General features: G+C 42.4%; 2 protein-coding genes and 1 long non-coding RNA gene across 4 annotated transcripts in view; 1 reads left to right on the forward strand and 2 right to left on the reverse strand.

Annotated features, from left to right (window-relative positions):
* On the reverse strand, nt 40,573-44,014 carry LOC102183064. Its single transcript, XR_310214.3, has 3 exons — nt 43,838-44,014; nt 42,588-42,672; nt 40,573-41,862 (listed from the first exon to the last, which is right to left on the reverse strand). It is a non-coding gene; the product is annotated as an uncharacterized LOC102183064 (long non-coding RNA).
* On the forward strand, nt 44,206-84,726 carry PUM3 (pumilio RNA binding family member 3). Of its 2 annotated transcripts, none has more exons than XM_005683705.2 (18): nt 44,206-44,299; nt 48,531-48,622; nt 49,372-49,590; nt 52,681-52,816; nt 53,393-53,468; nt 57,899-57,992; nt 58,243-58,309; nt 59,461-59,635; nt 60,575-60,678; nt 61,617-61,695; nt 63,945-64,043; nt 65,142-65,195; nt 67,958-68,038; nt 76,118-76,260; nt 76,872-77,094; nt 79,332-79,419; nt 81,725-81,815; nt 84,422-84,726. In XM_005683705.2, the coding sequence occupies exons 2-18, from the start codon at nt 48,541-48,543 to the stop codon at nt 84,552-84,554; spliced, it is 1,944 nt and encodes a 647-aa protein (XP_005683762.2). In that variant the 5' UTR covers nt 44,206-44,299; nt 48,531-48,540; the 3' UTR covers nt 84,555-84,726. The 2 variants fall into 2 exon arrangements, with proteins under 2 accessions (XP_005683762.2, XP_013821408.2); XM_013965954.2 differs by having other exon boundaries at nt 44,225-44,374; nt 84,422-84,722.
* KCNV2 (potassium voltage-gated channel modifier subfamily V member 2) overlaps nt 137,243-144,179 on the reverse strand; it is a 13,769-nt gene continuing 6,832 nt past the window's right edge. The window contains exon 2 of the mRNA XM_005683764.2: nt 137,243-137,524. Within this exon, the coding sequence (XP_005683821.2) occupies nt 137,243-137,524 (282 nt within the window). The remainder of the gene's footprint in view (nt 137,525-144,179) is intronic.

A 144,179-nucleotide genomic window follows, 5' to 3' on the forward strand; every position in this document is an offset into this window, starting at 1 on the left:
AATTTGTACCACCCAGTGCAGAAAGAAGATGCAGAGACCCAGGCTGGGTAAATGAGTCAGGCTCCTCTTTCGTGAGCCTCTTGTTCCAAACCGTGGTGGACAGGTGACTCCCAAGCCTGCAGCTTCCCAGTGCCGAGATGGAGAATGGGTGAGAGGACCCCTGGGATTTGCCACCAACCTCAGTCCCTGGGCAGGAAGTAGCATTGCTCTTCCCCACCCAAGAAACAGCTGGACACTTGCCTGATTCCAGTTCTGCCTGTGGCTTGACAGGAACCCCCATGGGTACAGAGTGTAACAGAACTCAGGCCACCCCCACCTGTTGCTACTGTAGTCCTAGGGGCAGGGACAAGGAGGGGGAGGCCCGGCAGAACCTGGGGCTTCGTGGCTGTATCCTAGAGAGGCAGAGGGAAGGCAGAATCCTGTCCCCGTGAACTGTCCCCCAGCCTCAAGCGTCACTGAAGTCCCAGCACACTGCACTAACAAAACACAGATTCAAAGATAAAAATATTAAAGATCTCAGGACAGTGATTCCAGAGCATTAAACCACACTCAGCACAGGAACCTGTGCGACTGCACTTAACCCCACACCCTGGCCGTCGAAGTGAGGTGTAGGGCCTTGCTCAAATGTGAATTCTGCCTATGGAGAAGAGAGGTGCCATTTTAAGTCATGCTGTTCTACAAAAGCTGGTTGAATACGTGAGCTTATCTACGAGGATGGGGAAGAAAGTAGACAACGAAGAGGTTAATTGCTCTCTGCAAGTGTTCAGTGGCTCCTCCCCAGGTGTGTGCTGTGGTGACTTTGGACTTGATCCTGTAGACAGGGAGCCAGGAGCACCCATTCTTCCCTCCCTCACCTTTTGGCACAAGTGGTGCTTTAGCCAAAATAGGGTTATCCATCTACAAAGCCAGGAGTGTGGCCACAGGCAGAAAAGTGGATTTTTGCAGCTTCACAACTACAAAACAGCCACGAAGTTTGTGATAAACATTTTTTAGGAAAGCAGTTTTGTATGAAGTAGTAGGCATAATAAATTGAGTCTAAATTGAGATCTCCTGTGTCTGGGAGCATCCATTGAATGGGGTGGACCCATGAGGAGGTGAAAGGTGCTTGAGAGAACAAAGAGGAAATATGACATTTGTGCCTAAGAATCTTGTCCAAGTTCCCAGGACTGTCATGGAACCTTGCCATCACCGATCCCTTCCAGCACTTCTGTGAAGGCTTCGCCCTCCTGCCAGTACACCCAAGGGGGTCCTTGGCCAGCTCCCTCTGAAGTCAGTCAGCTACGACGATCACCAGCTGTTCCCCGTCAAGACTGGCCTGGAATCGCAAATACCTCCCTCTTGGCTGGCCATCCCTTCAATGCATCCATTAAGGTTTATTGTGTGACCAGGTCCCTGTGCTTCCAGTTTGATGTCCCACCACCAGCTGCATATCTGAGCCCCTCTCCAGGCAGGGGGTGTGTGCCTCTTGAATGTGAATCAAACCTAATATTAAACAACAAAAACAGAACCCAGTGTTTTTTACATTACCATCTGACATTCCAAGCGAAGTTCATTTTCAGATGATTCCCAGCTGTCACAATAGCATTGTGCCTGGATGGCTCTGTCACCACGGAAGCAAGGAGGGCAGTTTATCTCAGATTTAATCTGGTAACAGGAATTGTGACTGAAAATCAACCTGAGACATGTAGAGCAGCTACTTCGAATCACATCTATTGATGTTGTCCATCGCTTTACTGGGGATAAAACACTTTCATGTACACTGTTATCATGTATGTTAGGGAGTGATGATGGCTCTAAGGGGAGAAAAAAACTGAAGTATTTTCCTCCTGAGCTCACAAATGGGGAGGAAATAGCCAGGTTTTTACAAAAGGGAATCTCAAAAGCAGACCACAGAGCTAAGCACAAAAGAATGAGCATTACCAGCACCAAAACCCAGAGAGGCTGAGATGAAAACATTGCCAACTTAAGATAGGCATCATGGGAGGAGGGTCAAGCCAAACTGAGCTCCTGTAACAAAGTGTCAGCATGGAGGACTGTTAGGCAGCTGTTTGGCCCAAGTAGATTCTTGTTCCTTTATTTGTCGCATACATAATATATATGTGCTCAGTCACTCAGCCATGTCTGACCCTGCGACCCTGTGGTATGTAGCCCACCAGGCTCCTCTGTCCTTTGAATTTTCCAAGCAAGAGTACTGGAATGGGTAGCTGTCCTCTTCTCCAGGGGATCTTCTGGACTCAGGGATCAAACCCCTGTCTCTTGCATTTGCAGGTGGATTCTTTACCACTGACACCACCTGGGGAAGCCCGCATAATACGTAACTTTGTATTAAAATAACACAACTACAGATGAACCCAAAAGAAAATAGTAGTATATTTTAGGCTTCCCAGTCTAGCTTCTCTTACCCATTCTTGGAAGCATTTGCCTGAATCTCATCTCCACTGATACTCTCAGTTTTCGGCTTCTGTCCTTGTTCCCCGTAAAGTCTTTACCAACCTGTTCTCTCTTCCAGTGGTTTGGGAATCAGTATTTTCCTAGCTGTCGATGACTCAGAACTGGACTTAATTGGTGATAATTGCATGTCCTAGAGGGTTGGTGCTCATAATTACTGATGTCTCAGAGGCTGAAATGCACACTCCGTCCATATAAATTGTGAGAGAATTCAGCTTGATGAATGCTGAGCAAAAGCGTGATTTGCCAATCTGGTCACTTTGATGGGCCAATCGTGAATAAATATTTTCTTTGTGGTCCTTTTCCCCAGAGTCCTGGAGAGCTGAGTTGAACACATTTTTGTGTTTCTACACCCTACCCTTTCTCCATTGGCCTACTGGGATCCTTTGCATACAGTAGGTGTTCAGTACATGTTTACCAAATGAAAAGTCTCTTTCTTAGAGCATGATGAGGCTCCACTGCTGAACACATTCAGTGGGCTTTGTTTCCCATGAACTCCCCTTGTATGAAGCCACTGTCCTAATGGGAGCTGAACTGTTGAAAAGACTGATTATCCCCTGACCCTGGGGGTGAGCGGTCAATGTATGGGAAGGTGTGAGGGTTGAGGACATCCCTAAGGTGTGACGAGTCTGAGTACACGCCTGTGTCTGAGGCATCGTTACTTTATTCGAGGACTGCGGGAGCTCCCAGCAGGGCATCCTTCTCACCAGGAGCCAGCATTCAGAACTGTTCCTTCTCCAACAGTTCTGTTCTCAAGATTCCCCTCCCTCTGTAACTCATCCGTCTGGCTACAGTTGTCCCCAAAAGCCTCAGGTGAAAATGGGCCAGATGCAAGGCAGAGGGCGAGCACTCCAAAATGAAGACCAGGGTGGACGAGAGAATGGAACACGAAGGGGAACGCTGCCGAGAAGATGAACACTGGCCTGGCATTTCGGGAACACACTTGAGGGGGCTTTTCTCCTGGGAAGTTCGAATCATGCTGAGTCTTCATTTCCCCAGACCCTATCCAGGCTCAGAGGTGAGGAGAGTGGTGGGGATGGGTCACAGAGAGCATGAGAGGAGACTGAGAGCAAAGAGAAGGTGAACTAGAGGGAGAAGAGAAGAGAGGGGAACTGTAACTGAATCCGTGGAGACAGTAGGGATTTATCAGTACCCCTTTGCCCAGGTGGCAGTTACAGAGTGCCTGTCTTCCTGCCTGTTCATCTGTCTACTCCTCCATCCACTTATCTATCCATCCACCCTGGCTTTTTACAAATTTTCCAGGGATAAATTATATATGATATAGTAGTAGAAATTATAGTTGTGTAGAAAAACAGAGAAATACAAGGATGGGGAAATACAGAGCCAAGAGCCGGGCTGACCACGCACACACACACACACACACACACACGCTGGACTGGATTGCTCTCTGAGGGGCTGCTTGTGACAGTGAGAGGCAGGGACACTCATAACCAAAGTGAGCATCTTGCCAGACCTGGAGCTCTGGCCTGTGGCGTGTGCCTTGCTTGGACTAGGTACACTGACTTGGACTTCATGGGGTAGCGTCTCTATGCTGTGGGTGGCAGGGGGAAGGTAGTCCTAAATAAGCATGTGCCATGGTGAGGCTTGCTTGCATTAAGAACCAGATGCAACTATTGCTTCACTCGCATAAGGCAAACTAGCAGAGAGAACCCTCCCAACTATAGAAAATACCATGTCAGAAGTTATAAAACAACATTCATTTTTTTCAGAGTTCAAAAACTAGGCAATTTTAAAAGCTTTTTTTGAGTTAAGGAAAAAAAAAAAGGCTTGAAAATCATACTGACAGGGCCTCTGAGAGTCTTTTCTTAGCTGACATCTCCCTCTACTGACAGTACCGCCTCTCGCTGTTCCCTCGAAGCCCAGCAGGGAAATCCTTTGAAAGTGACAGGCCTGTGAAATGCCTTTGAGTCCTTGCTCACTGATTGAGAAGGACCAGTTCCGCTTGGGACTTGGGGAATTGGTGTCGTCCAAGTGCAGGCTAGTAACAGGAGACACCTGTCTGGAGTTCAGAAGCGAGACCTCAGAGAGAAGTGGCAGAGTGGTAGGTAGGAGTGAATGAAAGTAAAGAGAAGGAGGAGGAAGACGCCTGAACCTTGCTGCTGCTGCTGCTAAGTCGCTCCAGTCGTGTCTGACTCTGTGTGACCCCATAGATGGCAGCCCACCAGGCTCCCCCGTCCCTGGGATTCTCCAGGCAAGAACACTGGGGTGGGTTGCCATTTCTTTCTCCAGTGCATGAAAGTGGAAAGTGGAAGTGAAGTCGCTCAGTCGTGCCCGACCCTCAGCGACACCATGGACTGCAGCCCACCAGGCTCCTCCGCCCATGGGATTTTCCAGGCAAGAGTACTGGAGTCGGGTGCCATCGCCTTCTCCACCTGAACCTTGAGGACCTCTCAGACAGAAAGGCTAGGAAAATGGGCAGGAGTGAAACAACTTCAGTTCAGTCACTCATTCCCCTGAAGGCCTTTTCACAGCTACCCTTCTTGGCTTGTTGAATCCCAGTGTTGGGAAACTCAGTCCTTCATTGTCAAGAATGGTTTGACAATGTTTATTGTTAGAAAGCTATTACTTGTAATCAGCTGAAATCTGCTTCCCCACAGTCTCCATTCATTTTCCTCATCTTGCCTTTCTGTGCTGTAAAGACAGAATCTGTTACCTCACACGTTTTCCCAACAAATGCTTCTCCAGGAAAATCCCTTGAGAAAACTACGGTTAAATGCTTCAGTTACCCAGTTCAAGGTGTGTTCTCTTCCTGCCCCACCCCTTGTCAGCCTCGCCTCCCTCCCCAGCCTCCGACCTCTCAATCATTTTAGGGAGGCTTTCTATGGTCCTGGGAGCTTTGCTTGCATGATCTCTTTGGACAGTGTGTCAGTTGAGTGAGTAGGCATCCTTATTATCCCCATTTACAGATGAAAAAACAGGCTCCGAGGGAGATGGTACTTGCACAAAGCCACATAGCACGTGTGGATAGAGTCCAGCTTGACATCCATGCCCCTCTAATAACCAAAGTCTGGGCCCTTAAGTCAACGTGATTCTACCTATTTTGTCTGTAGACAGCATGGGGTGTGGAAAAGACCCATGGTGTTGCCCACTGGACTGAACCAAAGTGATAACACCTGCTTGAAAGTGTTTGGACCACAAGGCTTGTAGATAATACAGTTAGGACTTTGTGTCTGGACCCGAGTTTCTGCCCAGGTGGTGCTGCTGACTCTTCCCTTCTCAGTCTCAGTGCTCGCAGCGGTGAAGCCACCCCTCTGCTCAGGTTTCTTCGTCCGCTTGGCAGCTCCGACAGTGACTCCTTGTGGACTCCACCTGTGGCATGGGCACCCTGCAGCCTTCTCTGCGCAGCACTCCGTCCATACGGGACTCCTGGTCTCCTGAAGTCTCAGTCAGCCCTTCCCACACCCATTACTCTGGATTCCTCCAGAGGATGACAGACTCCTGATGGCCATATTGTAGATGCAGGAGATGCCCTATCAGCCAGCTCTGAGACCTTGTGATTGAACTCCTTTGATTCTTGAGTTTCTTAACTTTAAGAAGGGAATGAGTACTTAATGTTATATTGTGGGTTTAAGTAAGAATGTCAATTAAATGTCCAACATTGTACCCGCCCCATATCACATCAGCTCAAAATTTGTAGCTGTTATCAGTCTGCAGTGGAAAACTGAAAAGTCTGTGTCCTGGAGTAGATAAACAGAGGAAAGGTGGGCAGCTGAGGGAGAGAGAAGTCATGGGGATAAGAGAGCAGTAAAAGGCACCGTCATGGAAGTCAAAAATAGAAGGCGTTTTCTGAGAGTACTGCCTCCTGATGGACATTCAAGAGTCACTGTCTTGTATTTGGCAAACAGATGCAGGGGGTTTTCAAGACTTGTTTCTGTGAAGCAGTAGGGGATACAGACAGATGACAGAGAAATAGAGCAAGGTCTTAAGAAAATACAAGTAGTGCTGAGGCCTCTTTATGAAGTGTGGCAGGAAAAGAAATCAGAGGAGGCAGCAATCCAACCGCAGTGGGTTTTGTCAAGTGTAAGATTGATAAATACTCACTGAGTATTTATTGGGGGCTGAGAGAGCAACTGAGAGAGTGAAGATGCTTGTGGTTTGATTAAATGTGTTGGATGATATTGACATTGTTTAGTCTGTGCCATTATATGCTTTTTTGGTACTACTGCTGGGAGAAAACTTGCAAGGATTACACAGTATTTTTAACCCTGCTTATCTTTACTAAGAGCATTAGGTTTAAAAAAAAAAAAAATCCTTTCTGCCCAAATTAATCTGGGTGGGGCCCTAGAGTCTCTACTTTTAGCAAATTTCCCGGGGACTTTCCAGGTGGTCCAGTGGTTAATTTAAGATGTGCCTACAGTATAGAGGGCGTGTGTTCGATCCTTGGTTGGGAAACTAAGATTCCACATGCCGCACAGCATGGTGCAAAAAAATAAACCACAAGCTCCCTGTTGGCGCTGCTGTTTGTACTGCTGGGCATCAGTTCAATGAGCCACTCTTTGGGTAACAAAACCATCAACATATCTGACCCTGGTTTGCCCATACCCATCACTATGGCATTTTGGAGGGATACCTGAGACATTCTTGGTATCTGTTTGGTCCTAGCATTGGTCTCCAACCTGTCACCTGCCCCCCAGCACTACCAACCCTCGCCAGGAAAATGCAATAAATAAAAACTCAGTAATAACAGTTGCTTAGAATCTTGAATTCACAGCTTCAAGGTACCTTCAAGGTATTTCCCCCCTCAATTGGCTTTGAGGGGGGAAAATGGTTTTTCTTCATTTTTGGATTGCAGAATTCTTTTTATTTTTTTTTTAATCTTCAGGGTTTGGCACAAACCCACTTTTGTTGATCTGGTATTTCCTCTATGGATCAACTTTCTGGCTCTGGAAAAAGCCTCCTTCTTTTATGAGGCACTTTTAACCTGCAGGATTTCCATTTAGCTTAATTGGCATATTTATGTATTGAGATGGGTGCCTAGAGGGCTCGGGGCACAACATCTTTTGTATAAATCGAAAAAAATGAAATGAGCTGCTCTCACAGTTGTGTGCCCTTCAGTCATGGAGTGCGATAAAAGGCTCATCAGTTACCAGCCGCGGAAGCTCAGGAACATCAATAGGCATCATGCAACCAGGAGTCATTTAGGAAAGCAAAACTCAGGCTTTTCAAAGCCCACTGATTTCAGGAGCTTGGCCATTGCTGATTCCCTGTGCAGTCCTTCCCAGCCTTCCGTTCTGTCTCCAGGTGAAGGAATGGCCGTCTCCATTCCTGCTCAATAGTCTCCTCAGGTGAAGCTGGAGAGTCTTCTGAGGGTCGGACAGTTTGTGAAGAGTGACCCACAGGCTATTCCCCACCAGCGCCTCCATGGATGACGGGCCTGGCTGCAGACTGTCACTCTTCTAGCCCCTTCTAGAGCCTGGCATGCTTTGAAGGCATGGGTGGGAATGGATTCTTATTTGTTTAATATAGCTATGGTTAATGGCTTATAGATTTTTAGAGTCTGGCCTCTCCAGGCATGTCTGTTAAGTTTCTGTTAAGATTGTCAGAGACTGGAGAAGATCAAAGGGCCTGGGACACAGGCGTGGCTTTCCTCCAAGTCAGACTGAGAAGTGTCTCCTTAACAAGAATCCTTCTGACCTCCCAAAGACTTGAGAAAGAAAGAGGGACCTTTTGGTGGATCCTGGAAGAACTTGACCTCTGGGCTAAAGAAGGCATGTTTCATAAGAGGGACAGGTGATACCAGAATAGCACCAATGCCCTGTTTGGATGCGTTCCTAAAAATAGATGTAGCTGAACCAGTTGTCCTTGGAGGTTGTATCTCCTGCCACGATGGCCATAGTGGGCTGAATGGTGGTCCTGGACATCAGTGAATGCGACCTTATTTGGGAAAGGGGGCTTTTTAAAAATGAAAAAAAAAATTATTGAAGTGTACGCAGGACTTGTAAGAGATGCAGCTTTGATCCCTGGGTTGGGAAGATGCCCTGGAGTGGGACATGGCCATCCACTCCAGTATTCTTGCCTGGAGAATCCCATGGACAGAGGAGCCTGCTGTACTACAAGCCAGTATGTGCCAAGAATGGCCCAGAGTCACCAGAAGCTAGGAGAGAGACAGTGAATGGGTTCTCACTCAGATCTTTCAGCAGGGACCAATCCTGCCAACAGCTTGATTCTTGGTTTCCCGCCTCTAGGACTGTGAGAGAATATATTTCTGTTGTCTTAAGCCACCGTGTTTGTGGTCTTTGTTACAGCAGCCCTAGGAAAGCCATACGATGACCAACCACTGAGGTTGCTGGTTCCATCCTCCAGAGTCCACCCTGGAGTAACTCTCCAAGTAACCAAGAAGAACCATGGATTCTAGAAACTAGTGGCAAAACTAGAGATAAAAAATGTGAGCTGCCCCTGAGAATTCTCAAGGTTGCCTGATTTTGTGGGAAAAACCGTGTGGCTGAAGCCAGAGGGTGGCCTGAGGCCACAGTGAGAAGTTGGGGGAAAGCCTTTTAACCTGCCGCTCCTCTCCTCTGAGTAACTTGGAGAAATCACTGACCGACCCTTCAGATTTCCGCTGTCGGTGTGACATGGATGCAGGCCCCAAAGCCTTGCAGAGGAAGGTATTGAAGGAAACGAGAACAGGTCAGGGCGGTCTTGAAGGATTCACTCCTCTCCTCCCCCGCCTCCACCCCAGAGCCACTGCTTACAACATAATGTAGTGAAGAGATGCCCTCCCCAAAATGCTGCTTCTCTCAGTTTTTAAAGATGCCTTTCTGACCACAGGTGTTGCCATAGCAGCCAGTGACAGAGATCAGCTGTGGTTCTGTGGTGCCCAGGCTCCACCATGGGGCTTGTCCTTTCCTTTCTTCGAAGTTATCTGAACTCATGCAGACAGGCACTTTTGACTCCATCCAAAGCAGTATCGCTGGAACAAGAATTTTAAATGAACACAAGAAATGCGTATGATAAGGGGTGATAGATATACGAAACAAAAAATCAGAAAAGAACCAGATGAAAACTATGATATTTTAAAGAGAATATAATAGATGGAGTAAATAATAGGGCAGATATAGCTGAGGAATGAAGCAGGGAATTAGAAGATTGTTATGTGTTGTTTTAGTCGCTAAGTTGTATCTGACTCTTTTGTGACCCCATGGACTGTAGCCTGCCGGGCTTCTCTGTCTATGGAGTTCTCTAGGCAAGAAGACTGGAGTGGGTTGCCATTTCCTTCTCCAGAGGATCTTTCCAACCCAGGGACTGAACTTGCATCTCCTGCATTGGCAGGCAGATTCTTTACCGCTGAGCTGCCAGGGAAGCCCAACTGGAAGATTAGTTCGTAATAAATATAGACAATGGGCTAATAACCCGACTGTATAAGGAAACTGTGTAAGTTAAGAATAAAACCGCTTAACACTCCAATTTGTGAACATGCAAAAGATACGAGCAAAAATTCTCAACAGAAACAGAAATGACCAATAAACATGAAAAACATCCAAGCTTACCAATAATCAAATAAATATAAAATAAAGCCATGATATACTGTTTTAATCCCAAATTGGAAAAAATATAAAACAATTACAGTGATCAACTTTGGATGCCTTTGATGAGTGTTTAAATAGAAATATCATTGGGAGAGTTATGGGTTCTATCAGTGATACGGATTTTAGTCTAATGCCTAAAACTGGGCTTGATAGAAAATTGAGAAGAGGGAGCATGTGGGCACTGGCTGCTTAGTGAAGTGATGTAGGTACTCTGGCAGATGGCTGGTTCACAGCTTCCCTGAGGAACAGTTTTAAAACACAAATTAAATGTTTTGACCTCCAGTTAGTCCAGTGGAAGTGTCAGTCTCTCAGTTAGTCATGTCTGACCCTCTGTGACCCCATGGAGTATAGCCCGCCATGGAATCCATGGAAAGAATACTGGAGTAGGTTGTCACGCCCACCTCCCGGGTATCATCCCGACTCAGGGATCACACCCAGGTCTCCTGTATTGCAGACAGATTCTTTACCACCCGAGCCACCAGTCCAGAGACCTATATACAAATGTGAGCAAACATTTGTGATCTCCATTGACTTCCAAATTCTGCCCTATTTGGGGAAATTTCCTTCATTCCTCTCTTCTCCTCACTTCTCAAAGGCAAAACCCCTTCATTCTGGCTCTTACAGTAACCTGTTCACTTCATTCAGGCTTTGCTAAACTACACAAAGAGCAGTCACCCTCTGGCAGCCATCTTCCCATCCTTGGGAAGGCAGCCGCAACCCCAGGTAGGGAGGCAAAAGAAGGAGATGCCTGGATTCGTGGTGGCAGTGAGTTGCCATACTAGCCTTGGGCTGCCTACCTCTGGATCTTTTCTTATGTCAAAGAATATACCTCTCATTTGCTGAAGCCTCTCAGATCAGGTCTCTGATTACCAGCCATCAAATGCAGTTTAAATCAAAAGACTTTTAATAAAAAATTGAGTTTAGTTACTTCTGTTCACAAGCACTCTTGCCATAAACTTTGGTTGCAGGCATTTGGGTGATTCTGACATCCATTTCCTGAAATGCTATGAGACTTTCATTAATCATTGAGCAGTTTATTTTCTACTTAAATTTTTCAAATTCAGTTCTTCTGTGGCAGCTCTAGAGCAGGTGGTTGATGATGCATGGCGAGGTCTTGTCCAAGTAATACACAAGAGTGAGCAGATGTTAAAGGGCTTAGCAGTTAAAATGGAAAGAACATCTGTAAGATAGATTTTGCACATAAATGAGAGCAAACATTACCAAGGAGGGGTTGGGAAGAAAGAAAGGGGTGCCTGAGACCAACAAAGAGGCTGGCATAGGTGGGATAAGGGTGACGGAACACAGGCACTCAGGATTATGTCTTCTTGTTTAAATTTCACGTGAAATATAAAGTTAGTTTGATCCACTGAGTTCATTTATAAATGAGCTATAAAGACAATAAGGAGAGTCTGTCTGTAATCTCTTTTCCCATTCTATTAAATAAGTAGAAATGCTGTTTTTTACTGAGAAAGAAATATGAGAGGATAATTTTTTTTATAATTCAAATTTTCTGAACCTAAAGGAGGAGACAAGAATTACATAAGCAAGATGTTGCTATAAAATAGGTTTGAATGAAAAGAGCAAACAGTGGTAAGAGGGAGGAAAGAAATAAGACTAAATAGATCTGTGTCTTTGTCACTGAAGATTCAGTACAAAAGCAAATGGCAAAGAATAGCTAGGGCACTGCTGAAGAAGAGGACAGAGAACTTTCTCCATCATATGTCAAGACCAGTTATTGTGCTGGAGACAGCCATGTGTGGGGGCAAGGAAGGACAAGTAGACAGTTCCGCGCACACATACACACACACACACATACAAATACCAAACAGACAGATGTGAGTTGGTGCAGCCATTATGGAAAACAGCATGGAGTATGGAGGTTCCTCAAAAACCAAAAATTGAGTTGCCGTATGATTCAGCAATCCCACTACTGGGCACATACCCAGACAAAATTAAAATTCAGAAAGATACATGCGCCCCTGTGTTTATACCAGCACTTCTCACAATAGCCAACACATGGAAGCAGTCTAGATGTCCATCAGCAGGGGAATGAATAAGGAAACTGTGGGACATATATCCAATGGACTATCACTCAGCCTTTACAAAGAATGAAATAATGCCACTTGCAGCAACATGGATGGACCTAGAGGTCATCGTACTAAGCAATGTAAGTCAGAAAGGGAAAGGCAGGCACCATATCACTTATATAATGTGGAATCTAAAACATGGTACAAATGAACTTGTCTACAAACAGAAACAGACTCACAGGCATATAGAACAGACCTGCGATTGCGATGGGGAAAGGAGGGAAGGACTGGGAGTTTGGGGTTAGCAGATACAAACTAGTGTACATGAAGTGGATAAGCGGCAAGGTCCTGCTGGATAGCACAGGGAACTATATTCCGTATCCTGTGACAAACCATAATGGAAAAATATGAAAGTATATATGTAACTGAACCACTTTGCTATTCTGCAGAAATTAACACATTATAAATCCGCTCTCCATCAATAAAATTTAAAGAAAAAACCCTGACACAGATTTTTACATTAAGATCACTTTTTAACTAAAGAACCATTGTAGAGTAATAGGGAAAGATGTCTTTTTAAATAAATGGTGAATATAAATAAACAGTTGAATATCCTTAAGTGAAAAAAGAGGGAAGGCAAGAGAGCAGGAAGGAGAATGGAAAGGGTCTTGATTCCTACTTCAAACCATACACAAAAATCAGCTCTAAGGGACTGAAGATCTAAATGTGAAAGGCAAGACTTCTCTGGTGGTCCAGTGGTTGGGAATCTGCCTGCCAATGTAGGGGACATGGGTTCGATCCCCACTCTGGGAAGATTCCACAAGCTGTGGGGCAGCTAAGCCTGCACGCCGAGAGCCCGTGCTCTGCAACAAGAGAAGCCACCACAATGAGAAACCCGTGTACCACCCCTAGAGAGTAGCCCCCGCTAAAAGTTTGATAACGTCAAATGTTGGTAAGAACATGGAACAATGAGGTCTCATACGCCTTGTTGGAGGAAGTACACATTTGTATTTTCACATTGGGAAATAGCTTGGCACCATCTAGCATGGCTTAAGACGTACATCTTGATCTAGCAATTTTATTCCTAGAAAAGGTCTGCATAAGCATCAAGAGACATGTAGAAGAATATCCAGAGCAGCACTATTCATAACAAAAGACCAGGAAAAAAACGACCAAAGGAAAACTGAGAGTGGAATTTTTATTGCATTCCATACAGCAAGAAAAGTGAGTGGACAACAGCTATGAACAATAAGAGCACATCTTCTTTCTTTCCTTAATGTTGGACAAAGGGACATAACCACAAAGTGAGTTCTGGCTTAGTCCCTTCAGGCTGTTCTAACAAAGTACCACAGACAGGTGTCATGGAAACAACGGACATTTACTTCTCCCAGGTCTGGAGGCTGAAGTGCAAGGTTGGGGGCCATACAGATGGGCTCTGGTGAGAGCTCTCTTCCGGGCTGCTGTTCATTGTCTTCTCACGGGGCAGAGAGCAGAGTGGAGTGGAAGCAAACTCTCTCCTGACTCCACCAGGACACTGATGTCACCTTTTTTTTTTTTTTTTTTAGGGATTAAAAAAATATATTTATTTTTATTTATTTATTTGGCTGTGCTAGGTCTTAGTTGCAACACACAAGATCTTCAGTTGCGGTATGGTGGAATCTAGCTCCTTGATCAGGGATCAGACCTGGGCCCCCTGCATTAGGACTGCAGAGTCTTAGCCCCTGGACCACCAGGGAAGGGCCCAGTATCACTCTTGAGGACTCCACCCTTATGACCTCTTCTGAATCACCTCCCAAAGGCCCCACCTCTGATTACCGTACTGCTGTGGGGTTGAGTTTCAGCACAGGAACTTGGAAGGACACAAGCATACAGTCCATAACAATTCCCTATGATTTCATTTTTACAGAAGTCAAAAATGGTAAAAAACAAAAACAAAACTAAGATGCAGTGTTGAGGGATGCAAGCTTATGTGGTAAAAGGGAAGAAAAATAAGAAGTGAAGAGCATGAACATGGGGGCGTGGGATCAGGAGGGACTCGTGGGGACTTTTAGGGTGCTAGAGATGTTCTATTTCTTGACCTGAATGGTAATTACTCAGATGGTCGCTCTACACTAATTCATTAAGCTGCATATTTATGTTTTGTGTATTTTTGTACATGTGTAATTGTTTTTTCCAAATGAAGTTTTAAAAAAACCGACAGAACTGAAGAGGCTCAATTCAGGCAGATACATTAATCAGGGAAAAGTAATAAATCTGATAAATGACCTCTTCATACTTCAAATAATGTCCCTCATACATTGGGATGTTTGTTTCTGACTTTGTTAAGAGTTTGTAAGTTTTTTCATCATGTGTTCCTCCTAGGAGTAATAACTTGAATCTGTGATTGTGTAGCAAGAATATTTGATTTTTACAAAAGTTGTATGTCATATAAAATACTCAATTTACATCAATTCGTCTTTATTCTGCATGAGGGGACATGGGCAAGAATGTTCAGAGAAGCATATTCAAAAAATAGCAAAAAAAAAAAAACTGAAATGGTGTCCATCAAAGTGAAATTAATAAATTGTACTATACTTTGGCCGTATTTGGCCACAAAATAAAAGCTACGTAAGGTAGTTGGGATCAATTTTTTTTTTTAATGTTGAGCCAAAGAGGACCAACACAAAGGACAGGTTTGCTATGACTGCCTTTTCATTAAATCAGAAAATATGCAAAATCTACACTGTGAGTGTTTAAAGGTACAAGCTTACACAGTAAAAGTGTGAAGAAAACCCAGGAAGTGATGAGCCTAAAATAGATGGGCAAGGGGGCAGGACTGACATGCACTAAAACCATTCTAGGCTCCCTGGGGATAGAAATCAAGTATAAGAAAATCTCATTCCCTTAAGGATGCAGAATACTTTGTTTCTAGAATCATACGTAGCATCTCAGGGTTGGAAGGAATCTTCAAAGGTCACTAATATAAGTAGCCCTTTGCTGCTCCTGGCTCCTTGAACAATTAGGCTGGATTGTGTGATTTCTCAGTGAGTCCTAAGAGCTCACTAAAATTCATATTTTTAAATGTCTTATTTATAATTTTTTCTATGTTTTTACTCACCCCCTCTGAAAAGCATATATTCTAATGAATCAGCTAAACTTCATATGAATGTTGCAATTAAAAAAAATAAGTAGCCCTTGTTTTTCATTTCAATTTTTATTATGTTTCATGACAGTTTAGAGATTTCAAAAGAGGCTTACCAGACTTTTAATTTTGCTGGGTAAGGTATGTTTAAAAACATAGCCCCATCATTACCATGATTTCATTCAAGGAATGGCATTTCACCTTATAAAGTAAGAGGTAAAAAATAGAACAAATGGTAGTCCTCTACGTTGAATAGATTGAAGGTTTGTGAACCATGTTGCCTGTATCTTTCCAGGCATTTTGTAAAGTTTTGCAGTAGACCACTAGCCATCCCTGGACTAGCATATGGTGAACCTTGCCCTTGTCAACCTCTCCTCTAATACTTGAGCCTTCTTCCCAAATCCTTGAGATGTGCTGCTTTCCTGAATACTTCTGGTGAATGAGAACTTACTCCCTCCTAATGACATCCCGTCATCTTTGAGCATCTTGCCCTACCTGAATGTCCCTCTGTCTGCTGAACCTAAGTCCAGGTCTTTCACTTGGGCTTATCAGTCCTGGAGCGGTGCCTGCACATACTGGCCACCCTATCCAGCGTTTCACTTGTTTCCCTCCAGATGTGAGCAACATCCTTTATACCTCCGCCCGTGCTCCTCCTCCTCCTCCTCACGTTGAAAGAGCCTTGGCCTTTGGTACAGATTTCATACACACATCCCAAGTCATCAGCATCCTTGTCACTCTGCCGGCAGCTTTCCTATTTGTCTGTATCCACTTATAAATGTGATACTCCAAACTGAGTACAACCTTCTAGGTGTACTAACTCAGAGAAGAATACGCCCTTTATCTGTCTTATTCTAGACATTATACTTCTTCATTTAATGTAGCCTAATTATAGTTTTCTCCAAATATATGCCCAGGGGTGGGATTGCAGGATCATATGATAACTCTATTGTTGGTTGTTTTTTTTAATGAACCACCATACTGTCCTCCATAGTGGCTGTACCAGTGTACATTCCTACCAATAGTATAGGAGGGTTCCCTTTTCTCCACACAGTCTCGGCATTTATTATTTGTAGCCTTTTTGGTGATGGCCATGCTGACTGGAGTGAGGTGATACCTCGTTGTAGTTTTGATTTGCATTTCTCTGATAATTAGTAGTGCTGAGCATTTTTTCACGTGCCTCTTGGCCATGTGTATATCTTCTTTGGAGAAATATATGTTAGATCTTCTGCTCATTTTTTGATTGGGTTGTTTGAATTTTTTGATATTTGAATTATATGAGCTCTTTGTTTATTTTGGAAATTAATCTTTTGTGGATTACATCATTTGCGTGTATTTTCTCCAATTCTGTAGGTTATCTTTTCGTTCTGTTTATGATTTTCTTTGCTGTATAAAAGCTTTTAAGTTTAATTAGGTCCTATTTGTTTATTTTTGTTTTTATTTCCTGCTGCTACTGCTGCTACTAAGTTGCTTTAGTCGTGTCTGACTCTGTGCGACCCCATAGACGGCAGCCCACCAGGCTCCCCTGTCCCCGGGATTCTCCAGGCAAGAACACTGGAGTGGGGTGCCATTGCCTTCTCCAATGCAGGGAAGTGAAAAGGGAAAGTGAAGTCACTCAGTCATGTCCGACTCTTCGCAACCCCATGGACTGCCGCCTGCCAGGCTCCTCCGTCCATGGGATTTTCCAGGCAAGAGTACTGGAGTAGGTTGCCATTGCCTTCTCCGTTTTATTTCCTAATGTAGGCTAAAATTGCATAAATCAACCCTCTAATTGTTATTAACTCATTTGAAAAAAACAATGTTATATGTGATTCGGTGTGAATCTAGAAGTTGGTTAGTTGTAGAAAGGATAGGATAGTGAATCTTAACAATTTCGTAGGATATGAGAATGGTCAATAATTTTTTAAATGCTCCAAACTCACCTGATTTGTGCTTAGCCCACATCTCTCCACTTGCCAAAGCATACTGTTAGTGAGGTCCTTAGACATCTTGCAGAGGACTCGTGTGGTTGCGGTGTGTGGGTCAGTGTAGCTTGCTGCAGGAAGAGGGAAATGAAGTTACCTATCCGCCACTCGTCCTTGGTTGGACGCTGCTCACTGGCTCCACCCACTGGCACCAGGGTGTCTTACAGCTTCTCCAGGCTGCCTGTCTCTTTGGAACTGAGACTTAGCTCCCCACTCTGTAGCTTGCAGAATTTATTTTCTCCCTTCTTAGAAAATTAAAATAATATATATTTCCCACTTGCATTCTTTTGTTAGCCATGTTACTCATGAGGTTACAAGAGTCCCACCAGCAGCAGTTCAGTATCTCAGTACCTAAACCTTGATTTGCCTAGGCCAAAAGGCACAAAGGTAAAATGATGACCTGTCCTTACCCATCTTGTGCATAATGCTGAAGTAAGACGATTTACAAGGGAATGAAATTATTAACAATAAAAGTACCAACTTTCATTTGTACTGTTAAGAGATTGTATAAAATGTATTCCAACTTAAATTTATTTAGCAATAATAGAGGAAAACAATAGAATGGGAAAGACTAGAGATCTCTTCAAGAAAATTACAAACACCAAGGGAACACTTCATGCAAAGATGAGCATAATAAAGGATTGAAATGATATGGACCTAACAGAAGCAGAAGCTATTAAGAGGTGGCAAGAATATACAGAAAAGCTATACAAAAAAAGATCTTCATGACCCAGATAACCACAATGGTGTGATCATTCACCTAGAGTTAGACATCCTGGAATGCAAAGTCAAGTGGGCCTTAGGAAGCATCACTACAAGCAAAGCTGGTTGAGGTGATGGAATTCCAGTTAAGTTATTTCAAATCCTAAAAGATGATGCTGTGAAAGTGCTGCACTCAGTATGCCAGCAAATTTGGAAAACTCAGAAGTGGCCACAGGACGGGAAAAGGTGTTTTCATTCCAATCCCAAAGAAAGGCCATGCCAAAGAATGTTCAAATCACTGTACAATTGCACTCATCTCACATGCTAGCAAAGTAATGCTCAAAATTCTCCAAGCCAGGCTTCAACCGTACATGAACTGTGAACTTCCAGATGTTCAAGCTGCTTTTAGAAAAGGCAGAGGAACCAGAGATCAAATTGCCAACATCCGTTGGATCATTGAAAAAGCAAAAGAGTTCAGAAAAAAACATCTACTTTTGCTTTATTGACTATGTTAAAGCCTTTGTGTGGATCACAACAAACTGGAAAATTCTTCAAGAGATGGGAACACCAGACCACTTTACCTACCTCCTGAGAAATCTGTATGCAGGTCAATAAGCAACAGTTAGAACTGGACATGGAACAACAGACTGGTTCCAAATAGGAAAACGAGTACGTCAAGGCTGTATATTGTCACCCTGCTTATTTAACTTCTATGCAGAGTACATCATGTGAAATTCTAGGCTGGATGAAGCACAAGCTGGAATCAAGATTGCTGGGAGAAATATCAATAACCTCAGATACACAAATGACACCACCATAATGGCAAAAATCAAAGAAGAACTAAAGAGCCTCTTGATGAAAGTGAAAGAGGAGAGTGAAAAAGTTGGCTCAACATCCAGAAAACTAAGATCATGGCATCTGGTCCCATCACTTCATGGCAAATAGATAGGGAAACAATGGAAACAGTGACAGACTTTATTCTGGGGGGCTCCAAAATCACTGCAGATGGTGACTGCAGCCATGAAATTAAAAGATGCTTTTTCCTTGGAAGAAAAGCTCTGACCAACCTCAACAGCATATTAAAAAGCAGAGACATTACCAACAAAGGTCTGTCTAGTCAAGGCTATGGTTTTTCCAGTTGTCATGTATGGATGTGAGAATTGGACTATAAAGAAAGCTGAGCACCGCAGAATTGATACTTTTGAACTGTGGTGTTGGAGAAGACTCTTGAGAGTCCCTTGGACCACAGGGATGTACAACCAGTCAATCCTAAAGGAAATCAGTCCTGAATATTCATTGTAAGGACTGATGTTGAAGCTGAAACTCCAATACTTTGGCTACCTGATGTGAAGAACTGACTCATTGGAAAGGACCCTGATGCTGGGCAAGATTGAAGGTGGGAGGAGAAGGGGATGACAGAGGATGAGGTGGTTGGATGGCATCACCGACTCAATGGACATGAGTTTGAGTAAGCTCTGGGAGATGGTGATGGACAGGGAAGCCTGCTGTGCTGCAGCCCATGGGGTCACAGAGTCAGACATGACTGAGCAACTGAACTGAACTAAACTGATACAGCTAAGTGGGCTTTCCCTGGTGGCTCAGTCGGTAAAGGATCTGCTTATGTTGTGTGTGTGTGTATGTATATATGTGTGTGTGTATATATATATATATATATGTTTTATGGGACATAGTTGCTTTAAAATATTGTGTTAGTTTCTGCTGTACAGTGAAGTGAATCAGGTATGTGTATACATGTATCCCCTCCCTCTTGCCCTGTCCCACCCTTCCAGGTCATCACAGAGCGCTGGGCTGAGCTCCCTGTGCTGTGCATGTTCCCACTAGCTGTCTATTTTACACATGGTAGTGTATGTATGTCAATCCCGATCTCCCAATTCATCCCACCCCTTTACCCCACCGTGTCTACAGTTATTATGTTTGATATCATATTTAATACAGATTCACTTATGACTTTTGCACAGAGATGAAGGCTTTTGCAGAGAGATGAAACATAAGGCTACTTTTTTTTCAAATTCAAAAGAGGAGAAAATATTTATTTTTGTCAAGTATTCTCTAACCTAAATAAAAAGGCTAAAGTGCATTTGCATTACATAAAAGTAAGATATGTATACAGAGTGTGTTACCTGTAATTACCAAACCAAAACTTAGATTCTCTGTTGGACTTGTCACCCTCTGCGAAACTTACCCAGGGTATTTTTGTTCTTTTCACATCAGTAAAATAGAGTGGTAGAAAAAAAGACTGAAAAAGTGAAATCCAGGAATTACTTACATTCCCAATCCATTCCAGCTTGGCTCATCCCTCTAATGAGTATTATTTGAGCATCTACTCTATACTCAGCCCTGTTGTTCTCGGCACTAGGGACACTGCGATGAAACAGACAAGTCTCTGCCCTTTTGTAGGTCGAGTTTAAGTGTGGGAAACGGACAACAATAAAATAAGTATACAGATGACTTAGATAAGGATAAGCAAAGTGAAGAAAGTAAAGTAGAATGGGAGACGGAGACTAACAGGATGAGGGAAGAACAACTTTGAGACTTGAAAGTTGCCTGTTTTCTGTTACTCTAACAGTTGGACTTTGCAGGCTTTCATCAATTACTACACCTTCCCTCTTCCTCCTCCATCTCTGGAGGTGGGAAGAAAGGGAAGAAAAAGCAAAGGACAAACGAGCATTGATTCTGGGACTGAGTGAGACTCATCTTGATTTTGGATAAAGAAAGAAAAAGAGGAGCCAAGGAGGCCAGGAAGCGGCTTTGGCTTTAGCTGCCAAAGAGGAGAGGAGAGACATCGGGAAGAGAATGTGGTATAGAAATTGCAGTGCTTCAGAGGCATGAGCAGAAAGGAGGGCCAGGAAAGGAAGGGTTGTCAGGAACTCACTCCTGCTTCGACTGGAACCTGGCTAGACTGAGTGAAGCTTTGCTTTCTTCAGTTGGCGCTATGTGTGATTGACTGGTTAGAGAGTCATTGAACAAGGATTGTTAACCTGGGGTCTTCCAGTCTCTGAGAGGTCTTTAGAATTCCAGCAGTCCATGAAGTGAAATAGAGAAAGAGAGCAAAATCAAATATACTTTATTTTCATTAGGTTCTGCCTCTAAACTAAAAATCTGTTTTATCAAAAATAATCACCACAAATATCACTTTACAGTTGTTGCAGATACTTTGAAATGTGGTGACTCAGTTGATAAAGAATCTTCCTATAATGCAGAAGATCACCTGCAATGCAAGAGACCTGGGTTTAATCCCTGGGTCGGGAAGATCTCCTGAAGAAGGAAATGGCAACCCACTCGAACATTCTTGCTTGGAAAATCCCATGGATAGAGGAGCCTGGCAGGCTATAGTCTATGGGGTCACGAGAGTCATACACGACTTAGTAACTAACCACCACTAACTAAGATGAATCTATTTTATCAAAAATAATCACCACAAACATCACATACAGGTGTTGCAGATACTTTGAAATATTATTTTTAAATCAACTTTTTTTTTTAATGTGGACCATTTTAAAAGTCTTACTGAACTTATTACAATATTGTTTCTGTTTTTTGTTTTGGTTTTTTGTCCGTGAGGCATGTGGAATCTTAGCTGCCCCACCAGGAGTCAAACCAGCACCCCCTGCATTGGCAGGTGAAGTCTTAACCACTGGACCAGCAGAGAAGTCCCTGAAATGACCGTTTTTGCTAATTGCTATTTCAGAAATACAATGTACAGGAGGCTCCCCCGGATCTAATTTATTGCATTATTAAAGAAGCACATGCATTAGTGTATCTCACATTTCCTTTATAGTCTTATGATTGCATTTCAGTATAATTGGCTTGGTTTATAATCCTTTCATTTTAAATCCTGCGCATTTAAAAACATAATGCTGAGGAGTTCAGAAGCCTAGCAGACTGCCAGAGGGCTAAGAACTCCCATATTAAACTCTGTGAAGAGCTTGATTGGGAAGAAGAGAATCCTTCAAGCTATTCCACTCCAAGAGAACCTGCAGAATTGCCTAAGAACAGACCCGGCCACATTCATTCCTTGCCTCTGGGGTTTAGGCACTGGACTTTAGGTGAGGCTGATGGTAAAGACTCGACTCTAGCTTGCTAGGGAGCCACCCATCCTGCGGGTTTAGAGACTGTCAGACATTTCAGGGGAAACAGTGCCATCTAGTGGCTAATGTTCTTCCTCGGCCACACTCTTCTGTCTTACAGATAGGGAACTTTCAAGGTGGAACATATTAGCATTTAGAATAGCTCTGGGATTTCCCAGGTGGCACAGTTGGTAAAGAATCCGCTTGCCAGTGCAGGAGATAAACGAGATGTGAGTTCAATCCCTGGGTTTGGAAGATGCCCTGGAGGAGAAAATGGCAACCCACTCCAGTATTCTTGCCTGGAAAATTACATGGACAGAGGAGCCTGGCAGGCTACAGTCCATGGGGTCGCAAAGAGTTGGACACAGTGAACGCGCCTGCGCGTGCGCGCACGCGCGCATGCACACACATACACACACACACACGTGCATAGCTCTACCCCATGTGTTTCCACTGCATGTGTCCAGTCTTGCCAATTTCAGTATCACAGATTTGATGGATAATAATAATAAAGCTAGGTTCTGAAGAATCACTTTATGTCTTAAGAAATGTTCAACAGCGCGCAGTAATTGGCAGTGTTTAAATTCTTGTGTTCATGGAGCTTCAACCATGGTGACAGTGTCCTCAAAAAAGCACTTTCATTTTTTTAATAGTGTTTGTGTGTGTGTGTCAGTCGCTCAGTCATGTCCAACTCTTTGCGATCCCATGGGGGTGTAGCCCACCAGGCTCCTCCGTCCATGGGATTTTCCAGGCAGGAATACTAGAGTGGGTTGTCCTTTCCTTCTCCAGGGAATCTTTTTGACCCAAGGATCGAAACTGGGTCTCCCGCATTGCAGGCACACTGTACCATCTGAGCCGGAGCATTTCAAATGTAAGGTGCATAGAGAGAGAGGAGGGCTGCGGGGGAGCCCTTTTCTGTCTATCTGGGGGCTTCAGTGGCGTTGATCTTAGTGGACTCTGGGTTTCTGACACGTCAAGCCTGGGCTTGCTCCCTTGCTTTGGTCAGCTTGTCCTCGAGTCCTCAGTTGTGACGCTGGCTCCTCACACGTGCGGGCTCCGCTGCTTCTCATCCGATCGCCTACCGCTTCTCATGATCTCCGCGCTCCCTCCCTGGGCCAAGCCACAGCCCTTGCCTCTCAGCTTGCCACAACAGCCTCCTAACTGGGATCCCTTCCTCCTTTGTCCCCTGAGTCCATTCTCCGTGTGGCCGAGAGTGATCCTATAAAAACACAAGTCAAATCCTCTGCTCAAAATCCTTCTCACTTGAAGTCAAAGTAGAAGTCTTCACGGGATCCTATGAGGCTCTGTATACAGACCTACCCCTGACTCTTATCTCACCTCCTCCTGTCCTCACCCTTGGCAGCAAAACTGCCCTCCTTGCTGTTCTTCAACCAAACCAGGCATGTCTCTGCGTCAGGACGCTGAACTTGCTGTTTCCTCTGCCTCAAACACTGTTCCTCCAGGAACCAACACGCCTCATTTTTTCACTTCTTTCACAAGACCAGGGACCCACCCCGCTTATTTTACTTTTCTCTGTAGTTCTTGTCGTACTTGCATTTTATTGTTTTTTATTGTTTTCCTCTTCCGGCTGGAACATGCTCTCCATGAAGGTAGTGATTGTTGTCTCTTAAGGTTATCACAGTGTCCCAAATGTCTAAAAAAGGATCCGTCACAGAGCAGAAAAGCCCGTGTCTGTTGTATGAGTCCAGTTTCCTGCCAAAGGAAATCACACTCTACCTGGTAGATGGACCTTTTTTCGTGCACCTGCAGTAAGGTCTGTTGCCTGCCTGCCACTCAAGACTCTCCTGGCCTGTGAGGTCACTGGGTGACCTAGAGCATCCAGGTTCTGAGCTGTAGCAGGCTTCTGCTTATAGCATGAAAGCAAGACCACTCCCTGCCCCAGGGCAGAGAGCCCATATCCACTTTTTATGTCAAATCTGACCAACCTTGGGATGCAAGGATCACTATCACACAAAAGTGACATTGACAATGCTTGTAGATGATGGCTTCATTTTATTTTCTCCTGAGAGCTTCTAAAAAATACTAATGCTTTAGATTCTTCCTCCAAGAGATCCTGACCCCAGTAGTCTGAGCTACTGGGTAGGCGGTATGGAAGTGGGAGGAAGGTGTCAGCCATCAGTAGTCTTTTTAGATTTTTTTATTGAACTATACCAGATTATGCAGAAGGCGATGGCACCCCACTCCAGTACTCTTGCCTGGAAAATCCCATGGATGGAGGAGCCTAGTAGGCTACAGTCCATGGGGTCGCTAAGAGTCAGACACGACTGAGCGACTTCCCTTTCACTTTTCACTTTCATGCATTGGAGCAGGAAATGGCAACCCACTCCAGTGTTCTTGCCTGGAGAATCCCAGGGATGGGGGAGCCTGCTGTCTATGGGGTCACACAGAGTTGGGCATGACTGAAGCGACTTAGCAGCAGCAGCAGCATACCAGATTAACAATGGTGTGATAGTGTCAAGTACACAGCAACAAAATTGGTAGTTTTAAAAAACTACCAGATGATTTTAATGTACAACCAGGGGTGGAAAACGCTGATTCAGGACTTTACAACTGACAAAGCATTATCATGCATTACTGTATTTGCTTCTCACATTAAGTCCAGGACAGATGGGATGGCAGGTATTTTTGCCCCCTTTTATAGAAGATCCATGAAGATAACTGACTTGCCAGTGAGGAGATCTAAATTAGGATTTGAATCCAGCTTTGGCCCCAAATCCAGGACTCTCCTACCAGAGCAAAAGTCACCCCTAGATGAGGTTGTGAATCCATCCAGAACTTCCTTCTCCTCCATGATAAGTTTCTGTGTTTCATTCTCTGTGAGACTGCAGAACATGAGAACAGAAACCAGGCTGCCTCATTCCCTCAGAGCCCAGCGCCAGCTATTTGTTGGGCAAGTGAAGAATGAATGAATGAATGCAGCCTTCGCACCACTGGCCCATTTGCTCTGTTGTTCTCAGCAGGTTCACTGTCAGTTTGGGTGATTTTGTCCTGTTTTGGTGGCTACACTGGCCAGTGACTGTTGCACTCAAATGCTGGTTTTACTCCAGAAGCACCTGAGCTCACATTTTATCTAGACCAGAGGAGCTGCCACAAACTCTCTTTTCTTCCCTTTTCCTCAGCACATTTCTGCAGCTGAAACATTGACTGAAGCGTCGGCATGAAGAAATTAGGTCTCTGTCTGCCCAAGAGTCCCACACCAGCCGACCTGTTACAGGTAGGCCTCCGTGGAGTTAGCTGTCTTTCCCAGCAAGTCAGAGTGGAAGGAGAAGAGAAGGATGATCTTCATTAAGATGTTTCATATCCATGAGTTACTTTCTTTCTAGATGATTCTAATAGCTCCCTACAAAGAGGAAAAGTCTCATCATTTCCGTTCAATGATGTTATAGTCACATTACAAGTCTGTGACTGGAGCTGGGAACAGCATTTCTCAGCCTCGGCATTATTGACAGTTGGGGCTGGATGAGCCTTTGTTGTGGGGGTGTGTCCTGTGTGTTACAGGGCTGTAGCAGCACCCCTCACCTCTACCCTCTAGATGCGAGTAACCGCCACCCCCGTGGTAGTTAATTTTGTGCCACTGTCTGGGGCACTGTGCCCAGCTCTGCTCTCAGATGTTATTCTGGTTGTTTCTGTGTGGGTCCTTGGATGAGATAACATTTATTATTTTTCCCGTTATTATTTTATATATATATATTTTAATTTATTCGTTTGCTTGTGCCAGGTCTTAGTTGCAGCATGTGGGATCTTTAGCTGCACCTTCAAACTCTAGCTGTGGCATGTGGGATCTAGTTCCCCCACCAGGGATTGAACATGGGCACCCTGCCTTGGGAGCATGGAGTGTTAGCCACTAGACCACCAGGGGAGCCTCTCTTTTTTATTATGTTATATAAACATATTTAATATTTGTATATACTAATAAACATGTACTGTTAAATAAGTGTAATATTTGAAGTCTAGTTAATTTAAGATGCTAGTTTCAGGCATATAGCCTAGGGAGTCAAGACAGATTATACTCTATTAGAAGCTATCACAAGAAAATGACTGTGATTCCCTGTGCTATATAATATACCCTTGTTGCTTATCTGTTTTATGTATAGGAGTTTGTATATGTTTTCTTTTTAAATTAATTGTTTTTTTTTAATCAATTTGTACTGGAGTATTGTTGGTTTACAATATTGCATTAGTTTCTGCTGTACAGCAAAGTGAATCAGTTATGCATATGCATATATCCCCTCTTTTTTGGATTTCCTTCCCATTTAGGTCACCACAGAGCACCGAGTAGAGTTTCCTGTGCTACACAGCAGGTTCTCATTAGTGACTGGTTTTATGCATGGCAGTGTATATATGTCGATCCCAATCTCCCTATCCATCCCACCCCTCCCTTCCCCCGCTTGGTAACCATAAGTTTGTTGTGTACATCTGTGCCTCCATTTCTGCTTTGCAGATAATATCATCTGCACCATTTTTTTCTAGATTCCACATCTAAGCAATATTACACGATACTGGCTTTTCTCTTTCTGACTTACTTCACTCTGTATGACCGCCTCTAGGTCCATCCAGGTCTCTGCAAATGGCACTATTTCATTCTCTGATGGCTGAGTAATATTCCATCATGCATGTGTATCACATGTTCCTTACCCATTCATCCACTGATAGATATTTAGGTTGCTTCCATGTCCTGGCTATTGTAAATAGTGCTGCTATGAACACTGAGGTGCATGTATCTTTTTGAATTATGGTTTGCTCTGGGTATGGATGAGATAACATTTAAATTGGTTGACTTTGAGGAAAGCAGATTGCCCCTATCAGGTGGGTGAATATAACAAAAGACTCACCTCCTACAGGCAACAGGGAATCCTGCCAGCAGATGGCCTTTGGACTTGAATTGCAATGCCAGCTGTTCCCTGGGTCTCCGTCTTGATGGCCTTTCACCTTGAACTACAGATTTTGGACTTTCCAGCCTCATAATCATGTGAGTCGATTCTCTAAAATAAATTTCTCTGTGTGTGTGTATACACATACAGATCCTATGGATTCTTTCTCTAGAGAACTCTGACAAATACAACCCAGTAGTAACAACCCAGAGTATCTCCAGGCATTGCCAGGTGATTCCCAGGGGGTAGAGCAGTCTCAGTTGAGAACCACCACTGCTGACAGGTGAGGCTGGCATTCTTTCATGGCATAGTTCCTGAAAAGGCTGACCTGACTAGAATAGTCCAGAACCAAATGGAAGTTAAAATACTTCCTGGAACATGTTCTCTATGTGTGGTTCCAAGCCTGGTCTGACAGCAGAGGTTTGAAGAAACCTCTGGAATATCTTGAGCTAAAACTAGTCAACTTGGCCTTGAGCCATTAAATTCTCTCTTCTAGAAAAACTGTATCATATTTGCCTAAGTTTTACTTCAAAGAAAAATTAAAGCATATCACCTTTAAATCCAGTCCTTAATCTGCTAAGTCTCTTCAGTTGTGTCCGACTCTGTGCGACCCCATAGACGGCAGCCCACCAGGCTCCCCCGTCCCTGGGATTCTCCAGACAAGAACACTGGAGTGGGTTGCCATTTCCTTCTCCAATGCATGAAAGTGAAAAGTGAAAGGGAAGTCGCTCAGTTGTGTCTGACTCTTAGTGACCTCATGGACTGCAGCCTACCAGGCTCCTCCGTCCATGGGACTTTCCAGGCAAGAGTACTGGAGTGGGGTGCTACTGCCTTCTCCACCAGTCCTTATAGATACTCTCATTTATAAGACTTTCTCTCAGTTACCTTGTGTTGATAAATAGCATATCACTTAGAGAAGATGAGCCATAAATTAGCTAAAATCAATACAGATTTTAAATATGAGTAGAAGGATCCTGAGATAATCACTTTTTTTTAAGGAGGCAAAGAAATATTATTCAATCATTATTCCTGGGTGGTAAACTTGAATGTTTTAAGTCCTTGCTGAAAGCAATATTGGATGACTCCAAAAGTACCTCATGAGAAATACTGGGGTGGATGAATTGCAAGCTGGAATGAAGATTGCTGGGAGAACTATCAATAACCTCAGATATGCAGATGACACCACCCTTATGGCAGAAAGTGAAGAAGAACTAAAGAGCCTCTTGATGAAAGTGAAAGAGGAGAGTGAAAAAGTTGGCTTAAAGCTCAACATTCAGAAAACTAAGATCATGGCATCCAGTCCCATCACTTCATGGCAAATAGATGAGGAAACAGTAGAAACAGTGGCTGACTTTATTTTTCTGGGCTCCAAAATTACTGCAGATGGTGATTGCAGCCATGAAATTACAAGACGCTCCTTGGAAGAAACGTTATGACCAACCTAGTTCAGTTCAGTTCTGTCACTTAGTCATGTCCGACTCTTTGCGACCCCATGAACTGCAGCACGCCAGGCCTCCTTGTACATCACCAACTCCTGGAGTCTACCCAAACCCATGTCCATTGAGTCAGTGATGCCATCCAACCATCTCATCCTCTGTTGTCCCCTTCTCCTCTTACCCTCAATCTTTCCCAGCATCAGGGTCTTTTCAAATGAGTCAGCTCTTTGCATCAGGTGGCCAAAGTATTGGAGTTTCAGCTTCAACATCAGTCCTTCCAATGAACACCCAGGACTGATCTGCTTTAGGATGAACTGGCTGGATCTCCTTGCAGTCCAAGGGATTCTCAAGAGACTTCTCCAGCACCACAGTTCAAAAGCATCAATTCTTTGGTGCTCAGCTTTCTTTATACTCCAACTCTCACATCCATACATGACTACTGGAAAAACCATAGCCTTGATTAGATGGACCTTTGTTAACGAAGTAATGTCTCTGCTTTTTAATATGCTGTCTAGGTTGGTCATAACTTTCCTTCCAAGGAGTAAGCATCTTTTAATTTCATGGCTGCAGTCACCATCTGCAGTGATTTTTGGAGCCAAAAAAAACAAAGCCAGCCACTGTTTCCATTGTTTCCCCATCTATTTGCCATGAAGTGATGGGACTGGATGCCATGATCTTAGTTTTCTGAATGTTGAGCTTTAAGCCAACTTTTCACTCTCCTCTTTCATCAAGAGGTTCTTTAGTTCCTCTTCACTTTCTGCCATAAGGGTGGTGTCATTTGCATATCCGAGGTTATTGATATTTCTCCCAGCAATCTTGATTCCAGCTTGTGCTTCTTCCAGCCCAGTGTTTCTCAGATGTACTCTGCATATAATTTAAATAAGCAGGGTGACAATATACAGCCTTGACGTACTCCTTTTCCTATTTGGAACCAGTCTGTTGTTCCATGTCCAGTTCTAACTGATGCTTCCTGACCTGCATACAGGTTTCTCAAGAGGCAGGTCAGGTGGTCTGATATTTCCATCTCTTTCAGAATTTTCCACAGTTTTTTGTGATCCACGCAGTCAAAGGCTTTGGCATAGTCAATAAAGCAGAAATAGATGTTTTTCTGAAACTCTCTTGGTTTTTCAGTGATCCAGCAGATGTTGGCAATTTGATATCTGGTTCCTCTGCCTTTTCTAAAACCAGCTTGAACATCTGGAAGTTCAAGCCAGGCTTCAGCAATACGTGACCCATGAACTTCCAGATGTTCAACCTAGACAGCATATTAAAAAGCAGAGACATCACTTTGTTAACAAAGGTCCATCTAATCAAGGCTATGGTTTTTCCAGTGGTCATGTATGGATGTGAGAGTTGGACTATAAAGAAAGCTGAGCGCCGAAGAAGTGGTGCTTTTGAACTGTGGTGTTAGAGAAGACTCTGGAGACTCCCTTGGACTGTAAGGAGATCCAGTCAATCCATCCTAAAGGAGATCAATCCTTAGTGTTCATTGGAAGGACTGATGTTAAGGCTGAAACTCCAATACTTTGGCCACCTGATGCAAAGAGCTGACTCATTTGAAAAGACCCTGATGCTGGGAAAGATTGAAGGCAGGAGGAGAAGTTGATGACAGAGGATGAGATGGTTGGATGGCATCACTGACTCAATGGATAAGAGTTTGAGTGAACTCCAGGAGTTGGTGATGGACAGGGAGGCCTGGCGTGCTGCGGTCCATGAGGTCGCAAAGAGTCAGACACGACTGACTGACTGAACTGAACTGAAAAGTACCTCTATTGATGACAAGGATACTTCCATCAGAAATGAATATGAAGGCTTTATTAAATGAAATGTGAATTGAAGCAAACAGTATTTACAAATTTGTATCTTATTTTAAATATGCTTTGAGTTGTTCATGTCACTAAAATTTAACATCACAAGGAGACATTTGACTGGTTCCCTATATCTGTAAATTTGGCTCAAATGTATTTTTGCAGATTGTCTTGCTGACACAGGAAGGAACCCTGAATAGTCAGCATCCTTGGCATTCTTAAGGCGAAGGGATCAAAGTCACTAAGCTCCTCACCTTCCTCCTTCCACATTTCTACTCTGCCTTTTTCTCCACTTCATTTTCCCATCAATCCCCATCCCACACATCCCAGGCTCCTCGTTTTCCTTAATCTCGTTTCCTCCTTCTTCCTTTCAAATATGTACCTTTCAAAGATCTCCATCCCCTTGTGCTTCTGTACCCATTCTTTTTCTATCAAATTTGATGGAAAGAAGAGAAAAATTTAGGAGAAGAAGGGGGGTAAGATCGATTCTTCTTCCATTAATGAGAATGTCAGCATGGAGAGGCCTCTGCAAAGGAACCAGGTCTGGGGAAAGTCACACAGAGGATGGTTCCATCCATACACCTGGCAGAATGTCACTCACTGTCCTCCCATGTGAATCTCAGTACAGGACACGTAGTTTCAACAAAGCAAACAGAGAAAGAAAAGTCAGGATTATATAGTTCTTCTACTGCAAGGATGAATTTGCTGCAAGAGTCAGCATTTTTTCTTTTGAAATCAGCTTGATTTGGCTGCATGTTCACCCATCAAAAGGTAGTAAATATTTTCAGCTGGGTCTTAGAAACCTCTGCCTTCTTCAGACATCCTAACGAGTCCTGAAGGACATTGTTGCTGTTCAGTTGCTAAGTTGTGTCTGACTCTTTGCCACCTCACGGACTGCAGCGTGCCTGGCTTCCCTGTCCATCACTATCTCCCAGAGTTTGCTCAAACTTACGTCCATTGAATCGGTGATGCCCCATTCAACCATCTGAAACTCTGTTGCCCCCTTCTCCTCCTGCCCTCAATCTTTCCCAGAGTCAGGGTTAACCACCCACAAACCTGAGGAGGGGAACTTTAATTTCTAGTTTGTGACAGTGGCTGAGGAAATGCCTATTTCCCGGGTCTCATGACCTTCCGAGGCAGGTCCCTCTTCACCTTGAGTCCCCCGCATCTCTGGAGCCCCTGAGCCCGCCTCCACTGCACTGCACATCACATCCCCCTGATTTTGCTCTTCTGGTACCTCAGCGTTTCCCCTCCGGGACATTTCAGCTCCTTTCTTCCAGGAGCATATCCCTTTCCTTTTCCTATTCTTTTCTTTCTTCTCCTTTCCAAGTGTGACCATCTTGCCAAGGAGCAGAGGGGTGAGAAAAGGAGGTAATACCTCTTATCTTTTTAGTGACAACTATGAGAATGAAGCGGAATGAATGCCCCTGTAAATTACTCTCCCATGCTTCCATTTTCTATCTGCATTCTTTGATGAGTTTCCTCAAAAGCTCCTGCTAGAAATATGTGAACAAATGATTTGGTTGTACTTACCTTCTTTTTATTTGTTTATTGCTGACTGCACTGGGTCTTTGCTGCTGCCCGCAGGCCTTCCCTAGTTGCAGTGCATGGGGCTACCCTTCATTGTGGTGCACGGACTTCCCACTGTGGTGGCTTCTCTTGTTGCAGAGCACAGGCTCTAGGCACACAAGCTTTAGCAGTTGCGGCACATGGGCTTAGGTGCCCTGCAGCCTGTGGAATTTCCCCAGGGCAGGGATCGAACATGTCCCCTACATTGGCAGGCAATTCTTAACCACTAGACCACTAGGGAAGCCCATGTATTTACCTTCTTTTTTATCTTATTGTTTACATGTTTCTTGATTTTTAGGTTTAAATGTTTCCTGATTTACATTATCTCTTCATTACTTTTCCTTGTGTTCCCATGAAAAAGATGAATTGGCTAAAATGAGCAGGTCTGGAATTTGAATGTGTGTTGCTCTCCCACAAGTATATAAGTTTTATCACACCTTTGCCCAGATCCTTCCCTAATAAGTGTTATTTATAGTTGTTTTTGGGTTTCCCTGATAGCTTGCTTGGTAAAGAATACGCCTGCAATGCGGGAGACCCTGGTTCGATTCCTGGGTCGGGAAGATCCACTGGTACCCACTCCAGTATTCTTGGGGCTTCCCTTGTGGTTCAGCTGGTAAAGAATCTGCCTGCAATGTGGGAGACGGGAGTTCGATTCCTGGGTTGGGAAGATCCTCTGGAGAAGGGAAAGGCTACCCACTCCAGTATTCTGGCTTGGAGAATTCCATGGACTATAAAGAGTCAGACATGACTGACTTTCACTTTTCCCTTTCATAGGTGTTTTTAAATGATTAATCTTATAGATACTTATTTTCCCTAATGTGTTCAAAAGAATGCATGTGGGACCAGTTAGACTTTTTTCAGAGGTTAACTCCAGTCATTAAATACGTGGAGTCACTTGTGACCTTATAAGGCAAAGGTCTATAAGACCAAGGCTTGCAATTCTCCCTTAATAAAAGCTCTTAAGCTGTCCCTTTTGATTCCCTGTTGTCAGCACATTGGTCGGAACCCATGTGACTCTCTGGCTTAGAGGTCTCAATCTACTACTGTTGCGGGCTGTAGCAAATCCTGCCACCAGCCTGTCTGGACCACGCACCTTATCTATTTTGCACACTATCCAGCCCCCATTGCCAGCAGGTGCATTTCTGACTGAGGGCTTCTCGGATGCTACCAGATGCCATCATAGTGCCTGGGCGTCAGGCTGGGAGTTCCGGGGAGCCTCGAATCCCCACTCCCAGGAGCAGCCTCAATCAGTGACTGCTGGGAGCTCACGTGTAAACACCCTGGCTCCTACATCCCTTGGGGGGGGGGTCCCCTCGGCTCTGTGTTCCACACTGGCCCCCAGAGTCCCCCAACAAGGTTAATCTCCACTTACCCAGAGTGGTAAACTGCCTGACAGAGGACACGTTGCTGGCTGCCTCTGGTTCCCACCTCTCCCCCCTAGTCCCACACTGGTGTTTCCTGGCAGCACCCCCCACAATCAGTGATTTTCACTTGAATCTTCATCTCATTGTTGACTTCTGAAGGAACTCATTCTGTGACACTGCCTCTCATGTCAGCTCCCACGACACATTCCTGTTATATTGAACTTTTAAAAAGTTCAAGGAGGTTAAAAAACAAAAGCTTTGTTAACATCATCTCTGCTCATAAATCATTGGCAGCTTGCAGTAGATAAAGTACAGATGGGCTTGGTCTGTGGCTTGAGATTCTATATCATGTGGCTTTTTTCTACTCACTATCATCCTGTTTCCTACAACTTCCTTCCACTCAGAATGGAGCTTCCAACCATTCCCAGGAGACACAGTGCTCGTCTGGACCTCCCCCCACTGCCCCATTTCAGTGTATCTAAGGCCACCAGCCATCGTGACCATCGCCCTCTTTATGGGCCTTTTTGCTGAACACACTACAAAACTTTGGTACTTTGCGTCTTTTTCTTTATTCTGATATTTACCATATTTTTGTTTATTCCCCTCCTGGCCTCCCACCTGAACTCTAAACCCCTCTTAGAGTAATGTAGCCATTTTCTGTCTTTAGGACCTGGAATGTAGCTCTACAAATACTAGATGAGGAGACGAAATTCATACTCTGCCATTTATTAAATGTGTGACTGTGGGCAGTATATATACATCATCCCTTGGAGCTTGTTTCTGTATTTGTGATAGATCTGTAATGTAATACCACATACAGTTTGGATGATTTGAGTGACACAATACATGTGAGAAATGCTCTCAGAACTATCAAATGGTATCTAGTTAGTCATGATTAAGTGGTTGCCAGATAGTTCCTCCTGCTGCTGCTGGAAGTGGGAATGATCAAGTTACATAAGACAGGCAGCTCCCTAAAGATAAAGAGTCAGTGTCAGGAAAAACCAGCAAAAAAATAATATATCATTATGATGAGTTTTATGGAACCAGTTCATGGGCAATAAAATCGCATGATTCTATCTACTTCATATATTCATTAATCCTGTAAAAGTTTATTGTTTGGACGTCAGATCATTTTTCTCCTTTGCTCAGAACCCTGAGGCGGCGCTGCTTTTTCACTCAAGAGTAAAACCCAGGGTCCTTTAATGGCCTAAAAAACCCTTTCACCACCTGCAAACCACTCCCACCCTCCTCCTAAACTTGTTTCCTGTTACTTTTCTCCCTGGCTGACTCCAGCCACCCACCCCTTCCCATGTTCCTCAAAGACACAGTCATGAGGGTGGTGACTCCTGCTCTCGGGCCTTTGCTTCAGCTCTTTCCTCTGCCTGGAAGGCTCCTCTTCCAGATGTATGCTTGGCAAACTCCCACACTCTCCAAATCTCTCCTTAGTGGACCTACACTGACCACCCTAGTTGATATTATAGCCTATTCTCCTGGTCTGGTTCCCTCTTTACTCAACTCCATTCTTTTTACTGTAGTGCTTCTAACACATCTTATCATGCCCTTGTTTATTGATTGTGGTTGTTTGTTGTTTATTACCAGGAAGGCTTAGATTTGTTGACTAATAGATCTTCCGAGTGCCCAGGACAGTGCCTGGGACAGAATAGCCACTGGATGAATATAGTTGCTGAATTTGTTGACTAAAGGTCTCACTGTGCCTGCAAATAAAATAGCTGTGATCCTTATACTTGTGCAATTATAGATTAACAATGATATCCATCTAACTAATCTTATCGACAACTAATTATGTGCCAGGCAATATATAAGGTCCTAGAGATACAGTGGGCTTCCTTGGCAGCTCAGATGGTAAAGAATCTGTCAGTAATATAGGAGACCCAGGTTTGATCCCTGGATCAGGATGATTCCCTGGAGAAGGGAATGGCAACATGCCCCAATATTCTTGCCCGGAGAATTCCATGGACAGAGGAGCCTGGTGGGCTACAGTCCATGGGGTCGCAAAGAGTCGGACACGACTGAGCAACTTTTACTTTCACTTAAGATACTACAGCAAATAAAGGACAGTTTCCTTGCTGTCAGACAGCTAATCCTTGTGAAATGGTATCTTGATGTTATAAAAATTCAGGTGTTATTGCATTTGAGATACTCGGCCACCAAATTTAAAATTCTCGATTGTTGTTTTCACCTCCCTGTCTTGCAGAGAGTCCCCACGAGCGCCCTGTTTTGCACATAGTCAACCTCAGCAATAAGGTGTCTTAAAACAAACACTGGATTGTGTAGCTTCCAAAATCTGACTTCTGCACTCAGTGTGAAGTCATATTTTAATTGTATAGTATAATTTGCTGTTGAAGGAGCTATTTTTTGAGATTTTTTGAAGACCTATTGCTTTGAGTTGCTAAATACTAGATAATACATTGAAGAATATATGGCAGAAATTAATCTTGTCCCCTCCCCCCAAATATAGAAAAGACGTAAGATTAGGCTTCTAAAACCCTGGTGACCATTCTGGTTCTTTTCCTGGCCTTGCCACTAAACCAGTCATATAACAGTGACAGGCAGAGTATACGGCTCAGGTCTTTCTTCAAGAGGACACCTGCTGCAGGAGGTGAGAGGTGGGTTAGCTGAAGGCCTCCAAGCTCTCAAACCTCTAGCATCCACAGTGTCCAGATCAAGACCACGGGCTCTGGGGCTGCTCCAAGCCAACAACAAGACATTCCTGTCCATCTCTCTAATGGCCAGTCTTGGCTCTGAGTCTTCACACCAGCCAGGCCAAAGAATCCTCCAAGCTGTTCTTGGGGGCTCTTCCTGTACGATCCTTCCCACATCCCTGTCTGAGGCTCTCCCTCTTACCCCCACTGCTTCTTCCCTTTAGCTTTATGGAATATTCCTTGCATAAATCACATTTCTAACTCTGCTCTTGTTTCCCAGAGAACTTGAAACAATGCCACTGGTACCAGGAGTGGTTCTAGAAAGCTGATGAAAAGATGGGGTTTGAGACTGATCACTCATCCCAGGCTGGCAAGGAGGGTCCCAGTCCAAGTGGTATGTGGGGCACAGCTAGTCCTTGGCACAGATGGTTGTTCATCTGCTAGAAAACAGTCACTACTGATGAGCATGGGGTCATCTGGTGGAATGCCTTTGCCAGGGCAGTGGATCAGGGACTTGAAAGTTATGGTGGGGGGGGAGGTGTTCGGTGTGTACAAGGAGAATGGATGTGGAGGATTCCCTGCAGAGTGACAATGAGAACTGGAATCAGATGGTTAAAGGCTCCTGGGGGAGGCAGAGCCATCTCTGGTCACTTGCAAAGAGGCTGCTGTCTCTGGCAGGGGAAGAGGATGATGTGAAAAGCAAGCCCAAGATTTTAGGAAGTGTGCATCTCCAGAATGTTTCAAGTGCTTACCCAGGGCATCCTGTTACACAGGAGCCAAAGACCTGACAGGGACAACCTGAGACCATGAGCTGTGGAATGGGTGCCCCCGGTTTGGCTCTGCTGATGGCCCTGAACACGTGAACTTACAGAGGTAGCCTGCACTGCCTAGTTAAGATCCAGACTCTGCTTGAGCAGGAAGACACCATAGAGGCCTTTCCCTACAAGACAATATCTGCTCCCCAACCCCCTGCCTTCAGGAGTAGCCCCCACTGCCTCTCCTGGCTGCCTGGCCAGTCACTTGGGTTAAACCCAACAGAGGACATGCTGAGCTTGTTGAGGGAGGAGAGAGATTACCCCCTAGAGGACCAGCAGGAGTTAGCCAGCATCCACTGTCAGGTGAGAGGCCCACCGAGGGACTGGGGTGTGAGGGGACTGGAAGGCCAAAGAGAACAAGCGGAAAAACCTTGACTTGGACTCACTTTCTAGGAACATGGGATTTAATACTCCAGCATGGACCCCGGAAGAAGGAGGCAAACACTAAGTTTTTATTCCAGTCGCAGAACAGAGGTGAAATGCCTGAGTTACCACAGCAGATGGTAAAATAGGATAGAAAAAGTAGATGGAAAATAGGATCAGAAACAGTTCATATTCCTTGGAATGAACAACGGTATTCATTTACAGTTTTGCACCAGGGCTGTGTTAGCTCGCCCACCTTCTGTCTTAATATAGTCCACAGAGATCTGGGCCATCTGGACATCCCGCAGAACAGCACACCAATTCATTACGTTTGTGAAATAAAGACATGACTAGTACGCTCGAGACCTTGGTAAGAAATGCGTGTTCAAAAAGATGGGAAATAAATGCTGAAGTTTCAAGGACAGGCCACTTCAGTAAAGCTTACAGGAATCCTAAGACTGGACTGAAAAAAGGAGGTGCATATTTTTAGGGTCAGGGACACGTTAGGCTATCCCTCCAAAGTGAAGGCACATGGTTGCATCTCGGATTCCCTATTACAAAGAAGGGAGTACAATGCCTGGGGAGCCTTTTCATGTTCTGGTGGCCAAGTACTTCACATCTAGGAATCCTGCTCTGTCTGGTCCATTGAAGGGCGTGACAGACTGCCAGCTTTGAATGGAACCTGGGGCAGGGAGGACTATACAGCAGGGCCAAGATGTAGCAAAGGCAGCCTCCCCACTTACAGCAGAACATCTGGTAGACCCTGTGATGTGGGATGTGTCAGTGGTGAGAAAAGATGCAGCATCAGAGTTCATGGTAAGCCCAAGGAGCACCACAGCTTAGAGCCTTGGGGTTCTAGAGCAAGGGCAGATCATCTATAATGGGGAATCATATGCATCTCGTAGCGTTTTACTGAGACCTGAGAGAGGCAGTGCTTGACTATAGTGTCCAATGACGGTCCTCCCACAGCTGTCCACTGGGAGGTGGGTTCTGTCTCACCTGTCCTTCCATAAAGTGAAAAGGGCCCAGCAACAATCCATTAGAACATGGAAATGTCCTGGCTTGAGTCCGAGTAAGACCAGAGGGCATGAGTCGGTTGCACAAATAGGAAGCCTCGATCTCCGCATCACCCACGTGATTCCATCAGCCCTCTTTCCTCAGCTCTCTTCTGTGGCCATAGAGCAGGGTACCTTACAAATAGCTGATGGAGGAGGAAAAATCCCCAGCGGAGTCTACAGGTGAATTGGCAAGGTTTGGGGGGTACAAACTGAAAGTAAATAGTAGCATTACAACCTCATTCAGGTGAGAGACAGTAGAGAGGGGAATCTTCCCAGTGGGCAAGAGTATACCTAGTCATCCAGGTTATGTGGAAGGAGAAATAGCCCAAGGTGAGAGCATATAGAAATTGCTATCATTGGCCAATGCCCCAACCAGTCAAGCACCTGGAAGGAAAAGGACGGTGGGAAACAAAGTCCAGGGTAAAGGCAGATGGGAATGGACATGGCAGGTGACCATTTTCACATGATACTACCCAACAAAGTGTTAGTCGCTCAGTCGTGTCCAGCTCTTTGCAACCCCATGGACTGTAGCCTACCAGGCTCCTCTGTCCATGGCATTCTCCAGGCAAGAATACTGAAGTGGGTAACCATTCTCTTCTCCAGGGGATCTTCCCAACCCAGAGATTGAACCCAAGTCTCCTGCATTGCAGGGCAGGCAGATTCTTTCCCATCTGAGCCACAAAGGAAGCCCAGTCAAAAGGCATCCACAATAACCACTGAACAACCGACAAGACAAGCTGATTCAGCCAGTTGACATTAGTGAGCTTGCAACACTAGACATTCTAGAGCTGGCCTGGTGGGTACATGAACGTAGTGGCCACAGTGACAGAGGCCACATGTGGGCCAAGCAGCGTGAACTCCCACTTACCAAAGACAGTCTGACCACTGATTCCTCTGAATGTAGACTGCCAGCAACAGAAACCAGTACTGAGCCCTTGAACTGGCACTGTTTCCCAGAGACCAGCAGGTCACCTACTGATGAGTTGATGACATTGGGTTCCTATGACTCTGGAAGGGCCAGCTGTTTCTCCTCATAATTGAAATCCCCATACTTGAAATCCTATTTCAAGTATGGACTTGCTTTTCCTGCCCAAGAGCCTCAGCCAGGACCACTGTCCAGAAGCTAAGAAGCACCTGCTCTATAGTCATGGAAAACTATCCAACATAGCATCTGAATAGGGAACACACTTCTCAGCAAAGGAGGTCATGTGATCCACAAGACACATTCCACACTGCTCCCCCAGAGGCAGCCATGTGACACAGCTGTGCATCGGCTTTTTAAAGGTGCAGCTGAAGCACCAACTCAGAGGCCGTAGTCTACAAAAATGGGACACTGTCCTCCAGAATGCAGACTAAATCCAAGTGAGAGATCTCTATATGGTCCTTATAAGACGACGACTACACAGGCCTGGGAACTAAGGAGCAGAAGCAGGAAAGGCCCCACTTGCCTTCATTCTAAATGTTCCTCTGGGGCAATCTGTGCTTTCTGTTCCTACAGCTCTGGGCTCTGCAAAGGAGACACATTCTTGGCAGAGGATAGAGCAAGAGTTCTACTGAGCTATGGATGCTTCCTGGATGTTTTGGACTCACTGTGTCCAGGACCAGCAGTGAGAAGAGGAACTCCTTCTCAGCCATGTTGGCAGGAGTGATGAACTCACCTTAGCAGGAAGAGGTAAGGCTGCTTTTCTACATCAAGGATGTGTGGGATCACTGTAGAGCCCAGGTGATCCACTGAGGCGCCTCTCAGTACTTCTTAGCCCCCATGGTCACTGCAAAAGGATCTCTGTAGTTTCTTCACCTTACAAGGGTATGATTACCAGAGTCTCAGAACCTTTGATCAAAAGTTCTTTTTAACACACCTTTCTCCTGTCCATCAGTCCCTTCAGATCAGGATTTGATCAGTATTATGGCCTGAGGCTTCTGACTTAATCCTGTTCTCTCCCTCCTTGTCTTTCATAGGCTTCCCACCCCCAATATATGTCTTGGCCTTCTAATTCTATCTCTGGAAAATTTGAAGTGACATTACGGGTTTAGGTTATTGGTTAATCTTTTCTACATCTTAAAATGAGGAGGAAAACTGAGTAGGTATATAGAGTAGACATCATTGTTAAGTCCTGACTTAACATTTTTATAGTTTTTAAAAGTAAAAATGGGAGAAATAGTTAGAAAATGATTCATTTATTAATGAGCTTGCTCAGAAATCATGGAAATCACAAGTCAAAACCAGTCACTAGTTTGCAAAGGAAATACCTTTCATAAAGCCTAAAAACAAAAGTTCAGCAAAAAGTTAAATCAAAAACATGTTCATTGTTCCCATCCTTGCTAAAACCTGGTGCTGGTACCTGTTGCTTGAGGAGTTTTGTTCTATGATAGTGCAGTGTTAAGTATGATTCATAGGCTTTAAGTGATACTAACTAATCTTTGATACGATCTTTCATTAAAAGTGGTATTTTATACTACAGTCAGATACACTTTTATCTTATTGATCTGATTTTTCTGTGGCTCTTAAGAGTGTCACCAAACAAAGTATAATTAGGACAAGGTCAATTTTATGTTTGGTGGTGCTGGTGGTTTGGTCACCAAGTCATGTCCAACTCTTGCGATCCCATGGAATGTAGCCCGCCAGGCTCTTCCGTCCATGGGATTTCTCAGGCAAGAATACTGGAGTGGGTTGCCATTCCTTTCTGCAGGGGATCTTCCCGACCCAGGGGTTGAATGTGGGTCTCCTGAATTGCAGGTGGTCTCCTGCACTGCAGGCAGATTCTTTACCAACTGAGCCACCATCTTATTGATCTGATTTTTCTGTGGCTCTTAAGAATGTCATCAAAGAAAGTAAAACTAGGACAAGGTCAATTTTATGTCTACTACACAGTAACTGGAAATTCGGAATGCACAATTAATGTTTATATTTGTGCACTTTTTAGCAAATGTGTGGTATTGAAAGACATAATCTGCTCTACTCAGAAGCAGTTCTTTTTTACAAAAGGAAAATGTGTTGGCAACTGCTCCGTTTCCATGGATTTATGATCCTAATAGGTCCTGAAAATAAAACCCAATCGTTGCCAAAGTCCCACTTATGTTTTACGTCAATAACATGCCCTTTATCCCTGCTTATGCATTGGGAAACACAAAAAGAACATCGTTAGTTAGAAATCCATTAGTTAAAACTTTAAAGAACTGATTTGGAGGGAGGGGGGATATGTGGGAGCTGACACCTAACACTTTATTCTTATGAAAAAGAGGAAAATTGCACAAAATAGTGACAAATTAAAAAAAAACAACGAACTTTTTCCGGAATACATTTGAAAGCATATAGTTCAAATTTAAACCATTTTCAGTATGTAATGATGTTAACTCACTGCAGGAGACCTCAAGCAATAAGAGAGATAGTTATATCTAAGAAATTCTACTTAGAGAAACAAGTGCACTTTACATTTAATTCTCTAATTCTGGTGACCACAAAAAGAGGAACCAGAAGGTTACAGGGTTTAATCCTCATTTAACTGGAAAATCAAATCAAGTCACCAACTTGAACTCCATTCCCTAAATAAGCAACTCAATTTTAGCCCCACCTTAGTGTGATCTGGGGGAACTTTCCAAATTCTCAGTGGCCAGGTCCCACTTCAGACTAATTAAATCAGAATTACTGTTGTTGGGTTGTTTTTCTTTTTAATCCACAGGTGATTCTGATGTGTGGCCAAGATTGAGATCCCCTACCTTGGATACTGCAATAATTTTAAGTTTTAGCTTACTAGTTAGAGTTATTTTAAGTTTTAAATCAGATTAAATAACAAATCTCTGCTGCTCGATGAAAGCATATTTGCCAAGTTACCTGTCATTTTACTACAGTACTGGAAAAAGAATGGAATCCAAATGCTTGGTTAACAGTATGCCTGATGGTCTTCCAGTCCTGGGGGCAGCCGTGTGACTGAGTTCTAGGTGTGTAAATAGACGGGAAACACTGCCAGGTCTTCTCCCTCTGGGATGAAAGGATAGAGCCCTATTGGGAGGAAAAAAGTGGGTTTCATCTTTTCTCCATTCTCCTAGCCCTGAACTCTGATACAGATCTGGAAACTGAGAGTTATGTGTTGCAGTCAGGAAACAATAGAGAAAACAAGTCAGTCAGAAAAAGACAAATACAGTGTGATTTCATTCACATGTGGAATCTCAAAAACCTGAACTCATAAAAACAGAATAGACTGATGGTTGTCAGAGGTTGGGAGGGAAGGGAGGGCATGGAGCATAGGGGAAATGGACAGGTATTAGATGTTTGAAGAATTAACTTGGTTAACTGTAAAATTATAGAAAACTTTTGTTGTTGTTGTCCTGTGAAACCACAAGATACTTCCAACTGACTCCAAACAAATCAAACACTCAAGTCAATCCTACTGTGAAACTCTTGACAGCGCACAGATTGGATAAATAACATCATTAATAATAGTCTAGGACTTAGGTATGTGACTTTTTTGTTCTTCTTGATGAGAAGGCAGATGAACAGAGTGTGATGTATTGGGTTAGCTAGAAAGTTTCTTTGGGGTTTTTCAGTAAGATCAGATAGAAAACCTCAAACAAACTTTTTGGCCAACCCAATACGTTTGACAGCTACATGGATGTGTCTGAGAGGATGTGGGGTGATGCAAACTGTGGTGTTGAAAATATAAATATATCTCTTTCAGGTAGGGTGTGTACCTGAAGATTTTATCATTGTTATTGGCTAGTACATACCATTCTATTTGCCTAATAGGTGCTGCAATGGACCTTCTGCCGTTCTTGTTCTGTATTCTCTCCTCTTGAGCTTTCACTAGAGGATCTGTGAATTAGAGATAGTAGTCCATAGTCAGTCATGTTGACTTTGGAGTCAGACTGACTGGATCAAAACTACTGAATGTTTCCCCCTTCTACATAACTTAAGGGAAAATACCTACTCAACTGTTTTTATGAGACTTAAAAGAGCTTATCCAAACATAATATTTAAGGCACACAGAGCTGTGTGCTTAGCAACTGTCTATGTGCTGGACAGTGCTATAGGTGTTTGGGAAGTAATGATGGTCCCTGTCCTCAAGAAGCAAAGTCCGGTGAAATACTAGTCTCAAGCCTGATGCCTTAAGAGGTGGGAAACATGTGATTTGGAAAACAGTAAAATCTGATGCTTGACACCCCTGGGATCAAGTCCTATTCCTCAACTTTCCCAGTGGCCCTTCAAATGATATATCAGTATACCATCCTGCAGAACCTATGAAAGAGACTGCTTTTGGGAACAGGATTTTTGCAGATATGATTAAGTAAGGACCTCTGAATGAGAGCATCCTTGATTATCCTGATGGGCCCTAAATCCAAAGCCACGTGTCTTTATAATATATGGAAGACAGGAAGACATGGAAGAGAAAGGCATGTGAGGACAGAGGCAGAGACTGCAGTCATGCAGTCCAAGCCAAGGAATGCCTGGAACCGCTAGAAGCTGGAAGGAACAAAAGCAGTGGTACCCTAGAACCTTCAGAGGGTGCACAACCTCGCTACTAGCATGATTTCCAAAACTGTGAAAAGAATAGACTATTTTGTTTGACCAGAGCAAGTTTGTGGTGTGTTTCCTCATCTGTAAGATGGGGATAACACCCTAACTAGTCTGATTTCCTAAAGCCTTAAGTGGGGTAAATACCGTCTGGAGGAACTCGCAGCGGTTTAAAATAGCAAGCATTTCTTGAACGGTTGTTCAAATCATTTATTGTGCCAGGCGCTTTCCATGTATGACTTAGCCATCTATAATTTATTGATCAGGAAACCAAGGCTCAGAGAAATTGAGTGATTTGCCCAAAGCCATCCAGCTAAGAAACGGAAAGAAACCAGATCGCAATCCTAGCCAACTACCGAGATGTCCCTTTAATGCTCCCTGCTACCCTGATGGTGGGGAAGAGTGAAGGCAAAAGGAGAAGGGGACGACAGAGGATGAGATGCTTAGATAGCATCACCGACTCAACTGAACAAACTCCAGGAGATCGCGGAGGACAGAGGAGCCTGGCGTGCTGCAGTTCATGGTATCACAGTCAGACACGGCTTAGCGACTGAAGAACAAGGAGAAGCCCGGCCAACCAAACTTCCACTTCCACAATCGGTCAGCGTCCACCAGAAGTCGCCAGCTCTGCGGCCGGGGAGGGAAAGGGTTAATTACGTCACTTTGAGTAGCCACCATCACGTCACTGACCCACGGATACTTTCTAGGGCCAAAACTCCCGTGGCGCCGCACTCGCGCCTCTAGATGACGTATGACTAGACGCGGACCAGTAGAAATGCCGAATTTCCGTTTTTCCGGCTGCTGCCTGCCCCTTAACTCTAGCTCGGCTGAGGAAGAAGAGAAAAGGCTAGGGGGCGGAGCAAGGCGGGGAAGCGGAAGCAGCAGCGGCGGAGCCGGGACCCGCGCCTGCCAGGGCCGCACGTGTGCGGTGAGTGAGGGGGACTCCGGCTGCTTCTGGAGGGCCTTGCTCCCTGCCCGGTGCTGGAGTCGGAGGGTTTCTGAGGTAGAGGTTTCGCCCTTGTCACCCGCCGGGCTGCTTTCTGTGGCCGTCCTTGTTGTGGGATTTTGGGGATTGACGGGAGCCTGGGGACAAGGGCGGGTGTACAGCTCCTCTCCCTACCGCGCTGCCTAGAGAGTGCTGGGTTAGCTTTTATTACCTTCAGCCTCTAAAGTCCGGGTCCGGGCTAGTTCGCTTTCAGCCTTTCTGTTGTATGTTTGCCACTCACTCACTCTGCGCCCGGTCAGGGCCAGGTGCCCAGTTTGCAATCTGAATGTACAGTTGAAAGTTGTTAGCGCTAGGAAGAAACGAACTAGGTGCCGAGATAGAGGATAGGGGAGTCCAAAGAACTGATCTTAAGCCGAGACGCAGAGCGTGGCGAGGGGCATCCCTGAAATCTGGAGGCCCAGGGAAAACTACATTCAGCCAGAGGCAGTGACTTGAGTACTGCAATGTGGGAGACCTGGGTTCAATCCCTGGGATGGAAAGATCGCCTGGAGGAGGGCATGGCAACCTGCTCCAGTATTCGTGGCTGGAGAATCCCCATGGACAGAGGAGCCTGGCGGGCTACAGTCTGTCAGGTCCCAAAGAGTCGGACACAGCTGAGCGGCTAAGCACAGCACACAGACTGAGTAAGCAGTGGGAAACTTCTGAGGGTGTTGGAGCAGGTAAATAACATGGAATAGATGTAATATTGGAAGATTAATCAGGCAGCAGGGAGTGGAATCATAGCAAATTGATTCTAACGGCAGAAAACAATCTGAACAAGAGATGAAGTGTCTGAATAGAGTAATGCAAGGGAAAAAGAGGAGATGATTCCAAGACACTGGAATGTGATGGTTGGGTGATATGGTACAGGGTCTACAAGCAAATGCATTTTGTTACATGAAAGAAGCAAGACCCCAAAGGCCTCTATTGTCTGATTCCATTTATATGACATTTTTGAAAAGTCACAAAGCTAGAGGGTAGAAAGAAAGATCAGGTGTTGCCAAGAGAGCCAGAAGAGGATGATTGCAAAGGGGCTCCACAGGGAACCTCTAGGAGTTGTGGGACAGTTCTGTAAGGTGCTGTGGTGGAGGATACATGACTGTGGGTTTGTCAAAATCAGCACTGTACACCAAAAAAAAATCTTGACCCTAGGCGAATGAAAAGAAAGTCAACTGACATGCCTGGAAATGGAATGCAGACCTAAACAAAATGAATCTAACTAGTACAGATGTATATCCAGTGGCTAAGACTCCAAGCTTCCAATGCAGGGGGTGCTGAGTTCAGAGTACTGAGATCCCACATGCTATGCATCGCCTGCTTCCGCCCCCCGCCACCCCTTCCCACCCCTCCAGTGACCTCACTGAAGGAGTGAAGGGAAAAGATTTAACCTAACTAACTTTGAAAAGCAGTGTTTTGAATGGATACTGTTGGGGAAATGACAAACTGTAAATAAACATATTGTAGTTGATAAATTTGGTTTTACCAAATATAACCCTGTGGCACATGTTTAGTGTTCAAGACAGTGGTGTGAGCTTAATGATACAGAGATGCAGGTTTCTTTGTACACAAAAGACTAATGTACATACGTATATTACCTAGCCTTGTCTAGTCAAAAGACCAAGAAGCAGTGACACCACAGTGTCAAGCATACCTAGCCCTCAGATCTCAGTAAGAGGAATCAGGGTTCCTTGAAGAATGGCTGACTTTAGGACCTGTGCAGGGGTAAGGAAAGGTAAACTTGAAAGAAGTGCCAGAAATTAAAGACATGCTAAGAAGAAAAAAGGATGGGCCATGGTAAAAGGACACAGAAACTTAGAGATGTCAGAACTGGAATAATTTAGCAACAAAATAAAGATACTATGAGTCCATAACCCAACTAATAAAATGCCTGTGAGACTATACTGATGTAAATAAATGATTAAATAAATGGAGAGAAGGAATAAAGTTTACATACAGAAGAATTCAAAATAATAAAGGTAAAAGTAAGTAGGAAAATAGTCACCATTAAAACACCACAATAATTGCTGCAGGCAGGATCCAGTGGAGAGTGTTTAAAAAAATCAGTGGAAGATACAGGATATTTGCATGCTCTCAAAATGTATCATCCAAAATATTTATTAATTGCTGTGGAGATTTTACTGTATTATTGATTCAAATTCTTTAATACTCCCCACTCTTGGAAGTGGAGCTTAATTCCCCTCCTCTTCAGCTTGGGCTGAATTTAGTGACCTGCTTTTAATAAACAGTATAGAAATGGAAGCAGTAACATTACAGTGGAGACACCTGGCAAACAAACCCTACCCTTAACCGAGTGATCAAGGTTACTAACACTAGTCGCATCGACATCATGCTTCCTCTAATGTGATGGGCTGAGAAGGGTGCTTCTTTATGGTATTCTTCCCTCAAATCCATAATATCAGTAGATTCATGGGAAGATGTCAGACCCGCCCCCAATGTGGGATATTCATTCTGCACAGTGCCAGTCTTGGTCATGAGAAACAAGTGAAAACTGATCAACTATCACAGATTAGTGGAAATTAAAAGAAGACTCAACTCAATGCAAGGTATGGGCTTCCCAGGTGACTCAGTGGTAAACAATCTATCTGCCAAGCAGGAAAGTAAAGTTCAATCCCTGGGTCAGGAAGATCCCCTGGAGAAGGAAATGCAACCCACTCCAGTATTCACGCCTGGAAAAATCCCATGGACAGAGGAAGCGGACCCCAGTCCATGGGGTCAAAAAAGAGACGAGTTAGCGATCGAACAACAACAACGAATTCTGGAATATTAATAGAAAAAGGACATTAGTGGAAGAACTATCAAAATCCAAATTTAGCATTATGTTAAGGTTGTTTCTTAGTTTTGGTTAATGCATCATGGTAAGTTGTTCACATTAGGGGAAACGGGTATACTGTAACTTTCTTTGTATCTTTCCCAACTCTTCTCTAAAACTAAACATATCAAAATAGAAAGTTCCTGCATAGAGGAGCTAAGGGATACAGAAGTGGTTATGAAGGCTTCGGCCAAGTGGCTGGAACTGTGCAGTTACAAATGACTGAAGGAAACTAAGTCAGAGGCCATTCATTTTCCAGAGTGTTCTTTGGGACCCTGCTGGTCCCTTGTGATGTTCCAGGAAAAAGTGGATCAACGTGATTGGAAAATCATGCTTACTTTAGCTTGTGCTTGGTGATTAATGGCTTAAATTAGCAAATTAAAAGAATCTAAGAATCTGATTTTCCTTAAAGAAGCTTCATTAATTATTTTCATTTAAGTGTTTCCCAAATGCCTTTCACTCCAGAACCTTTTTTCGTGTACCTGTTAATATTTTGAGAAATGTGTTGTTCTTTAATGGACAGTTCTTGTCTAGAAATATCTGGAATTGTCAGGGATTCCTAACATCTACCCTAGAGGGTCAGCTTTAGATATTTTGAAATGAGTTGAACATGCAACTTTGGAAGGTACAGAAATAGACAAATAACGCATAGTAACTTTTGTTCTTGAAATATTCTGCTTTCAGGAGCATTGGGCAGCTGAAGGGTTATCTGTTATTTGCCCTGTGCACAGTGGGGGTCTCAATCCAGAAATAACCTGCTAGCCAGTTTCCTTTAAAATGAAATATTCCGGATGTCAACAGTCTCATCTTGGAGGTCTTTGAAAATCATCTGTTGCCTCTTAAAGAATAACAAACATTTGAAGTTGTTTTTTGTTTTAGCTATATTGGGTTACATAGGGAACTTTTAGATAATATTTTGTATTATTTCATTAAATTTGAATGTGATTAAGTGTAGTGTATTGTTTGTTCCTGGTTGGGGAAATGGTAATATTGTCAGTTTCTTGTCACAAAAATCCTCCCACTGTTATAAGAAATGCAAACACTGACAGTTGTAGCATGCTTAGTGTAAATAATGATTTATTTGTAACCTTTACTGTCACTATAATGTTGCCTCCAAAACATCACTCACTAGTCAAGGTGTGTGTTCTTAGTTTCTGTATGGGTGTCTAGTTTTACTTTTTCAGTCTTAGAAATAGTGATTGTGTAGTTCCTGGACTCCTCATGGACACAGATAATTTGTCTAGCATCTGTGGTCAAGGAGTAAATGGGGCAGTGACGACTAAGGACCTTTATTGGATGAGAGCAATTTAGTGATCATTTCTGGATTTTGTTTTTGTTTTCCAGAGTTGCTATAATGGAAGTCAAAGGGAAAAAAAAAATAACAGGTAAAGGTACAAAGACGTCACAAGAAAAAAGCAAATTTCATAAAAACAATGGTAAGATACTCAAAACATGCTTCCCTTGTGGTGGTTTTGTCTCTTGGAGGGAGGGTTTGGTGGGATGAGAGGGGATGTAGCAGATTCCAAGCTATTCATGGGTTTGAGTTAGGATTACAATAGTGGACCAAGTGTCACTGGGTATGAGTGATGAATATGTTTACTGGCAAGCCAGATCTTTAGGGTTACTAATTGTGATGTCTTTACTATTCCATCAGGTGTCAGTATTGCAAACTAGAAAAGTCAGGGACTAATTTCCTAAGCAGTCTTTATTATGTTTTTTTTTCTTTCAGCTAGAAATTTTGAGATATAAACACTTTGAATTTGTCTATATGATGTACCTTCTAAGTTCCAAATGTTCATTTTATTCTTAGACTCCTATTATGTCGTTAACCCCCAAAATACACACACACGAAGACATAAATAATATCTCATCTTATGATTTGTGCTTAAAACAGAAATACATCTAACTGACAGTAGTGGGTTATCTCTAGAATTATGAGTAGTTTATACTATGTATTTCTATACTTTGTAGGTTTTCTATAATGAACTTATTTTATAATTTTATAATCAGAGGAAGTTTTTAAATTTTGTTGTAATTTTTTAAGTCCTTCTTTGCTCCATTTTGGGAGAAGGACAAAGTATGTTTCACTAAAAAATGTGTAATTTTCTGTAACAAATACAGCCCAGTGGATAAAAGATCCAGGCCCAGGATCATTGAACTAATAACTGTTTATTATTGTCACTAGATTCAGGTTCTTCAAAGACATTCCCCAAAAAAGTTGTTAAGGAAGGTGGCCCTAAAATCACATCTAAGAACTTTGAGAAAACGGCCACAAAACCTGGGAAAAAAGGTGTGAAGCAGTTCAAGAATAAGCAGCAAGGGGATAGAATACCAAAGAACAAATTCCAGCAGGCAAATAAATTCAACCAGAAGAGGAAATTCCAGCCAGACAGTAAAAGTGATGGTAAGCACTGATTTCTTCAGCATGGTTTTTGCAGAAGCCTCGGCCTGCCTGATGTGAAGGCCTGACTCATTTGAAAAGACCCTGATGCTGGGAAAGATTGAGAGCAGGAGGAGAAGGGGACGACAGAGAATGAGATGGTTGGATGGCATCACCGACTCAATGGACATGAGTTTGGGTAGGCTCTGGGAGCTGGTGACAGACAGGGAGGCCTGGCATGCTGCAGTTCATGTGGTCGCAGAGTTGGACACAACTGAGCGACTGACCTGAACTGACCTGAACGAACCATTGTGCGCAGGGACTCATGAAGTCTGTTAGAGACCTCCTGTTCTTGTTCCGTGACAGGCAGTATCTCTGGTGGAGATGGGAAGGTAGTAGATGGGATTAAATAAACAACAGAAAGCATCTTCTCCATTTTCCAGAGTTGCTACTGGTGTCTTCATTTTTATTTTCCAGAGTTGCTATTAGTGTCTTATTTATTTTTACAAAATTTTCCTCTAGTGCTTAGAATTCCTAGGCCCTTTCTAAATTCCCCTGGCTGTGGAGTTAGGCTAAGTAGTAATGGGCTTTATACATTGGAATCTCAATGAAGCATTCCTTTCTGTAGGCTAACATTAATGAACTCATTCATTTAGCAAATACTTGAGTTTTCTGCACATTGTCATCAAGAGACAGTGAAAAGAAATTAATAACCAGTGAGGGTACAAGCCCCAGGTAATCAGTGTGGAAGCCAGCCTTAAGCAACCAGTGTCCTGGTGAACGAGAAACATGTAGATACTGCTCTCACAGAGCTTAGGCCATTCTAAGAGTATCAGCTTATCATATGGCTCAGACCTGGTAAACCGTTCCAGAGAAGGTATATAATACACGTAATAGATTTGACTTGAACTGGTGCAGGCTAGGTTGCTAACTGATCAGAAGTGTTGGCCAGGCTCTTCTTTGTCTGTTGAAAAAAACTACTACTCTCTTCATCATGATGATGTTCAAGGGGTGGTCTCTAACTCAGAGCATTGCTGTCTGTTGTACAACCTGCCCTTGCTGTGCGTCTTGCTGACCTGCAGGTGCCTTCTGTGCAGCGTCAGGAGACTTTCTCTGCTGTCTTTCATTCCCTTTCAGACACTGCCCTTTTGCTGCCAACTGAGACCACTGCCGAAGGGCCTTCTTAGTCCAGTCCTTAAGCCCTGGTCCTTGCTCTCTGCTCTGCCTAGGGTTGCTCACTGGAGGGACAGCAGCCTTAAGACAGAGATGTAGGGAGAGAGGAAAGGAGGGAAATTTTCATTATTTCTCATGAGGCCTGAAGGATTTTTTCATTGTCTAGCCCTTTTCTCTTTTCCGCTTTTCTTCCAGTTTCTATTGCTTATCTACTCTTACCTTGCTTCTCTCATAGATCCTAATTCTTCCTTTCCACACTGGTATTCTTTTTTTTTTTTTAATTTTCTAATTTTTTGGCTGTGCTGGGTCTTTATTGTGATGTGCGAGCTTCTCTTGTTGCAGCCCATGTTCTAGAGAGCATGAGCTATCCAGTTACAGCTCACAGGCTTAGTTGCCCAACAGCACGTGGGATTCCCTGACCAGGGATCGAACCCATGTTCCTTTCATCAGAAGGAGGATTCTTAACCACTGGACCACCAGGGACGTCCCTACACTGACATTCTTGATACCTGCATTTTAAGTACACACGCATTAAAGAGTGGCTCTCGTTCCTTTTATAGGAGATAAGTTCCCCGCATCTCAAAGTGGAACTCTGATTTTCTCATTTTAATACCAGCAACTGAGGGGGACTGGATACTAGTCATTCCCAAAATTGGTTATATCTACTGCAGCCCAACATGGCATATGTCAAGGGTGCCCAGATATTTTTACAATTAAATGAACTGTGGATCAGTTACTATCCTCTGCTGTATAGTACATGATGTCCTAATATTAATAGTAAATATACCTCTGTTGCCTGTAATCCTCTGTTACTAGATTGGGAATAAGTAAGTGAGCAGTAAGGGGAGTAAAATGCATTGTAGTATATGATATGCCATTAAAAATTACATTCTTGAGGAATATTTAGTTTCATGGAAGAATACTTATAGTATAATAATGTTTAAGTAAAGATATCAAGGAAATTAATATAAAATATGTGTGGAGGGAGAAGACAAGAAGGAAATGAAATTTTAGTCTCTAGGTTTTAAGATTATAGGAGAATTTTGTTTTTTGAATATATTTTCTACTCAGAGAAGGGGCAATATCTAGAAATAACTAATTCTCCTAAGGGTTCTTTGCAGGGTACTCATGTAAATAATACCCATCTTATTAAGTTGTTCTTTGTTTGGTCTCACCGGGATTTTTTTAAAAATTCAATTAATAAGTTGCTTAGATTGTGAAGATAAAAAAATAAGCAGTAGAAAGATACTTTTATAGCATGACCCTAATTGTAGAGAACTTAGAAAATTTCACTGTGCATTGTCATGAGTAACAGACAGCAGAGAATAAAGTTTCAGAGCCATATCTGGGTTTACATCCTGTCTCTGCCACTTAGGAGTTACGTGACCTTGGATAGGGAGCTTATCTGCCCAGTATCTTTCTTTCCCTGACATGAGAGGGAATAATAACAATACCCACCTCACAGAGCTGTTGTAAAAATTACTTAATATGTAACAGCATTCAGAATAGTGAATTTGTGACTATTGTTTTTCCTATGTTAACTTGGACTAATTTCTGTTTTCATTGAGAACTGACTATACCTAACGTCCAGTGATGTTTATGTTCTAAAGTAAAATTTTATTTTCACAATGCAAAAAGATGCTTAAAAATTTTTAATTGCTTTTATAATCCTTTTAGTTTGCCTTTTTTTTTTTCTTAATAGGTGTCCTATTAAGAATCAATTTGTTGAGTGAATGAACGGTTGGTGTCAACCAAATTTAAAATGTGTAAACTGCTCGGAAAATGAAATAAAGTTTAAGTTGATAGGGAATGATTTTCCCCCTTCTAGTTCCCACAATGAGTATTGATCTTGATTACTAATTGCCATAGGTACAAATTTGCTCTGTGTTTATGGCACTGAGAATGTTAAGTGTAATTGAAAATAATTTCTGTAATGACTAGAGTCAGCAGCCAAGAAACCCAAATGGGATGAATTCAAAAAAAAGAAGAAAGAACTAAAGCAGAGCAGGCAACTCAGTGATAAAACCAACTATGACATCGTCATTCGGGCAAAGCAGATCTGGGAGATCTTAAGAAGGTAATGACGTCTTTATTAAGCCCTTGGAGATGATGGAGGAGTAACAGTGTACTTTGCAAATAGTGAGATGTCCTAAAATAAATGACATAGCACTTCGATTATTTAGGGCGTTTTCATAACACTCCAGGAAAGGCATCACTGTCTGGATGTGTGCCCTTTACAGAAATGTGTGGAATCATTAGGATGGCATCAAGATCTGCTTAGGAAACTGTATGAGAGTTAAAATGGATTTGATGTCCTTCCCGAGAAATTTCTGAGAAAATGGAGGATAGTTCTTTTTGTCTAGGTTTTGAAATACTTGAGTATGTGGACTTGTTTTATTATTTGCTTTGCTTTGAAGTTCTGGCTGTTAAGATTTAGATTGATGCATGAAATTATACCTTGTGAAATGAGTTTCTGCCTTTGAGAAAATTACTTTCTCTAGCTGCTCTGGAATAGTAATTTCAACGTCAAAGATTTGCTTTCTTCGAAGGGAAGATCATACTGAACTGCATGAACGTACACTGGTATGATTTTTAGTTTTGTGTGTTTAAAATAAAGTCTTTACTTAGGCTATGTTCCCTGCCTCTTTTATAGAAAAGATTGTGACAAAGAGAAACGAGTGAAGTTAATGAGTGATTTGCAGAAGTTGATTCAAGGGAAGATTAAAACTGTAAGTAGGGCGTACTCATAGTTGCAATTTTAAGAACTAAATTGACTCACTCTCAGTAAAGGGTAGTTGATTATTTATTACAGATGAAATTGTTTCTGTTTTTAATGTATTTGGCTTTAGTTTTCAAATACCTTTTATAATCTCTCTGAAAAATTTAATAGAGACCTTACTGCTGGGAAATTGCAAAAAGACTATCAAATATTTGGCTGTTCATTTTAAAATAAATCAGTGTTCTCTTGGCTTGGCTGTTAAAGAATCTGCCTGCAATGTGGGGGACCTGGGTTTGATTTCCTGGATTGGGAATATCCCCTGGAGAAGGGAAAGGCTACCCACTCCAATATTCTGGCCTGGAGAATTCCCTGGACTATATAGTCCATGGCATCTCCAAGAGTCAGACACAACTGAGTGACTTTCACTCACTCAGTGTTCTCTTAAAGTTATCTCAGGGAATTTATTAGTTCAACAGTGTTTGTTAGAATCTTTTACTATGAACTCTGTAGTTCTAAATGCTGGCTATTTTGAGTGTGCAAAGCAAATATATTACTTTCTTCCTTGCTTTTATAAGCATTGTGCAAAGGATCTTTAAAATAAAGTAGATTTGGGAGTTTTAAAGTGATTTTCATTATTGCTATTTAATCCTGTTTTAGAGTAAACTTCTATTGATTCTTGTGTATTTGGATAAATACTTAGTGATATTTGGGCTTCCCTGATGGCTCGCAGACGGTAAAGAATCCAACCTGCCAATGCAGGAGATGTGGTTTCAATCCCAGGAGAAGGGAACAGCTACCCACTCCAGTATTCTTGCCTGGAGAATTCCATGAACTGAGGAACCGGATGGGCAACAGTCCATGGGGTTGCTGAGTTGGAGACGACTAAATGGCTAACACTTTTACACTTTTAGTGATACTCACTTGTAAGCCAACAGACTCAGTATCTTTGGAGACCCTGAGGGCCTGCCTTTGTCGTACCATGTACATAGGTCTAAACAAACGCTGTATTGAAATTTGAAGGACTGTCTTCCAATAGCAAGTTTCCAGCTGCTGCTTTCTTAAAGCCAGCAAGATCTTTTTAGGATAGAACTACTCATCTCTAACAGTAACCTCCTATGCTAAATTTATAAATAATGCACGCTTAAGATCCTTCTCATTTACCCTTAGGTTATTGTTACTACTGATGCCCATGGATTTGGGAGTTAATCTATGCCTTTAGACAAGACAGCCCATTTATTCTAAGACTCTTGAGAGTCCCTTGGACTGCAGGGAGATCCAACCAGTCCATTCTGAAGGAGATCAACCCTGGGATTTCTTTGGAGGGAATGACGCTAAAGCTGAAACTCCAGTACTTTGGCCACCTCATGCGAAGAGTTGACTCATTGGAAAAGACTCTGATGCTGGGAGGGATTGGGGGCAGTAGGAGAAAGGGACGACCGAGGATGAGATGGCTGGATGGCATCACGGACTCGATGGACATGAGTCTGAGTGAACTCCGGGAGTTGGTGATGAACAGGGAGGCCTGGCGTGCTGTGATTCATGGGGTCGCAAAGAGTCGGACACGACTGAGCGACTGAACTGAACTGTGGGCCAGCAGTTATGGTAACCAGTGCATACTTTGTATCCTGTAGCTTAGTCTTCATCCCTATTAGACAAGGGATTAGAACTGGTAAACAGCGTACCTGAAGAACTATGGATGGAGGTCCGTAATATTGTACAGGAGGCAGTGAACAAAACCATCCCAAAGAAAAAGAAAAGCAAGACAGCAAAGTGGTCATCTGAGGAGGCCTTATGAATAGCTAAAGAAAGAAGAGAAGCGAGAAGCAAGGGAGAAAGGGAATAGCATATCCAACTAAACACAGATTTCCAGAAAACAGCACAGAGAGACAAGAACGCCTTCTTCAATGAACTGTACTTGAAACTAGAAGAAAGCAACAGAAGGGGAAAGACTAGAGATCTCTTCAGGAAAACTGGAAATATCAAAGGAATATTTTACCCAAAGATGGGCACAATAAACAACAGAAGCGGTGGAGACCTAGTAGACATTGAAGAGATCAAGAAGTGTTGGAAAGAATACACGGAAGAACGGTACAAAAAGATCTAAGTGAACCAGATTGCTGTGATGATGTGGTCAGTCACCCAGAGCCAGACATTCTGGAGAGCAAAGTCAAGTGGGCCTTAGGAAGCGCTGCTGTTAGTAAAGCTGGTGAATATGATGGAATGCCAGTAAAACTATTCAAAACCCTAAAGGATGATGCCATCAAAGTGTTACATTCAATATGTCAGCAAATCTGGAAGACCCAGCAGTGGCCACAGGACTGGAAAAGGTCAATCCTCATCCCAGTTCCCAAGAGGAGTAATACTCCAGAATGTCCTAACATCAGACAGTTGCACTCATCTCCCATGCTAGTAAGGTCATGCTTAAAATTTTGCATGCTAGGCTTCAGCATTATGTGGACCAAGAATTTCCAGATGTCCAAGCAGGGTTTAGGAAAGGAAGAAGAATCAGAGACAAAATTGCCAACATTTTCTGGATCATAGAGATCGGGAATTCCAGAAAAACATCTACCTCTGTTTCATTGACTACGCTGAAGCCTTTGACTGTGTGGGTCATAACAAACTGGAAAGCTCTTAAAGAGATGGAAATACCAGATCATCCTACCTGTCTCCTGAGAAATGTGTATGCGGTATGGAACAAGAAGCAAGTATGGAACAACTAATTGGTTCAAGGTTATGAAAGGAGTATGACAGGGCTGTCTGCTGTCACATCATGAGATGTGATATACGCTGAGCACATCATGAGAAATGGCAGGCTGGATGAGTTACAGGCTGGAATCAAGATAGGCAGGAGAAACATCAACAACCTCAGATATGTGGATGATACCACTCTAATGGCAGAAAGCCAGGAGAAGCTAAAGAGCCTCTTGATGAAGGTGAAGGAGGAGAGTGAAAGAACCGGCTTAAAACTAAATATTAAAAAAACCAAGATCATGGCATCTGGCCCCATTACTGCATGGCAAATGGTGGGGTGGGCAGGGAGTGGAGAACAACAGCATCTGGGCTCAAAGATATTCATTCCAGAGTCGTAAGGATAGCAAGTTTCTTAATTTCACATAAACTTACTTTAACCTATAAATATCTAATAACACCAACTCACTTTAAAATCTACATCGGAAAAATAATTTAAACCACATACATTGGTTGCATAGTAGGTAATCAATATATGCACAAAACAGCCTAATTTAAAAAAATAATATATTTATTTATTTGTTTATGGCTGCACTGGGTCTTCATTGCTGTACCTGAGCTTTCTCTAGTTGGGACACACAGGGGCTACTGTAGTGGTGGTGCAAAGGCTTCTCGTTGCAGTGACTGCTCTCGTTGCAGAGCACAGGCTCTAGGCACATGGGCTTCAGTAGTAGCCCCTCTCAGCTCTAGAACACAGGCTCAGTAATTGTCACACACAGGCCTAATTGTCCCACAGTGTGTGGGATCTTCCCAGACCTGGGATTGAACCCATGTCGCCTGCATTGGCAGGTGGATTCTTAGCCACTGGACCACCAGGGAAATCTTAGATTGATTTTTAAAAATTATTTTTTAAATTTTTTCAAAAATATCTATACAGATCTCCCTTAAGCAAATTCTTCTGCAGTCTGCAATCTGACTTTGATGAAGATACACTTTTACCTTCTGATTTGTTAGAATTTAAAAATTTAAAGACAGACTTAGCAACAGGTAATAAGCACTATTAAAATAGACTAGTATATAAAAAGTAATAGTGCATGACTGATTATCTGTGGTTATTGCTTTAGAAAATTGATCGGAAAGTCCATCAATGAGGATCTAATCCATCCAGTAGTTGTGAGGAGGTTAAGGTTAGAGAATCAGATTTGAAATACTTTTCTAGGAATATAACTGGATGTGTATTCAGGAATTATAATGAAAATGTGAGAAATGGAGTGATTAGCTCATAATGTAATTGCCAGTGTGTATCTGGATATAATTATTTATGTAGGAAGACTTTGGTTGCCAGAGCCAAACATTCCTAGATCATTTATATTAAAAAATCATAGCGTAATAGAATTTTTGCACTGGAAAATTCCTCTTCTAGGGAAAGTAACTGTCAGAGAAATGAGAAGTACAGTATGTATAATCACTGTACAGATTTGCTTTGGTTTTAATTATAATGATAAAATCTTACAAAATAGTTAAATCCAGTCCTATCTCAATGCCATACAGTAGCCAGCAAAACCAAAGAGTGCCACTCTGAACAATTAAATTAAGAATTTTACTCCCAAGTAACGTAGATCTGATTAGCCATGAAGACCCTTTTTTTTTTTCACAAGGAGTTGTAAAAAGAGGGAGCAATACAACATTATATGATAGAAACATACATTTTCAGGGAGAATTTGTCTAAAGGCCCCAACTGTTTTCCTACAGATTGCATTTGCGCACGATTCAACTCGTGTGATCCAGTGTTACATTCAGTTTGGCAATGAAGAACAAAGGAAACAGGCTTTTGAAGAACTGCGAGGTATTTCTTATATGTATTTTGTAATCATTGGTATAAAGTTGCTTGTTTTCTCTTGAAATACTCAACACTGTGTTGAAAAAGAATTCTGTTGAGGAATAGCAGTGTCCTCTGCAGGACCTTTTCTGTTTTTGTTTGTTTTTTTGCCTGGGACAAATAAGGAGCTATTTGTTTGTGTTCCAAGGATTGTGCGTTCAGTTCTCTCCTTGTTTCTGGAGGTTACCCAATCATTGTAATGTATTTTGTTTTTCAGGTGATTTGGTTGAGTTAAGTAAAGCTAAATATTCCAGAAATATTGTTAAGAAGTTTCTCATGTATGGGTGAGTTTTTTTATTTATAAAATATTTTAATACTTTTTTTTAAGATTTAGATAACCTATTGTGTGCAAATAAATGTTTCTTAAAAATCTGTGACCATAATAGTAGCCTTAAGCAGATGCTGGTAATGTTTGCAAGGAGTATGGTCTTAAAAAGCAGTTATTGAAATAATGTAAAAGGTAGTATTACCTTCATTGACCTTACAAGTATATCTTGAAGTCCTGGAAGAAGAGAAATGGTTATAATGAGCTTGTAATTAGTCACTAGTTATTTAGAGGTTGGAGTGGTGGGAGGGGCAGGTGAGTAGACCTAAGCAGGGTGAGTGGGTTAGGAAATGTCAGGATAGGAGGATTTCCTAAACCAGGTGGAATTAATACTTGTCTTGCCCTCCCAAGTATAATAATGTGCCAAAATATGCTAACCAACAACCAAACAGTCCAGCTGGCAAATTCCTAAAAACTGTATTCCTGACTAGAATTATTGGTCTCTTGATAATTTTAGGATAGAATAGAAATACTTGTGATTAAGTCCTGTTTTAAAAGAGAATCCTGAAATATGTTTTATTCATATTATCCTGCAACTTTGACTTTTACCTTCTCCTTTTCTCCTTCTACCCAACTTCTTTCAAGCTAAACAATTTCCTGATGGGAACTGACATTTATTGAGCACTTACTATGTGCTGCTTACAGTTCTCAGTTTGTCTTAACTCATTTATCCTCACAGTAACCTTATTCTCTCTATTTTATGACTGAAGCAGTTGAAGCACAGAGCAGTTAAGTATCTCGCTCAGGCACTTTGAGCGGGTCAGCAGAGCCAGGTTTCAAACCTAGGCGGGCTGCCCCCCAAGTCACAAAGAAAATTTGCTGGTGGTCCAGTGGTTAGGATTCCATGCTTTCACTTCTGAGGGCCTGGGTTCAATCCCGGGTTGGAGAACTAAGATTCCCATAAGCTGCACAGCATGGCCAAAAAGAGGGAAAAAACCAAGGAAATACAAGGTAGAAATACAAGGCAATTTAGTTCTTCTCACAGCGTTTCTCTGGGGTAGCCACTCCCACACATAGTGATGAGCAGCCCTAGGAGAAGTGTTTGTGTTTTGTCGCCACCCAGCTTTCTCCTTGTATCACTTACTTTTCCTGTGGTCACATCGGCTTTAGGAGTAAAGCCCAGATCGCAGAGATAATGCAAAGCTTTAAAGGCCACGTGAGGAAGCTCCTGCGGCATGCAGAAGCGTCCGCCATTGTGGAGTACGCCTACAATGACAAAGCCGTCCTGGAGCAGAGGAACATGCTGACGGAAGAACTCTATGGGAACACGTTCCAGCTTTACAAGGTGATGCCTCCAGACAGGTTTTTCCTCGAGATTTACTTTTCCTTTGTGCTGTTCCTTACCGTCTAGTGCCCTATATTCAGAGTGTATTTTTCCTTTGGTTGTTCCTTTAAGAGACTGTCTCCTGGCCTTTATCCTCTTAGAGTATTTTGTCTCTGGTGTATTGAGCAAGGGATCATACTTAAATTTCTCTTTCCCAGAGCATGATCTTTAAATCCCCTATAAATTAAAACTGCTTGCGTGACTCCTTTGGAGGTACCCTTGTGTACTGCTTCAGGACTTCTGTTGCCACAGTAGTCAGACAGACCTAGGAAGATTCTTAATGGAGCTTTGTAAACACCCGCTAACCAGCCCTGGTTGAAGGGCAGTGAGCTCCTTGTTGGCTGTGGATGACCCTTCTCCGGGTCCTACGTGGAAAGGATGCAGAGTGGAAAGACCCAGCCCTGGGTGTACTGCAAGGTTAGTGGTGGGACTAGGACAGTTAAGGGATCTAGTTCAGACCTTAGACACAAGTGCACACATTTATCTCAAGGGAGATGGATTGATTCCTGGGTTGCTTCTGCAAGTTCAGCTCCTGGCTTGAACTTAGTGCTCCCTTGTCACAGTAACTCTAGGAATATCCAGCTAATCACATGGTGGCAAGACTTTGTTAACCGACTCCTTGGTCTTGTGAATAGGCACTTGTTAAGTGCTTGGCAGGTCTTTACTGGCTGGCTTGTTGATTTGGTTGGTTATTTAGCCTGTAAGTACAATGGTGTAAATCAAATGAGAATTACACAATCAGGAATTACTCTGAGTGTGTCCACAGAGGTGCTTTTATTATGTAAATATGGGAAATTAAAAATTTAAGTTAATGTAAAATGACTCTAATTGATTTTCTTTGTTCTAAAGTTGGAGAAACATGATCAAATTTAGAGGGGCTTGATTTTTCTTCTGTTGCAGTCAGCAGATCACCCAACTCTGGACAAAGTATTAGAGATACAGCCAGAAAAATTAGAGCTTATCATGGATGAAATGAAACAGATTCTAACTCCAATGGCCCAAAAGTAAGAAAACTTTTTTTGTTTTTATTAACAAATAGCATTTGAAAGGGGAAAGTTTTATGTAGCCTTTGCATAGGAAAGGTAAATAGTTTGCCAGTTACGGTCTACTATATAAATTGGATTGTGAGACTTAAAAGTCCATGCATGTGGCCTACTTGGCATTAGGGCATTGCTCTGAAACCAGACTTCCTGGGTTGTGAATCCTGGTGCTTTCCTCAATTACTGACTCTGTGCCCTTGGGCAACTTAACTTCTCTGTGCCTCAGTTTCCCTATCCATATAATTGTAATAATAGTATTTATTTCAGAGTTTAATGAAAATTAAACGAGTTAATATTTCTAAAGCACTCAGAGCAGTGCTTTGCCATTAAGAACAGTTTATTTTTGCCTTCTACTTGGATATTACATGTGAACTTAAATTTGGTGCCTGATCATTAACCTACACTGTACATCTGAATTCATCATGTGTCACACTAGGAGACTTGGATCAATTAGGTGGTGTTGCAATTGCTGATACTGTTTTGATCTGTTTAGGTTTTAACGCCTGAAATGTTTTTGTAAAACGGATACATTATAAAGAAGGCATGACAGAAAGTAGCCATTAAAATATAGTTCACATGTGGATTTCTAATCACGTGTCCATTGTTGGGTAAAAGAAAGTTAATGGCTTTATTTTAGAAAATTGAGTGTGTTTTGAACAATAATTTCATATTTGTTGACTAGGTACTAGAAATTTGTATTCTGGTCTTGGTTGTAGATGGCGCTAATATTTTTATAGGTCAGAAGGTTTTTTTCAAGTCTTGGTGTTGCTGAAGATAATCTATTTATGACAAATGACATTTGCTAAAACCATTTCAGTTGTTTTGATTATTTTAGGACAACCAAGGTTACCTGTCTCTGTATTATTATACTACCATTTCTGACTCTGTTTTTCTGTTTTCAGAGAAGCTGTGATTAAGCACTCACTGGTACATAAAGTATTTTTGGACTTTTTCACCTATGCACCCCCAAAGCTAAGATCAGTAAGTTCTTGCTTTTAGTTTTTAAACTGAAACATTGAGTGCTGTGTAAAAATGTGAAATACTTCTTTGATGTATATTGGTTTTTGAAATTTTTAAAGAATTGTTTCCTTATTTAGAAAAGTTAATGCTCTCTACTTCCTTTGAAGAAGTCTACTTCTTCCATTTAGACTTTTTAGTCTATGGAATTTAGACTAAATTCCATTTAGCCTTTTGCTAGAAGGACAGTAGACCTGATCAGTTCCATTGAATTTTCATATTTTAATTACAATCTAGAGAGTATACTCTAGCTTAACATAATCAGAAAATTAACTAACACATGGAATATTGAGCATTTAAGGAGTTTGAAATTCACCCTTATTGATACCGAAAAAAAAGAAATTACATTGGTGTTAAAAGGTGACTGGAGGATACTTAGGTAAAACTAAATGGACCGTGAAAGACTGGACCTTACATGAGAGTGAAGGTAAATTGCACTGCCCTTCAAGTCAATGATGGGAGTATAGATGAGAATTCATTTAGTCCCTTGAATTTTGCTTGCTTCATCATACTGTGAATTCATTGTCCATTTGTTCTCATTCTAATAATAAGCAATAACCAAATAATGAGATTCACATTTTTTTTTACAAATATGCCAGATTGAACATTCATAGAAATTTTGACCCTCTCAAAATTGACATGCAAAATAGTTTTCCAAGTATAGCCACCTATCTAAGCACATAGTTCAGTGACCGTAGCAGCTACTGCTTCTCTTTGGAAGGGTTGCTCTCGTTTCCTGCACAGTATTTCACAGTTCTGGATTTTCTGAGGCAGGACTTTATTTTCAGAACTGAGAAAATGATCATTTTAATATATTCCATAAAGTCTATCTTTTTAGTGTTGAATGTGTTTTAGTAATAGCCAAAAAAATCACTGGGAACTTAGTGTGAATATAAAGTAAACAGACAAATCTTTGTGGCCCCTGGGGCATTTTCAATAGAGAGATTAAAAAAAAAAACCTTTGGAGATGAAAGAAGCATGATTGGTATATATGTGTAACTCCCCAACTGGATAGGTATTTTTATTTATTTTTTTTTTTCTTTTTCTTTTCCAACTGGATAGCTTTGAAGAGTTTCATAAGTTTAGATATGTAAGCTGAAAGCTTTACTCTTGAAAAGGGTTGTAAGATAGTTATGGGTGGAATTTTTTGTTCCTTATTGATAAAAATAGGCTACTTTTCTCCTTCCTGGCAGGAGACTTTGTGTTTATTTAATATAAATTTTTAAAATTGGGAATGAATTAAACTGGCCCTGCAGCTATTAGCTGGCAGAACTCATCTTGTCCTATATGCTTGTCTTCCAAATATAATTACAAAATATATATATACATTGAAAATAGAGAATGAAGACTAAAAATAGCTAAAATTACCTCATAATACTTTAATGACTGGGTTTTACTAAAAGGTCATTAATGACTGGGTTTTACTAAAAGGTAAGTGAAGGCCTAGTCTAAAAGTCAGTATAGAGGTTAATTTTTCTTAAGAGAAATGTTACTTAAGTGTCTTAAAGGTGAATTAGTAATGTGATTTCCAGAGGTAATCCGTTGATAAACTAAAAAAAGAAAAACGTTTTCAGACAAAATTATTATTTTGACTTTCTGCTCATTATATATGACTTTTTGGAAGAACATTTTATTTATTTTATCTGGCTTTTTAAGTTAAAAGCTCTCTTCTTATACCACACCCAGTTCTTAGATTTCTTTTTTTATGAAAAGTCATTGAGAATATGCTATACATATACGGTTAACCCTTGAACAGTATGGGAGTTAGGGGTACTGACACTCCTGTCCTCTGTCCTCAGTCAGAAGCCCACCTGTAATCATCCCCACGCCATCAGGGATGGGGATTTACCCAACTGCAGATGGTATAGTGCTGTAGTACATATCAGTGAAAAGAATTCCTGTGTAAGTGAACCTTTCTGGTTCAAATCACGCTCGGGGGTCCACTGTATACATACTTTTCTGAATAGACTTTGATGAAACTCAGGTATTTCAATAGAAATTGCCTGTGGGCAACATTTACTGCTCTTGATAGAAAAAGAATGTTTCTAGGAAGCAGTTATATGTATGCATGCCTGTCTACAGAATTAAAAATTAAGTTGTTTGATACCTATACTTCTCTGCCTTTCATTCTCTGTGCATTACTGCTCCTTACTAGACAGACTGTGAACAAGCAAAAAGAGTAAACCAAAGTCCTGACTGCATTTATTCCCCAGGAAATGATTGAAGCCATCCGAGAAGCAGTGGTTTACCTGGCACACACGCACGATGGCGCCAGAGTGGCCATGCACTGCCTCTGGCATGGCACGCCCAAGGTGAGGGTCAGTCAGGAATTGCCTCTCCTAGACATTTTCAGTCTCCCTGGGGTCTTGCCCTGTTGTGCACAGCATTATCTTTGCAAAGTTGTACCTCAAGGCTTCACAGAAACTGGCTCCTCTTTGAGCCTCTTGTTTCTTCTCTGCTGGAGTCTTCAAGTTTGAAAACCTTGTGTTGTTATTGTATGGGAAGGGATCTATCAAGCAAATAAACACAGTATTTGTTGTTTAGTTGCTGAGTCGCATCCGATTCTTTTGTGACCCAGTGGATTGTAGCCTGCCAGCCTTCTTTGTCCAAGGGATTCTCTAGGCAAGAATACTGAAGTGAGTTGCCATTTCTTTCTCCAGGGGATCTTCCCGACCAGGGACTGGACCTGTGTCTCCTGTATTGCAGGCAGTTTCTTTACCACTGAGCCATCAGGGAAGCCCAAACAGTGTTTATGTTCGGGTTTTTAAAAGTTTTGATACCTGTCAGTTTCTTTGATTCGTTATTTAATGATCTTGGTGCTGGGAAGGAAGAGGAAAGAAAAGAAAATGTACAGTCATGCATTGCTCCTCTGGGTCTTAAGTACTTTGAGGGAAATGCTACAGACCCATATTAATTATAGAAGCTTAATAGAAATGATCCTCATTTCCTTAATTGGTATGTTCTCCTTTAAAGGACAATTGTACTTTGTCCAGTTTTTAATACAAATTTAATTTCTGTTCAATAAATAATGTATTGAATGCCATCTATATGCTTGACTTTTATGCATTTGAAGACAGCTCAGATATTGAAAGAGGGATCTCAGTTTTTAGTATAAAGGAAGGTAGTGTTACCAGGCTTGCCTTGCAGCTGATAATTTCATGGTTCCATCTTTATGTCTCAATGGAATGTCACAAAGAAGTCTAAGATTATAGTATCTCTGAGAGAAATTCTTATAGTATATTGCATTTTTTTGTTCTGGCTAAATAACTGTTTTCACTAATGAAAAGTATGCTATTCCAGTGGAAGTTTAGGATTATATAAAATTTCTAACTATGAATACCTTAATCTATATCTATTCTATAACTAAATCTGTAACTGTAAGTTCATTGAGACAATTTTTCTTTTTTAAGGACAGAAAAGTGATTGTGAAAACAATGAAGACTTACGTTGAAAAGGTGGCTAATGTAAGTATAAAAACTGCATAAATACTTTTTAATAGTAAAATGCATTTGTGTCTATTATAGGAAATTAGAAAAATTTAGAAAATTATCAAGAAAATTACTTGTTATTTCATTTCATTATAATCTAAATATATGCATATACATGTAATTTTACATATTATTATACAAAATGAGTTTGTTTTTCATTTGGCATTGTACTTTGGCAGTTTTCCATTTTTATTAGATAATTTTGAAGACCTTAATATTTAGTCTCTAGGGAAACTGTGTTTCAGAAACTTGTTACCTGCTTTCATTATCATCAAATACATAACAGAAATTGAAACTTGTCTCTCTTTTTTCTTCAATTAAATCTTTAGTGTGGTCAAAGACAATTTTAGTTCTAAGTTTTATAATTCTTTGAAATCTTTTGGAGATATTTTAACAGCTTTTCAAATGAAATTAGAGGATATAAAATGTGTTTCTTCTGAGGAAATAATTACCTCAAAAAATAACATCTCTGTATTTAAATAAACTAAATCATTTTCCATAGTAATTCTAAAATATATGTAGTAATAAGCATTAATTTTTAGTTTTTGAATTATTTTTATATTATGTTTTATAGCTTCTAATTTGCAGGTGAACTAAAAATGAGTGATATCAACAACTTTTCCCTGTAAAAAATTCCAGTAAGCACTATTGGCATCTAGTGAATACTTGATATAGTAAATGATAATTCAAACTCAGGTAAATTAGAGCTCTGAGATTATATACATACCTGTCATCTTCTGTAGGGTTCTAGACTAGGAAGAGAGTACAAAACCACGTAGAAGGCAGCCAACTTGCTTGGAACAAAATGGAGTAAGAGATTCTCTAGTGAGTTGTTTTCAAAGTGTGAGAAATTTTTATGATTCATCATTAAATCTTTTTGTATAGCATTTTAATTTGAATATTTTGATTTAGAAATGAATAAAAATGGAATGTTACTGGAAAGTTCCCTTATTTGGAGGGGAGTGGATAAATTAGGAGTTCGGGATTAACATATACACACTACTATATAGAGAATGAATAATCGACAAGGATCTATTATGTAGCACAGAGAACTCCATGTATATATATAACTGAATCACTTTGCTCTACGGCTGAAACTAACACAACATTGTAAATCAATTGTACTCCAATATAAAAGAAAAATTTAAAAATAAAATGACATCAAAAGAAAAAGAAAGTTATGAAAGGTATTAATAGTAAAAGACAGCCTTCAGTAATAAAGTTAGATTGTTTTCCAATTTTGTTATATCAACAATAATTTTTCTTTGGAGAACCAAATCCCCACAAGGCATTGCAAAGTTAACAAATTAGCAATGCAGTGCCTGTTTTGTCGTAAGGAGTTGCTTCTGAGGGAGTGAGATAAACTAATACTGTCCATGGGTTTGGTCTCTGGGTTATTTGGAAGTGTTTAATTTCCATATATTAGGACATACTCTGTATTATTTCAGTCTTTTAAAATTTATGACTGATTTTATGGCCCAGCATATGGTCTATCTTAATGTCTTGAAAAGAATGTGTAGCTGAGGTCCTCTATAAATGTCAGTTAGATCAAAATGATTGGTAGTGTTTTCAGATCATGGATGTTTTTTTGCTGACTTATTTATCACTATCTACTTCTGTCAGTTGCTGAGGAAGTGTCGTAAAACTTACAGCTATAATTGTAGAATTGTCTATTCCTCACCTGAATTCTGTTCCATCTTCTGTATTCACCCAGTGATATTTTGCACTGCACACACTTCCGTGTGTGGAAGAACCAGAAAACCAGTGGCTGTGTACTATAAGCATAGTGTTCTCTACTTTGTTTCCTTCACTTAATCTCAGGGAGCATTTTGTTTCTATATATATATATATATATCACCAGGGAAACCCATTGGTTGGTAGCAAAAGTCAAATACCTCTAGAGTTTAAAAAAAAAGATACCATCATCTGGGATAGAAACGAAATATGCCACAAGCTTTGAAAACTCTTCTTTAACATAAAGTAGAAATTCTTTAAATCTTTGGAACACTGTCAGCATTATGAAGATAATTCTGTTATTTAAAGAGTGACAGTTGTGAAAGTCCTAATGTATATTTATGTAGTCTCATGCTGCTGTAATTTTTAAAAGCAATTCACTTTATCTTTTTCTCATATGCAGTATATAAGTATATTCTTCTAGTTTTTTTTAGTGTTTCTATTTTAATTATATAAGATTATTTTAAAGCAATTGTGTAATTTTTCAAAAGAAAGTGAAAAATCATTTGTAATCCTTCAACCCAAAGGTGACAGTATTTTTCCTTCCAGGATTTCTTGTGTGTGTATTATGTATATTTTATATATATTATTTTATTTTTATTTTCATAATTGAAATGCTACACATAGTTTAACATATTATTTTATATTCCTTTTTTCCCCTCCCACTTTGACTGTAATTTTCTTTTGAATTTAATTTTAAAGTAGCTATTCATTAACAGGATACTTATTTTTGAGAGGTATCTGGTTAGTTTCAAAAATGAGACTCAGCTATTTGATATTGAAGAATGTGCTCATCTGTTTCTTTCTTTTTGTTACTCAAGCTAGAATGTAATTAACTAGGTCCTGATAAGAGAGCACTTTTCTTTGAGTGACTTTTACCTATCCCATTTCTATTATGCTGGATAAGTTGTCAGGTTGATAACCTTAATAAAGTAACTCCATGGGTGAAAGAAAAGGGAGAATCTGTGTATCTTTTAACCTTTACTGGTTTCTAATTCCTACAGGGCCAATATTCCCACTTGGTTTTACTGGCGGCCTTTGATTGTATTGATGATACGAAACTTGTGAAACAGATAATCATATCTGTAAGTAATTTGCATGGTCTTGAATTTAAGTTAAATGGATATATCATTTTTAAACATTTAAGTTTGATTTCACACATAGATGTGTAAAGTGTGCTTTCTGTCAGTATTTATTTTTTAGTTGCCTTAGTTAAGCCTAATTTGGGTGTTGCTTTATTCCTATACAAACCATAATCTTGTTACTTGATATTACTAATTAATATTGCTTTAAACATGTAAAAGACTGCTTAAATTAGGATAGCATGACTTTCTAGACCATATGATTTTGGGTTGGCCAGAAAGTTCGTTTGGGTTTTTCCATACAGTACTACAGAAAAACTCTAATGAACTTTTTGGCCAACCCTATAGTAAATGAAAAATCAGCAATGCAGTGTTTAGATTTGATCAGAAATTTATTTACATAGTAATTCTTCAGTTATTCAGGAACTTCTGTTCCCCCAGGCAGAAGATATCCACCTTTTTCTCTCTCCCTTTGGAGAAACTACCTCTGCACAGCTTATCAATACATCTGTCCTGCCTTATCAATACATTGTCCTGGCTAAATCTGCCCTCTGAAAAACTGAATATTCTCTTTAAAAGAAGAAAAAACCTGCACCAAAGTAGAAACTGCATTATGAAATAATTTTCTTCGTTCTTTAATTACTGCCCACTTTTCTGACTTCTGATCCTGTGATCTGCTTTTATTTTTCCTTCCTTTATTTCTAGCAGACAAGTGGTGTTGGGTCTGTGATGCAGGTTGTAGGGGAAGGGATAAGGGAAGGGTTTTAAAACCACATCATCTGTATAGATACCAGTTGTTCATCTGAAGGGTGTTAGACAGAGATGGGGTCATTGCAGACATCTCAGTGACAGAAGCTGCTTCCGCACTGTCTGCAGGGAGCAGCATGTGAATGTTCAGAAAGAGGATTGCCCTGTTGGCTGTGGTGGTGCTGAGCCCTCTCTTAATCCTATCTGGACCAGTAGAGCTGGGTGATTAGGGAGAATATCCCAACTAGTGAAGGAGCAGGAGATTTGTTTTCTTAGAAGCTGCTGTACGTCCCAGTGTGTGAATTTCTCATGCCCTTGCTGTCATTTTCCAGCTTTTCCCTTGACTGTTTTAAGATTGTAATGACTTTCTCTGGAATAGGATTGTGGGAAGAAACAAGTTGGCAAGACTTTCATGTCACTAACTGAATATTTTGACACGTTCCTTGTGACTTTATTACCCTTTTGACTCCAATAAATAATGCTTGTTTTTCATTCCAGTGACAGAAATGTGAGGCCATAGATTGGCTAATGAATAAAGTTGTTTCATGAAAATGGAAACAGACTGGGCTATTGAATACTTGCTTTTGTTTAATATTTTCATGACAACTGAAATTTGCATAACTGTTCCAAATGGATTTTAAGAGAAACCCAATTCCTTCAGAATTTGCCACAATTGTCTGCTAGATTTATTTTTTCCAAAGATTTATCCCACTTACAGTTGCTGTTGAAACAGTTTTAATTCCTCGTGCTTATCAGCTTGATTCCCACAACGGTTTAACCCACGTTCCTAGTGACCTTCTCATACTTAGGGCAGCTTACCCTGAAAATGGCCTCATTTGCTGATGTCTTGCCTCTAGCTGACAAAGGCTCACTGGGTTCTGTGTATCATTAAACTCTGTAGCTAGTGATAAAATTCTGGAATGCTAATTGTGCTTGCATTTCCCCCACCCATCCACCACAAAACCTGTGGCAGTATGCAGTGCTTTTTAAAAATACCCAGGAAAGCTTAGTGTTGCTAAGCGTTCTGTTTAGGGTAACCAGACTCGTGAAATGTCAGGTTGAAATCACAGCCTGGTTAGCTGAGCCCTCACCTTTCAAAATGGATACTCACTGTTTCCCACCTACTTTGCTTTCCAAAATAAGAAGACTTAAAAATCCAGTTCTGGAATTGTTGGTGTGGTGCAGCTGCTTTGAGAGCAGTGAGTCTCTCGAAAGGAAGTGAGTACACCGACCAGTTGCCCTTCGAGAGTGAATAAATATTGATGCATACTTTTACATGTATTATCTCTAAGATGCCGTACAGTTAGGTATAAAGGATAATAACAGTGAACACCTAGCCTCCTGACTGATTGGGCATGCAGAAGTAAAACTTGCCAAATAGAGTTGAAGTTCAAGACCCTTGTGTCCTTTTTTTTTAAATATATATATACACCACCCCCCTTCGCATCCTCTCATATTTGTTCTGATGGATTGGTACTTACTATTTGCGTGCATTCCCTTATCCTTTTGCTATATGTAAATGTTTACAGTATTTACATGTTTACAAATTCTATATAAGAGACGTGTGCCTTCTCCGGCAACTTGCTCTTTCCTTTGGGATTATTTGTCACTCATCATCAGGGTCAACAAGCTTTTTTAGTAAATGACCAGATAGTAATTATTTTAGGATTTGTGGCTCATATCTGGTCTCTGTAGCATATTCTTGTTTGCTTTTTTTTTTTAACAGCACATTAAAATGTTCAAAAATATATATTCTCAACTCACAGGAAGCACAGGCCATGGTTTACTCACAATTATTCTAAACCGTTCATTTTTCAACGCTGAATAATTTTCTACTATATGAATACACCACAGTTGATTTTTCCATTTTTCTGTTGATGGATGTTTAGGTGGTTTATAGTGTTTAAAACCTTAAACACTGTTATTATTTTTTGCTATTGCAAACAGTTCTATAATTATTCTTGCATGTCTCCTCATTTCTCTGAGGCATTTACTTAGCAGAACTGAGGGTTGCCAGATAGGCTGCCCATATGTTTAGAGAGTCATGTGTCTGTGTTACCGCCCAGCCACTACAAAACCTGTTGCATTATGCAGTGCTTATAAAAATAGCCAAGAAAGCTTAGTGTTGCTAAGCACTCTATTCAGAGTAACTGGTTCTCCTGAAATGTCAGGTTGACATTGTAGCCTAACAAGCACTCCTCCTTTTCTCTTTAAAACCAAGCTCCAGTTTAATCTCCACATAGTGTTCTCTGATCTCCCAACTGGACCTGCTGTCCACATCCTCTCAACTCTTACAGGTTTTTGTCCTTGCCATCTGTTCATTTAGCAGTTGGTTGTGGTCTCACCCAGGGCTGACACACTCAGAAACATTCATTGACCAGGCAGGTAAATGAGTGAGGCAGGCCAAGTTGGAGGGGTGGTAGGGGCACTGTGAAGAAAATGGGGGGAGTGTCCGTGCCTTGTCCAAGGCGATAGCCACCCCAGCTCCCATCTCTGGGAATGTGAGCCCCATGGAGATAGGTCTTCCAACTTGTTTTTCTTTCTAATTGTGATAAAAATTTCCATCTTAACCATTTTTAAGTATACAGTTAAGTGATATTAAGTATATTCACATTGTTCTGCAACCAATCTCCATAGCATTTCCATCTTACAAAACCAAAACTGTACTTTTAATAACCACATCCCAAGTTTTTGAGTACAGCCCAAAAGTTGGACTTCTGGATATATCACCATATTTTTTAAACAAAACAATCACTGCCACTGACCTTTTTTTTACATTTCTGTTTTTAATCATTATTTAAATCCCTTATCTTTAGTTTTAACTTTTTATTGTGTTTTCTTGCCTATTCTGCTAGATTTTAGCTCTTTTAAGGTTAAGGCCAGTCTGCATTTCTTTCTGATCCACATACAACCTCCCACGGAAGAATGAGCGCCATGGATGGGCATGGGTGGACGTTTTGCATTTCTTTCTTCCTTTGAAAATCCATGTGTGCTCTAACCCTGATTCCAGTGTGTACTTTTCATTTTGAGTCTTACCTTTCCTGCTTAAAATAGGGTGGCAAAACAGGCATGCTAAAGAGTCTGACAAGGGTCCATCACAAGGTCAGAATGGCCACAGGTTTTCACAAGGGAGTTCTTTTGTTCTTCCTTCACTTTTCTTTTGTGTACATACCTTCTTTCACTTCAGTTCAGTTCAGTCGCGCCCGACTCTTTGCAACCCCACGGACTGCAGCATGCCAGGCCTTCCTGTCCATCACCAACTCCCAAAGCTTGCTCAAACTCATGTCCATCGAGTTGGTGATGCCATCCAACCATTTCATCCTCTGTTGTCCCCTTTTCCTCCTGCCTTCTATCTTTCCCAGCATCAGGGTCTTTTTCAGTGAGTCAGTTCTTCGCATCAGGTAGCCAAAGTATTGGAGCTGGAGCTTCAGCTTCAGCATCAGTCTTTCCAAGGAATATTCAGGACTGATTTCCTTTAGCATGGACTGGTTTGATCTCCTTGCAGTCCAAGGGACTCTCAAGAGTCTTCTCCAACACCACAATTCAAAAGCATCAATTCTTTGGCGCTCAGCTTTCTTTATGGAGAAGGCAGTGGCACCCCACTCCAGTACTCTTGCCTGGAAAATCCCATGGACGGAGGAACCTGGTAGGCTGCAGTCCATGGGGTTGTTACGAGTCAGACATGACTGAGCGACTTCAATTTTACTTTTCACTTTCATGCTTTGGAGAAGGAAATGGCAACCCACTCCAGTGTTCTTGCCTAGAGAATCCCAGGGATGGCGGAGCCTGGTGGGCTGCCATCGTCGCACAGTCGGACACAACTGAAGCGATTTAGCAGCAGCAGCAGCTTTCCTTATGGTCCAACTCTCACATCCGTACATGACTACTAGAAAAGCCATAGCTTTGACCAGACATATCTTTGTCAGCAAGGTAATGTCTCTGCTTTTTAATACGCTATCTAGGTTTGTCATAGCTTTTCTTCCAAGGAGCAAGCGTCTTTTAATTTCATGGCTACAGTCAACATCTGCAGCGATTTGGGAGCCCAAGAAAATAAAATCTGTCACTGTTTCCATTGTTTCCCCATCTATTTGCCGTGAAGTGATGGGACCGGATGCCATGATCTTAGTTTTTTTAATGTTTCAAGCTAGCTTTTTCACTCTCCTCTTTCACTTTCATCTAAAGGCTCTTGAGTTCTCTGCTTTCTGCCATAAGGGATGTCTTATTTGCATATCTGAGGTTATTGATATTTCTCCCGGCAATCTTGATTCCAGCTTGTGCTTCATCCAGCCCAGCATTTCACATGATGTACTCTGCATATAAATTAAATAAACAGGGTGACAATATACAGCCTTGATATACTCCTTTCCCATTTTGGAGCCAGCCCGTTGTTCCATGTCCAGTTCTAACTGTTGATTCTTGACCTGCATACAGCTTTCTCAGGAGGGAGGTAGGTGCCCTGGTATTCCCATCTGTTAAGAATTTTCCATAGTTTGTTGTGATCCACACAAAGGCTTTGGCATAGTCAGTAAAACAGAAGTCGATGTTTTTTGGAACTTTCTTGCTTTTTCTGTGATCCAATGGATGTCGGCAATTTGAACTCTGCCTTTTCTAAATCCAGCTTGAACACCTGGAACTTCTTGTTTCACATACAGTTGAAGGCTCACTTGGAGAATTTTGAGCATTACTTTGCTAGTGTATGAGATACCTGCAATTGTGTGGTAGTTTGAGCATTCTTTGGCGTTGCTTTTCTTTGGGCATACCTGCTTTAGAGTAAAATAAATAAGGGAAAGAAGTTACAACAATTAAAATTGTTTTGATTTTCTCTAAGTCAGAGGGAAAGTGAATTGAAAACCTATACATTTAAACCTTTGTTGTTGGAGTTCTCTTTTGAGGATGCCAAACTCATGACTCCATCAGCTTTATTTAGTCTCCATAGTTAAAGGTGCTATACATTGAGAGGAGGTTTTTTTTTTTTTATGAAGAAAATGATATTATAGCACTTCCCAGATTGCAGAGTGAATTTTTTGATTTACTCCTGGTAGTGGCCCACAGGTTGGGCGGGTATATCAATATCCTTGTGCACAGAGAAGGGAATTGATGTGTAGGGAGGTTTAAGGTTTTTCCAAAGGCTACACAACTTGAACCCAAAGACCAAATTCAACACAAATCAGCTGCGCTTTATAGCTCCCTCGTCCTGTCTCTGCGTGTTCTGCCACTCGGTGTTCTCCAAGTGATCATCTAGAAATTTCTCTCCTTTGTGTACTCCAGGTTAAATAGAAATGAATTAGAACTCCGTAATACAGCATCACTCAGACTGTCTTTTTTTCCTCAAGATAGTAGGAGTTGGGGTAGAATTAAATGACACATTTTTAAGTAAACATTTTTTAGTTTCTTAGGATTGTTAGTTTATAAATGTTACGCTATTTCAAGAAACAGACCAAGCTGAATGTAGATTCTAAATTCCTTAATTGCAAACTGAAAGGTAGTTAAATTTCAGTGAATTTGGGGGCTAGTCCTTGAATAGTAGTTTTTCATGGGTTTTATATGCATCTTGTGTTAAAGTGAAACCATTTCTGCCTAAGCTAAATACACTGCACTAGCCCTTAAGTGTAGAACCTATAGAGGAGGCCAAGTGCATTGAAGAATACATGCTGGCTTCATACCACCCCCCTTTTCTTTCTATACCAAGAGAAAATAGCTCATTAAATAGCAGCCATTTATAGTTCTTCACAGCATACCCCTCCCCACCTTCCCTTTTTGTTTTTTTCCCTTCAAAAAATCAAGTGTTTTAAAAGTATAATACCCCAGAGGGTTTTTTAAAAGACAGCAAAGTTATGGAGGTCTTTTAACAATTGTAGAAATTCACCTAAGCTACATATAATTCTCAGTTTCTTCCTTCAACTGAATTAAAGCGTTTTGTTTTCTTTTATGACTTAGTTAAAATTGAAATTGAAAAAGCCACATTAAAGGTAGCCCATATTTGTGGCACTAAATGCTTCTTTATCAGAAATCCATATATTGAGTCTACTTTGAGGCAAGCTTACCTTGAAATTGGAGAAAAGCTCCCATCCCCGTGATAAATTATGTACATTTTTTTTTGTCTTCCCCTTTTTTACTGAAATTTTAAGTTCATTTTTTTCTGAGTGGTCTAAATTTGTATTCATTTTGAGGTGGTGATATCTATTATATGTATTTTCCAGCTTGTTTTTTTTTTCCCCACTAAAATTACTAATCTCATTCTAATTGATAGGCACTTAAGAGAAGAGCAGATCTGCGTATAGCGTCTCCTAGAGAATTCCTTTCCTGATGAGGGGGGTACATGTTCTCTTTGAGAGAAACTAGAGTTGGAAAGTCAGGGACCAAAGCTAGTCAGAGCCCTTTTGCTAACATCCCAGCGTCGTCCTGTGGGCCCCCCCTCCGCCGCCTTTCGGGGTTCCTCATTTCTGTACATGTGGGTGGTTGGGCTGGCGTTTTTCTGTGGCCCCAATCAGTTCTGAAGAATCTCTGGTGTTCAGATGTGTGTGGCTTTGAATATTTATTAGGTTTGTTTTATAAGAAATAGGAATGTTAGGGAAAGGCTAATGATTTTTCTGTTGTGTATTTAGAATAAAGGCATTTTTACACAGTGATTTCTCTGTCTTAGTAGACATCACCAAATCTATACGGGAGCTCATTTGGGGTGGGGATGACATTGCCTTTGTTCCTTAAACTCAAACAACTAGAAAAGGAGGTTACTGTTCTTGGTAACTTGATGGGAAATGTCATAGAAAGCAATTATGTGTAACTGCTCCATAGAGTCTTTCTGCAGTTATTTCCCTTCCCCCCTCTTTTTGTTTTCCATGCGATACTTCATTTGCTATGAATAAGTAACCTAACTTTAAAAGCCTTTATCCACTTGTTCTATTTAACAGAGTTTCTTTATCTCCGTTCACATACATCTCAGTGGGGAAATTCTAGGAAGAATGGTCCCGATCAATGCTGATGCTGCATTTAAGTGCAGCTGCAAATTAACTGTATCTGCTCAGTGGCCCCAGCAAGCAGTGTCCCAAGTAATAGCCGCCTACGAAATATTGGTTACGATGAATGAGTTAGCTCCTGAAGTCCTTGGGCTTGGTCAGTCAGCTATAAATGGATTGTTCAGTAATGCTAGTCCCAGTAGAGAAGCAGTTCTGTGTTCCTTGTATAAGAAATTTCTTTAGCTTTAATGAGACGATTTCAGAACTAGCTATACATTTTTCATTATTTTGGGGGAAAGTTATGTATCCTTCTTTTCCATTCAGATTCTAAGCATAGTTTAAGTGTATAGTTTCACTTTCTGTTTCTATACTTTTACAGGAAATTATCAATTCCTTGCCGAACATAGTAAATGACAAATATGGAAGGAAGGTCCTATTGTATTTGCTAAGCCCCAGAGATCCTGCCCACACTGTACGAGAGATCATTGAAGTTCTGCAGAAGGGAGACGGTAATGCACACAGGTAAGGGCTTAAGCCCGCTCTGGTTGTTCATTCATTTTGAGTGGCACGCCTGTCCACCTCTCATGCTTCCTCCCTCAAACTCCAAGTGAATTCTATGTTTAAGCCTGTAGTTGTGGCAGATTCTTAAAAGTTTTTATCCTGAAAAGGAAATGAAAGTATCCTGCCAAGAAAATGCCTCTGGGACCCAGCACATAATAGGAGGCTGGGTGTGTGGTTTTTTTATGATTTTGCTTTATATTTAAAGCAACCAGCTAGTCAAGTCCTCTAGAGAGCAGAATCCATACTGTAATCTAAACATGTGTTGTGAGATATTTTGTTGTTGTCTTTACTTGGTTTGAGGTTTCTGTGTGTGTGTGTGTGTGTGTTACACAAGGCGAGCTTCACTTACTGAGTGCCCGTTCTGTGCCAGGCACTATTCAGATCCTGGGGACCCAAAAATGAAAGATATCCCAGCCTCCAATTGCTTATCCATGTGCGCAGCAGAAATCAGACAATTATAGCAGAACAGGACATTAGCTCTTAAAAGCCTTAGAGGTGTCTGTATGAGTAAAGCACCACATTAACTTTGCTATTCATCTTACCTTGATTCTTCATTCATCATGTTCCCACAGTAAGAAAGACACAGAGATCCGCCGACGAGAGCTCTTAGAGTCCATTTCTCCAGCTTTGTTAAGCTACCTGCAGGGACACGCCCAGGAGGTGGTCCTGGATAAGTCTGCATGCGTACTGGTGGCTGACATCCTGGGCACCGCCACGGGAGACGTGCAGCCCGCCATGGACGCTGTTGCCAGCCTGGCAGCAGCAGAGCTACATCCCGGCGGCAAGGACGGAGAGGTGAGATGCCCCCGTGAGACGGGCGAGAAAGCCACCATGGCCACAGAAACTCCTGTCTCTGGGAGCACTGCTAGAAAGAGCCTTTTTATGATTGTTCACTCACCCCGGACCCACAGTACATTTGGAAATTGTGAATTCAGAGCACCAATGCTGTTAACACTCACTTTAACACTCACTGTCTTTTGATGACTCTACATTATCTGCAGAGTAAAACCAGACTCCTATTAATGTTGTCCATGACTGACCCAGGCTGCCTTCCCAGCATTCTCTGTGTTCTTAATTCTGTTTAGAATTTGCTGCGGACTTTTGTACTTCTTCATTTGTATGTACTTCTTTTGTCAGTCGCCAGTGCTGCCCATACTTCCATTTTCCTGCACTCTTCCTGCAGAAACTGCCTTACTCATCCTTCCGCGTCCTCAGAATCCTTCTCCATGAAGTCTTTCTTAACTCCCTCTCAAGCAGAAACTCGATGCTCTTTCCTTTCCTTTTTTTTTGAATTATTATTTATTTTTGGCTGTGTTGGGTCTTTGTTGCTGTGTGCAGGCTTTCTCCAGAGCAGCTCCTGCTCGCTGCTCTCTAGTTGCAATGCACAGGCTTTTCATTGTGGTGAGTTCTCCTGTGGCGGAGCACAGGCTGTAGGTGAGTGGGTTTCAGTAGTCATGGTGCACAAGCTTAGTCACCCCATTGACACGTCGTATCTTAATTCCCAGACCAGGAATTGGACCCATGTCCCTTGCATAGACAGAGAGACTTTTAACCGCTGGACCATCAGGAAAATCCTCTTTGCTCTTTCTGATTGCTCTTGCTTACGTTATTTGGGCCTTGTATTATTCTGTCTTGTATCTCAAGCTTATCGGTTCATGCACCAGTTATGTGCTAGGCAGTGGCCCACACTCCCCCCACCCCCACCTAAAAAAGAGAATGCCATTTGGGGAAACATTATAGTTAAATAAATATGTACACAAATGATTATTTATTGTAGAATAGAGATAAGCGGTGTGAAGGAAAACTTTAGGTTCTATGGGATTGTATAAGAATGGGAACCAACTTGTCCTCAGAGGACTTCCCAGGGCAGTGAAAGCTAAGCTGAGACCCAGAAGATGGGTAGCTGAGTGAAGGAAGAAGATTCTAGGCAGAGAGAAGAGCCATGTGGGGCCTCCTGGAGGAAGTAAAGAGCTCAGCATGTTTGAGAATAGCAGGCACAGGGGGCTGGAAATCAGTGAGCAGAAGGAAGAGGAAGGCAGAAGCCAAATTCTGCTAGGGCCTCGTCCCATGCAGGGTTGTGAGCTCCTGATGAAAAGACATGTTTGGGGAGCTGGCCATTGTCTGACACAAGAGATGGGGAAAGAAATGGGCCGGGGGTCTTAGAGATGCCCTGACTCCTGCCATCATGGAGCAGATCCTGTTAAGAAATTGGGATGATGCATGTGTCTTGAAAGTTCCTCTGTAAGGAGATAGAGCTTGTCTCCCACACTGGACACAGAGAGATTGATCTCTATGCGAACAGTTCATATGGCCCTTGAAAAGGAGGGAGGTTAAGCTGAAAGATGGCTTCTTATCCTGCTCACCAGGCAGTGCTCCTCAGGCACCTGTACTTAAACATCGTGCAACATCAGGTTTCAGTGTTTCTACTGTGTTGCTCCTCAGAACTGCATATGACGATCTGAAAAGTGGTTTGTGTGATCTTAAGATGAGCCTAGTGGTAGAGCTATTCAATCTGGAGCTCGCGAAGCTGTGTGTGAGCTGTGTTGGTGGCTGTGTTATCTTGAATAACTGTCTTCGTTTTGGTTGGGGTTGGAGTAGGTCTTGTCTTTCCAGGAGTAGTAGTCATTCTCAATAAAGACCTCTTAAGTCTTGTGGACAGAGAAGGTGATGGCACCCCACTCCAGTACTTTTGCCTGGAAAATCCTGTGGACAGAGTAGCCTGGTAGGCTGCAGTTCATGGGGTCGCTAAGAGTCGGACACGACTGAGCAACTTCACTTTCACTTTTCACTCTCATGCATTGGAGAAGGAAATGGCAACCCACTCCAGTGTTCTTGCCTTGAGAATCCCAGGGACGGAGGAGCCTCGTGGGCTGCAGTTTATGGGGTCGCACAGGGTCGGACACGACTGAAGCGACTTAGCAGCAGCAGCAAGCCTTGTGGAACTTTCAGCTTGCCTGAGACCTTATCTGTATGTGGTGATATCAGGTGGATGAAGGCAGCTTCTTAATTAATGTGTTCTTGACCTCTCACAGCTTCACATAGCAGAACATCCTGCTGGACATTTGGTTCTGAAGTGGTTAATCGAGCAAGATAAAAAGATGAAAGAACGTGGAAGAGAAGGTAGGCTGTGCAACTTGACCTCCCCTGGTATTGTATGTGAAATTTCAGTAATGTCTGGCATCCTTGAACTTTATGCTGGCCTTTTATGAGCTCAGATGAAAACTTGTTGAGGGTTGAGACATGATAGCTGTAAGAAATGATTTAGTGGTTACTACTTTTTCCCCTGGAGATTTGTCTCCTTGAATCCTTCCATTTTCTTTCCCTTTCCCATCCTTCCTCTCTCTTCTACTACTTCAGACCTCAAAACAGGCTTGTCCAGTGCTTTAAAATGCCATTTTATTCTTTGAGGATGGTGAGAGCTGAGTAGGAGGGCCCGTTTGTGAGTATCATCACCCCAGTTGAAAAACATATTTGTCTCTAGTTTTGAGGAAAGGATAACCAGAAGATTACCCTTATCAGAGAATTTTGAACTGATGCCAATTTGGCCTTGGAATACATATGACCAAAGAGCAAGCCAGTCCTTGGCACTTCTTGGTTTTTCATAAACCTTACAGCTGCTCTGTGGAAACTCAGCTCTCAGGAGGATGACAGCATCTTTTATCTAAGTGAGAAGTTGCATGTCCTTCCCCTGTCAGTCCTGTCTCTTTGACCAGACCTTCTTTTTCTAAATTCAAACTCAATTCAGACTCTATTTTAGCCACTAAAGAGATTTCCTCCCACTGAGTTAAAACAGTTCAGGCTTTCTATTACTGTGTCTGGGAAAAGTGACAGATCATGAATTTATGTCTTGAGGCAAGTTGCAGTGCTGATGGCTAGCGAAGCAATCACTGAAGCAGTAGAGCTGGCACTTCTCACTCTGTCTTTAAGAAGATGGACTTGGCCCTGTTTCTCACTGTAATTTTTTTTTAATAAAAAAATCTTCTTGTAATAAACTTTAAAGAAAAAATAATATATTGAATCATCTTTTTCATTATTAAAAAGTCGATACATAGTTGAGCTGAGTTTATGTCAGAAGAGTGCTCTTGCTTACTTTTAAAATGTGAAGAATTTTCTAGTGACTTTTCTCCTTATTTCAACTGCACTGGCAACCCTAAAACACATCTGCTTGGACTGGAAGTATCCATCATTTTCATGTAGCACCGAATGCATGGCTACCAGTCTTGGTTATCTGTTGCTGTGTAACAAGCTGCCTCAAAACCTAGTAGTTTTCAGAACAGCAGTCATTTGGTGGTGTTTGGTGGAGCTCTACCCCGAGTCATCCAGGGCTGCTTGGCTTGGGGTTGGAGTATCCACTTACACCATGACTGGCAGTGGCTAAGTCCAGCAGTCTCAGTCCCCTTCTCTGGTGTGCTGAGCTTCCTTACAACATAGTGGTTGAGTTTCAGGACGATGAAGTAGGTACAAGGTACTTCATGATTTAGCCTCAGAAGTGATTTAAGGTCACTTGTACCACACTTTCATGTCAGTTACAAAGGGCCACCCAGTTCACAAGAAGATACCAGTTCTACCTCTAGATGGGGAAGTGGCACTATTCTAGAAGCATACGCAGGAAAGGAGATGTTGCTGTGGCCGCCTTTGGAAAACATCATCTGCCTCACCAGTTGGTTTCCGTCCCTCTTGAGCACGAGCCACAAAGAGTGAAATAGCCATAGACCCCTTGGCTTTTAAAGCTTCCTCACTATTGGATATCTTTGAATGAATTATACTTAGGGCCTACCCAAGATATCTGTCTTTAAAATAGGTTGTCCCTACTTCCATCTGTACCAGATCCTGGTATTCAGAGTTTCTCCTTTGTCCTAGAGTTAGTCATGCTTAGATGATCCAGTGAATACGATAATATACTGTAAAACCTTGGGAATCAGATGTACTGAAATAACAAAAGATGAATGGTATTTTTGATGGAAGAACAAATGTTTAGTGTTGTAGAGAGAAAACAGGTGTGTTCATGGCACCTTCGGAGTGAGCGTTTTCCTTGAGGAGCAACTTGATTTTAACCAAACACTGCTATTACACCTTTACTTCCTGAATAACTTTCAGATTAGGGTTAAATCATTAAATAGTACAAAGAAATGCAAACCTGACCAAGTGAGCATTTCATTGTTTCTCTTGAGTAATTACTGCAAAACATAGCTGGGGATTTGGGTCAGAGTTGAAAGAAATGGCTGTATTAAAAACGCGTTATGTCAAGCTGAGCTTAACATATTGTCAAGCTGAGCTTAACAATATCATGTTAAGTGATATTGGGTGAGAACTGTATTAGCTTTCTTATTAAAACATTTTTGCACTCTAAGAGTAGTATAGAGAGAGTGATTGGGAGTTTAAATATTGGTATATGACGTTCATGAAGTTTCAGTTTATTTTACAGGTTGTTTTGCAAAAACACTCATAGACCGTGTTGGTGTGAAGAACCTGAAGTCCTGGGCTAGTGTCAATCGAGGAGCCATTATTCTCTCTAGGTATGTAGAGGGTGTGCCTTTCCTGCTGAGGCTTCGTATCCAAATGCCTGTTGGTGCAAAACATGGTTCCTTCACATTTATTTCTCGGTTGGAATGTCTGTTTTCAGTAGCCCAGCATTCCTCTCAGTCACCCTTGGTCTTAATTTGCCAAATATTAGAGGGTAAGTGTCACTTTTTCCATAGGCCCTCTTTTGGATATCAAGGATCATAAAATTAGGGTGTTTCCAAGGTATCATTTGATTGTTTCACCATATTTTTGGTTTTGACCACAGTATAATTGTATGCTTTTTTAATGAATTAGTTTTGTTCCTGTGGAATCTGATGAAAGTTTTTTTTTTTAAATCACAGCTGACTTTACATATAATTCTTTGTTTTCAACTATTCTGAAAGGATTTGAGAAGCATTAGCTATTATAGTCCACCTGCTTATCTTCATTTCTAATTAAAATGATAGAAAATTGATGATTTGTGAATTGAGACATATGGTTAACTTGTATATTTTTGCCTGGACATAGGTTGAGTTTATAATTTACAGGGCATTGAAATTGCCATGTATTCTGTTCCCAGATAAAACCCTTCTATTAAGGATATTCATTTTTAAATAGATTCTGTGTTGCTTTAAAGCAATCACAGTTGATTTTTTCCCCCTGCTGTGTCATCAGGCTTTGGAAAAACAGTTACCGGTTTCAGCTTGAATTTCCCGTAGTATTTCACATGCAAGATCCTCTGCAATTTAATTTGTATTGTTTGTACGTCACAGGTATTTCTTCAGTTTATATTTTGATTTGGTACACGTGTACTCACAAGTATGTACATTCCAAATGGGCATTCTTTTTTTTTTGTATATCAGTAGCTCCAGATGCACAGGTGATATTGATTACTAATTTATTTCTCATTAAAATTAGCTCATTTTCCAGTTGATGTTGAGCAGCTGGAGTCCATTAGTTGAAACATGAACGTTTATGACATGGATTTCTTTACCAGGCATTTGGAGTGTTAACAACCTACTGACATATTCTTTCATTACACGCAATTAACTAAAAATTCTGGCAGTGCCATAAAATTAATTTTTTAAGATTGATCATCAATCAGAACTCCCCTTGGGTGGATTTCAAACATGAGAAGGATACTGTAGGTTTATTATGGAGTACTCCTTAAAACTGAAATATGAAATATCTGAGGTTCTAAGAGAAGTGAAGCTGTAGATAAGTTAATAATTGATTATTATAATTATTTTGTATTTGGTTATAGAGTATTGTCAGTCACGTGCTTGACTTGTTTGGCAAGATTCTTTGCTTGTTTATATTTTTCTTTAAACTCATGCAGTGCATGTATGTGTTTTTATTTTTGATTTGTTTGTTTTGCTAAATCTTTTTAGGAGTAAGTAGAAAAGCCTCATTCTGGGTAAAAAAACCAGCCTTGTATGCAGTCTGAAGAATAACTCAGGGAAGCATTATTCTCTAGCATTGAAATGCATGGGTTCCATTCCCAGCTCACTGTGTGGCCTTGCACAAATTATTTGACTTTTCTGAGCCTTAATTTTCTTGGATGTAAAATGAGATTAATAATAATCTTAGGTTGTTGGGAAAACTAAATGAGATAATGAATATGTGATGCTTAGCATTAGGTCTAATGCGTATGTTCAATAAATATTAACCTGTATTACTGTTGTGCATGATGTGACTGTGTGTTTAGCCAAGGTATATAAAATAAAAACACCTAGTGAGTCACAAGTCTGTTAAGAGGGCACCTTTCAGCTTTGCAGGTGGCAGGCAGTACTTGTTGCTTGTCTCCCACAAGCATTGGAATGCTGTTGGGGGCTGCTCGTTTCCCCTCCTCTCTATGGACATTATGGAATTATTGCAGCCAAGGTCTTTCAAAAGTGCCAAGTGATTACTTTCTAGGATGTATTTCAGTGGTCAGTAAATGTGGTCATGAGGAAGTCAGGGGAGAATAAGAAATTCAGCCCCGATGTTTGACAACAGAGTGCCTATGACCTGGCCCCTATCTAGAGAAAGGGGCCTACTTGTTGCCAGCCTGCAGGGCTCCGCTCACCTGGGATAGAGTGCCCCAGCAAGGTCTCAGAGAGCAGAGTTGACCTTATCTTATTCAGTGACTCACATCAATCGAATACTTAACTACGTGTCAGGCTCTGGCTAGGTGCCTTAGGTACGAGATCACGTGAGCCTCAAAAAACAACCCTGTGAGGTAGAAGGTGGATTCTTTTGTTGATTGCATTCTACAGGCCAGGAAATTGCAGTCTTTGAGAATTTTAATGCACACTCTTGGTTGTATAGTTACTAGAGTGTCAGAGGCATTTTTCAAATCCGGACAGGTAAGGTATAAGGTAAACCTCTTCACCCCTTCAGTCAGTGTTTTAGCAACAGAGTTCAGCAAGAAGACCATTCATTAACTGCTTACCTTTTATGCTGCCCACCTCCCTACATGTACACCTACTCGCAGGTGTTAACTCAGCTACTCAGTGAGCATTTCTTGACTGTCTGCTCTGAATTTTTTAGTGTGTGGAGGTAGTATTTGCAGACCAGTCTAGGAGGCTTTATGAAATACACTTTTTTGTCGTTGTTTATTTCTGTCTTCTCTCTTCAGCCTTCTCCAGAGTTCTGATCAAGAAGTTGCAAATAAAGTCAAAGCTGGACTGAAAAGCCTGATTCCTGCCTTGGAAAAAAGCAAAAACACCAGCAAAGGAATAGAAATGCTACTTGAAAAGCTGACTGCCTAGGTGAAAACAGTTAAGAGCAAGTTGGAGTCATTTTTCTTGTTCTGTTTTCCCAGTGCAGGGAAGAAGGGCTAGGGTCCATCTTACTGGTAATTTGGGTCCTCTGTATATGTGTTTCTTCTTTGTATAAGAATCTATTTATAAAATTGTTTCTGAAATTGTCCTTTTTAAGAAAGCAGTCTCAGCCTTCTCTTTTATCATATTGAATAGTAAGCAAGTCACAATGGAAAAGGTTTGACAGCCATACACAAGGACCAAACAAATTCATACAAGATAGTTGTATGCATTGATTCAGGGGGAAAGACACCTTCAGTGAACAGTGTGAGAGAGCTTCTTGGAGGAGGAAGAGGAATCAGAGAGCTTCAGATGAGGCCATGTGTGCGTGCTGAGTTGCCCAGTTGTACCACGTCTGACTCTTTGTGACCCCACCTCATGAACCGTAGCTCACCAGGTTCCTCTGTCCCTGGGATTCTTGTGGTGAGAATGCTGGAGTGGGTTGCTGTTTCCTCCTCTAGGGGATCTTCCTGAGGATGTGGTAGATGAGAACCCTGGGGAGTCCTTGGTGGGAGTAGTGCTTCAGGAACCCTTGGGGCCCAGTGGGCACAGGGATGGGGCCTCTCTACATCTAGGGCAGCTGCATTCCCAGCTGCCTGATGGTTTGGACACCATGTTAGATTTTGTTGGAAACAAGTGACTACAGTAAATTAAGATTTGTAGGGGAAAACGTGCTGGGTGAATTAAACGATCACACTGGGTAGCGGTGTGAATGTCAGGGCCACAGGGAAAATCTTCCTGTCTTTGAAACTGGGCCTTCCAGCTGTTTGTAATGAGACTCTCTGTTTTGGAACTTTTCCCTAAAGTAGTTGAGGCCTCCAGGGTTTGAATTAGAAGGAAGGTTATGCGGATTTGTTAATAATGCAGCAATTTGAATTTAAGTACAAGTCGGGTGTTTGAATTTTAAAACTACACTTGACTCCCAAGGAACCAAGTTTGGAAGGATTGGTAGCCCTTGGAAGGATTCTTAGTCAGGCTCACGTAGCCCTGCCTATGAATACTGACTGCTTTTGAAACCAAGCTTCAGTGCTTTGTCTAAGTAGTCTGCTGTGACAGCACAGCCACTTGATTCTGCACCGGGGTTCCACCTGAGAACAGCGGAGCCTTTCCTGCCAGACTGCCCACTCCCAGGACTACTTCTAACACAGGAGATGTCACCTGCCGCCCTTTCTGACAGGTGCCTTGAAAAGAGCCCATGCCGGTGGTTCTCTAGTGTAGATTGTTTACCTACCTACGCCCCCATCCCCCTCCCAACTGCCCCTAAGGGTGGAGATGTGGAACTGCTGGGTCTGGGGGTGGGGTGATGAGATATAATGGGGAAGAAGCTTGCTTTTGTTGGACCAGTGTATTGTGAGTCTGTTTTCCATATAATGGGCCCATTTAGAAAGAGATGGGGACAAAACTGCCGTTTTTTCCATCTATAAGACTAAAATAAAATAACATCCGCAGTTTTGAAAGTTAAGAGTATTAGGAAGCATATCTCAAAACTGTTAGCCCTACTCCTTTTCACTCTTGGCCTTGTCCTCCCCAGAAGCAACTTTCAGTTCTTTTTTAGCTCTGCTAGGTGTTTAAACAGAAATTTTGAGGTTTTAAAATACATATATGTTTTAAACGTTTTCTTTTAACTTCTTATTATGGCAAAATACACAGTGAGACCTTTCACCACCACTGTTCCCCTACTTCGTTTCTTTCCATTTTCCCAAAAGAATTGCATCGTTTTTGAAAAATCGGTGTTCAGTTTATATGATTATGCTGACATCACTTCTTAGATACTGAAGGGAGTAATGAACTGTCATGACATTTCCTTTACTGATTTCTTTTTCCTGGGATTAATAAATTGTCTCATTTATTTTTATTTACTTTCTTTCCTACATTCCTATTATTTTTCTCAAACTGACCATCAGGATTGTTGAAACTCTTCTCCAGCAGGCCCCATTTCCTCTATTTTTTTCAGCCTGGCAAGGCTCCCATGTCATTTTGATTTCTACCCTTTTCCCCATGGCTCTGATATGTCCCACCTCATGTGCTTCAGGTGGGTCAGAAATGTGCTGAGATTTTAACAGCTTCAACCCTTAATCCACAAAGCCATTACACACATCTCCTTGATTAGTTCACATCAGTGTTCTTTTGCAAACTAATCCCAGGGGCCCTTCCCTTAAGTCAGTGATGAGTTTTAGGAGGGTCTTGACCAATATGCTTCTCAGAGGAGAAGTATATTCCTGAGAAAGTTTCCTTTAGTCTCAGACCCACAAGGAACAGAGTCCCCTTCCTGCCTATTGACTTTAGTATATGCAGAAAGCACACTGGGGATGGTGGAGCAGAAGGCTGAAGAATCTGAAGCGTTGATGTTGAACTGCTGAATAATCAACTGCCCTACTACTGAACGTCCTGCTACATGAGAGAATTAACTTTCATTTATCACTTAGGCCATTTCGAGTTGAATCTTTAGAAACTTGGAGCCCAAAGTGTGCTTATCTGTCACTGAATAGTAATTTCCACCCTGTCCAGTTCATCAAGTTAACTGGCAGACACCTCTCCTGGAGCCAGCTGGCTTTCATCCTGGGCCTTCCCTTCATGTCTCCTATGGAAAGCCCATTTCCAGGACCCCATGCATTTCATCTTGTTGCTTAACATCCTCTTTTGAATGGGGCACAGTCTCTAGTAGCTTCCTGAGAAAGGATGCATATGTGGTCAGAATTTAAAGTCTGAATGTCTTTATTCTACCCTTTCGCATCTGGGCACCTATTTTAGCTGGTTATAGAATTCTAGTTTGAAATTAATTTTGCTGTGGAATTTTGAAGACTTGGGTCAGTATTTCCTTCAGCTTGCAGAGTGACTTTGGAAATTCAGTACCATTATTATTCTCAGTCTTTCGTATGTGGCCTTTTTTGGAGGGACGAGAGGGTTTTCTCTGAAAGGTTTCAGGACTTTATCGCCAGCCTCATCCTCGTATTTCAGGATCTTGGCATTGCTATCTATTGTGTGTTATCTGCTCTTCATTATTCATACTGGGTAATTGTTTAGGACTTTCATTGGAGAAGGCAAGCCCTCCCATCCAGGGGCTGTGTTTGTATTATCTCCTTAACCCCCACTCCCTCCAACCCTGTTTTTTCTCTTCTTTCTCTTTGAAGCTCCTATTTTGCAGATTTTGAATGCTGATTTGATCCACAAATTTTTTCTTTCAATTCTTTGGCCTTTTGATTTGCTTTCTGGGTGAAATATTTTCTCCACTGTTTCTTTCAGCCCTTCCATTGTCTTTTTAAAAATTTTTATGTTTTTAAACTTTACTGAGGAATAATTGAATAAAATATAATAAAATTATACATATTTAAAGTGATATACATTGCAGAATGATTGCAAGATCAAAATAAGTAACACATATGGATAAATGGTTTTATTTTACTTGAGTATATGCCGAGGAGTGGACTTGTTGGGTCATATGGTAACTCCACATTTAAGCATTTGAACAACTGCCAGACTTTTTCAATGTGGCTGTTCCATTTTACATGTCCATAGCAGTGTGTGAGGGCTCCAACCCCCCTACATCCTCACCAACAGTTGTTAGTATTTGACTTTTTAATTATTGCTATCCTTATGGGTGTGAAGTATTATCTCTTTGTGTTTTTTATTTGTATTTCCCTTTGACTAGTGAGGTCAAGCATCTTTTCCTGCTCCTATTGGCTGTTATGTTTTCCTTGAAGAAATATCTCTTTAGATCCGTTGCTCATTTTTCAGCTGAGTTTTTTATGTTTTTATTATTAAGTTGTTAGAGTTCTTTATATATTCTGGTTACAAGTCCTTTATCAGATGTATGATTTGCAAATATTATTTACTGTCTTTCTGTCTGTTGTTTTTTCACTTCCATGATAGTGTTCTTTGAGACACAAAGGTTTTAATTTTGATGAACTCTAATTTATTTTTTTATTTGGTTGCTTGTACTTTTAGAGTCATATCTAAGAACTCTTGGCCAAATCCAAGGTATTAAAGATTTACTTCTGTGTTTCCTTCTAAGAGCTTTCTAATTTTAATTCTTATATTTGGGTCTTTGATCCATTTTGTGTTAGTTTTTGTGTATGGTGTAAAATAAGGGTCTCCCACTTTATTCTTTGCATGTGGCTTCCCAGTCATCCTAGCATCATTTATCGCTCTGAGTGATCTTGGCACCTCTGTTGAAAATCAGCTGACCATAAGCACCTGATTTCATTTCTGGACTTTGAACTCTTATTCCATTAATGTATACCCTGATGCCAGTGCAACACTGTCTTGATTGGCTGCTGGATATTTGAGGGGTGTGCATGTTTTATGTATTCATACGCTGCTCAGTTCAACTGGGTGCAGTTTTTATGTTCACTCAGTGTTTCTCACAGACAGAATCACTCCTGTTGTTCTTTAATATGTCGATCAAATTGGAAAACCCTTCCTCCTTCCCTGCAATTGTTTATGCTCAGCACTCCTTGGTCTGTTACCTAAACCAAGAAAAGTGCTAAGAAAAATGGCAGTCAGGACTGGGAGTATGAAGTATAAAAACGTCTCATGACAATTGTTAATCCAGTTGACAGACATTTCTTGTGCACTTACTATTTCATAATCTCACTCAACTCTCAGGGTGGGAGGGGCAATACAGGGGCAGGGAATTAAGAAGTATAAACTGTCATGTACAAAATAAGCTACAAGGATATATTGTACAACACAGGGAATATAACCAATATTTTATAATAACTGCAAGTGGAGTATAATCTTTAAAAATTGTGAATCACTATACTGTACACTTGTGACATATATAATACAACTATACTTCAAAAAAATTATCAAAAGAAAGAGGCTCAGAAAATGTCTATATAATAAGTTCATGGTAAATTACTATGAGAAACTAAGAATGGTTACTGTTTCCCTTCAGTTTTAAAGTTTGACTTTTTCAAATTTAGGAATTTATATATATTTGGTCAGCCCTTCCATTGTCTTTTATTTTCATTTTGTTTTGCTCTGCTTTGTCTCTTTTCTGGTGTCTGCACTTTTTATTTTGGTCTCTCATGTTTGAGGCTTTCTGGGAGAGATCTTTGGTTTACTTTATATACACGTGTGTGGGCCCAACCACTCAGTCATGTCTGACTCTCTGTGACCCCATGGACTGTGTCCTGCTAGGCTCCCCTGTCCATAGAATTTTCCAGGCAAGAATACTGAAGTGGGTTGTCATTTCCTCCTACAGGGGATCTTCCTGACCCAGGGATCAATCCTGTGTCTCCTCCTTATGTATGTAAAGCCCTCCTTAATATACATAAGACCGCTAAAACTGATCAGAAAAGCAGCAAGACCTTCCGGAGTGTTGACGGTTCATTGCACAGGTGATGAGGTGTGGCTGCTGCTGCTGGACCAGAGTCCTCCATATATCGGGATCTGTAGGGCTTCTGTTTGGAGCTCTCGGTGCCTCTAGAGGGGATGCCAGCTAGCAGCCAGAATTCTGGTTGCGCAGCACTGTCAGGTCCTCATTCACCCACCTGTTTTGCATACAGTGCCTAAATGTCATGCTCTCTTGTATCTGGGACCCCATAGCTTGGCGAAACTGAACACTGGAATCCACAAAATAAACTCAGTCTTTTGCCATTGTGTGGAGTGATAGCCCATTTGAGCCAATCCCCTGTTTTTATTTTAGGGCTTACCTCAGCTCTTTCCAGTACTTAGCACCTCTTGCTGAAATTTTCTGTAATCACAGAGAGAATTAGCTTGCTTCTCTACATGTACCTGCTATTCAGCTTTCTTGGCCCTGTTACTTTCTCCACAGCTTCCTCTTCTTCCAGATATTTGTTGCTATTGTTCAGTCACTGATGACTTCTCCCCTGTTTCCTCTGTTGTTTCAACTTTATACTATTTGTATTCTTAGCAGAAATCAACAGATGGTTTTAACTACATTGAGAACAACCTAGCAGACTGAATGGAGGCTGTATTTTCCATGGAAAAGTTTACTGGATTTGAGAAATGTTTTTAATTTTAAATTTTAACTTCTGTAGTTTTCAGATTGCACTTCCATCCTTTTCTCAGGGATTTAACAGCCTTTGCCTGGAAGAAAGGAGAACCTGTTCCCCTTTCAGTTCTGTTCAGTTGCTCGTCGTGTCTGACTCTTTGTGACCCCATGAACCACAGCACGACAGGCCTCCCTGTCCATCACCAACTCACGAACTCAGCTTCTTCCTCCAGCCAGCATTTCTCATGATGTACTCTGCATAGAAGTTAAATAAGCAGGGTGACAATATACAGCCTTGACATACTCCTTTTCCTATTTGGAACCAGTCTGTTGTTCCATGTCAAGTTCTAACTGTTGCTTCCTGACCTTTAAGACTAGGTTAATCCCATTTAAGACTAGGGTAATGTGCATTCAGTTCGGTTCAGTTCAGTTGCTCAGTCGTGTCCGACTCTTTGCGACCTCATGAATCGCAGCACGCCAGGCCTCCCTGTCCATCACCAACTCCCGGAGTTCACTCAGACTCACGTCCATCAAGTCGGTGATGCCATCCAGCCATCTCATCCTCTGTCGTCCCCTTCTCCTCCTGCCCCAAATCCCTCCTAGCATCACAGTCTTTTTCAATGAGTCAACTCTTCACATGAGGTGGCCAAAGTACTGGAGTTTCAGCTTCAGCATCATTCCTTCCAAAGAAATCCCAGGGCTGATCTTCTTCAGAATGGACTGGTTGGATCTCCTTGTAGTCCAAGGGACTCCAACACCACAGTTCAAAAGCATCAATTCTTTGGCACTCAGCCTTCTTCACAGTCCAACTCTCACATCCATACATGACCACAGGAAAAACCATAGCCTTGACTAGACGGACCTTAGTCGGCAAAGTAATGTCTTTGCTTTTCAACATGCTGTCTAGGTTGGTCATAACTTTTCTTCCAAGGAGTAAGTGTCTTTTAATTTCATGGCTGCAGTCATCATCTGCAGAGATTTTGGAGCCCAGAAAAATAAAGTCTGACACTGTTTCCACTGTTTCTCCATCTATTTCCCATGAAGTGATGGGACCAGATGCCGTGATCTTCGTTTTCTGAATGTTGAGCTTTAAGCCAACTTTTTCACTCTCCTCTTTCACTTTCATCAAGAGACTTTTTAGTTCCTCTTCACTCTCTGCCATAAGGATGGTGTCATCTGCATATCTGAGGTTATTGATATTTCTCCCAGCAATCTTGATTCCAGCTTGTGTTACTTCCAGTCCAGCGTTTCTCATGATGTACTCTGCATAGAAGTTAAATAAGCAGGGTGACAATATACAGCCTTGATGTACTCCTTTTCCTATTTGGAACCAGTCTGTTGTTCATGTGCATTAGCCTAGTGGAATAAGGCTTCCTGCATGCAAAGGATAGGTTCTTTAAAAAATGTGATGGCACTTCTGTTTCTATTTGCAATGAAGTTTTAAAAAGGTTACATCTTAATTAAAGCAAGTTAGTCACTCTAAAGAGTGTGTCTTACAAATACAAGAATGTATGTTTATTTTTAAAATAATGGTTAAGAGAGGACAAGGTCTCAGAAAAAGCAGCAACCATTTAACTGAACCAGTAATCAAACTATTTTTATATTAAAATTAATGAACTTGGGACTTCCCTGGTAGTCCAGTGGCTAAGACTCCTCTCTCAATGCAGGGGGCCCAGGTTCAATCTCTGGTCAGGGAACTAGATCCCACGTGCTGCAACTTAACACCCAGTGCAGCATAAATAAGAAAATAAACATTAAAAAAAAAAAAAAGCTAATGGACTTAAGTCAACAATCATAAAAATCTGACTCAACTTTTTTTTTTTCCTCTTCTGAACTGTTTGTTGAACCTTAGGAAACTAGGTTTATAATCCTCTCCATCTGTTAAGGACTGAATTAATTGTGTCCCCTTGAAGTCTGTGTGTAAAAAGCCTAACTGTGCACCCCCACCCCCACCCCCACCTCAGAATGTGACTGTATTTGGATATAGGGTCTTTAAAATGGTAATTAGGGTAAAATGAGGTCCCATGAGTGGGCCTTAGTTCAGTATGAGTGGTTATGTCCTTATAGGAAGAGATCGGGACACACATAAAGAGAAGGCCGTGTGAAAGAGAAAATGTCCTTCCCCAAGCCAGGGACAGGACTGTAAATGAAACAAACCCTGCTACACCTTCACCTTGGATTTCCAGCCTTCAGAACCTGTGAGGAGATAAACATCTTGTTTTTTAAGCTTCCCGTGGGTGGTAAGTCGCTTCAGTCATGTTTGACTGTTTTCAACCCTGTGGGAGATAGCCTGCCAGTCTCCTCTGTCCATGGGATCCTCCGGGCAAAAATATTGGAGTGGGTTGTCGTTTCTTCCTCCAGGGGATCTTCCTAACCCAGGATGAAACCCATGTCGCCATGTCTCCTGCATTGGCAGGCAAGGTCTTTACCACTAGCGCCATCTGGGAAGCCCCCTAGTCTGTGGTAATTGTTAGGCAGCCCTAGCAAACTAATATGCCATCTTTCCTTTTCTAAATTTAAAACCATTACCATCACAGTGCCCCCAGATTCCCTAACCTTTTTCCCCAGATGAATTCTTAGGGTTGTAAATGCAGTCTTAAGCAGGAGGTATATACATGTCTTGTATGAATAGTAACTAAAGCTATTAGAGGCCTCTCTGTTCTGCATCCCAGAGTGTACAAACAGACACTGATTACTCTGTGCATGTTTGTACCCAAAACAGTGACTGGGAAGATGGTGCCAATGTTTTCACTCCCATCCCTGTGAAGGAATGGTGTTTGGAATCTTCCATCAAAATGTTTTCTAGTGTTTAAACATGGACTCATGCTATTGCTAAAGTGGACATAGAAAGCTGCAAAAACATGGTAATGAGAAATTTTGACCCATGTGTTCTTGTTTTTAGGGAAGTTAATTCTTTCTTAGGGGAAGTGGTTAGTTCTTCTCCCTGATATGTGACAACGCTTAAGTGGAAGGTGATAGAAACCTAGTAAGGTTATGGGAATCATCTGACTTTGTGCTCTTGATGACTATAATTAAGCATAATGAATAATTTAGATATTTCAAATGACTTCCAGATGCTTGAAAACAAGACTTTCCTTTTACATAGAAATCCTCTTGCATTTAAAACTCATGTTGTTCTTAATAAACCTTCAGTAAAGACAGACTTACTGCTGTTACAGTCAACAGTACACGGTGATAGAATAAACCTGATTGATCAAGATCTTCATAACAGCAAGGAAGTGCTTTTAAGGGACTGAACATGTCTTGGGTTTTATTTTTTTCTTGCCAAATCAACTATTCTGTCCTATCTGTTGTTTAACACTTGAGTCTAGTTCTAAATATAGATCTGTTGGAATCCATTATATTGATATCTGCATGTGATACAACCTGGTGGACATGAGTTTTGGTCTGGCTGGCATCTCTTTGGGGGTTCCCCCCTCCCGCATTTCACAGCCATCCTCCCTGGGTAGGGTGAACCCATCATGACCTGCTTTAACCAGATGCATGTGACCCAAGTCTCCCAAATGACACTGAGCAACTAAGCACAGTACTCTTTTTAATAAATAGCATCAAATCAGAATCTGGCATGAGACCAAAAACAGCATTTAGAGCTCTGGGGCTTCTGAGACAACTTGTGAGATGGTCTGCCTTTCCCTGGGATCTCAAGCTCCTTATGCAGGCAGGTAGCACCAGGCGTAGTTACATTTCATCAGTTCTAAAAATGCACTCTCCACCCCGGCTCATGCCACCTCCCTGCCCACCTGCCAACTGTGTATGTGTGCGCCACCTTCCTGCCCACCCTCCAAGAGTGTGTGTGTGTGTGTGTGTGTGTGTGTGTGTGTGTGTGTGTGTGTGTGTGTGTGTGTGTGTGTGTGTGTGTGTGTGTGCGCGTGTGTGTGTTCCAACTCATGGCCTGTAGCCCTCCCGGCTTCTCTGTCCTTGGGATTTCCCAGGCAGGAATACTGGAGTGGATTGCCATTTCTAACCCTCATCTCCTGTGTCTACTGCATTGCAGATGGATTCTTCTGAGCCACCAGGGGAGCCCATCAAATCTGAAAGGATGCACCTTACAGTCGGTGGCATCTTAGTCTGGTCATTTTCTTAACGTCAGGATGGTGTTACAGTTGGTAAAAAACTGAATCCATCTTTTCCTCTCATTTTAATGAGCCTGATTTCTCTCCTGTGGTAGCTTTTTACCTCTCTCATAACTTCATTGCTGAACTCCTAGGTGTCTCCTGCCATATATTTACACAAAAATAATACTCCATTGCAAAATGAACGTCATGTAAAATTAGAGGTGGTAGAGGACAGTGTTAGGAGTGCTGGCCAAGCTAGAGTCACAGTGTGACGTGAAGCCCGGCTGTTAACTGGATGACTGGGCAAGTTACATAGCCCCTCTGCTTCCGTTTCCTCATTTGTAAAAAGATGATACACACTTCAGTTCAGTCTCTCACTTGTGTCCGACTCTTTGCAACCCCATGGACTGCAGCACGACAGGCCTCCCTGTCCATACCAACTCCTGGAGCTTACTCAAACTCGTGTCCATCAAGTCCGTGATGCCATCCAATCATCTCATCCTCTGTCATCCCCTTCTCCTGCCCTCAATCTTTCCCAGCATTAGGGTCTTTTCACTTCACTGGGTCACTATGAGGCTTACGTTGAGTCTATATGTGAAGAGGATGGAGAACTGGGCCTGAACACACAGTAGACCTCACACTTGGCCAGGCTTCCTAGTGGAAGAATCATGGGAGGCTTGGACAAGGCCGGAAAGGCTGCTTTTGTCACACAGCTGTGACTTGGAAGTCAAATAGTAAGTTCCCATTTTTGAGGGTGTTTTGTTTTTTTTTTCATCAAACATTTTAACAACCCTTGCCCCAAAACTCAATATTACATTTGTTCTTTTCAGTTTGTGTTGGGTAAGAAATCACCTAAGAAGGCCCATGAATTCATCACTTTTAAATACAGATTTTTACAATTTAAAACAGCTGAATGCCTTTGAAAGGCTCTTACTGGTTAGTAGCTAGTGCTTGGGGCAAGGTAGTGTTTGCAGGCCCCAGCAGTTTCTTCTGCCTGCAGGTTAGGAAGCAAAGGTGAAAGCACTCAGCCCAAATTGGCTCCTTTTCAAATGCAAATAACCCTGGTAGGAACAGCACCTTCACCTGTAGCCTGTGATTAACACCTTCCTTCAGAGTCTATCAGCTTGTTCAGGTAGAATGCTGGGAGCTAGGCTGGCTGAAGAGGGAGTTTGTTTCCTTGGGAAGGACTGGGGTAGTTTGAGGTCATTCCCCAGGGCCAGGAAGCCTAGAACCGCAGAGAAGTGCAGGGTTTCAACTTGGGTAGTGGTCTAGGCATCCAGAGGTGGGTGTGAGTCAGCACCTGGAGACACAGTGGGTTGACTCCAGGCAATTGTGTTTTTTAACAAGAAGGTTCACTGCGAATGGGAGGGGGTTCTGAGTGCGTTACCACAGTGAAAAGCACTTGGAGTTTGCTTACTGAAGACCTGGCTTGGAAGCTCCACCCTGACTCTCGACCAGGAATGTGGGTAAGTCACAATCTAGAAATTTCTCTTATTTGTAAAAATGGTTCAGTCGCTCAGTCATGTCCAAGTCTTTGTGACCCCATGGACTGTAGCACGCCAGGCTTCCCTGTCCGTCACCAACTCCAGAGCTTACTCAAACTCATGTCCATCAAGTCGGTGATGCCATCCAACCATTTCATCCAGCAAGGTTTAAACAACAGGGCCCCATGCTTGCTGGGCATTCCAAAAAGCCTGCTACCTCATTTTGCCTTTGTAATTTAAGTTTTTTCTTAAGGGGAGATCCTAAATTATACAAGCTTTAGGCCCTATGAATCTTGGATCCTCCCTTGTGTTAGACCCAAGCTTCTTAAAGTAAAGACGTCACTGCAGACCCATCCTAGTGAACTGAAAGTGCACCATTAAGAAAGAACAAACTAGCCATTAGGAATGGGGTGGAGGTTGTTTTGCAAGCTTAACCTTATTAAGTGATGGCAAAAACTAGTGCTGTATTATTCCTGCTAATGAAGAATGGATATAAAATATTATTACTCATCCCCACCGACATTTGTCAGGGTAGCTAGCATAGCTTTGACGCTAAGCCATGCATACTCTGTAACAATTCCCCATAGAATACGATCATACGATGTAGTTAATACAGTGCCTGGATGTGAAATTTACTCATAAGTTTTAGTTATACTTATCGTTAAGTGATTAGTCGAGATGGACAACTAATTTCCTGTCTTGGTACCTCAGAAATAGAACCCAAGTTTTTGGCTGGATGGACTGTGTCCAACTCAAAAACATTTCCTGCCTTCTTCATAGAAAAGTTTTTTGCCAATGAGATGTAAGAGTAAATGCCGTACTCATTCAGGAAATCACATTAAAGGAGAAAGAATGCCCTCTTCTGGTCTTTTCTGTTACTCCTTTGAACTCAGATGTGATGGCTGGAGCTAAAGCAGCTATACTGGAGCACATAGACAAGGTTTTTTTTACGCTGTGAGTGAAGGTGTTTGAGCAGAAAGGAGCTTGTGTCCCTGAAGTTGCTATACTAGCCTTGGACGGCCAGCTCTTACTCATAAAGGCAAGGTTCTCACATCATGCGGATGGCTTGTTAAAACTGGATTTCTAGGCCCTATCCCCAATGTCTGATTCAGTAGATAATGGTTTGAAGTCCCAGAGTCTACATTTTTTTTAAAGTTCCCAGTTGACATGGATCATGCTGGTCCCAGGTTCATGTTTTGAAAACCAAGGTTTTATGTGTTGCGGGAAATAAACTTCTCTTGTTTAAGCCACTATTGGGGGCTATTTTGTTATTAAAGTTGAGTCTTATTTAACTTTAGTAACTAATGCTTCTTGCTCTGCTGAGTGAAAGAGCAGCAACATGATTAAAATGCCACTCAAAGTGAAGCAGAGATTAGATAAATTGCAAATGGAATTTTTGCCCTCTGCGTCTGTCAGATGAGTACTGGGCACCTAGTATGTGCTAAGCATATGCAAAAATAACCAAGACATGGTCTTGATTTAGCAACAGTTACCTCCATGATTTATTTCATTGAATCAGACTCATAACTAGTGTGTGCAAGAGAGTGATGAACTGAGCCAGTGATTCCCCATCAGTCTGGACATGAGGAGGGGCACAGGGCTGGACAGAGGGGGTCCTTTAATGCAGTGGTAGTCCACCTGCATGTTGGAATTCCAAGAAGCTTTAAAATACTGATGCCGGGGACCCATCTCCAGGGATTCTGATTTACTTGATCTGGAGTGGGGCTTGGGTATTGAGTTGTTGAAAGTTCTTGTGATTCTAATGTGAATCCTGGGTTGAAAAAGATTGATCTCAACCAGTCCAGATGCCTGGCTGGCCCTGGAAACCTGCCTGAGGCCAGGCACAAGACCAGGTTAATTTTCTTTTGCTGGTGAGTAGAATTGTCGGTGACATAGGACGGACGGTTCTGTTAGCATGCTGTCTACTCCCAGCCAGTGACAGAGAACTTTCTATAGCTCATCAGTTTCCCTAACAAGATTTTCCTTGGTGACAGCAAAGCAGATCATTTTAATTGGCAGTAGATGATGAGTTTAAATGGCATTGAAGTAGTTCCAGAATCTCCCTAAATAACATCATACAGGAGGTACTCTGGGATTTATTGTTGAAATATCTGCAGTAAGGACACAGCGGACAAGTCCACTTATGTGAGATTATTCTGGTTTTACCTTGAACATGTCGTCGCTTAGAACCAGAAGCTGTCAGAGCTGCAGAGATTGGAATGTCTTCTGAGGTCCTCATCCCTTATCTGGTGTGTGTATCCCCTTGTCCCCGTGAGATGGCTGTGACCTGCTGGTAACAGGGAGTTCTTTCTCAGTCTCCTCCACTCAGAAAGTCCTTCCTTACACTCAGCTAAGAAGGTCCCCTGTAACTTCTCTTGATCTCAATTCTACCCCCTGGGAATTCACTCCCTGCGCCCCCATTGCTGGGGGACAAAGGCATCTCTGGGGGCACAGTAAGGGATTTGAATAGCCGTTGTGTATGGGATGAATACTACCGCTGTTGGCCTGTGACTGAAGCTGCTGGGAAAAGAACACACTGTCCTTTCCACCCTGAGAGAGCTTGCAAGCAAATTTCCCCTCCCTCTAAATGTCTGTGAAATGGCCAGGGGATATTCTTGATTCTCATTTCTCTCAAAGAAAAATCTCGCCAACCTTTAAGCCATTAGGTGTGCACATCTTCTTAACCATGGTGCTAGTGGTCTCTGGGGTAATCTGATTCAGAAAGATCTCTGCTTTTCTTCCCTAACTGGCCAGACCTCACTTGGACAAGCTGCTCCATCACCAGATCTGAGCTGCTCTCTGGTAACCTGAGTCAGAAGCATGAAATCGCACCAGCCAGAGACTTTGGGTCCAGTTTTCTTGCATCTCTTAAATATGAGTTTCATGATGCAACAGATTATTGCCTAATGGCTTTTCTGTGCACCAAGATGAAAGTGTTAATTTTGTTTAGTCTGTAGTTAAAAAGTAGAATTTGGGGTTTTGGTGTTATTACGTGCTTATTTTTAGAGGTACTGTACAGTCACATCCCACACTTCAAGTTCCAATTGCTCCGATGCCAGCAGGAATACTGCCATGCACTTTTGACACTAATCACCAGAGTTAGTGACATGTCTGTAGACTTAAGGGCATGGTCCCCAACAAGACTACCCTTTCTTCAGGTGCTACCTGCACTCCTGACCACTGGCTACAAATTCAGAAGTTTCCACAGCCCCTGAGCTTCAGTAATTCACTAGAAGACTCACACAACTCAGGAAAGCACCACGTTGGGAGTACAGTGTTTTGGGGGAAAGGATACAAATCAGGCCTAGTCCATTGAAGAGATGCTTTGGGCGAGTAGGGAGTAAGTCTCAAATGTGGTGCCTCCATGCTGTCTCCTGGTGGAACACACTCAGTGCAACAATGTATTTTCAACTCAGGGAATTACACTAGCTGATCTTGAGAGTCTTCAGTGGGCGTGATAGATAGAATCAGACTTCCCCCGTGGCTCAGCTGGTAAAGAAACCACCTGCAGTGCAGGAGACCTGGGTTCAATCCCTGGATTGGGAAGATCCCTGGAGAAAGGAATGGCTACCCACTCCAGTAGTTTTGCTGGGAATTCCATAGACAGAGGAGCCTGGCAGGCTACAGTCCATGAGGTCGCAAAGAGTTGGGCACGACCAAGCAACTTTCACTCACTAGCCAGTGACTGGGTTAAAGGATATCCTATGATCCAGTTCTGTCCAATGAGATCGGAAAAGAGAGTCTTAGGTGGAATTAGTGGCTATGGGTTTGGACTTAATCTGCAGTCACCCTCCCTTTCTTGGAAGCTGGGCTGGCTCCAAGTCCCCAAATTCTCATCATATGGTCTTTCTGGTAACCGGGCCCCATCCTGACTCATCTCTTAGCATAAACTCAGGTGTGACCCAATAAATTCAAATAAAATGATGCTTCTATTACTTGGGGAATTCTAAGGAGTTAAAGCCTTCTCCCAGGAACCAGGGACAAAGGCCTGTCAATTTTTTTTATTATGCAGCAGGATGATTGAACTAAATGTGCTTGTAGAGGAGTGGGAGGGAAGAGTGAGGTGCTGTCAACAGGGTATCCACTGTTACACTTAATCAGTATGTGCCCAAAATGAATGTGAATAAGAGCCTTGAATCAGTCGTGGTTCTGTTGGGTCCCTACACACTTCTCAGGGCTTTTTTTTTCACGCCACAGCTTAAAAGACTATGTGCTTTATTATATTGTACATTAAAAAAAATTTTATTGCAGTATAGTTACTTTACAATGTTGTATTATTTTCTGCTGTACAACAAATTGAGTCAGCTATACGTATACATATATCCCCTCTTTTTAGGGTTTTCATCCCATCTAGGTCACCACAGAGCACTGTGCAGAGTTCCCTGTACTATACAGTAGGTTCTCGTTAGTTAATCTGTTTTATATATAGTAGTGTATATGTCTATCCCAGTCTCTCAATTCGCGCCCCCCGCCCCGTGTTCCCCCTTGATATCCATACGTTTGTTGTCTACGTATGTGTCTCTGTTTCTGCTTTGTGAATAAGCTTATCTCTAAAATTTTTTCTAATTCCACGTATATACATTAATATACAATATTTGTTTTTCTCTTTCTGACTTCACTCTGTGTGACAGTATCTAGGTCCATCCACACCTCTGCAAATGGCACAATTTCATTCCTTTTTATAGCTGAGTAATATTCCATTGTATATATGTACCATACCTTGTTTATCCGTTCCTCTCTCGGTGGACACTTAGGTTGCTTCCATGTCCTGGCTATTGCAAATAGTAGTTATGAACACTGGGGTACATGTATCTTTTGGAATTATAATTTTACATTGTACATTTATATATACATATCACACATACAAACCTAGGATCTATATTAACCATTCTATATAGGTAATTTTCAAGCTCAGCTACATGTGGCTTTCGCCTTACTGTCTTTAGACTCTAACCTCCATGTGAAATGCTGCCCCATTATGCAGCATACCAAGCAGGCTGTTCTGTACCTTCCCAGATGTTTGGTCATCCAAGTTCCGCATGAGCATTTCTGATGACAAAGAGTTCCCTGATTTGAGTCAGCCCATCCAGTTGTTGGGCAGCCTTCATGGTTAGAGAGTAGTTTCTTATACTGAACCAAATCTGTTCCTGATCCTGCAACTCTGCCCTCCAGAGTCACATGAGACCATCCTGGGTTAGAAGAGGACTTTGAGCCCTTGAAGACAGAGATCCCTGTGTGCTCCTAAGTCTGCTTTCCTCCAACGCAAACGTTCTCTGATTTCTTCAGCCATTGTTAACACATTTTTCTACATATTAATACATGGTTTTAGGACTTTCTTGTGAATATTCAATGTCTCTTGTGAAGTGCAATGTTGAGAATTGAATACAATACTCCAAGTAGTAAATAATTATAGAATAGTTCTTACAATTCTTGAATTGACACTCTATGCTCATTGATTCTTTCATCCCGAGATTACTTTTTTTTTTAAACTGGATTATAATTCCTCAGTCTTTCTTGCATTTAGTGGCTACGCATTCTTTGGATGCCCAGCATCCAGCTCTCTTTCTTCTGATAGCTCCTGATTTGGCCGGCCACTTCAGCATTTTCAATCTCTATACCCAGATATAGGAAAATAACCAGGACTGAACAATCAAAGTACTCTATTCCCTTCATCAAAGTGAGTGGGTCTTTTGTTTAGATTATTGAGGAAAAGGGGCTCTCTTTCCACTGGCATTACAATGCCAGAATGATAAAAGCCTTGAGTTACTACTGAATGAAGCCAACATGGAGGAAAGCAGAGCAAAGGGCGGACAGCAGAGGGGGGAGACTGAGTCTTTGTGACATCTTTTGAGCAGGTGTCCAACTCCATCCAAGGCTCCAGCCTGGACTTTCTAATTCCTTAAACTTGCTGGGGAGTTTTGTTTGTTTAAAGCAATTTTAGCTCTAGTCAAATGAGTCCTGACTATATATCATTTTCTGTTCAGTGGTGTGGTAGTAAATGTTTAACAACCAGTTCTTGGGAGGGAAGGGGAGGGCCCTGATTTACAGTGCTTGTTAGTTTTCCATAGTTTAAATACCTCACCATGACCAATTACAAGCTAATGTGTCAACCTGCTCACAAATTTTCTAAAAACTTAATGATCTGTGCCCATAAACCAACACACTACAGCTTCTATATCTTTACTCGAGTTATTAATAAAAATTTTGATCAAAAACAAGCCAAAGATCAAGCTCAGAAGTCAACTAGGGAACTCTCTTCTGTTGTCCCAGTTGTCATGGAAACATCAGTCAACACTCTGGGCAAGCCCAACAAGCTACAGATTTAAATCTTCTTGCTAACATTTCAACGCATATTTCTACTTTGTCTACTCTCATGAGAAAATGTCAGAAATTTTGCAGTTTGCAAGTCCTCTACATTCTTGCCTTGTCAGTCATTGCAAGAAGTGAAGTCACCTTGTCATGGCTTCCTGAAATGACCCATGCTGCAACCATTTTCCATTCTAAATGACAAGTTCAGTCCAGTTCAGTCACTCAGTCGTGTCTGACTCTTTGTGACTCCATGGACTGCAGCACGCCAGGCCTCCCTGTCCATCACCAACCCCTGGAGTTTACTCAAACTCATCTCTATCGAGTCGGTGATGCCATCCAACCATCTTATCCTCTGCTGTCCCCTTCACCTCCCGCCTTCAATCTTTCCCAGCATCAGGGTCTTTTCAAATGAGTCAGTTCTTCACATCAGGTGGCTGAAGTATTGGAGCTTCAGCATCAGTCCTTCCAATAAACACCCAGGACCGATATCCTTTAGGAGACTGATTGGATCTCCTTGCAGTTAAATAGACTCTCAAGAATCTTCTCCAACACCACAGTTCAAAAGCATCAGTTCTTCAGCACTCAGCTCTCTTTATAGTCCAATTCTCACATCTGTACATGACTACTGGAAAAACCATAGCCTTGACTAGACGGACTTTTGTTGACAAAGTAATGTCTCTGCTTTTTAATATGCTGTCTAGGTTGGTCATAACTTTTCTTCCAAGGAGTAAGCATCTTTTAATTTCATGGCTGCAGTCACCATCTGCAGTGATTTTGGAGCCCCCCAAAATAAAGTCAGTCACTGTTTCTATTGTTTCCCCATCTATTTGCCGTGAAGTGATGGGACTGGATGCCATGATCTTAGTTTTCTGAATGTTGAGCTTTAAGCCAACTTTTTCACTCTCCTCTTTCACTTTCATCCAGAAGCTCTTTAGTTCTTCTTCACTTTCTGCCATAAGGGTGGTGTCATCTGCCTATCTTTCGTTATTGGTATTTCTCCTGGCAGTCTTGATTCCAGCTTGTGCTTCCACCAGCCCAGCCTTTCTCATGATGTACTCTGCATAGAAGTTAAATAAGCAGGGTGACAATATACAGCCTTGACGTACTCCTTTCTCTATTTGGAAATACTCAAGGCTAGGATTTTTATTTATTACTTGCCAATTGTTTCTGAATTTTAAATAGCTCAACTGGAATTCCATCACCTCCACTAGCTTTGTTCGTAGTGATACTTCCTAAGGCCCACTTGACTTCACATTCCAGGATGTCTGGCTCTAGGTGAGTGATCAATGAATATCTGGGTCATGAACATTTTTTGTACAGCTCTTCTGTGCATTGTTGCTGCCTTTTCTTAATATCTTCTGTTAGGACCATAACATTTCTGTCCTTTATTGAGCCCATCTTTGCATGAAATGTTCCCTTGGTATCTCTGATTTTCTTGAAGAGATCTCTACTCTTTCCTATTCTATTGTTTTCCTCTATTTCTTTGCATTGATTGCTGAGGCTTGCTTTCTTATATCTCCTTTCTATTCTTTGGAGCTCTGCATTCAGATGGGTGTATCTTTCCTTTTCTCCTTTGCTTTTCACTTCCCTTCTTTTCACAGCTATTTGTAAGTCCTCCTCAGACAGCCATTTTGCTTTTTTGGATTTCTTTTTCTTGGGGATGGTCTTGATTCCTGTCTCCTGTACAATGTCACGAACCTCCATAGTTCATCAGGCATCATGGAGGTGATGGAATTCTAGTTGAGCTATTTCAAATCCTAAAAGATGGTGCTGTGAAAGTGCTGCACTCAATATGTCAGCAAATTTAGAAAACTCAGCAGTGGCCATAGGACTGGAAAAGGTCAATTTTCATTCCAATCCCAAAGAAAGGCAATGCCAAAGAATGCTCAAACTACCGCACAATTGGACTCATCTCACATGCTAGTAAAGTAATGCTCAAAATTCTCCAAGCCAGGCTTCAGCAATACATGAACTGTGAACTTCCAGATGTTCAAGCTGGTTTTAGAAAAGGCAGAGGAACCAGAGATCAAATTGTCAACATCTGCTGGATCATGGAAAAAGCAAGAGAGTTCCAGAAAAACATCTATTTCTGCTTTATTGACTGTGCCAAAGCCTTTGACTGTGTGGATCACAATAGACTGTGGAAAATTCTGAAGAAGATGGGAATACCAGACCACCTGACCTGCCTCTTGAGAATCCTGTATGCAAGTCAAGAAACAACAGTTAGAACTGGACATGGAACAGCAGACTGGTTCCAAATAGGAAAAGGAGTATGTCAAGGCTGTATATTGTCACCCTGCTTATTTAACTTCTATGCAGAGTACATCATGAGAAACCCTGGGCTGGAAGAAGCACAAGCTGGAATCAAGATTGCCAGGAGAAATATCAATAACCTCAGATATGCAGATGACACCACCCTTATGGCAGAAAGTGAAGAACTAAAGAGCTTCTTGATGCAAGTGAAAGAGGAGAGTGAAATAGTTGGCTTAAAACTCAACATTCAGAAAACTAAGATCATGGCATCCAGTCCCATCACTTCACAGCAAATAGATGGGGAAACAGTGACTGACTTTATTCTTTTGGGGTCCAAAATCACTGCAGATGGTGATTGCAGCCATGAAATTAAAAGACACCTACTCCTTGGAAGAAAAGTTATGACCAACCTAGACAGCATATTAAAAAGCAGAGACATTACTTCATCAACAAAGATCCATCTAGTCAAAGCTATGGTTTTTCCAGTGGTCATGTATGGATATGAGAGCTGGACTGTGAAGAAAGCTGAGCACCGAAAATTGATGCTTTTGAACTGTGGTGTTGGAGAAGACTCTTGAGAGTCCCTTGGACTGCTAGGAGATCCAACCAGTCCATCCTAAAGGACATCAGTCCTGAGTATTCATTGGAAGGACTGATGTTGAAGCTGAAACTGAATCCTTTGGCCACATGATGCGAAGAGCTGACTCATTTGAGAAGACCCTGATGCTCGGAAAGATTGAGGGCAGGAGGAGATGGGGATGACAGAGGATGAGATGATTGGATGGCATCACCGACTCAGTGGACATGCATTTGGGTAGACTCTGGGAATTGGTGATGGACAGGGAGGTCTGCGGTTCATGGGGTCACCAAGAGTGGGACACGAGTGAGTGACTGAACTGAATTGTTTCTGGAATCTATCCTTCTCCCCACTTGAAAAACTTGAACATGATCTGCGTCCAGTCTTCCCTTTCACAGATTATTTTGGGTGTATGCCTTGGGTGAAATCAGGTATTGAGAGTTGGAATTTTATCTAACCTCTGTCATTTTTATTTTTGTAATTTTGCCAACATCTATTTTCCCTCCAAAACATGTGCAGTTTCTTATTGATGTGTAGGCCTGCCTTATGTAAGGAAACTAGAGTTCTTTTCTCATCTATTCTGCAGTCTTGATGTGTGTCTCTTAATAATGTTTGCTGTGACCTTTTGGATAAGAAGTGTTCTTGTACTGATAGAATTTTGGTTCTCTGTTTTTGTCTCAGCCACATGCCTTTTACTGTGTCTATTTCAGGTCTGTGGATTTCCAACTAAATCTATACCCTCTTCACATTTCATATGACATTTCTGATCTTCTACTAAGTATTTCTTTTCAAAGATTCAACTTTTCATGGGGTCATACTTCAGATCCTCAGCCCACATAGTTTCCTTGACACTTGTAAGACTGTAGTTCTCTCAGATTAAAATCCACATTTGCTACGGTCAGTCCTTGTTTTTTGTACATCGGTATGAAGACATGTGAGGTCGTCAGTACCATAGCTGAACCTGTCCTCTGGTTTCCTAGTGGGAATGATTGCCATTTTATCTAGTTGTTTTCCTCTGATGCCTTCATCTTTCAATTTAAAGAACGCTCTTTCAAGTTAGCTCTCATGAGTTGGCAGGTACGTGCTTCCTGCCATGGTGATCTGATGCCCACATCCCTGGCCAGGGACTCAGGACTCTCATGGCATTATCATGGCCATCACAGCTGGTATCCTGTTCCTGGACATCATCTACATGCCAGCGCTTCACTTCCCAAATCCTCTTTACTCCAGCTGACCCCGGGGGAAAAGGACAGCAAAGTAAGACCTATGCAACCAAGTCCCTCAGCTGTCAAAGTAAGACCTATGCCATCGTTAGCGGGGAATATCGGCTGTGACACTCGAGAGGGAGTCTTTGTTCTTGGGGCTCTAATCCCACCTTGGCTCGTCACTGACACTGTGACCTTGGACAAGCCACTTTAAGACCTCTGGGCTCTTTTTTTTAAATTTTATTTTATAGGTAGTTGCCTGCGGAGCCTATAGCTCAGGGTTATCTTCGGAGTGAAATAAGATGGTATATGTGAAAGTGTTTGTGAACTGAGCATTACACACAAGTGAGCTTCTGTTATTTACATGACCAAGGCTTCTTGTGAGATACAGAATGTGAAATTGAACCAGATTTGTGAAACCTCAACATACTAGTTAAGATACTAGTCCACTAGTATCAGAAGGTCTTCTTTCACTGATACAACGTCACAGTGGCAGGAAAAACAAGACTAATCCATCTGCTGTACTCTTTAATCTTCCTTTGATCTTAGTTGATGTCTCTACTAGCAGAGGCACTCAGCTATACACAGAGCACAGAACTCTAAGACTAGCAGAATCGGTGTCACTTTGAGACAGGTCTAAATAAAACAGCACCCTCTGATAAGCCCTGCAATTAACTACTTAGCTATCACTTTTAACAAAATTATCTCCCCATTCCTGACCCCTAGGGAGAGGAGGAGGCAGGGGAAAGATAAAAATAGTGGTTTGTTTTCATATTGGTAATTTAATGTCAGTAATTTACAGCTGATAAAATTAATTGCTGCACTTACCAACATGGGTTGGTTAGAAGGTTCATGTAGAATCCGTGGGTTGCTCATAAAGTCTCAAGGAATGGAGAGATGCCTTTTTTCCAACCTTGAATCAACAGGTGATAGACTTTCTATCATGTGAACATTTAATGTCTTGAAATCGAGCCTGAGAGCCCATGGGAAGTTTCATGCACAGAGCTAGAAGGCTCTGTGACTTGTTGCTTTGTTTAGCTGTGGAAGTTTCCACCCATACTCAATTTTTAACTATTCACGCTAAATTTCCAGACTCCACATGTTTGTTTGTTTTTTTCCCTAGTTCAGCAATATAGCTATGGTCAGTGGTGTTGAACTTTGGGAAAGTTGAATTCTCACTTATATTCAATCAGAGACACCTTCAGTCTGGCAATTTGAAGAAAGGGCCATGAATGAAAGCCACTCAGATACTCTGAGATCAGAGCAGTGGTCTGTCTCCCTTTCATCCACTACCCCAACCCCACTTCATTTGAGAGATGCCCTGAAGTCAGGAGCTCTCTCCAGCAAATAACTGTGAATGTCTGTTTGGCCTCCCCCACCCCTGCCTTCCCCCTCAAAGAGCAGCCACAGAAGTCCTGGGCACTCTGACATACCTTGGCTAATCAAGACTCAAAAGTGGTCCTTTTAGTACTAGTATCACTTGAGACAAACAGCATCCCCCTTCCCAATCCAACCTGAGATGAGAAACTCAAGAGTGACAAACTCAGTCTGCTCTAGGAGCTTCAGAGGCAGCTGAAAAGACGTGATGAACACTTGGAGATGAAGGCAGCATCTAGAAGTGTGAGTAGCACACCCTCAGTAGGTGTACAACAAAAAAACCATCTTTCCATCTTGGCAACCTGTACTGGAATCCTAAAACCTTCAAGGCAAACTTCACAGTTATGCAGGTAAAAAATCTGAGGCCCAGAGAAAGCCCAAGATATTCTAGCAAGTTCTGATTCGAGGTGAGGATTGTAATCAGGTTTCTTCTCTCCAGACCAGTTCTCATTCTCCCAGGGGATTTTAGAGCAGGGAATAAGGAAAATGAAAGAAACAGGAGTGGCTTCATTTTGGTTGTTGAGGAATTATAATTTGAAACTTATGAAAAGATGCAGGAATCAAATGCTTCACCAAGATTTCACCAATTGTTTATATTTGCCCCATGTTCTCATTTTTGTCTATATGTTTGCCTATGTGTATTTTGGAATCATTTGAGAGTAAGTTAGAAATAAGTCCCTTTATCCCTAAATACTTTGGTATATACATCTTTCCTTATATAAGGACATTTTTTCACATAATCATAGTGTTGTCATTTAGTTGCTAAGTCATCTGACTCTTTGCAACCCCATGGACTGTAGCACGCCAGGCTCCTCCATCCTTCAGTATCTCCCAGAGTTTGCTTACAATGATGTCCATTGAATTGGTGATGCTATCTATCCATTTTCTCGTCTGCCACCACCTTCTCCTATTGCCTTCAGTCTTTCCCAGTATGAGAGGCTTTTCCAATGAATTGGCTGTTTGCATCAGGTGGCTAAAGTATTGAAGCTTCAGCTTTAGCATCAGTCCTTCCAGTAAATATTCAGGGTTGATTTCCTTTAGGATTGATTTGGTTGATCTCCTTGCAGCCCAAGTGACTTGAGTCTGCTCTAGCTCCACAATTTGAAGCATCAATTCTTCAGCACTCAGCCTTCTTTATGGTCTGTCTCTCACATCTGTGCATGACTAACTGGAATAAAACATAACTTTAACTATACAGACCTTTGCCAGCAAAGCGATGTCTCTGCTTTTTAATACACTGCCTAGGTTTGTCATAGCCTTCGTTGGGAGCAAGCATCTTTTAATTTCATGGCCACAGTCACCATCCACAGTGATTTTGGAGCCCAAGGAAAGAAAAATCTATAACTGTTTCTGTTTTTTTCCCTTCTATTTGCTGTGAAGTGATGGGACTGGATGCCATGATCTTACTTTTTTGAGTGTTGAGTTTTAAGCCAGCTTTTTCACTCTTCTCTTTCACCTTTGTCAAGAGGCTCTCTAGTTCCTCTTCACTTTCTACCATTAAGGTGGTATCATCTGAGTCTTTGGTATTTTTCCTGGCAATCTTGATTCTAGCTTGTGCTTCATCCAGCCCGGCATTTCACGTGATGTACTCTGCATAAAAATTAAATAAGCAAGGTGGCAATATACAGCCTTGACGTACTCCTTTCCCAATTTAGAACCAGTCCGTTGTTCCATGTCCAGTTCTAACTATTGCTTCTTGAGGTATGTCAGGAGACATGTTAGGTGGTCTGGTATTCCCATCTCCTTAAGAATTTTCCAGAGTTTGTTGTGATCCGCACAGTCAAAGGCTTTGGTGTAGTAAACAAAACAGAAGTAGATGTTTTTCTGGAATTCTCTTGCTTTCTCTATGATCCAATGAATGTTGGCAATTTGATCTTTGGTTCCCCTGCCTTTTCTAAACTCAACTTGTACATCTGGAAGTTCTCAGATCATATACTGCTGAAGCCTAGCTTAAAGGATTTTGAGCATAACCTTGCTAGCATGTGAAGTGAGCACAATTGTGAGCACTCATTTGAACCCATAATATTAGTTAGAACATTCTTTGGCATTGCCCTTTGATATTGGAGTGAGAACTGACCTTTTCCAGTCCTGTGACCACTTCTGAGTTTTCCAAATATGCTGGCATATTGAAGGCAGCACTTTAGCAGCGTCCTCTTTTAGGATCTGACATAGCTTAGCTGGAATTCCATCACCTCCACTATCTTTGTTCTTAGTAATGCTCCCTAAGGCCCACTTGACTTCACATTCCAGGATGTCTGACTCTAGGTGAGTGACCTTACCATTGTGGTTATTCAGGTCATTTAGACCTCTTTTGTACAGTTCTTCTGTGTATTCTTGTGACCTCTTAATCTTTTTTGCTCCTGTTAGGTCCTTAATGTTTCTGCCCTTTATCATGCCCATCCTTGCATGAAATGTCCCTTAATATCTCCAGTTTTTTTGCAGAGATCTCTAGTCTTTCCCATTCTATTGTTTTCCTCTGTTTCTTTGCATTGTTCGTTGAAGAAGGCCTTATCTCTCCTTGTTATTGTCTGGAACTCTGCATTCAGTTCGGTATATCTCTCTCTTCCTTCTTTGCCTTTCCTTTTTCTTCCTTCCTCAGGTATTTGTTAATCCTTCTCAGACAACCATTTTGTGTTCTTGCATTTCTTTTTCAGAGATGGTTTTGATCCCTGCCTCCTGTATGATGTTACAAACCTCCATCCATAAGTTCTCCAGGCACTCTACCAGATCTAATCCCTTGAATCTCTTCCTATGCTCTACTGTGTAATCATAAGTGATTTGATTTAGGTCATACCTGAGTGGCCTAGTGATTTTCTCTGCTTTCTTCAATTTAAGCCTGAATTTTACAATAAGGAGCTCATGATCTGAACCATAGTCAGTTTCAGGCCTTGTTTTTGCTGACCATATAGAGCCTCTCCTTCTTTGACTGAAAAGAATATAATCAGTCTGATTTTAGTATTGACCATTTGGTGATGTTCATGTGCAGAGTCATCTCTTGTGTTGTTGGAAGAGGGTGTTTACTATGACCAGTGTGTTCTCTTTACAAAACTCTGTTAGCTTTTGCCCTGTTTCATTTTGCACTCCAAGGCCAAACTTGCTTGTTACTCCAGGTATTTCTTGACTTCCTAGTTTTGCATTACAGTCCCCAATAATGAAAAGGACATCTTTTTTGATGTTACTTCTAGAAGGTCTCATAGGTCTTCATGGAACCGCTCAGCTTCAGCTTCTTTGGGATTAATGGTTGGGGCATAGACTTGGATTACTGTGATACTGAATGGTTTGCCTTGGAAATGAACCGAGATCATTCTGTCATTTTTGAGATTTCATCCAAGTACTGCATTTTGGACTTTTAGTTCACTATGAGGGCTACTCCATTTCTTCTAAGGGATTCTTGCCCACAGTAGTAGATATAATGGTCATCTGAATTAAATTCACCCATTCCTATCCATTTTAGTTCACTGATTCCTAAAATGTCGATGCTCATTCTTGCTATCTCCTGCTTGACCCATGTCCAGTTAACCTTGATTCGTGGACCTAACATTCCAGGTTCCTTTGCAGTAGTGGTCTTGGCAGCATCGGACTTTACCTTCACCACCAGACATGTCCACAACTGAGAGTCATTTATGCTTTGCCGTACCCACTTCATTCTTTCTGGAACTATTAGTAACTGCCCTCCTGTCTTCCTCAGTAGCATATGAGACACCTTCTGACCTAGGGGGCTCATATTCTGGTGTCATATCTTTTTGTCTTTTCATACTGTTCATGGGGTTGTCATGGCAAGAGTAATGGAGGGGTTTGCGATTCCCTCCTCCAGTGGACCATGTTTTGTCAAAACTCTCCAGTAGGACCCATCTGTCTTGGGTGGCCCTGCACAGCGTGACTCTTAGCTTCAATGAGTTATGCAAGCCCATTCGCCACAACAAGGCTGTGGTCCATGAAGGGGATAATTATAGTACAATTCTCAATCAGGAAATTTGACAGAGATATAACACTGTTTTCTAATCTACAGTCTATATTTCAGTCTTCTCAATTATCCCAATAAAATCCTTTCTGGCTTCTTTTTCTCAGTCCCCGATCTAGTCCACAATCACATATGGCGTTTAGCTGTTATGCCTCTCTAATCTCCTTTAATCTGCAGTAGTTCTTCAGCATTCCTTTGCCATCGTTGACTGTCACATTTTTTAAGAGCACAGAAGAGTTATTCCAGCCTGTCCCTGATTTGCCTGATTTAACCCAGAGTTTGCCATGGCCAGGCAGGAGTAGCACATAAATGATGTTGTGTCCCAGGAACACCAGGAGCCGTCTTCAGTGTGTCCTGTTTTTGGTGGTGGTAACTTTGAGCTACTTCCTCTTCTTAAATTAGTAAGTGATTTGGAGGACTGCATGCTGAGACTATGTAAATACTATGTTTCTTCTCAAACCTTTGCCCTTGGCTTCTGGCATCCACTGATGATTTTCTACTTCCATTGTTGGAAAAGGTGGTTCTTTAAGTATAGTCAGATAATATTTGAAATATTCCCTGTATTTTTCCTTCTGGGATCAGGGCCAACACCCCCAGAGAAGGATGGATGCTGGCGACCTTTAAGAACAGAGTAAAATTCTTGACTTAGTGTTCCAAAATGAGCTCTTGAAAGCCACAGCTGTCCGTTTTTGTAGACACATTTTTACGGAAGAGAAATGTTCCTTCTTCCTCCTTCCCTGCTTTCATTCTCACTTCTTTTTATTTTAAAAGGTTGGCTTTGATTAGTAGTAAAGCCTAACCCTAGTGAATAATTAATTCAGGGAAGAAACTTCAATGGATGCTACAACCTGTTGGGGGATCGGCCATTTGTTTGATGCCAAGAATCTGCCTGCAATGTGGGAAAACAAGGATTGATCCTTGGGTTGGGAAGATCTCCTGGAGAGGGACAGGGCTACCCACTCAAATATTCTTGCCTGGAGAATCCCCATGGACAGAGGAGCCTAGCAGGTTACAGTCCGTGGGGTTGCAAAGACTTGGACATGACTGTAAACTAAATACACACACACACACACACACACACACACACACACACACACACACACTTGGACATGACCGTAAACTAAATACACACACACACACACGAGAATTACATCTAAGATTGCTTATAGATTTCAAATAGAAGAATGAACCTTTGAAGGAGAGGTCTTGCAGTTGGCAAGTTGATTACTTTATCCAAGTAATCAAAGCTAGTAGCAAGACAACTTGACATTAAATGCCTCCTCCTGTGATACTTTCTCACTGTATTTAAAATGAACATTACCTAAGAAGTATTTTTGCCAAAGTGGTTTAGTCTGAATCTTACCTAGTCTCTAGACTCAATTTCTAATTTATCAGAAATACATGGGAAAGAGGAACAGGTTAAATGATATCACAAGAAAGCTATCAGACAAATTCAGAATGTGAGACCTATTTCCCCGTAGCAAAAAGTAATGGCAAAGGGGTTGTGCTAGATAAAAATATACTAGAGAGACAAAACAACCAAGTATATTGGCTAACCTTGATAGGATTATGTTTTGGATTTGTTAGTTGAGCCATAAAATAGGTTATTGGCATACTTGGCAAAATTTGAATGTGGACTGGATATTAATGAGTTGTTGGAGTTGTGACTTAAGAAATCATTGTCAAATTTCTCATTTGTGATGTTATGGTAATTATACATGAGAATTTATTTAGAGCACACATGCCAAGATATTTAGAGGTGTTGAGTCATGACTAGGGGGAGACAGTTCTTGATCAATTTCTGCACAGTCTTGTGAGCAAAGACACTAACAGCTTTTATGCCAAACAATCTTTTCAATGACATTTGACTAGCAGACAACCTTGGAAGATAGAGTGTCTCCAAGTCAAAGGGAAAGGTTTGGTTTTTTTTAGAGTGTAGTGTAATAAAAGGAGGTTCTCCCTCTCAGGTGAAAGTTAAGCAAGTTTCCTTGCAGCCCATTAGAAAAGATTTGGGCTTCCTGAGGCTGGAGTTCTTCAGTGTGACACAAACCTACTGTGTGTGCAGTACCTCTCCCCCCAGACCGCTCTGTGTTATCCTGCAGGGAACTGAGGGCAAGAGAAGCTGATGTGAGCAAGAAGCTCATGCCACTTGCCGTGCTGTGAGTAGTAAAGTCCTTTGTCTCGACACCAAAATCTTGTGTCTTCTACCAACATCTGTAAAACTATGGTTGTTAGCTTACAGCCTGGGGAAAACTCCCTCATATCTGATGAAGGAATTGTGTCTAAAATATACAAAGGACTAACACTTAAAACTCAATAATAAAAAACAGCCCAACTAAAAAGTGAACAAAAGATCTAAAGACATTTCACCAAGAAAGATATACAGATGGTGAATACACATATGACAGAATGTTCCACATCATATGTCACTGGGGAATTGCAAATTAAAACAACAAGAAAATGCTACCCCTTTCTAGGAATACATGAAGGGGCTTCCCTGGTGGCTCAGCAGTAAAGAATCTGCCTGCAATGCAGAAGCCACAGGAGATGCAGGTTCAATCCCTGGGTCAGGAAGATCCTCTGGAGAAGGAGATGGCAACCCACTCCAGGGTTCTTGCCTGGAGAATTCCATGAAGAGAGGAGCCTGGTGGGCTACCGCCCATGGGGTTGCAAAGAGTTGGACAGGACTGAAGCTACTTAGCATGCAGCATACTACTGCATACCTGTTGGGATGGCCACAGTTCAAAGTACTGTACAACACCCAACTCTGGCAAGGATGTATAGAAATAGGAACTCACATTCATTGCTGGTAAGAATGCGAAATGATACGCTACTTTAGAAGACTGTCAGAGGAGAGAGAGGGTGAGCCACTGCTACAGGTTCTTGAGAAGGACACCCACAGTCTTCTTACCTGATTGGGTTGAAGGGAGTGTAAAACCTCAGATAACTGACCTCTGTAGACAAAATTTCTATCTTCATTTCTAAGAATGTATTTGAGAGAGACTGCAAGAAAATCCCATAGATGGAGAAGCCTGGTAGGCTGCAGTCCATGGGGTTGCTAAGAGTCAGACACAACTGAGCAACTTCACTTTGATGTTTCACTTTCATGCATTGGAGAAGGAAATGGCAGCCCAGTCCAGTGTTCTTGCCTGAAGAATCCCAGGGATGGGGGAGCCTGGTGGGCTGCCGTCTCTGGGGTCGCACAGAGTCGGACACGACTGAAGCTACTTAGCAGCAGCAGCAAGAGTCTTAAGGAGCCCCAGGTATGGGACGCTGGTCACAGCAAAATGGAAACAGCAGCATGCTGAGGCAAGGAGAGCCTTCGATGGCACTCTAGATCTGATCTCCTGTCGTGCTGCCAGGATGACTGCGGGCTGCTTGGGGGCCTTTGTGCGGGCATGGGAAAGGCACAGAACAGCCTACATTCACCACAGGCAGGATGTCCAAGGACTAAGGGTACCTGAACAGTGGATTCCTTAGGTTAAGAGATGAGGAGCAAAGAGCAGATGGATGAGTTACTTCAGGGAAAGATGCCTTCAGAGAAACAACTGTGGCCAGTTGCCCACCCTGCCCCCATCCACCACATCATGAAGTTACACAACCTCCTGTGTACCTAGTGTGATTTTAGGATGAGAGAGAGGAGGAGAATAATCCATATTTCCACATTTTCCCAATTAAAACTGGATTTAAATCAGAAGTGCACGAGTTACTCAAACCAGCTAGCCAATACAGTGATTAAAGGAAAGTTACATTTTTAGTTACATATTAGCTAGCCCAAATTGTGCAAAAAGATATTATATATTTTTTAAAACCCTGGACCAGCTTTTGGATTCTCATTGGGTCCAGCTTTCTGTGGCCCTCTAGTCAGAAAAATTCTTAAAATGGCTAAAATTTTAAATGATAAATACAATTTTATGCCTACTACTGTTAGTCTGTATAACTCTCATTGAGTAAATGTTTGTCCCCTCCAATTTCATATGTTTAAGCCCTAAGCTCCATTGTGGCTGTACTTGGAGAAAAGAAATATTAAAGTTAAATGAGGAGGTAAGGTTGGGGTCCTGGTCTGATAGGATCAGTGTCCTTATAAGAAGACTTTAGATGAGGTATTTTGTTATAGCAGTCCAAGCAGACAAATAAAGTAACTCAAAACCATCTCTAATTTGATTCAGAGGCCTTAAGTATATTTTTTTGAGGGAACAGAAAAGGGAGGATACCATATAACACAGCAACAAAACTAAAGTCTTCTTTTGTGTTTTTTCCGTATTCAAAATTCTGCATTTCCTGGTAGGTCCCCAAAGCTCTCTTCCTTTTTTAAACTGCACTAATCAATATAATATTGACTAGCCAGATGTGGCTTTTGAACACTTGAAATTTAGTAAGGCTGATTGAGAACCTGATTTTTTTTAATTTAATTTAAAAACCAAAACAGTGTAAAGAATTTTGCCATTAGACGCAAATGTATTGTTTCAGCAGGACTAAATTTAACTCTTAATTGTTGTGTCACTTAATATATGATGTCTGTGGTGTGTGGGTGGGCACTTTTTCTGATATTACACGTGCACATATCACTGGTCTAGTCAGTGACAATGGACTGCTTCAGTTCAACCAATTTTTTCCTATGTGTTGATATAGTATGATTTTTTTAACATTTTATGTAGACAACATGAGCTATAGTAATTCCCATGTAAAATCATTTTTCTAATTAGAATAATACATATAAAAAATTTAAATTTAAAATAAAGATGTACTACTGATGCAAAATTGAAAGGACCCCTGGAGAAGGAAATGGCAACCCACTCCAGCATTCTTACCTGGGAAATCCCATGGACAGAGAAGCCTGGTGGGCTATAGTCCATGGGGTCACAAAAGAGTCAGACACAACTTAGCAACTAAACAACCTTAACGATAAATACAAGAATTGCAAGGCTATGGCACCAACACTACTTTTAACTTTTGTCTTCTGTCTCTGGAGCACTTTTATTATGTGCTGTGGTCATTTTATCATTTGAGTTGGATGTTGCATTTGTGCAAAACCCTTGTTTGGATTGTGTAAATGTCAAAAATACCAAAATAGTTGTCAAAAGAAAAATTAGTCTGTGATCCCGAACTGAAGATAATCTGGAGAATTAGTACATTCATCACATAAAGTGAAATATGTTGTTATACTCTGACCACCTTAAATAATCTAAGTGTTTTTATGCGTTTCTCCATTGCACTTTTATGCTGTTCATTTGACTATGGAATCCTGTTGCTTGGTCTTAGAGAAATTTTGAAATAGAATTGAAATGTTTTCTTCTCTGTTCCAGATGTTTGCAATAATGTGTGACTAACTTAAATTCTAACAATAAAAAGATACTTCCTCACAGGGGGAAAAATACTGAATGGAGACAGAGAAACTAGTACTATGATGTCTTAATTAGTTTAGGCTGCTATAACAAAAAATACCACACGAGATGGCTTAAACAGTCAATTATTTATGACAGAAGGGGCAAAGGAAATCTCTGGGGTCCCTTTTAGAAGGGCACAAATTTCATTCATGAGGTCTCCACCCTTGTGGAGGTCTCCACCCTTGTGGCCTTATCACCTCCCAAAGCCCCCATCTCCAAATACCATCATATTGGGAATTAGGTTTCTAAGTCTGAATTTCAATAGCATACACTAGAAGAGTTTTTTTAAAAGATTGGAAGGAGGTATGTTGCAAATTTCACAAAGAATGGCAGTTGCAATTTGCTACAGCAGAACAAAATGAAAAGGATGTTTGTTGTGTAAAAAGAGACATATTAAGCCAATAATAGTGAAATTTCATCTTACAAGTCAAAGGGAAAAAAACCTCACAATATTAGCTATCTGAAATCAAAATTAAATGTTCAAAATGTTTTTTAATAATTTTTAACAGGATTTGAACTTGTAACTTTGAACTCTTGCTTGTGCACATAAACATATACACAAATATTTTTAGGTGGAGAAATGGTTAAAAAATATTTCAGTTACAGAAACTTTGTTAGGAAATTATGAGAAGCCAAAAAGTACTTTATAAAAGTTAAAAGACCTTGAATTAAACAAAGAATTGCCCAAAGAATTCAAGACCTTTTTAATAATATCAAAGATCAATTAATTTATAATTTGAAAAATGGCAAGTACTTTTCTTTAGTTTTAAATAAATCATATGCTATAAATGATACTGCCCAATTGTACTTTGGGTTCATTCTGTGTCAAAGGACTTTCATATTTGTGGAGAAACATCAATTTGTAACTTATAAGTTTGTGGTATAGATATTTTTAAAGAAGACTCTCCCCCAAATAAAGATTTCTATTACAATGGATAGTGTTCCAGCTTACATTAGATCAAAAATTTGGATTCACTGTATTTTTTTTTTTAATTGAAGTACGCTGCTGCTAAGTCACTTCAGTTGTGTCCGACTCAGTGTGACCTCATGGACTGCAGCCACCCAGGTTCCTCCATCCATGGGATTTTCCAGGCAAGAGTACTGGAGTGGGTTACCATTGCCTTCCCCTGAAGTATAGTTGTTTATTTATACTTTCATATTAGTGTCAGGTGTGCAATGTAGTGAGTCAGCATTTCTACAGATTGTGCGCCATTAAAAGTTATTACAAGACAATGGCTGTAATTCCCTGTGCTGTACAAAATATCCGTATTGTGTATCTTTTTTTACAAAGGAGTTTGTATCTCTTACTCTCATATCCCTAACTTGCCTCCCCCTCTTCAGTGTGATAAACACTAATCTGGTTTTTTTTGCTTTCTTTTTAAATTTTTATTGAATTTACAATGTTGTATTAGTTTCAGAATTCAGTGCGGTTTTATTATGAGAGATGGATGGTGCCCTTATTGCTGCATTCTGCTGTATGGTGTTGACAGTGCTGAACTTTATCTGAGCCCTGTGTCTCTGGAAAAGGATACCATAAAGGACCCTCATACTCACAGTTTCTAAGACCTACCTGCACCCTTGCTCACTGACTATGACTCCCCTGTTTACTTGGTTCTATAACCCCCATTTGCTTTCTTCAAAGGAAAATAGTTGGTTTTTTTTCCTCCAGAGAAAGGAAAGGGGCCTTACTTTTTTCCTTCATACAATGAAATGTCATAAAATTTGATTGTAATGTAGAAAACTGTTCAACATGCAAAGGGTAGTACTTTGCTGTATCTTCATCCAACAGAATTTGGCATTTTTATTAACGAGGATCACTGTATTTTATTAGACCTCCAGAAGTTAACATCTTTCTCTACAGCACTGTACAATAATCAAGGGCGCTGGAAGGTCAGAGCTCTTCAGAATCAGATAACCCTGGAAGGTGCTCTAAATACCTCACATTCTTTTGAAGGGACACTCAGTAGTCTTTTTCCCATTACACAATTTTTCATAATTTGTTTTAGCATGTAAATTGTATGCATTTAAAATCTACAAGGTAAAATTCTGTATAATAAGAACTTGGTAGAGAATATAACTGTCCACTATCCAATTGTTATTGAATAGAAATTTTATATAATCTCTCTAAATATATGTGTATATATATTTACACACATATATACCTACTTGGGGTACTTAGACAAAAACAAAAAAATTGCATTCCATTCATTTTTCTCCAAGACAGTGTAAACTCAGGCTTTGGAGCTAGACAGGCTTCTCCCAGAATGTTCTGTGTCTGGAGCACAGTGTTTCAGTGCATGTAGACATGTTTTCACTAACTTACATCCTCAGCTCACACCTAGGGACACCACTAGAAGGAAACATACAAAATTGAAATCATGTGACTTGTAGGGATGTCTTGTGCTATGACTCACACTTGGGTCTAGCTGCCACTGCCCTCAGCCCTATCTATCGCATCCTTGAAAGACTCGAAACGCAAACAGAAGACTCCCATCCCTCCTCATTTACTCTCCCACCATAGGGAAGGCCATGTCCTCCTTGTCTGTCTTTGCCTAGATTTCCTGAGAGTCAGAGTTTCTGAAGATGGGGGCCCAGCATCAGTATTTTTAAGGATAGCGGACCATTGTGATCTGCAATAAAGGATGAACAATGTTGCGTTTAGTTTGTAAACCTTCTCAGAGAGCAATGGTTTCTTTGTTACCCTTAATCAGGATACATCCTATAAAGTTAAGAAAGTGTAATTTAATTGTGGGGGCAGGGTATAAGATATTAGAGTTAAAGGGAATTTGTAGTCCAAAAGGGACAAGGACTTATCCAGTCACTCATCCACTTAGTGGTACAGCCAAGAATAGCTGTATGATGGGCAGAATTTTTAAGATGATGTCTGTGACCTTTGTTTGCTGGTGTTACTTCTGTGATGGTTATGTCACATGGCACAAGGGAGATTACCCAAATGGGCTTAATCTCATCCCCAAAAGCTCTTTAAAAGCAGTGCATTTTTTCTCCAGCTAGGGGCAGAAGAAGACGTCAGGAAAACTGAACTATGAGGCAGTTTTGACAGGAGGGCAATTCTCTGTTGCCAAGATGGAGGGGGCCTTGTGGAAGGATCTTTTAATGTTTTGATATACTTATATGTTTTGTTGTCATCCCTGATTCCTGGCAAAGAGCTTCCAAAACCTTTATAATTTCCTGAGTGATAGGGGTGAGAAGAGTATTTTATGTTGATCAAGCCCCTTTCAGCCACACTGGAGGTTATGCTAAGGAGGTGATTCTTGACGGGCCTCTGGATAGCATCAGGATGCTGGGAGGTTCCTCTGGGATTAGAGGGTTGGGCTTTTCAATTCCATTCTCCTAACCTCCAGGGAGGGGAGAGGGACTGCCTATCAAGTTACCACTAATGGTTGGTGATTTAATCAAGCATGCCTCTGTAATGAAAAAGGAAGAAAGTGAAGTCGCTGATTTGTGTTTGACTCCTGGTAACCCCATAGACTGTAGCCTGCCAGGCTCCTCCATCCGTGGGATTTTCCAGGCAAGAATACTGGAGTGGAGTGCCATTTCCTTCTCTAGGGGATCATCCTGACCCAGGGATTGAACCCAGGTCTCCTGCATTAGAGGCAGACCCATTACCGTCTGGGCCACCAGGGAATCTAGCTTCCTCTGTAATGAAACCTCCATTCAAATCCAGAATCCTCTAGGTTGGTGAGCTCATCCCACTACTGGGAGGCTGACTCACCCCCCAGAAGCCTACGTGCTCAGGGCTCTTCTCAGTTTCACCCTACATACCTCTTCAGGCTGCTTTCTTTTCATCATTTTTATAACCTTTATAATAAACCAGTAAACACAAGTAGTGTTTCCCTGAGTTCTGTGAGCTGTTCTAGCAGATTATCAAACCTGCGGAGGGGGTTATGGGAACCCCCCAACTTTATAGCTAGTTGGGTGGCTAGAAGTACAGGCTTGCCTGGGCTTGTTACTGGAGTCTGAAGTGGAGGCATCTTGTGGGGCTGAGCCCTTAGTCTTTGGAGTCCTCCACAGGTAAGATAGGAATTGAATTAGACTGTTGGACATCCAGTTGGTGTCCACAAAAAACAGGGGAATTGCTTGGTGTAGAAAACCTACAGATTTCATAACCCAGGTGCTGTCACTAGAAACAGATCACAGACCTTGAGGAGCTGAAAGAGATCCCTAACCAACAGCCAGGACAAAGCCAGGAACCTTAGTTCCACAAAGGCAAAGAATTGAATTTGGCCAACAATTACAACGAGCTCAGAAGCAATTAATGCACAGAACCTCCAAGTAAGAGCCCACCCTGGGCAGCATCTTCATTTTGGTTTTGTGAGACCCTAAGCAGAGACTCCAGCCAAGTTCTTCTGAGCTTCTGATCCGTAGAATTTAGATGGTAATTTTTCAAGCTCCTGAGTTTGTGGCAGTCTGTTACATAGCCAAATAAATCCACTATACTTGGGTCTCGGAGCCTTTTGCCTTCACAGCATTCAGTATCTTCGTAGATTGACAGATAGCTGGTTCTTCTGTGTTGCTCATGAGGGTGCAGGGTTTAGAGAGGTGAAGGAATTCGAGCTGAGCTATCATTTCTTTTAGTGAAGGCCATTGTTGAGTGGCTACCGGGAGCCAGGCATTGTAACTGCGTGCTTTGCCTTTGTTACTTGCTTCTCAGTCACTATACATAAAGTGTATGGAATTTCCCGTTTAACAGTTAAAAACCCAAGGCCCACTGTGGCACCTAAGTGGCCCAGGACATGCTGTTGGTAAGAGCAGAGGTTCACATCAGGTCTGTCTGGCCCTGTGGTTTTGTGCTATAACGCCAAATGCTCTTGTGTTAGTTTAGCAGGGCTACTCCAGCAGAGTGCCACAGACCGAACGACTTAAACAACGGAAATGTATCTCCCAGTTCTGGAGGCTAGAAGTCCAGGATCAAGGTCTCAGCAGGGTTGGCTTCCTCTGATAGCTATGATGGAAGGTTCTGTTCCATGCCTCCTCCTCTTTCTTAAAAAACTTATTTCATATTTAAAAATATACTTACTCATCTTTGGCTGCATTGGGTCTTAGCTGCAGCGCAACGGGATATTTGTGGCAGCCTGTGTGCTTCTCCCTAGCTGTGGTTCCAGAGTGCAAGAGCTCTGTAGACGCAGTGCTCGGGCTTAGGTGTTCCATGACATCAGGGATCTTAGTTCCCCAACCAGGGATCAAACCTGTGTGCCCTGCACTGGAAGGTGGGTTCTCAGCCACTGGAGATTCTGGTGATTTGTTGTCAATCATTGGCATTCCTCGGCTTGCAGAAGCATTACCCTGATCTTGCCATCACATGGCATTCTCCTTATGTACGTCTGCTCCGTGTTCATATTTCCTGTTTTTGCATGGACTCAGTCGTATTGGATTAGTGCCCACCCTAGTGACCTCCACCTGGGGCAGACCTCAGCTGCAGTTCTTCAGAAACACGCCAGTGTGCAGATGTGTGTTGCCTTGCCCCCTTAATCCTAGAGGTGGAGATTGAAATCATCAGGATCCAGGCCCTAGCAGAGGGATTAAAGGGAACTCTGGGTTTCTCTTCCTGCCCTTCCAGTCTTCCTGTTCCTTATCACTCCATCCCATGCCTTCTGGCAGTCTCCGTCTCCTCAGATCCCCGTGAGAGGAAGTTGTCAAACCCTCCCAACCTGTTGCCCCTGCTTTGCGATCGATCCTGCTTGGTCTCTGCAGTCTCACCTAGAGCCCGCCAATCCCCCTGGGTGAGTCCTGCTGGTGGGGAAGGGACGGGGTGGGTGGAGGTGTGACAGGGCATTGACGGGGCTTCCTGTGGCAATGGGGCCCAGGCTACATGTCAGAAAACACCTGCTCCATCACTTTTCTTGCTTGTTTCTTCTTTTACCAGAGGTGAGCTTATCAACAGGGGGGAAAGAAAAAAAACACTGCCATCTGTGAACCTTATATTGTGAGCCAGGCCGTGTTCTAGGGACTTTATATACAACACCTCACTTTATTTTCCTTATGTTACTCAGTGTTTTATAGTTTCCAAAGTATATTTTCTCATCTGAACTTCATTGCATCCTTTGGAGAGTTTATTTCCACTTTTGGATAGGAAGTCACTAGACTGATGTCACCCGATATGTGATGTAGGTAGGACTGAAACCTATCACAGAGGCAGCCAGGCTTTCCCGTGGGAACAACTGAAGGTCCCTCCTGTTCTGTGGAAGCTTTCAGAATTTGCCTCCTTCTAAGACCCCTGTCGGAGAAGGCAATGGCACCCCACTCCAATACTCTTGCCTGGAAAATCCCATGGATGGAGGAGCCTTGTAGGCTGCAGTCCATGGGGTCGCTAAGAGTCAAACACGACTGAGTCACTTCACTTTCGCTTTTCATTTTCATGCATTGGAGAAGGAAATGGCAACCCACTCCAGTGTTCTTGCCTGGAGAATCCCAGGGACGGGAGAGCCTGGTGGGCTTCCTTCCCTGGGGTCGCACAGAGTCAGACACGACTGAAGCGACTTAGCAGTAGCAGCAGCAGCACCCCTGTGGGAGACGGCCCCACCTACAAGCCCTGCCCCATCCTGACATTTGTGTGCACGTTCCGCTCTCGCCTGCGTTCGTGCAGGCACACACATGAGCTCTGTGATCTCACTTTTGGGAAGAAACCATGACGAGAATTTGACAGGCTCTCTTGAGGTTTCTACGTCCTCCCCATCAGCACGTACCACCCTCTGTTCCCAAGAGACCCATCAGCCCAGGGCTGTCATAATTCCTAGCTGGTGCTTCTGTCTGGAGTCTTTGCTATCTATTCTTTGTGGAGCACAGGTCTGGCATGCAGTGGGTGTTCTGTGAAGAATGGTGGTGGTCTGTTTTTATGTATTAGAAAACTGTTGCTGCATAACAAATTACCCCAAATTTGGCAGCTTGCAACAACATGTATGTGCTATCTCCTAGTTTCTGTGGGACAGGAATGCAGGCAAGATTTAACTGGGTGCTTCTGGCTTAGAGTCTCTTATGAGGTGGCCATCAAGCTGTCACCCCAGTCCTGCAATCATCTGGGGCTGGTGGGTCTACTTCCCAGTTCATTCCTGGGATGGGGTGGTTCATAGGCCACACTTGCCGTCTGGCTAGTGGCTTGGATTCCCTCAGCATGCAGGCCTCCCCACTGAGCTTCCTGATGGTCCTCAGAACATGGCAGCTGGCTTCTTCTAGAGTGACTTGAGAGAGAGCCCAAGGCAGAAGGTGCAGTCTGCTGTTACCTAATCTCAGGTGTGACATAGCATCGCTTCTGCCTGTCCTGTAGATCTCATTGATCAGTGCTGGGATGGTGTGGGAGAGACTAGGCAAGGGGTGGGGTCATTGGGAGCTGTCTTGCAGGCCTATCTGCACAATTTGTCTGTGTAAGTATTTAGTATTTTCAGAGAACTTCTCATACATGTCTCATTAAAAAAACTTTTTATCCTCATGGATTTAATCTCATTTTCCCAGTAAATTAAAAGCCTGTCAAAGGAAGAGAATGTCACATTTCTACATCACTTGCCCCTTGCTGCCCCCAATCCTCCCAACCCATACTAGTAAATGAAACAGAATAAACTGAGCTTCTGTGGATTTGGAAAGAGTATTTTTGCATGAATTAGGTAGGCTGCTTTTCTTTTGGCCTCTGTGAAATGGGATGCAGAGAAGAAAGGGCTGGACCAGATGTTCTCTAAGGACCCTTCCAGCTGGAAGATCTTGTTCTAAAGTGGATGGGACCGTCCCCACGTGACAGGTGCAAAAACCAAGGCAGAGAAAGGAGGCAACCCAACTCCCCCAGCGCAGTCTATGGCAAAGCTGGGAGCGGAGCAGCAGCCTCAGGACTCTTGGGACTGGTTAAATCTGAGCCAGCCAGCACTTTGCCTGTTGTCTTAGTAGTGTTACTAGTACTGCTAGTTCTCTGACCACCACCACCACTACCTCTGCCATTCATTCCGTACTTACTAGTTGCCACGTCCATTTCAAGGGTTTATGTTATTCACATGAGCCACAGTAATCCTAGGCCATAGGAATGATTCTCATTTCCCAGGGAACTGACCTAACCTTCAGTGAGTTTTTCCCAAATGATTGGCCCCAAGTCACCAAGGAATGAGTAGAAAGCAAGGGTGTGACATTTCGAGGCTGGGGGGAGGGTGTAGGGAAGCAGGACGCACCAGACGCTGGGGGCCTTCCTCCCAGCCTCCCCTCCTCTCCCTTCCCCGTGGAACCATCTGGCAAGGCAGCTGCACTGCCAGCATCTGCCGTCACCCCATCACCCTATGCTGAGAGGGTGAAGTGACCCCCAGGGACACCTGTGTGCAGGATGACTTGGACTCTGAAACTGTCTGACTATGTCTCGTGGGTGGACCGCTACACTCTGAGCCAAATACAAGACAGGGAAGAAAATGTAATGTACTCCTTTACAGAAAATGTGACTTCAGGCTGCAGAAGCAGCTGTCAGTGTGGTGGGCTGAGACAGGAGTAAGGCCTCCAAATGCACCCTCTGGGTGGCTGTCCTCCCCTCCCCAAGTCGGCCTTAGGACGAGGCTAAGCCTCTGCCATTCCTTCACAGACCATGGGCCTCCTCTCCTCCTGTCTCAGAATGTTCACCTCTCATTCCCTGGATTTAGACTGCTCATCTTGCCCTCCTCCTTGACATGCTCTGGCCTACCAAACAAAGGCCTGAGTGCATGCGTGTTAAGTCGCTCCAGTTGTGTCCAACTCTGTGCGACCCCATGGACTCTAGCCCCCCGCCCAGGCTCCTCTGTCCACGGGATTCTTCCGGCAAGAATACTGGAGTGGGTTGCTGTGCCCTCCTCTAGGGGATTGGCCCAATCCAGGGATTGAACCCATGGCTCTTACGTCCCCTGCATTGGCAGGCGGGTCCTTTACACCAGCACCACCTGGGAAGCCCTTAGTATCAGCCCTGAAAACTTCCAAAAGGAGTTCCAGCTTCTCCTTGAGGCCAGGGGCTGTGAACACCGAGGTCTGCTGATTCACTCGAGAGACTGTTAGAAGAAGAAAATTACCTTGTTATGCTCGGGCGTCTTTTCCAGTGAAGAGAAGGCAAAACTTCATAGCTCACTACATCATCTTTCATGTATTTCTTCCAGACACCTTATACTTCCGGAATTACTCTCCCAATCTCATGTGCAGGAAACTGATGCTTGGAGAGGTTCAGCAACTAGCCCGGGTTAGACGGTCAGTGAGCAACAGAGTCAGGATTTGGACTCAGGCATGTGCAGCCTGAGCCACCGGCTGTGGGCCTGACAGCAGTGAGCGCCTATCACACACTGGGCTAGACACTTTCTGGCTTTGATTTTAAGCCTTGCTACAACCTTGTGAGATAGGTTTTGGGGGCCACTTTATGGATGAGAAAACAGGCTCAGCAAGGTTAAGTAACTTGCCCAAGGACACAGAGCTTAGTCTTGGCAGGAATCGAGACATTTGGAATGCCCTTGAAGGGCCTCCCTTCCTCCAGTCTTCAGGGACAAGAGGAGTTCCAAGCTCTAGGTGCTCCAGATTAGAACAGCCCTTAGTGAGACTCCGCAGTTGCATCAGAAGGATGCAGGGTGGATCCAGGACCTCATGTCCCTCCCTTCTGCTCAGGGCTGCATCACTACACCGGCCCCGAGACCGGCAGGACCATCTCCCTGCCCCTTCAGCCATGGTTATGACAGATGCCACAGATTCCCTGGAGGAGGAACACTCCAGTGTTCTTCCCTGAAAAACCCCATGGACAGAGGAGCCTGGTGGGCTACAGTCCATGGGGTCACAAAAGAGTCAGACACGACTAAAGCGACTGAACAGCAGCAGCACAGGAAGCCTGGGACTGCTGGGGCCTTCCTCAGCCCCCTGACTTTCACTCCGATACCCCTTTTCTGATCTCGTCTCCTCCCCTTTCCAAATTCTACAGTATTTCCCTGCTGGCCCCTGGAATTGGTGTCAGCAATTCCCTCTGCGCGCTTAGCCTTTCCTTTGGATGTTGAATGCTCTTGCCTCCATAATCAGATTACATGTTTTGCCATGGGGGCACTATTGGACGAGATGGACTGTCCTCTCATGGGACTGTTCTCTGCTTTGCAGGGCTTTTAGCATCCTTGGCCCCTCTGCACACTAAATGCCAGTGAGATGACAATGAACCTCACTGTGACTTGACTCTCCTGAAAGATCCTGTTCACCTGCGCTTCAATCAAGTGGTTTCTGTCCAACAGCCCTTCCGTACTGGGCCTGCTCTCCTTGCTCCTTATTGCTGCCTCCAGATCACTCTGCCTGCCTTCTCCCTAACTGCTCCAAACTAAATGTAAATTGCACGTCATTAGACCTCTTCCCCTTCTGATCACCACCATCTACTGATCTCCAGGCCCTCCCTCTAATTCCTTGTAGAGGGGGCCCTGGTTCCCTCTCCAACACCACTCCTCTCTCATTCCTGGTGACCCTAACATTTCCGTAGACAAGACTTCCAGGACTTCACTGGCGGTCCATTGGTTAAGATTCTGAGCTTCCACTGCAGGGGACCCTGGTTCAGTCTCTGGTCAGGGAACTAAGGTCCCACATGCTGAGTGGTGTGGCCAAAAAAAAAAAAAAAAAGCTTTTAGCAATGAGACTTCCAGGGCCTTGCCTCTCAGGTCCTTCACCTAACCTTCTTCAGTGGTTGTATCTGCTGTCTTTCTTCAGATACTCACTCCCCTGGTCTTATCCTAGAAGGTGTCATTAAGGGAACTACAGCCTTTCCCTAAAGTGAGTTTCAATTGTCCCATATTTCGTTCATCACTTTCTATTTTTCCAGTTCATGTCTGAACTTCTAAAATCCTTCACCACACCAGGGCTACGCTGCATGGAACCGTCTGCCTTTTGCTTGTTCCTCATGCCTTCGCTAGGTGTGTTCTTGCCCCAGGGCATTTGCTCTGCTCTTCCCCAGATACCTATGGGTTGGGTAACTCCTCACCTTCTTCTGAAGCTCTGCTTCAGTAGCATCCTTAACAGTGGGACTTCCCTGGGGACCCTCCCCCTGATATTACTACCCCTTATTCTCTCATGGTTTATTTGCCTCCGTTGTACTTAACACTAAGATAATATAGATTTTCATTTTTATTTACTCCTCTAGGGTGGACGTTTTATGAGGGCAGGGAGTTTTGTTCACTGTAACCCAGTGCCTAGAACAGTGCTTGGCACACAGATGGTTATCCATAAATATTTGTTGAAGGGAAAAAATGTGCTAAGGCTGCATTCTGAACTCAGTCCAGTCAGACTACAAAGTTCCTCCTCCTACTCCATGTTCTTTCAAAATGAACTCTGGTTAGGAATTAGACTGTGAAAGCTACTGAGTTAGTAGCTTTTCTCAGGATGTGGGGAGGAGCATAGCGAAGGGACGCCAGAACACACCGAGATGTGGGTGACTGGCAAAATAGTACCAACTCCAGTTTTGAGCAAAGGTGAAAATTCAGAGGGTTTGCTGATCTCACGAAGGCCCAGAGCCAGTCTCACTGCTGCTTTACTCTGTTCTGTCTTCTTTTTCTCCCCTTCTTAATCTCCCTGTCTTCCCTGTTCGATTTATTGTTCTATTTTTCTTTCCTCTTTCCCTCTCTCCCTCACATTTTCTTACCTCTCACTCCTTGACCCCTTTTCTCCTCTCCTTAGCTTTCTCAAAGAACAGAGCACATTATTTTTTTGGAAAGAATTTTAATTTTTACGATGTGGGAAGAACGAAATTGCCCCCTTTCTGGAGATTCCCTTGAGCACCCTGCTCTTTAATGAAATAAACCGCCTGGAGGAAGATGTGGTGAGTGGAGGGTGGTTGGTGGGTCTGTCCGTGCTGAGATTCTTTCTCCCTCCCTGTTTGGCCTCTGATGTCCTTGGGAGATGGACAGGGCTGGGCAAACTTACCACTTGGTCCTGGGACCTGTGCTACTTCTGGAAAGGAAGAAATGACAGCCTCGGGATGTTGAAGAAATTTGAAAGCCCTCCTGACAGTGAATCTTGCAGCTGGTAGAAAAGCATGACCCTGTTCCTGAATGCCAGGGTTTCATTTCCTTGGATAAGTTGGCCGAAAGGGTGCTGGGTTCTCTGCCTTCTCAATGAATTAGGCTCCAGCTGTTGCAAGTGGTGGAACCAAGGAGTATAGTTCTGATGGCGGGACACCCACCCCGCCAGGGGAAAGTGGCGGGGCCCAGGAATGTGCACCACACAGAGTTTGGTGGGCTTCATCCGGATGTGTATGCAGTAGCAAGGGAAGAATAAGGATCGGTCTCCAGTGAACTCGAGTGCAAATCTTTACTGTTATTTTCTGCCTCTGAAGCCATGCTCCTGTTACTTAACTGCTTTGTGCCTTAGTTTCCTCTTCTATCGAGAGGAGATCAGGACTGGAGATGATGTGTGATAACGGTAATGAGGGCAGTGATGCAGATGAACGTGAATTAGCATGTTTACTCTGTGCCAGAACTGTTCTAAGTGTGCCCATTAGTCCCCATGAAGTGCCCAGAACACTGTTTGGCACATAATGGCCATTTAATACATTTTAGGTAGCATTATATGCAGTGCTGTGTAGCAGAGTCACTTTGGGGATATGACCCTTTAAGACACATGGTTATTTGAAGTCATTTCTCTGTGGTGAAATGGAGAAGTTCAGCTTCCCTGGAACCTTGCTAGAGAAAAGAGTATTCATCTAGGTGGATTAGGTTATGACTGCAGAAAGAAACAACTACAAAATCTCAGTAGCTTTACCCAACAGAAGAGTATTTCTCACTACATGTCAAGGCGGGGTCAACCCAAGTTCTGCTGATCATTGTCACTCAGAGCTGTGGGCTGATGGATACTCCATCTTGAAATCGGTTTCCATAATTACCAAGTCAGAAAGAAAGGAAGACTGGAATACAGATGCAGCAATTAAATGCTTCTGTCCAGAAGTTATACATGTCTCTCTTGCTCACGTGTTTGGCCAAAGCAAGTCACTTGGCCACACATAACTTGAATGTGGTGGAGAAATACAATCTACCATGCGTATATTCCAGGAGAATGAAAGCATTTAACAGCTCAATGACATGGACCCTAATGACCACCAGGAAGGGCATGCTCTGGATGGTGGATGTTAATGGCATTGTTTATAAAGAATGGACAAGAGCTACCATGAGCTGAGTACCTAGTATATGATAGGAGTGTGCCAAGGACAGCATTCATGTATCAGCTAATCATAATCTCATTATGGTAAGGTAGAATTGGAGACTCAGGCATGTTTCCTAACAAAGGCATCATAGGTATTAAGGATAGCATGAACACAGTCTGCTCAGGTTTTCTGGATTTACAGAGAAATCCTTAAAAAAGAACAGTGTACTAGGAGACTCAGAGACTGGTTTCTAGTCCCTCTTCTTAATTTTTAAAGTCTGAGCATGTGTGAGGATGGCAAACATGTCTTGAGTGTCAACTCTGACAGATTTGTGTTGGCTGCTGGAGAGCTGCAGTAAGAAAGCTTTCCAATGGGAAAGAGTAACGTGAGATTGATTAACAATGTCTGCTGTGGGCACGGGGTGGGTGGCAGCATGAAAAACAGGTGTTTGCCATCTCTGGGCATATTTCTTAACTTCTCTGTGTTTCAGTTACATCACTTACGAAGCAAGGTTAATGAAACTTGTGTGAGGGAAGATAGTAGACTGTTCAGGATGGTTTCCTGATGTCTTCAGAGGCCACCAAAATGTGTGTTCCTAGCTGCAAATATTGCAACTTACTGTATGCACACTGTTCCATCATGAAGTCATGAGAATCCATTTATATGTGTGGGATGGGACTGAGGAAGGCAGTTCAACAAACTGAGTCATTGAAAATTGCCCCTAAGGAGAGTCGAGCTGGAGGCCTTTGACGGGAAGAATGGATCACTTATTGGCAGCTAAAGGAGCCAGTCATCACCGTCCTACCGGACTTCTGTGAACTGGACACGGCTCCTAGTCTTTAAATCCAAGGGCTCTGTTTCTCAGTCTGGGGTGATACGTAGGGGAGATTCAGATCCTCAGATAAACATCTCATCTTTTCAGCAGTGATTTAGGGAATATGAGCAGTGTATTTTTCTTAAGCTAGGCAAGGTGGATTAGGATCCAAATGGAAAATAGATGACACACTCAGAGATTTCATCAAAGAGATTTAATAAAGATTCTTTTAAAAGATCCAGTGACACATACTATAAATTGTAAGTATTTTTTTTTTTTTTTTAGCAAAAATAGATTTGAACTGAGCAGTGCCAAACCAGAAGTGATGATTAGGAGTCTTCCACCAATGAAGTTTCCCTAGTGGCTCAGATGGTAAAGAATCCATCTGCAATGCAGGAGACCTGGGTTCAATCCCTGGCTTGGGAAGATCCCCTGGAGAAGGGAACAGCCACTCCAGTATTCTTGCCTCGAGAACCCCATGGACAGAGGAGCCTGGCGGGCTACAGTCTATGGGGTCCCAAAGAGTCACACATGACTGAGCGACTTTTGTTTTTACTTTCCACCAGCAGGAGCTAGAGAAAAGACTTAAAGAGAAAAGACAGAAGCAAAGCAAGGACATTATTTGGCTGGGTATAGCCTGAGCCTTGTTTGGGAAATGCTAGCTGGCTATTTGTCATTGTGCTTAGATTTTTATTTTTTTTTAACTTTGAAGCATGTATTGGCAGAGATTTTGGTTTCTATGCATAGGCTGACGGGGTATTAGAACCAACTTGTTCTAATATCCTCCTTGTATCATTTAACAGTTCTGTTTACAGACATGTGGTCAGGATTAAGGAAGCCAACAAGGGGTGGTGAGATGCTCAGGGATTAGCAAGAGCAGGAGAACTCCATCACTTGTACGCCCTCGGGGTGAAGGTTGGGAGTCACTAAATGATGATGACGGTCCTTTTAGAGCTCTTTTAAAAATGTAGGTATGTATTTATTTTTGGCTGTGCTGCGTCTTTGCTGTTGCACGGGCTCTTGTCTAGTTGCAGCGCACAGGATTCTCATTGTGCTGGCTCTTGCTGCTGTGGAGCACCGGCTGTAGGGCACACGGGCCCTAGCAGTTGTGGCACACGGGCTCTAGAGCACAGGCTCAGTAGCTGTGGCGCGCTGATTTAGGCTTAGCTACTTGGCAGTATGTGGGATCTTCCTGGATCGGGGATGGAACCCATGTCTCCTGCCCTGGCAGGTGGATCCGTTACCGCTGAGCCAGCAGGAGCGCTCTTTTGCTGTTGGTGTGCCTGCTTTAGAAAATTTTATCTTCTTTTCTCTTTAACAAAAGAGGCCATTCCAGCCCACCAGTTGAACTGACAACCTCTGCTTCCAGTTCTGTGTTGTCCTGGAAACCCGTCTAAGCTTCTGGGCCAGACCAGGGGGGTTGTCCTAATTTCTTCTCTTGGTACCACTCTCCCACCAAAATCCGCACAGTCCTCTTGACCTCAGAGCAGATGCCTCCATGAGGGTGAAAGAAGAAATGTTTTTAACTGCATTGCTAACTCTGGCAGCCTGTAGCTGTATGTGGCTATTTATGAAGTTAATTACCCACTCATCTGATGATGGACACTTAGGTTGCTTTCATATCTTGGTTATTGTAAATAATGATCCTGTGAACACTGGGGTATTTATATATTTTTGAATTAGTGTTTTTGTTTTCTTTGGTTAAATACCTAGGTGTGGAATTGCTGGATACTTCAGTGTTCTTGCCTGGAGAATCCCAGGGATGGGGGAGCCTGGTGGGCTGCCGTCTATGGGGTCGCACAGAGTCAGACACAACTGAAGCGACTTAGCAGCAGCCCCATGGTAGTTCTATTTTTAATTTTTTGAGGAAACTCCATACAGTGTATGAGGGTTCCGTTTTCTCCTAATTCTTGCCAGCACTTGTGATTTCTTGTTTTTTTGACAATAGCCGTGCTGACAGGTATGAGGTGATACCTTATTGTGGGATATATACCCAGTGGAATGTTACTCAGCCATAAAAAAGAATAAAATGTTGTCATTTGTGACAATGGATGGACCTGGAAGGTATTATGCTTAGTGAAAAAAGTCAGAGAAAGAAAAATACTATATGTTTTCACTTACTTGTAGAATTTAAAAAATTAAAAAAAAACAAAAGCAGACTCAGATACAGAGAACAAGCTAGTGTTACCAGGGGGGCCGGGGTGGGGGAAGGGCAAAACAAGTGGAGGGGATTAAGAGGTACAAACTACTAGGTATAAAAGAAACAAGTTACAGGGTTGTAGTGCATAGCACAGGGAATATAATCAGTATTTTATAATAACTTTGTATGAAGTAGAATCTATGAAAATATTGAACTACTGTGTTGAATGCCTGAAACAAGTATTATTTTACTAGTCAATTATACTAAACTAAATAAAATGAAAAATTTAGGTCCTGAGTCACAGGACCACTAGCCACATTTCAAGGACTCAGTAGCCACACATGGCTTGTGGCCATTATGCAGTATTAGTGCGTAATGTCTCCATCATCATTGATGATTTTATGGGACAGACTGGTCTGGATTCTTGTGCACAGCCCTGGATGGCAAGATGGCTGGCCACAGGATTCTGACTTCACCCACAGAATTCTCTCCCTGATGATAAACAACCTTCTCTGGGCTGGTACAATTTTTCTATTACATATTTTTCTGTATATCCAGCAAAATAGCAGAGATAATGATAATTGCAGTCACATGTATTTAGTTCTTAATATGTGCTAAACAGGGTGCTAAGGTAATTAAAGACATTATGTCCTTTAATCACTTCCAGAACCCTAAGGAAGACACTACTACTGTCTCTATTTTAATGCTGCAAAAACTGAGGCTCAGAGAAATTAAATGACCACACAGCTATTCAGTTACACCATATGAAACTGCCAATAATTTATCTTTTTTTTTTAAGAAAATAGCAATTTTATATTGTTAAACTTCATAGTGGTTGGCAGAGTCAGATTCTGAATCCAGTTTCATTGTCAAGGTTACTGTGGCTGAGCCTTTTTAAGGGACCACCTGGAAAACTGCTTTCTTAGGACTGTTCAAGTATTAAGTGAAATAACACTGATTCAGTTCCTGGTGCATGGTGGGGCTCATGAAATTCTACTTCTTTTTGTTTTTTCACCTTTTGATCAGTCCCGCTATCTCAGGAGGCAAAGCACAGCTGTCTAAGCAGATAGGGCCAGGAAGACTGGGAGGAGGGGGCCTCTGTCATTGACCAGATTCCCTCCCAGGGAATCTTCCTCACCAAGACCGCCCCACCCTTCCCTCTGCCACTCCTGCCCCTATCTCTCACGGAGCCTGTCCTGCTCAGAAGGGTCAGGGTCATTTCCTCTGGGTCTTGAGCAGAGGGAAGGGTGATGAACACTGGCTCTTCCTATCCCTCATGCCCTCAACAGCCCCAGAACATGCATTTCATCAGCACACCCCTCCCGAGGAAGGGCTGGCTGCGGCGGTGAGCACACCAGCTGGTTCTGGAAGCTGTGCACCAGACCTCCTGCACGCTGTAACCCTGTTTTCATGATTGTTTCTGGCAAGGAGCCCGATCTGAAATTCCTCCCTCTTTTATTTGGCAAGAGAGGAGAGAAGTCCCCCTTGGCTGAGGGGCCTGATGTTTGGGTAGGGTTTTAGGACCTGGGGGGTAATTTCCATCCACACGAGAAACCTTTGTCTCTTGAAAGCAATAGTATAGGGCTGCTGGATTTAGCAGATGAAGCTACAGGATACCCAGTTAAATTTGAATTTTAGATAAACAACAGATAATTTTTTAGTAAGCCTAAAACCATGCAATATTTGGAATGCTTCTACTAAAATTATTTGTGGTTTATCTAAAATCCAGATTTACCTGGACATCCTGTTTTATTTAGCTGCCTTCCAATAGTAAGACTTCTGTCCATCCTTTAGGTACCAGGTCATTATAATGATGTTAATGATGTGTTGTTGTTGTTGTTGTTTTAGTTGCTAAGTCATGTCCGCATGGACTGTAGCCCACCAGGCTCCTCTGTCCATGGAATTTCCCAGGCAAGAATACTGGAATGGGTTGCCATTTCCTTCTCCAGGGGATCTTCCTGACCCAAGGATGAAACCTGTGTCTCCTGCATTGGCAGACTGATTCTTTACCACTGAGTCACCTGGGAAGCCTGTTAAGGATGCTTAGGACTGAAGAAAGCTAGATCTAGTTTTCACCAGATACACCCTACTTTCATATTGAGAGCATCTCATGGGAGGGGCAGAGTGGAGTGACTTAGACTGTGGTTCTCCTATGTGGTCTGTGGCCCGGCAGCAATCAGCATCACCTGGTACTTGGTGGAAAAGCACATCCTTGGGCCCCACTTGGACCTCTTGAATCAGTCTAGGGGGTGCCTGGCACACTGTGTGTAACAAATCCTCCACTTGCTGCTGATGCAGTCTGAGAACCAACAGTTTAGACTCTCAGCAAGAGCTTTAGGGATCAGACACACCTGGACCAAAGCTCAGTCCCACCATCTACTGCTTGTGTGAACTTGGCCTCATTACTTAACCTCTCTGAGCCTGTTTCTTCCTGAGTATAAAAGGGAATATAACACTTTATGTAGGGATGGATGAAGGAGTAAGTGGAGTTATATATTCTAAAGTGCAGTCCATAGTGCCTGTGAGTGTAAGAATGCACAAAATGTTTACTCTTTTTTTTTAACTTAAAAAAATTTTTTTAATGTTCTGGTCACACCATGTAGTATGTGGGATCTTAATTCCCTGACCAGGATTGAACTCATGTCCCCTGTATTTGAAGCATGGAGTCTTAACCACTGAACCACCAGGGAAATCCCTTGGTTACGCTTATTTTTACAACACAAGCGGAGGTCTGATCATGCCCTGGACAAAACTGATGGTCAGCATGGCAAGCCCCTTGTTGCAGAGGAAATTTCTTTTTGTTCCATTCAAAAGTGCCTCTAATGCCCAGGACTTTACTTGCCAACAGTCCTGTGCAGGGAGGAAAGAATTAAAAGGACAAGGGGACAGGGAGAGAAAGAACCTGTAGGAATTGGTTTCCTGACCGACAGATTGCACCCAGAACAGAGGGCCATGCTCACTTAATTCACTTAAATAATAAAAGTGCAGAGGACTTTTCTGTTTGCTTTTGTCTGTCCATGGAAAGGAGGAGAGGAGGCTCTGAGAGATGAGGACACGTGGGGGCTCCTGTCAAGGGAGGGGGTTAACACCCTCAGGCATGTTTCACAAGCCAAGTCTAGGGCGCCCCCATTACAGCTTGCCCAGGATTCTCAGCTTTGGCACTGCTGACGTTTTGGGACAGATAATTCTTTGTGATAGGGTTATCCAGAGCATGTTGAGCAGTAACTCAGGTCTCTACCTACTAGTGCCAGTAGCCCCTCTAATCTTCTGTCACAGTGTTGACAGTCAAAACCATCTCTAGACTTTGCCAAATGTACTAGGGCAAGGGGTGAGGAGGAGTTGTCAAAATCTCCCTTGAATGAGAATCACCAGTCAAGAACTGACTACACAATACCTGCTCTAATAATTTTAACAGCTACCATTTATTGAACATTTATAAGGATCATCTCTAATCCCCATGCTGATATTGTAAGGAAAGCTTTCCTTTTAAAGTATAATTTAAAGTTGAAACAGAGGCTCTGACAGTTAAAAGTAACTTGTCCCAAATCGAACAGCTGGGAGACCTGGATTTCTGACTGAGGTTGGTCTAAAAGTTCCTGCTGCAATACTCTCTCTCTCTAGACAATTAAGAATGTTGTTTTTTTTTTTTTTTAATTTCAACCAGGAAATTCAAGTCAGCTCAAGTCCAAAAGTATTTGCTGAAAAGCCACAAGAAGCTACAAAAGAAATACAAGGAACTGTTGCTCCTCTTGAGGAGTTTTCAATATCAGTGTCATTGAGCAGGTCAGACTCTTATACGACATCACTAAAGAATAGCAGGAGGCAGTCTGAGTTTGGGCCAAAATGAACATTTCTAGAGGTAGAACTTTGTGAACTGAATGCCTTTTGTGTGTGTCTGCTTCACACACCCTTTCACTGTCAATCCTATAATAATAAAAAAAAAGGAAAGTGGAATGAAGCCTTGAAGTCATGGCTTCAACCAGCCACAGGTACTAAGAAATATTAATTATTTAGCCTTGGGGTGGCCTGTGGGTTGCTTCCAGCCAAGCACTCTGCTATCTTCCTTCTGGCTCTTTGCAAGAACTCCACATCCCCCCTCTCCCTTCGTATGGCCGTGTACTCGTAAGCCTTGAGCTTGCTGTAGTAATCAGAGAATTTGTTGTAGAGGATGGATATGGGCATTCCATTGAGGATGATTCCAAAAGCAATGCAGAGGAAGGCGAAGAGCCTGCCCAGGTGGGTCTCGGGGTACATGTCTCCATAGCCCACAGTGGAGATGCTCACCTGTGAGGGAGGGAAAGTAGAATGGAATTGTTAGCATCGAGAGGGAGATGTAGGAAAAGCGAGAACCAGGTAGGAAGGTGTCTTCCATCCCCCTGAAGGTGCCTGTGGGTCGTGTAACAGCTCCCCGTGGAGCCAGCTTTCGAAGGTACCAGGAATTTTGCCTGCAAGACTTGTGTCATGGAAAGAATACAAGCTTTGAGCCGAAAGGCTTGGGTTTAAATCCTGACCGTCACTTATACATGTTCTTACAATACAGAGGAGGCAATACCTACTCTAAAGGGTTGTTGTGAAGGGCACAGAGGAGCATGCGCATGAAGTTCCCAGCGTAGAACAGGCTCAAGGAATGTAGGTCTCTGCCTCCTTCATCTGGGGCCAGATTTAGAACAGGGTCCGTGGGCTTGCCTACATGGTACATGTACTAAAAGGAGCCTGGGCTTAGAACCAGTCAGACCTAGGTTCCTCTGATCCTTCCCAGCTGAGTGATCTTGGGCAAAGCATTCAGAATTTCTAAGCCTTGGTCCTTGCATCCAAAACAGGAAGCTAGAAGGTATGGTAGTGATAAACAATGGAATAGTACTCAGCCTCAGAAAGGAATGAAATTGAGTGAATTGTAGTGATGTGGGTGAACCTAGAGGCTGTTACATAGGCTGAAGTCAGTCAGAACGAAAAACAAATATCATATTATATACTAACACATATATGTGGAATCTAGAAAAATGGTATAGCAGAAATAAACACAGAAACATAGGGAACAAACACATGGGCACCAAGGGGGGAAGGGAGGAGGTGGGAGGAATTGGGGTTGACATATATACACTGCTGCTCCTGCTAAGTCGCTTCAGTCGTGTCCGACTCTGTGCGACCCCATAGAGGGCAGCCCACCAGGCTCCCCCATCCCTGGGATTCTCCAGGCAAGAACACTGGAGTGGGTTGCCATTTCATTCTCCAGTGCATGAAAGTGAAAAGTGAAAGGGAAGTCGCTCAGTTGTGTCCGACCCTCAACGACCCCATGGACTGCAGCCTTCCAGGCTTTTCCGTCCATGGGATTTTTCGGGCAAGAACACTGGAGTGGGGTGCCATTGCCTTTTGCAATGCATGAAAGTGAAAAGTCAAAGTGAAGTTGGCTCAGTCGTGTCCGACTCTTAGCGACCCCAAGGACTGCAGCCCTCCAGGCTCCTCCGCCCATGGGATTTTCCAGGCGAGAGCACTGTATAAAATGGAGAACTAATGAGCACCTGCTGTGCAGCACAGGGAACTCAGTGCTCTGTGGTTATCTAGAAGGGTGGGTGGAGGACGGGCGGGAGGGATACTCAAGAGGGAGGGAATACATGTATACTTATGGCTGATTCATGGAGTTGTACAGCTGAAACCAACACAACATTATAAAGCAATTATACTCCAATTAAAATTTTAAAAGTAATTTAATTTAAAAAATAAAACAGGAGGATAATAACTAAGTCTCAGGGTTCTCATGAAGGCTACATAAAAAATGATTATATGTATATGCATGGTTGAATCTCTTCACTTTCACCTGAAATTACCACAACCTTGCTAATTGACTACACCCCAACACAGGCTTCCCTGGTAGCTCAGATGGTAAAGAATCAGTCTTCAGTGTGGGAAACCCAGGTTCCATCTCTGGGTCAGGAAGATCCCCTGGAGAAAGGCATGGCTACCCACTCCAGTTTTCTTGCCTGGAGAATTCCATGGACAGAGGAGCCTGGTAGGTTACAGTCCATGGGGTTGCAAAGAGTTGGGCATGACTGACTGACTAACACTTTACTTCATACCCTAATACAAAATAAAAAGTTTAAAGTTCAGGGAAAAAAAGATTATAAAGTGCTTCATACTATCAGGCACACAAAAGACATTAAAATCAGCCTCTGTTGTCCTCTTCTCATCCTTAAAATAGGGCAACTTTCATACTTCTCATACAGCATATTAAAAAGCAGAGACGTTACTTTGTCAACAAAGGTCCATCTAGTCAAGGCTATGGTTTTTCCAGTGGTCATGTATGGATGTGAGAGTTGGACTATAAAGAAAATTGAGCAGCGAAGAATTGATGCTTTTGAACTGTGGTATTGGAGAAGACTCTTGAGAGTCCTTTGGACTGCAAGGAGACCCAACCAGTCTATCCTAAAGGAGATCAGTCCTGGGTGTTCATTGGAAGGACTGATGTTGAAGCTGAAACTCCAATACTTTGGCCACTTGATGTGAAGAGCTGACTCATTGGAAAAGACTGATGCTGGGAAAGATCGAAGGCAGGAGGAGAAGGGGACAACAGAGGATGAGATGGTTAGATGGCATCACCGACTCAATGGACATGGGTTTGGGTAAACTCTGGGAGTTGGTGATGGACAGGGAGACCTGTTGTGCGGCAGATCATGGGGTCGCAAAGAGTTGGACATGACTGATCGACTGAACTGAACTCATACTTCTCAGAGCTATTAGGTAGTTCGAATGAGATATTTTATCTTAAAGGTGCTTTAATTGCCAATGTCTGGAGAAACATACTCATTATTCTTCGAAGGGACTTTTGTAAGACATCACTGACCACAAATATGTTCACCCTGCATGAAATCCTTCCCATCACACTTGTCACTGCTTTAAATTCCACTAATTAGAGATGTATTTAGGTTAACAAGCTTCTGTTTTAACATGCAGATACCCACGGGACTAGTTATCAGTTAGTGTAGCAAGAGAAAGCCCAGGAAAATCTCTCGGGGCCTGTTTTTTATGCCTCATATACTGAGACTCCCGTTAGTCCCCAGACTCTTGGCAGAATTACTAGAAGTCTTTTAGGCAGGGCTGTTGATTACAGTTGAAAAGACTGCCTCGCACAACTCTAGGGGGCAGTGTCAGCTTCATCGATTTGTGTTGTTGCACAATTTTCCAGCATACGGTTATAAATGCACAGATCTGATCACCCTATGGGTCTGTACAGAGACAGCCTCTAGCTTAGAAATGTAAACCTTTTTGTTTCGATGACGTAAGGGTCAGTTTGAACTTAAAGTGTGATTGATGAGTTAGAATGAAATGGACAAGTAGGCCAGCTGGGCAAATCTGGTGGCCCTGATAAGAACCAGAGCTTCATGCAGCCCGTCAAAGTGGGAGGTTGCAACTCCTCTTGGGACAGGTGACACGCCACCTCTCACTACTCCATCTCCAGAGAGAGACCTGCAGAGGATGTGTGTGTACTGGAGGGGGTGGGGGGGTGCGCGGATGCTCCTCCCCTAGTGGGAAAATTCAGGCCTGCATCTGAGAGAGGCAGGAGGGTGTAGACTAGGTTAGGAAGCAGGTGTAGCCCTAGGCCACAGCTGTGGGATTGGGGTAAGTGGCCTGAATGCTCTCTACCTCAGTTTCTACTTTTGAAATGTGGAGAGAATCATAGTGTGCACCTCTGAGGGTTGTTAGGGAATTAAAGGAGTGGCTGCTGAGGCTGCTGAGTCACTTCAGTTGTGTCTGACTCTTCTGTGACCCCATGGGCTGTAGCCCGCCATGCTCCTCTGTCCATAGAATTTTCCAGGCAAGAGTACTGGAGTGGGTTGCCATTGCTTTCTCCAGGGGCTCTTCCCCACTCAGGGATTGAACCCGCGTCTCTTACATCTCCTGCCCTGACGGACAGGTTCTTCACCACCAGCGCCACCTGAAGGAGTCTGGCACTGGGATATCAGGGATAATGTTAGCTGTGCTTGTTAGTCCAACAGCCTGGGGAAGAGACTCATGCTGAATGCTGCTGGGGGAGACTGGATGGGACACCACGTCTCCAGTAGAGAATCTCCTCTGCCTACCTTCTGGTTAAAGGGTGAAGAGAGACAGTGATAAAGTAAGATCATGGGCTAATCTTAAAAAAGAAAAGAAAAGTTTGCGTTGTGTGTGTGTGTGTGTGTGTTTCTTGTCATTGGCCTCGCAGAACATAAACAAACCTGAATAGTTAGGGAGTTTGAGATGGATGTGTACACACTGCTATACTTAAAATGGGTAACCAGCAAGGACCGATAGCACAGCACGTGGTACTCTGCTGAATGTCATGTGGCAGCCTGAGGGGAGGGGAGAATGGATGCATGGATACCTATGGCTGAGTCCCTCTGGTGTGCACCTGAAATGATCACAACATTGTTAATCAGCTGCAAGCCAATATAAAATAAAAAGTTTAAAAAAACTGCATCAGCTCTCTATCCAGGTGTGTGAACAGCTTCCATATGTCACTAACCCTGTTACTCACACCTCTTTGTGTTTAGTCAGTCAACTTAGCTAGAGTCTGGATGAAAGGGTGAGTGACAGGAAGGGGTAGTTCAGATCAGGAAGCACCCATGAAAGGCCAAAGCAGAGACTTTGATCTAAACCAGCCCCTCAAGGATCCAGGACTGGAAGGGGTGGGGGCGTTGGAAACATGAGGATACACAGGAAGGAAAATAACTGAGACAAAGTGCCTAATTTAAACCTTTGCTCAGTCCCCACAGTTGGCTTTGATTCTCTCCCAACCCCAACTTCTTTCTTTTTTAATTTTTCTTGGCTGAACTTTGAGCGAAAAGTCAGAAGCAAAGAGAATTGGCTGAAGAAAGATTCAATATTTGATGTGCATAATATGGTCTAAATATTTTTGTATGTCTTGGATCTCTATTTTTAGACAAGAGATCTCTTCTGCTAGGAGACTGTATGACTGATTCTGAAGAGTTCGTTCAAAATGCAGAGCTAATTTATGCACTGCCTGTTTGGGGGATAATCTGACTTAACTGGTGATCTGGTTCTTGCTTCTTGGCTCCAGAGGAACCCAGGATTCCTTGGCTTATGGCAACTTCTTCTCTACATTCCACAGACCAAACCATTTCTCCCTGAGAGAGCATTAAAAATGGAAGGTCCCGGAGTGACTCCAGTGACCTCACAGAGCAAGTTCTATCTTTAGCAGGATTTGGGTTTGCACATGTGACCGAAATTTCCACCATCCGTCTTAATACACTGAAAAAATTGACTGGCTCAGCCACTCTACCATTCTGTTGAAAACTTAACATATTTTTCCTAGCTCTTGGGTTCCCAAAGCCAGAATGTAGCCTTTTCCTAGCAGCTCACCCACTGGGCAGCAAATCCTGACCTGCTAAATGTTACAAGGAGGACAAGCATCCCATTTGTCTCTGAAACTTTAGAATAACTATACTTGAACTTCTCCTTCAGCAAGGAATGTTTAGTTCCTTCATAGTGACCTCGTCATAAATTACATCTTGTATTCAGTCACTCAGTTGTGGCTGACTCTTTGTGACCCCATGGACTATAGCCCACCAGGCTCCTCTGTCTATGGAATTTTCCAAGCAAGATTACTGGAGTGGGTTGCCATTTCCTACTCCAAGATTATGTCTTAGCACCCAGTAATCCCTACATCCAGGAATAATGATTTCAAGGAACAAAACTGATTTGCCAAAGAATTAATTCCTCTTAATTCCCAAAGAATTTGAGGTAGTCAAGACTAATGTTTTCTGGCTCAGATTATTGCATACTTCATGTTGTCCTTTAACGAATTTAGCTTCAAAAACTATACTTAGCCTACTCATGCGGCTGTGGCTACTAGAAATATTTTAGGAATTCCTTCTTGGGATTATAATCTATACAGAGAATTCAGTGGTATGATCTTGAAACAAGTGTTCTTATCCGCCTTGAGGATTAACCTTAGGGCTGGTCTTAAAATCAAGGGTCTTGACTAGTTAAAAACATTAAATCCAGCCTCATAAAGGGAAAGATTTAACCCCACTATGAAGAAGTAAGTGGACATGTCGCAGATGTTTTGACACGTGCTCAGTGGAACAATTCCTCAGTGGAATTCAAAAAATGTTTTGATCAGTGGAAGCCCTGTTAGAATGAGGTCATGGGTAATCTCCTTGAAGAGCACAACCAGTCTCGTGTGTGTATGAAAGTTCTGAGATGTGCATGAATTGTACCATAAGGGGGCGGCTGTCCAGGAGCTAAGGCCAGTTTGGACTCGGTCCCTAGAAAGGCATACAAATGATGATGCCTTCACATGCTCAGCGTACTTGGCACTTCTCCCTATCCTCTACAGTTCTGTCATGTCCCACTCGAGTTATACTGGCCAACAGGGAGAGCTTACAGAGCTAAAAGGCGACCACCTCAAAATCAGGAGTCCACCAGAGCAAAAATCCCCAGGGTGCCTAAGAGCCTTTGCCCAGGTGATGGCTCCTGTGCTATTTCTGAAGGAGCCAGGAGAACTTCAGCGCCTTCTGTGCCAAGCCTTTACTCCTTATTTCTCGGCCTCAAGCCCCATTCCCTTCTGGGGGCTTTTCTGTAATTCAGCAACTGGAAGGATGCAAACCACATTTTCCAGGTTCCCTTGCCTGCTGTCTTGTGGTGAGGTTCTGCCAATGAGAGACCCTGTTGGGAGCCTGGAAGATGGAATGAGGAAGCGAGGGTCTCTCTTGATGCATCCGGTTTCTGTCATCATCCCTCAACAATGACAGAGAGCCACGGCTCAGGCCTCTCTCAGCAAACCCAGCATCAGCCTCGTGGTGCCATCTTGGGTGTCCTGTCATCGGCCACAGCCATAGTGACTCCTGCTGCTGCTGAGTCGCTTCAGTCGTGTCTGACTCTGTGCGACCCCATAGATGGCAGCCCACCAGGCTCCCCTGTCCCTGGGATTCTCCAGGCAAGA

This window comes from Capra hircus, chromosome 8, assembly GCF_001704415.2.
Source record: "Capra hircus breed San Clemente chromosome 8, ASM170441v1, whole genome shotgun sequence".
NCBI classification, from domain to species: domain Eukaryota; kingdom Metazoa; phylum Chordata; class Mammalia; order Artiodactyla; family Bovidae; genus Capra; species Capra hircus.

What these genes read in the sequence shown, in the direction of transcription:
- PUM3 (XM_005683705.2), top strand. Translation starts at nt 48,541, where the DNA reads ATGGAAGTCAAAGGGAAAAAAAAAATAACAGGTAAAGGTACAAAGACG. An exon ending in CCGGCGGCAAGGACGGAGAG is followed by an intron (nt 77,095 to 79,331) that starts GTGAGATGCCCC and finishes GACCTCTCACAG; the next exon opens with CTTCACATAGCAGAACATCC. An exon ending in GAAAGAACGTGGAAGAGAAG is followed by an intron (nt 79,420 to 81,724) that starts GTAGGCTGTGCA and finishes TTTATTTTACAG; the next exon opens with GTTGTTTTGCAAAAACACTC.